General features: G+C 44.2%; 1 protein-coding gene across 1 annotated transcript; it reads left to right on the forward strand.

The window, feature by feature from the left end:
- Nucleotides 1-9,649: 9,649 nt before the first annotated feature.
- On the forward strand, nucleotides 9,650-96,744 carry RIPK3 (receptor interacting serine/threonine kinase 3). The gene is made up of 17 exons (XM_068271527.1): nucleotides 9,650-9,718; nucleotides 28,432-28,593; nucleotides 36,570-36,882; nucleotides 52,442-52,584; nucleotides 54,943-54,992; nucleotides 66,722-66,880; nucleotides 66,976-67,064; nucleotides 70,716-70,854; nucleotides 71,077-71,162; nucleotides 74,251-74,290; nucleotides 76,483-76,601; nucleotides 80,209-80,254; nucleotides 86,096-86,139; nucleotides 94,309-94,345; nucleotides 94,918-95,070; nucleotides 95,884-96,042; nucleotides 96,126-96,744. Exons 2-17 carry the CDS (start codon nucleotides 28,460-28,462, stop codon nucleotides 96,455-96,457), a joined length of 2,043 nt encoding a protein of 680 aa, XP_068127628.1. The 5' UTR covers nucleotides 9,650-9,718; nucleotides 28,432-28,459; the 3' UTR covers nucleotides 96,458-96,744.
- Nucleotides 96,745-144,179: the final 47,435 nt, after the last annotated feature.

Below are 144,179 nucleotides of genomic sequence, written 5' to 3' on the forward strand. Positions count from 1 at the left end.
CCCGAGATGGCCAAAATGGACAAACCAGGTAGAGGAAGAGGTAGAGACAGACCCAGAGGAAGGCCACCTGGCACTGGCAGGTCTGTGCGAGGTGGTGTTGCTGTGATTTCGTGCGGACCTGGACCAAAGTACAGTGCTCAGAAGAAGGCACGTGCCATCACTTCCCAAAATTGTGAGGAAGTGCTTGAGTATTTAACACAGAAAACCTCATCTCCCGCAGCCACCAGCGCTACAACAAGCGCCACATCCACTGCATTTGACACTTCGCAGGAGTTATTTGGTGGTGGTGGTGGTGAAATCACTGATTCCCAGCCACTACTGCAACAAGAAGAAGGTGCAGGTACACCACCTCATACGTCTGAGTTAGGTGGCGATAGTGTGGACATAATGTGTGAGAAGGGGCATGATGATCCACCTGAAGTTGGGGCAGTTGAGGAGGTGTCTGAGGAAAGCGATTATTATTATGAGGATTATGATAACGATTATACGGATGTCACGTATGTACCCAATAGAGGAGATGACCAGGGGGACAGTTCAGAGGGGGAGCCAGAGAGGAGTAGGAGGAGACGACTCCATGATAGAAGCAGAGGGAGCTCGTCCTCAGAAACAGCTGGGGGCAGTGTCCAGCGCCATGTATCGCCAGCTATGGCCAGCCAGCCAACATGCCCTTCAACGTCAGCTGCTGATGCCACCGTAGCACCATCACCCCAGGGGGGCTCAGCGGTTTGGAAATGTTTTAACGTGTGTGTCTCAGATCGGAGCAAAGCCATCTGTTGTCTCTGCCAGCAAAAATTGAGCCGTGGAAAGGCCAACCCTCACGTAGGGACAAGTGCCTTACGAAGGCACCTGGAGAGAAGGCACAAACAGCTATGGGAAGAACACCTGAGGAAAAGCAGCACCCCTCAAAAGACAAGCCACCCTCCTTCTCCTGTTCCTCCTTCAGGTGCATCGTCTTCATCCACTTTCTCCCTTGCACCTTCACAGCCACCCTCCTCCACACCGCCTCTTCCCTTCAGCGGTTCCTTCTCCTCTGCCCACAGCAGTACCCAGCTGTCCGTGAAGGAAGTATTTGAGCGGAAGAAGCAAATGTCTGCCAGTCCCCCTTTTGCCCGGCGTCTGACAGCTGGCGTGGCGGAACTATTAGTTCGCCAGCTATTACCATACAAGCTGGTGGAGTCGGAGGCTTTCCGTAAGTTTGTGGCCATTGGTACACCACAGTGGAAGATACCAGGCCGCAATTATTTTTCACAAAAGGCCATACCCAAACTCTACCGTGCAGTTGGGAGGCAAGTGGTGTCATCTCTGGCACACAGCGTTGGGTCAAGGGTCCACCTGACCACGGATGCCTGGTCTGCCAAGCACGGGCAGGGCCGCTACATTACGTACACAGCCCATTGGGTCAACCTGGTGACCGATGGCAGCAAGCAGGGAGTATGTGGCTGCGCAGCGGACCGACTTGTCACACCTCCACGGCTTGCAGGCAGGCCTCCTGCCACCTCCTCTCCTTCTCCTCCAGCTACATCCTCTTCGATGTCAACCTCCTCCTCCTCCTTGGCTGAGTGTCAGTTGAACTCTAGCGGTGCTGCCATCTCCTCTTCCTCTCCAGCTACACAGCCCCATCTTCCCAGAGCCTACGCTGCATGCCAGGTACGACGGTGTCACGCAATTTTAGACATGTCTTGCCTCAAAGCGGAGAGTCACACTGGAGCAGCTCTCCTGGCTGCTCTTAACAAACAGGTGGAGCAATGGCTGACCCCGCACCAGCTGGAGATCGGCAACGTGGTGTGTGACAACGGCAGCAATCTCCTTTCCGCTTTGAATTTGGGAAAGCTGACACATGTACCCTGCATGGCACATGTGCTGAATCTGGTCATGCAAAGATTTGTCTCAAAGTACCCAGGCTTAGAGGACGTCCTGAAGCAGACCAGGAAGTTGTGTGGGCATCTCAGGCGGTCTTATACGGCCATGGCACGGCTTGCGGACATTCAGCGGAAAAACAACTTGCTGGTGAGACGCTTGATATGTGATAGCCCGACTCGCTGGAATTCCACCCTGCTCATGTTCTCTCGCCTGCTAGACCAGGAGAAAGCCGTCACCCAGTACCTGTACAGCTACAGTAGAAGGACACAATCTGGGAAGATGGGGATGTTGTGGCCCAACAGCTGGACACTGATGCGAAATGCATGCAGGACCATGCGGCCGTTTGAGGAGGTGACCAACCTGGTGAGTCGCACTGAAGGCACCATCAGCGACTTGATCCCCTACGCTTACTTCCTGGAGCGTGCCGTGCGTAGAGTGGTGGATGAAGCTGTGGAGGAGCAGGAACAGGAACAGCTACGGCAGGAGGAGTCGTGGGACCAATTTTCAGCTGAACCACAGGTTTCTTCAACACCTGCGGCACCACAGAGGGGGGAGGAGGAGAAAGAAGAGGAGTCGTGTGGGGAAGGAGAGGAGTCAGACTCGGATGATTATGAGGAAGGTGTTTCTGTGGAGGAGGAAGAGGCGGCAGAAGAACAACCGCAGCAGCCGTCACAGGGGGCTTCTGCTGCTCCACGTTCCCGTGGTATTGTCCGTGGCTGGGGGGAGGAAGAGGAGTTGCGTGACGTCACTGTGGAAGAGCAAAAGGAGATGGAGAGTACGTCTGGATCCGACTTTGTGCAGATGGCCTCTTTCGTGTTGTCCAGCCTGTTGAGGGACCCCCGTATCAAAAAACTCAAGGGGAATGACCTGTACTGGGTGGCCACGCTACTAGACCATCGGTACAGGCACAAAGTGGCAGACCTGTTACCAACTCCACACAAGGCGGAAAGGATGCAGCACTTGCAGAACAAGCTGTCAATGATGCTTTACAATGCATTTAAGGGTGATGTGACAGTACAACGCAATAAAGGTACCACTGGCAGTATTCCTCCTCACCAGTCCACGCAGGCAAGGACAGGCCGCTCCAGCGATCTCGGGGTGATGTCGGACATGCGGACATTCTTTAGTCCGACGCCTCGCAGTAGCCCTTCGGGATCCACCCTCCACCAACGCCTGGACCGGCAGGTAGCCGACTACCTGGCCTTAAGTGTGGATGTACACATTGCGACTGCGAGCAGCGAGGATGAACCCTTGCTCTACTGGTTGCGCATGCTTGACCTGTGGCCAGAGCTGTCCCAATTTGCCATACAAATTCTCTCTTGCCCTGCCGCAAGCGTCCTGTCAGAAAGGACCTTCAGTGCAGCTGGAGGCATTGTCACTGAGAAGAGAAGTCGCCTAAGTCATGACAGTGTTCAGTACCTGACCTTTATCAAAATGAACGAGGCATGGATCCCTGAGGGCTATTGCACGACCAAAGACCAAGTCAGTCCCCACAGACAGCATCTCTGCCTGCAGGCCATTTGACTGCCTTCTCCGCCGCCACCACCACCAGGGTCCAGGACTCTAGGCGGATTCTAGAATTTTTAAGGCCGCTGCTGGCAGCGGCCGCTATACTCATTTTTCTTGGGCATGCACATGCCTGCCTAATTTTTATGGCTGAACTGCAGGCGGCTGCAACAAAAAACAAAAGGCATGTACATGTGCCCATCCCCCTTCGTGATCATTACCTTGCCGCGGTGAAGGGGCTTACGTATCACAATGAAGCAATGACCGCCGGCTATATAAGTGTCTCGGGTGGGGGTGGCACACCAAAGATAATAAGGTTGTTGTTTCATTGTGGTCAGACCAAATTTGATCAGTTGGACAGTCACTGTTCTGTCATTCAGCTACATCAGCCGGGCGAGCATATGGGCTGAAAAGCCACCATCACCTGCACTCTCGTCATGGTGCGCACCAGTCCAGCACGGCCGTCACTACACAAACGGCTGTTTGCAGTCACTGCATACCTTTCACTGCATCTGTGACTGCACATTATACCTGGCAGTCAGTGCATAACTTGCACTTGAATGGATACAGTTTAAACAATTTAAAAATACAACCATCTAAAGTTTCAAACAATTTAAAAATACAACCATCTACATTTTCAAACAATTTACAAAAATGCCAACAAAAATTGCCCTCCGTAAAACATTCTTGGCAAATGCTTTCGACTTGGTTTGTCTTCCGCTGGCTCAAGGGTCCATCTGACCACAGATGCCTGGTCTGCAAAGCACGGTCAGGGCAGCTACAGCATGGGTCTCAGCAGGCTCCCACTTCGGGCCGGAATCCAACCTTCATTCCCCGCGGTGACAATGGCAGACTTGCCCTCCATAACGGATTCCCGTTAAAGGATTTAAAGTTAATTCATTTCAAATACACAGCAGGGCCTCGAAAGTCCGCCTCCTGTATTGTTATTTTTGGTCACTACCTCGGGGCGGGCGTGCATGCCTGCCTGCTGCCCTCCTTGGATGTGTAGTGGTAGCCGTTTCTCAGGCTCCACACCGGATTCCATCCCTCATTCGCCGGCCATTACCCGGGGTCACAAATGGCAGACTTGCCCGCCTCCATATGATTCTCGTGAAAGGAATGTGGTGTCATCTTTGCCCACCATAACTGGTTGTCGTTAAAGGATTTAAAGTACATTCATTTCAAATACACAGCAGGGCCACGAAAGTCCTCCTCCTGTATTGTTATTTTTGGTCACTACCTCAGGGCGGGCGGGCGTGCATGCCTGCCCGCTGCCCTCCTTGGATGTGTAGTGGTAGCCGTTGCTCAGGCTCCACACCGGATTCAAACCCCTCATTCCCTGGCCATTACCCGGGGTCACAATGGCAGACTTGCCCGCCTCCACAGGATTCTCATTGTAGCGGTACTGAACAAGTACACAGCAAGTAGAAAATGTAATTTAAAAACAAAACGTAAGCTTTTTAACAATGCCATGGAAAGTTGAGAAGGAAGTCACACATTACCTGACATCACTGAGTGAGGAAGAGCAATCTCGCCATGTTGCGCAGTAGTCCAGCATGGCCGTCACTACACAAACAGCTGTTTGCGGGGCGTTACACAGTGAGTTTGGTGTGTCAGTGTGAAGCAGTACTCTAATTACACTCCCTGATTGATGTATACACATGCAAGATGTTTGAAAGCACGTTAGGCCTGCAATTTAGCATTCAATGTGATTTCTGCCCTTAAAATGCTGCTTTGCGTCACATCCAGATTTTTCCCCGGGACTTTTGGCATGTATCCCACTCCGCCATGCCCCCCTCCAGGTGTTAGACCCCTTGAAACATCTTTTCCATCACTTTTGTGGCCAGCATAATTTTTTCTATTTTTCAAAGTTCGCCTCCCCATTGAAGTCTATTGCGGTTCGCAAACTTTTCCGCGAACCGGACTTTCCGCAGAAGTTCGCGAACCCGGTTCGCGAACCGAAAATCGGAGGTTCGCGACATCTCTATTCCTGACCCGGCAGGAAGTTTAAACAGTAGAGCGCCCTCTACTGTTTAAACTTCCCCGGACAGAAAGAAGTGAAGCCAGCCGGTCTGGAACGCGGAACCCAGCAGGGAAGAAAACAGAGGGGGACTCGCGCCGGCCGGAGCAGGTAATGTGTGTGTGTGTGTGTGTGTGTGGGGGGGGGGGGGGGGGTTCAGCGGCAGCACCATCACCACCACAGATTGTGATCGGTTTCATGCTGAAATCGATTCACAATCTGTTTGCAGTAAAGGCAGCCATACAATCCGATCAGATCCGATCAGAGAGGGATCTATCTGTTGGTCGAATCTGATGGCAAATCGACCAGTGTATGGCCACCTTTAGACTATCCTGTTGCAGGTGGTTAATTCCAGTAAGTTGTAAAGAACTGGACAAGATTTGCGTTATCTAATCATTTCTTTACATTGAGTGGTTATTGGACTATCCCCAGTCCATTGAAAGCTTGGAACTCTGGGAGGCTGTTGGAGAAGAATGATCTCAAGTAATACTTTTGCCACCACTAGGCCTTAGTGGAGAGTTTAGATCTAGGTTCTAAGTGACTATAATCCTAAAGGGGAAACATCATTTATAGCTGATGCCAGACTCGCCTAGTGCCTGTGTAACTGGTTTAAGAATTATCCATTTCTTCAGAGTGACATTTTCAAAGTGACAGAGTGAATTCAGAATGAAAAGATGTAGTTTTATAATTCATGCCAGACTGGTCCTTTCTATCATCATTAAAGGGGAACTGAAGTAAGAGGTATACGGAGGCTGCCATATATATTTCCTTTTAATCAATACCAGTTGCCTGGCAGCCCTGCTGGTCTATTTCTCTGCAGTAGTATCTGAATAACACCAGAAACAAGCATGCAGCTAGTCTTGTCAGATCTGACTTTAAAGTCTGAAACACCTGATCTGCTGCATGCTTGTTCAGGGGCTTTGGCTAAAGGTGCGTACACATGCACTACGGCCGCCACGATGGGTCCGTCAGACCCTCCCGCTGGGCGGACTTTCAGGCGACAGTAGCACGTGTGTACACACTGTCGGCAGTTTCTGAACGATCCGCTGAGCGGATCGCTCAGAAACAGCCTTATCAGTCCGCCGACAGCGCGTACACACACGCTTTTGTCGCCTGAAAGTCCACCCAGCGGGAGGGTCTGACAGTCCCGTTGTTGGCGGCCGTAGTGCGTGTGTACGCACCTTAATAGTATTAGAGGCAGAGGATCAGCAGGGCTGCCAGGCAACTGGTATTGCTTAAAAGGAAATAAACATGGCAGTCTCCATATACTTCTCTCTTCAGTTCCCCTTTAAGGACAATTGAAGCAAGAGGGATATGGAGGCTGCCATATTTATTTCCTTTTAAAGAATACCAGTTGCCTGGCAGCCCTGCTGATCTATTTGGCTGCATTAGTGTCTGAATAGCACCAGAAACCAGCATGCAGCTACTCTTGTCAAATTTTACAATAATGTCAGAAACACCTGATCTGCATATGCTCTACGTATTAGAGGCAGAGGATCAGCAGAGCAGCCAGGCAGAATCTGGCAGATGGTATTGCATAGAAGGAAATAAATCTGGCAGCCTCCATATCTCTCACGTTAAGGTTGTGATTTATTTTTTCCTCATGTTAATATTTGGAAATAAGAAACAGATCAATTTGATTGACGAGAACAAAATTTAGAGTCAGGTAAACACATTTTTCAGTTGACAAATACATATATTAACATGGATCTGTACATCAGTCTTGAAAGAGGGACAAATGAAGAAGAAAGTGATACAAGGGGATTTGGTTCCCAAAGGACTGTCCCTCCGAAAGAGGGACAGTTGGTAGAGATATATATATATATATATATATATATATATATATATATATATATATAGATAGATAGATAGATATAATTTTTTATTGTTATTAAAAACCCATTATCCAGCACCAATGGGTATTGACTGATGTAGTAAGTATAAGTTCTGTATAAGTGTAGTTTTGGGCAGTGGCGTAGCAATAGGGGTTGCTGAGGTAGCTATCACATCGGGGCCCTTGGGTCAGAGGGGGGCCCAGAGGGGCCCTCCCTCAAGCACAATATTAGCTCTCTATTGGCCCTGTGTTGGTAATAATCACGTCTATAGATGCTTTAAATAGTAGTAATCATTAACAAACTGTTCCCCATCCCCTTCTTGCACCTCTGTCACTGTTGTTGTCCTTGGCAGGTTTTGGTGCGCCGTATCAATTGTTATGTATAGAGTGCTTTGGGGGCCCCATGTAAAACTTGCACTGGGGCCCACAGCTCCATAGCTACGCCTCTGGTTTTGGGTTGCTTGAGACTCAAAGTTAAAAACAGGCCTAGCTACAGAATGGTACTATACCCCACACTATATACTTACCATAGACTCTGTGTTATTGTTAAAATACAGTAATTAAAACAAATTAAGACAAAGGACAGACTATGTACCAGCAATTTATTACTGTATAAAGAGGTGTAAAAGTATATTAATGCATCCTGCAAGGCCAGGACTTTGTCTCATAATTACTATTATGTATTAATATAGCATTATGTATTAATATAGCATGGACAAGACGTCCATGCTATATTAATACATAAAGAGAACCCGAGGTGGGTTTGAAGAATATTATCTGCATACAGAGGTCCCAAACCCCCCTAAGGTCCCCCTGCACTCTGCAATCCCTCATAAATCACAGCCACGCTGCTGACAAACAGCTTGTCAGAGCTGGCTGTGTTTATCTCTATAGTGTCAGTCTGCTGCTCTCCCCGCCTCCTGCAGAACTCTGGTCCCCGCCTGCATCCCTTCCCTCCCTGCTGATTGGAGTGAAGGGACAGGGGCAGGGACCGGAGCTATGCAGGAGGCGGGGGAGCAGCTGAGACTGACACTACAGATGTAAACACAGCCTCACAGCACGACTGTGATTTATGAGGGATTGCAGAGTGCAGGGGGACCTTAGTGGGGTTTGGGATAGCAACAGAGGCTGGGCTGTATAGGCAGATCCAGCCTCTGTATGCAGATAACATTCTTTAAACACACCTCGGGTTCTCTTTAATACTTTGCAGCACTTTACAGAATATATAGTCATGTCCCTTACTGTCCTCAGAGGAGCTCACAACCTAATCCTACCATAGTCGAATGTCCTACCATATTATTTATTTATATTGCATTGACATATTCTGCAGCACTTTAGAAAGTACACAGTCATGTCACAAACTGTCCCTCAGCTCACAATCTAATTCCTACCATAGTCATAGTCTAATGTCCAATCATGTTATTATTATTATTATTATTATGTATTTATATAGCACTAAGATCTGTCTCTCTCATCCATCCACTATATAATAATGTGGTAGCACATTCGTGACATGACAATATACTCTGTAAAGTGCTGTGAAAGATCTCAGTGCTATATAAATACATAATAATAATATGGTTTTACATTAGACTATGGCCTCGATTCATAAAGCATTCCCGCATTCGGAAATGCTGAAAACTGCTCACTTTACCGACCACACAGCAAAATCTGTATTCATAAAGGCTTTTTCCGCATGAAAAGCCGACATTCGCGAGCAGAGTGATCAATCACCGCCTTGCGCGGTGATTATCATAGCAAAAGTAACAAATGTCAATTCATAAAGATTAGAGGTAGCGGTATGCGGATGGGTATTACCGCTACCTCTGATGTGGCGAGAAGCGTGCGGAATACATTGCAGTGAATGGGACAGACCTCCCAAGCAGCTGCAGAGAGAACACCGCACGGAGGGATTCCGCCTGCTTCTCCTGTTTCCGCATGTCTCCCGACAGCCTAACGCCTGCCTACAGCGGAATATCTCCGCACGCCTGTCACAACTAGCAAAATTTTTATGAATTACCACCCTGAAGGCGGAAATACCGACAGCGGTGTTTCCCCGCTCGACGTTACCTTCCCGACAGCACTTTTATGAATCGAGGCCTATGACTATGGAAGGGATTAGATTGTGAGTTCCTCTGAGGACAGTCAGTATCAGTGACATGGCTATGTACTCTGTAAAGTGCTGCAGAAGATGTCAGTGCATTATAAATACATAATATGGTAGGACATTAGTCTATGACTGTGGTAGGGTTAGAGTGTGAGCTCTGAGGACAGTCAGTGACATGAAAATATACTTTGTAAAGTGCTGTAAAAGTTCTTTCAGGAATTCCCTCCTTGGAAATCCTGGGTTTGCCCTGTTATGCACACAATGCTGAGCAGTGTCTGTCTCCAGAAGGAAGGCGTCCTTCTCAGTAGTAACTCCCCTTTCAGGAAGAGCAGATGTTTCCTCACAGTGACGTGCCCGCACAGGACAACCATGGTGCAGCACACATAATTAGGTGAGTTGTGTCCATGAATTAATCTGGCGCTTGGCTTACACCTATTGTTTACCATGCGTATGGAGCTGAGACAGTGTAACTTTCTCTCTCAGCAGCTAGTTTTTCAGAGCACAGATGAAAAGTGGCTGAATGAAAAGTTAGTGTGTGAGATTAGAACTTCCTGTTCAGTCTGCAGTCTGCTCCGGCAGTGTATGTGAAGTTTTGTCTCGGAGGAGCCACTGCCCCTGTTTATGTAGATTACACTGAAAATGCTCCTGTCCTTGTTTAACAGGTTGCGATTTGCACTGTGTACTAAAGAAGTTCTTTATCTGGAGAGCAAACATAGAAAACTTGCCACGATATGATACAAATAGGGTGATCTTCATATGGGCAATCTTTCATTGTATTGGGTAATCTTTTATTGTATTTTCTTTGACTGCAGCAGTTTATGCTTTTATTAATCTTTACACACAAAACCCTAGCAACCACCAGGAATTAAAAGTCGTTTTCCTGCTTACTGCATTTAGGCTCATTCAGCAGCAGTCATAGTCCTCCTTCTCATAATGTACTATTATTTTTTCTGGCTCACTTCCCCTTCTATTAGCATTGTAATAAAATAATACAAAATAGATATATATTCATGTGGGTATTAACAGCAGTGATCATGTGACCTCTGCTGCCTCACCTCAGTGCAGCTGTGCAGAGTTGTCATCTTGTCAGGGAAGGTATGGGTAAACTGCCACAACCTCTGTCCACCAATAAGCTTAAGGGGGGTATGCCAAGATGTTGTGGTTTGTTTGTATGGCAGGGGTTGTGGTTTGGTAAGTAGGCTGGGGACGCGGAAATCGATCCAGACGGCGGCTGGGACGCGGGAATCGATCCGGGCGGCGGCAGGAGTAGATCCGGCGGGTAATCGAGCCGCCGGGTCATACCGTGTATCCCCAGCATAAAGGCATTACTGCACCATTAGATCCAATGCAACTCTATGGGCCATCGATCTGCTGCCAGCAGCAGATCGACCTAGATTTTCCATCCTGTCAGATAGATGAAATCGATCTAAATCGGCCGCAAATTGATTGATCGGCCTTTCGAATCGATTGATCGAACGCTGAAATCGACCAGTGTATGGGCCCCTGAAGGGAGGAAATGATGTCAGGATTGGCTTCAAGATAGACACAGTCAAAATGGAAAATCCCTAAGAAGTAGAGATGAGAAGTTCGGATCTTTTCAATGATTCCGATGATTCGAATCGGATCATTGAAAAGATCCAGATCTTTGATCTAAATCTCGGATCATTTTACTAGGGAAGCAATGGGGGGGGGGGGGTGAAATGACTAGCAGGACAGGACTTTTCCTGCAGTGGACAGACAGAGAAGGGGAGGGGGGTGGACAGACAAGAGGAGGAGGGGGGGTGGACGGACAGAGAAGGGGAGGGGGGTGGACAGATAGAGAAGGGGAGATGGTGGATAGAGATGGGCAGGGAGTGAACAGAAGGGAGGAGGTGAACGAAGAGGGGTGAGCAGAGAGCAGAAATTTGTTTTTGCTCACAATACCCAATTGCAATCATATGCTTTACATATATTTCGCCTACCGTATATGTTCATCTGTATACTCTGAATGCAAACGTCTCACAGTGAAAGAAAGCATTCCCCTTTTCTCCCCTGGAACACATTATAAATTTAGGGAGAAGATAAGTGCAGCTGTTTAGGGCAGAGTGCTGGAGGATCATATTGCACAACAATCACAGTGCCTGTCCTGTCATTCATTCAACCCAGCACTCTGTCTGTAGAGTTACTGAGCTGTGCTTCTCAGCCAAAAGTTTCCCATTTGTTCACAACTACAACAGACAGCCTATAATCAGCAGCACATTGCAGCCAGTAGTGTGCTCCACACATATCTGGCAGTGGCACCCATGTCCCCTCTCCCAACTACTTGTCCCTGCAAGGCTGGCTCCCCTCCAACTGAGCGATCCATCTCCACTCTGCTTCTAGGACCCCGGTGCCTGCTTAGAGAGGGGGGCGTGCCGCTCCTGGCTCCACCCCTTTTGATCCGAATCTGTTCATTTTGATGATCCGGATGATTTGACTCACAAAAGAGATTCGGATCAAAGATCCGAATCGTTCATGATCCAGACAACACTACTGAGAAGGATTTTCTCTTCTTTTACTATAGAAAAATCGCTAAAATCAAAATGTGACAGTGCAATACAGATGTTATGTAAGTAGAGCAAGTATTTATCTACTTATATATGTGGAGTTTTTTCTGAGATACAGTGGGATGCGAAAGTTTGGGCAACGTTTTTAATCGTCATGATTTTCCTGCATAAATCTTTGGTAGTTATGATAAAAAATTTCAGTTAAATATATCATATAGGAGAAACAGTTATATTTAAAGGGATACCTAAGTCAAATAAAAAAAATTAGTTTTACTCACCTGGGCTTCCCTCAGCCCCCTGCAGCTGTCCGGTGCCCTCGCAGCATCGCTCCGATCCTCCTGTTTCGGCGACAGCCTGGGAACGTGAGTGATTCTTCGCGTTCCCAGCCACAATAGCGCCCTCTATGCTGTTATTGCGACCTTCTTGCCGCAATAACAGCATAGAGGGCGCTATTGTGGCTGGGAACGCAAAGAATCACTCGCGTTCCCAGCCTGTCGCCGAAACCGGAAGCAGCCGCCGGCGGGGACAGGAGGATCGGAGCGATGCTGTGAGGGCACCGGACAGCTGCAGGGGGCTGAGGGAAGCCCCAGGTGAGTAAAACACGTTTTTTATTTGACTTAAGTATCACTTTAACCACCCTGGCGTTCTGATTAAATCGCCAGGGTGGCTGCGGGAGGGTTTTTTTTAAATAAAAAAAAAACTATTTCATGCAGCCAACTGAAAGTTGGCTGCATGAAAGCCCACTAGAGGGCGCTCCGGAGGCGATCTTCCGATCGCCTCCGGCGCCCAGAATAAACAAGGAAGGCCGCAATGAGCGGCCTTCCTTGTTTTGCTTATATCGTCGCCATAGCGACGAGCGGAGTGACGTCATCGACGTCAGCCGACGTCCTGACGTCAGCCGCCTCCGATCCAGCCCTTAGCGCTGGCCGGAACTTTTTGTTCCGGCTACGCTGGGCTCAGGCGGCTGGGGGGACCCTCTTTCGCCGCTGCTCGCGGCGAATCGCCGCAGAGCGGCGGCGATCAGGCAGCACACGCGGCTGGCAAAGTGCCGGCTGCGTGTGCTGCTTTTTATTTCATTAAAATCGGCCCAGCAGGGCCTGAGCGGCAGCCGCTGGCGGTGTTGGACGAGCTGAGCTCGTCCAGACCGCTCAGCTGGTTAAGAAGTGAAATGAAGTTTATTGCATTTCAGAAAATGCTCAATAATTGTTTAAATAAAATTAGACAGGTGCATACATTTGGGCACTGTTGTCATTTTATTGATTCCAAAACCTTTAGAACTAATTATTGGAACTCAAATTGGCTTGGTAAGCTCAGTGACCCCTGACCTACATACACAGGTGAATCCAATTATAAGGAAGAGTATTTAAGTTGGTCAATTGAAAGTTTCCCTCCTCTTTTAATTTTCTCTGAAAAGGAGCAACATGGGGTTCTCAAAACAACTCTCAAATTACCTGAAGACAAAGATTGTTCACCATCATGGTTTAGGGGGAAGGATACAGAAATCTGTCTCAGAGATTTCCGCTGTCTGTTTCCACAGTTAGGAACATATTGAGAAAATGGAAGACCACAGACTCAGTTCAAGTTAAGGCTCGAAGTGGCAGACCAAGAAAAATCTCAGATAGACAGAAGCGACGAATGATGAGAACAGTCAGAGTTAACCCACAGACCAGCACCAAAGACCTACAACATCATCTTGCTGCAGATGGAGTCACTGTGCATCGTTCAACCATTCGGCGCACTTTACACAAGGAGATACTGTATGCACAGGAAGTCTTTTCTCCGCCCACAGCACAAACAGAGCCCTTTGAGGTATGCTAAAGCACATTTTGACAAGCCAGCTTCATTTTGGATTAAGGTGCCAGGGGTGCAGCTAAGGTTTTGGTGGCCCCAAGCAGTCCAAAACTTGAGGCCCCCATCCACGAAAGAAGCGCCGCTTCTAAAAAATGAATAGCCTTACCTCAAAAGAAAGCGGCGTGCGCGCCGCAGAGAAAAGTGGGTATGGCCAAAACATGATGTGGGTGAAGCCAAATACTAGCAGTTTCTAGGCTAAATTGCACCCAGGGCGAGGGCGTAAAATGTGCCCCCAACATGGAGACAGGTATAGGTGCCTGCAGTATAAGTAGCCAGCTATAGACCCCCCCCCCCCCCCAGTATAGGTAGCCTATATTGTTGCCCCCAGTATAGGTTAGATAGGTATATGCCCCCAGTATAGATTAGATAGGTATATGCCCCCAGTATAAGTTAGATAGGTATATGCCCCAGTATAGATTAGATAGGTATATGCCCCCAGTATAAGTTAGATAAGTATATGCCCCAGTATAGATTAGATAGGTATATGCCCTCAGTATAGGTTAGATAGGTATATGCCCCAGTATAGGTTAGATAGGTATATGGCCCAGTATAGATTATATAGGTATATGCCCTCAGTATAGATTAGATAGGTATTGCCCCAGTATAGGTTAGATAGGTATATGGCCCAGTATAGATTAGATAGGTATATGCCCTCAGTATAGATTAGATAGGTAACAATTCAAAGCGTGTTCCCACTGCGCTCAATCAGTAGGTATATCCACATAAAGTCGTTAAGCCACCAATGAGTGCTGCTCCTGATTTACTCTGGGATAAGAGTAAGTGTGCTGGTAAGACAGAAAAAGGAAGAGGAGAGGAGCGCTCTCTGGTGCATTAACTTTTTTAATTATGCTTTCTCGCACAAAGACAATTAAAAACTTACAATGTTAAAAATAATTCAGAGCATATCACAATATAGTGTATCACCGTGTCCAAGATGTAAATTCACCAATCTGGCCTCCTCCACACTATGGCCAGTAGAGTGGTAATCCGAGGATCAAGTAACGCCAGCGGGATGGGGTACACGGGAGTGTGGTCGGCAGCTGCCCTGCGCCTAGGACGTCATGACGCGTTTCGGCGTTCCACGCCTTCGTCAGATGACGTCATGGCGCAGGGAGGCGGAATTTAAGGCTATTGCGTTGCATAGCAACGCTCGGAGCGTCCCGCTTAATAGGGTGGGAACAACATCCGTACGCTCGTTTGTATGCGAGCACAAGGGCGCATATCTCGCGTTTAACTCGCGTCTGGGAGCGTGGCTACAACGCAAATGTACAACTAAAAGCGGTGCGCTCCTCAACGTAAAAGAGGTGGTGGGCGGGGAATACTCCAATGTGAGAAACGGGGACGGGGCTAGCAACAAGTGACTTAGCAACATGTAAACAACCCCACACTCAGGTTGGCGCATAGAGAGGAGTGCGTATAAATGAGCAATTGACTCAAATAAAAAACTTATTATGGATGGAAGTTATAGCGCTATTCGGACCATAAAATAATACATTGCAAACAGATATAGTCATACTTTTCAGACTAAAAAGAATGCCCGTATGTGGCCATAAAATAGTATCCCTGTGGAATGCTTGTGCTAATAGATGAATACATATAGATACTAAAGAGCACATATACATGTATAAGGGGTTGGCAATTGAATATGAAAATGTATATAAATATAAATATGTGAATGAATAAATAAAATAAAATGAATGTACATGTGTCCATCCTCGTACAAGTGCACACAATGAGGAATATGTAGCCTCATGGAAACCCTGTTCAGACTTCATCAAAATGTTATATGTGTGTATAGTAACACCCTTACACATGAAGTCAAGGTCAAAATTTGCATACACGGGAAACCTTATTGGTAACAATACACCTCCTATTTATCAAAGAGATGGATTGGACCAATGTATACTAAATTCTAAATCCAATGGAAATATAATGGAAAGCGGTCCCAGAGACCAAAAAAGTTATTGGTCTACAGCTGAACCAGTTTGACTCTAAAACTTGTAAGGAGAAAAACTGGGAAAGAGAGGCTTAAATGAAGTAGTAGCGTACCCTTGATGTTTAAATATAGGTCGCTACTTCTAAACCTTCATTTAGTCCTACTGGGGTTAGGGAGTTTAATTTAAAAATCCAATATGATTCTCTTTCACATAGTCTCTTGAATCGCAGGCCTTTATTAGGATTTTTTTCAATGACCTCTATTCCCATTTATCTTCAGACTATCTGTCTGTCCACCATGAATTTCCACGAAGTGTCTGGGGACCGCGTGTTTTGTACATCCATCTTGGATCTTCCTTTTATGTTCCCCTAGTCTTTGTCGAAGGGGTCTGGTCGTCCTGCCAACATAATATTTGTGGGGACAGCCACAGGTTAGGGCATACACCACAAATGAGGAGCCACAGTTGATGAAATCTCTTACTTGAATTATTTCTCCCTTGCTGTCAATAATGTGTGATGCACGGTGTTGGATGAATGTACAGCAACCACAAAGTTTCTTGCTGCATTTAAAGTTGCCTTTAAGTTGTGGAAAAAAAGATGCTGGGGCCTCAACATGCTTACGATTGCCTATATTGCTTGGAGCAAGTCTATTTTTGATGGATCGTGCCCTCTTGAAGATGACTTCTGGTTTATCAGCTAGTTCTTTTTTAAGCCAGGGGTCCTGTAATACAATATGCCAGTTTTTCTTCAGGATGTCCCTGATTGTTCTTGCACTTTTATTGTAGGTGGTAACAAATGAAGGACCTCTATCTGTTTTGTTGTATGATCTAGTATCGTTCCGTGTGGGATCTTGACTGTTTATTTTATTGGTGTTATCGGTTCTGATGTTCTCGATGTTCCCGAATTCTTCAGCCACTGTCAGGATATATTTCTCTTTGTACCCTTCTGTATAAATTCGGATTACCACATCTACTGGCCATAGTGTGGAGGAGGCCAGATTGGTGAATTTACATCTTGGACACGGTGATACACTATATTGTGATATGCTCTGAATTATTTTTAACATTGTAAGTTTTTAATTGTCTTTGTGCGAGAAAGCATAATTAAAAAAGTTAATGCACCAGAGAGCGCTCCTCTCCTCTTCCTTTTTCTAGATTAGATAGGTATATGCCCCAGTATAAATTAGATAGGTATATGTCCCCAGTATAGATTAGATAGGTATATGCCCCAGTATAGGTTAGATAGGTATATGTCCCCCAGTTCAGACTAGATAGGTATATGCCCCAGTATAGGTTAGATAAGTAGGCGGGGGAGTGGGGAGAGAGGAGTTTCCACTCACCTGCCTTCATCCTGCACGCGGCTTCTATCTTCAGCCTCTCCCGGCGCGAGTCGCATCGGTAAGAGCTCTTCCTGTGAAGACGTGGTCACGTCATCACAGGGGACACTGTTACCATAGCGACAAACACCGGCCGGGACAGGAAGTACATAGAAGCTACACAGGATCCAAGCAGGTAAGTGGAAAGTAACTTCTCTCTCTCCGCAACTCTGCCCGGTGCCCGTACGCCCGCCGCCAGCAGAAAGCGAGGCCCCCCAGAGCGTGAGGCCCCAAGCGGGCGCTTGGCTTGCTTGTATGCTGGCGGGCGCCCCTGTAAGGTGCTGTGGACTGCTGAAACTAAAATTGAGTTATTTGGGCATAACAAGGGGCGTTATGCATGGAGGAAAAAGAACACAGCATTCCAAGAAAAACACCTGCTACCTACAATAAAATATGGTGGTGGTTCCATCATGCTGTGGGGCTGTGTGGCCAGTGCAGGGACTAGGAATCTTGTTAAAGTTGAGGGATGCATGGATTCCACTCAGTATCAGCAGATTCTGGAGATCAATATCCAGGAATCAGTGACAAAGCTGAAGCTGCGGCAGGGCTGGATCTTTCAGCAAGACAACGACCATAAACACTGCTCAAAATCCACTAAGGCATTCATGCAGAGGAACAAGTACAACGTTCTGGAATGGCCATCTCAGTCCCTAGACCTGAATATAATTGAAAATCTGTGGTGCGAGTTAAAGAGCTGTCCATGCTCGGAAGCCATCAAACCTGAATTAACTAGAGATGTTTTGTAAAGAGGAATGGTCCAAAATACCTTCAATCAGAATCCAGACTCTCATTGGAACCTACAGCCAACATTTAGAGGCTGTAATTTCTGCAAAAGGAGGAACTACTAAATATGGATTTAATTTATTTTTTGTCGTGCCCAAATTTATGCACCTGCCTAATTTCGTTTAAACAATTATTGCGCACTTTCTGTAAATCCAATAAACTTCATTTCACTTCTCAAATATCACTGTGTGTGTCTCCTATATGATATATTTAACTGACATTTTTTTATCGTAACAACCAACGATTTATACAGGAAAATCATGATGATTAACAACGTTACCCAAACTTTCGCATCCCACTGTAGTATGGCTGACAGCTCCATTTTAACCTTCCCGCCAACAGGACCCCATGACCACCCCAAATTCCATTAGGGGGGGAGGGTGAAGGGCTGGTTGGCCATGCCCACTTTAGGAGTCGTGAAAGGGAGATATAGTAAGTGGCAGCTGGACCTCAACAGTCCCAGACAGCTGTGCTCCTCTGTCCAAGAAGAATAGATCTAACCAACAGCAGCACGAGAAGACAAGTGATCGCCTTGCAGATCATCACAGCTGAGATCTTTTAAAGCAAACCTGTGAGTTTAGAAATGGAAAAGTTACATACTTACCTCAGTAGATCTTCTTGTAGCCCACTGATCTTCACCCGGACCCTCTTCTTCTTCACGGCTGCGCTCCTGTCCATGAATGAGCGTGGGCGGACTATGCAAGCACTGGGAAGAGCCCGAGGAAAAAGATATGCATGAGTGGCTCTGTGCAGCTGCGCAGATACACGAACGGCCACGCAAACCTCTTCGACAAGCCATTTTAGAAGGGGTTTGGAGGTCTCTTCTGGAACAGTGAGCTTAAGAGAGATGGGTGACATCTCTGGATTATCTAAAGGCTACCCTCTACTAAGCTGAGTATCGAACTTTTCTATATTTAAAGTCACATGTACACTTTAAAGGGAACCCGAGGTGAAAATAAACTGATGAGATAAACAATCCTCCTACTCCTAAAAATGACTTTTTTTAAGTAACCCATGGTTTTCTTTTATATTTAAACATTTACAAAGTAGGTTGAATTTTCTTTACTGTCTCTAATCAGTGGCAGCCTATTAAGTGTCCCAGACTTAAAATACATGAACTATTGACCTTTTTCTATCTCTCCCTTAAGCTCAGAAGTTGTATTCTGCCAGGAAAACGTTTATGGCTGAAATTTGTTTATCAGTGATGTTTACTATATTGCGAACAAGGTACAGACAAGACAGAAGCTTTCACTTCCATGCCTAGAAATTAATTATTTCAGGCAGCAAAATAAAACAGGTAAAACAGCTTGGTTATTAACTGCTTCCCGACCGCCTAATATTGATAGGCGTCGGGAAGCTGGTAGCCCCAGGACCGGCTAACGCCAATTGGCGCCAAGTCCTGGGGCGGGGTTTTTCAGGGGATCTCGCACACCGATGCGCTATTGCCGATGTTAGATGGCGAAACCGCCGTCTATTTACACTGTACAGCACTGCAATCTACAGCAGCACTGTACTGGAAATAGCCTTTTCACTCGGCTGTCCTCTGGGGAGGCTCAGAGAGCGATCGGCTCTCATAGGCTGATGTCTATGAGAGCTGATCGCCGTCATTGGTTGCCGGGGGGAGGGAGGAAGAGGGGATACAAAAATAAATTTAAAAAAATGACAAAAAATAATTAAAAATAAAATGACACATACATTTATTAAAAGAAAAAACATGCTGCAGCAGCGATCAGAGCCCACCAACAGAAAGCTCTATTGGTGGGCAGAAAGGGGGGGGGGATTCATTGGTGTGCTCATTTGAATGGCTCTGCAGCGAGCCGTTAAAGCTGCAGAGCACCCATTTTAAAAAAATAGCCTGGTCGCTAGGGGGTGTAAGCCTACAGTCCTCAAGTGGGTAATGTGTTTTGTACCGTACACACATATGTTTATGTCATCATGTCACAAGTCGCCTCAGGTACACTTTAAAGCAAATGGGACTCTTTTTTTTTTTTACATTGGAGGGGTAGAGCGAGAAGGGGAGGAGGGGCAATAGGTGCAGAAAGTCTGTAAGTGAAAACGGAGTAATTTTCTTTCACCCTGTTCACTTATTATGAAAACTCTATATACAAACACCTTGTAGTTGCTTTATTATTATTGACGTAACTGATGAGGAAGTCTTGACCAGATCCTCAAAAAGCGTTTGATAAAGTTTGCATTTGCTCATTTGACTCAATACTCATTTGAATCCTATCAGGATAGATTATTATTATTTATTAAATGTATAAATCCCCAACATATTACGCAGTGATGCACAATAGATAAATGGGTTAACATACAAGGTAGGACATACAAGGAGCCCACAACAAAACAAGGTCATGCAAATGATTTGATAACAGTAGTTTAATGTCATTGGTTAAAATAGAGACTATTCTAGTCCACAAGAGGGGTGACAGTAGGATTGCATAATCAAGCTGGAAACACTAGGAAGGAGGGCCCTGCCAGAGGCTTACAATCTAAAGGGTGGGGTAGAGACAATAGGTGCATCTGTTGAGAGGGTGCCCAGCTGAATATATTATGATGCTGATGTAGGGGGGTACGCGAGCATGAAAAAGTGAGTCTTGAGGGCTTGTTTCAAGGTATTAAAGGTGGGGGCGAGTCTGATGGCTGGTGGGAGCGAGTTCTAGAGAGTGGGGGCAGCCCTAGTAAAGTCATGCAATTGTGCATGGGAGTGATTTATATATCAGATATATATCAGTACAGTTATGATTGCTGAAAGGTTAGTAAGGGTGCATTTACACTATGTGCATTATAACGCAAGTTATCGCATAGCAATATGATGCAATATCCATACAAAGGGTGCATTCACATGTGCGCATTGCCACAGCGGTGTGTAGGTTTCTGTTGTAAGAACGTGAACAAGTCAAAGTCCAGCATGCGGTTAGTGCAGGAACCGGATGACTCAAACCTCAAAATAGTTGCAAAAGAAAGTAGGGTCCGCACAGAGTGTGATAAAGTTCAGCAACGGGTATATGTCTGTAACATTGATGTGTTGCTGTAAAGCAAGTAGAAGCGGAGAGAAGCACGCTAGTAAGCTCAGGACCTACAAGGTATTTCATCACTGCCAAAGCTTAGCAATTTTAGATCTACACTCACCTAAAGGATTATTAGGAACACCATACTAATACAGTGTTTGACCCCACTTTCGCCTTCAGAACTGTCTTAATTCTACGTGGCATTGATTCAACAAGGTGCTGAAAGCATTCATTAGAACTGTTGGCCCATATTGATAGGATAGCATCCTGCCGTTGATGGAGATTTGTGGGATGCACATCCAGGGCAAGAAGCTCCCGTTCCATTACATCCCAAAGATGCTCTATTGAGTTAAGATCTGGTGTGACTGGTACCACTGCGATGGAAGGTGGTACCACCAGAAGTCCGGGACGGCCATGGGGACCTCTGTGGCATGTACCTATGCGGGCCTCTTTCTGGGGGCATGGGAGGAAGATTATGTACATAATCCCAGGAACCCCTTCAGACAGAGCATAAAAACTTGGGCCAGGTATGTGGACGACGTGCTGGTCGTGTGGCAGGGAAGCAGGGAGGAGTTTGGTGCCTTCATGAGTTACCTCAATGATAATCAGGTTAATATGCGCTTTACGGCAGAGGTAGGCGACCAATCCATCAGTTTCTTGGACCTGAGGATTAGGCCCAATGGGGCCAACCTAACCTGTGAGGGGTACAGGAAGGATACTGCTGTAAACTCCCTTCTGCATAGACATAGCTTTCATCCTAAGCATGTCAAGACCTCCCTGCCATACGGCCAGTACTTACGTCTGAGACGGAACAACTCCAGCCTGGAAACCTTTGAGTTACAGGCACAGGAGCTCACTGCACGACTGGAAGCCAGGAGATATGACAGGCGCTGTATTGAGGAGGCCCAAGACAGAGCTAGAAAGATGGATAGGGATTCCCTCCTTCTGAGGGGTTCGGGAAACCGAAAAGAGAGCAACAAGAAAAACAAAAACAATTTAACCCTCACCTTTGACTTCACCCCGATGTCAGGAAAGCTGACCCAAATCATAAAGAAAAAATGGGGGGTGGTGACAAGGGACCCGGCTCTCCAGAAGTTCTTCCCAAATCCTCCCAGGGTTGTATTTAGGAGGGCCCCCACTTTGGGGGACACGCTAACCCGGAGCGAATATCGTTCACCTCCCATCCAGAATTGGTTGTCAAGCAACCGTCCAAAAGGTAACCACAAGTGTGGCCACTGTGATTTCTGTGCCAATATGTGGGAGGGTACCAATTATCGCCTGGGAGGGTTACAGTGGGAGGTGAGGGCCTTCATCACCTGTCAGACCAAATTTGTTTCTTATGTGGTTTTTTGTCCCTGCCTTTTTTATTATGTCGGGAAAACAACTCGCCCCCTCAAAGAAAGAGTGGGCGAGCACTTCAAATCGATTAAATCAGGTAAAGGAAGTCCTAGGCTGATTGAACATGTGAGAGAGGCGCATGGTGGGAGGGCTAGGTGTCTAAGATTTGCAGGTCTCCTACATGTGGCCCCGTCAAGAAGAGGGGGAGATCGAGACCGGGAACTAATCAGACGAGAATCACGGGTCATCCTAAGATCTGAAGCCATGGGCCCTTTGGGGCTGAATGATAGATTGGAGCTGGCCTGCTTTCTTGATCCCTAAGTCTCCTGCTACCCCATCTCACCTTCCCTCTTGGTGTACTGCAGACCTCCTTCCTGTGATGGTACTTACTTGAGGTTTCTTGGTTTCTCTTCTCCTCTCTCCAACCCTTTCCCCCTTCGGGGTGCTTTTGGGACATGGTGGCCCTAATACATCTTACTGAATTTATATGGGCGTGCAGCTCATGCGGTTCGATCTACCATCCACATGAATGACATACGATCAAAATGGCCCCCAATAGGTGGACCAACAGGGATCTCGTATGGCAAGGAGATCCCCCATAAGAGGACCGTGAGGCCCTGGGGGCTCTCCCCCAGGACCGCATTAGAGCCAGATTTTGAACCCCTATGCTACAGCCTTTATAAGGCTAGCACGGCTCCCCTATTTGTGCAGACCAGGGAGTAAAACAACTATCTCCATGATCTGCACATCAGTAGTGTGTTATTGTGCATGGTGGTCGGCCGCAAGGCTACACCTATCCACCTTAGGTGAATTCCCACGCTTGGTGAACGATACAGTGCCAGGTTATGGTTCTCCCAGGTATGAACGGGAAAAACATCCCCCCCTAGACCAGGAGAGACCTTTCCATGTCCCTATTCTACCCCTTCCACTCTTCACTCCTTTGATGTCCCGTTAGCATCCTTTAAACAACTATGCACTGAAGATGGGGGATGTCCCCATAGCAACAAAGTGTAGGGTCCCCCTCTTCTCCCCACTCTGGGTAAAAAACATCCCTCAGATGTGGGGACAGCGTAGCTCTTCTTTTCTTTTCTTTTTTGTTCTGAAAGATATGCCGGGAATAGGGTTAATATAACCCACAAGGTCTCTGGGTTTGCACAGCCCATCCCAGTCTTTTTAATGGGGTTTATCCTATACAGGGGGGTCATTTAATGGGGTATTTTTTAATAAATGTACTAATAAAATAGTTATTTTTTATACTTCAGACATGATACAGTAAACAAAATGTAATGCCCCTAGGTAAACGTTATGGACGCATATGCCTATTTGCACAGGACACGGCATTCATGCCCTTTATTAAGGTACACTTCATGTTTTTGTATAAGCACTAGTTCGTTTTGCACACAATAACAATGTTTATTAGCACTAATGAGTTTTGCCATGCAGTCACAAACTATGTACACGATATGTGACGGGCGTCTACGTCTCTCCTAGGCTCACCACATAGCGTTACTTGATTTTTCACAATGAAGTAAGTCCTTCGCCGCTGCGCGGCGAAGCTCCGCCCCTTCACCCCCGACCTTTCCCCATTGCCACTCTGCACCAATGAGACGGCGCCGGAGGCGTGGCCTGAAGGTCCTATACAGGAAGCCACCCGGCGCCGGCTCTCCACGGACACGCATGTGAGCAAGCGCCCGAGCGGCGTGAAACGGCTGTAGTGCCGTCCGAATCTTCCCCTGGTCACCCCCTCCTCCATCACCGCAGCAACTTCCAGCACACAGGTTTGACGATACTTTTGCATATGTCAATACTGTTCACTGTTTACTTTTGGCTGAAGAAAGGAATAAATTGATGGAACTGTTTAAGAGATAGGTGCACGGTATCCTTCTTTCAAATGTGCTAATACAGTGTTTGACCCCACTTTCGCCTCCAGAACTGTCTTAATTCTACGTGGCATTGATTCAACAAGGTGCTGAAAGCATTCATTAGAACTGTTGGCCCATATTGATAGGATAGCATCCTGCCGTTGATGGAGATTTGTGGGATGCACATCCAGGGCAAGAAGCTCCCGTTCCATTACATCCCAAAGATGCTCTATTGAGTTAAGATCTGGTGTGACGGGGGGGGGGGGGGGGGGGGCATTTTAGTAAAGTGAACTCATTGTCATGTTGAAGATACCAATTTGAAATGATTCAAGCTTTGTGACATGGTGTATTATCCTGTTGGAAGTAGCCATCAGAGGATGAGTACATGGTAGTCATGAAGGGATGACATGGTCAGAAACAATGCTCAGGTAGTCCGTGGCATTTAAACAATGCCCAATTGGCTCTAAGGGGCCTAAAGTGTGCCAAGAAAACATCCCTCACACCATTACACCACTAGCCTGCACAATGGTAACAAGGCATGATGGATCCATGTTCTCATTCTGTTTACGCCAAATTCTGACTATCGAGACTCATCAGACCAGGCAACATATTTCCAGTCTTCAACTGTCCAATTTTGGTGAGCTCGTGCAAATTGTAACCTCTTTTTCCTATTTGTAGTGGAGATGAGTGGTACCCGGTGGGGTCTTTAGCTGTTGTAGCCCATCCGCCTCAAGGTTGTGCGTGTTGTGGTTTCACAAATGCTTTGCTGCATACCTCGGTTGTAATGAGTGGTTATTTCAGTCAACGCTGCTCTTTTATCAGCTTGAATCAGTTGGCCCATTCTCCTCTGACCTCTAGCATCAACAAGGCATTTTCGCCCACAGGACTGCCGCATACCGGATGTTTTTCCCTTTTCACACCATCCTTTGTAAACCCTAGAAATGGTTGTGCATGAAAATCCCAGTAACTGAATAGATTGTGAAATACTCAGACCGGCCCGTCTGGCACCAACTACCATGCCACGCTCAAAATAAATCACATTTCTCTCCCATTCTGACATTCAGTTTGGAGTTCAGGAGATTGTCTTGACTAGGACCACACCCCTAAATGCATTGAAGCAACTGCTTTGTGATTGATTGATTGATTGATTGATTAGATAATTGCATTCATGAGAAATTGAACGTGTTCCTAATAATCCTTTAGGTGAGCATATATGATGATGTGTGGCATGCAAGCTCTGTAAGCATCAATGACCACAGAAAGCATTGCTCTCCTTACCCCGCCTTCCATTGTGTGCCATCACCCCTCCTCCTCTCCCCAAAGAAACAGAACATATTAAGGTAGCCAGTCGACCATCCGATTCGGTTATTATAATCGGATGAAAACCGGTGCCGCCAAGTGCATGCCCAACCGACAATATGACCAATTTCAGGCCGAAATTGGTTGCATTCGTCGATCTCACATGCTGCAAGATGTAGCGTCGACTTGCACAATCGAGTGCGCGGCGGTAACAGTGTGCAATATCGGGACGAGCGATGAACGCAACGAAACCCCCGGCGCTGTCCCCCCTGATGGTGAATGTTCCACCCAGTGCAAGTGACACATTACATGTCTGCGGCCTCTGCTTGTCCTCCGCTGGCTCCTGGATTCCTCCATTCTCCATATACGCGTGTGAGACGTCAGACGTCACACACGCGGCCACGTTACTAGGCAACCACGTGGCACGCGTGTATGGAGAACGGAGAAAGCCCGGAGCCAGCGGAGGACAAGCAGTGGACACGGACAGGTAATGTATTGTTCTCCTGCAATGTCACGCGCAGGATCAAGCTCCATCCTAAAACGCAGCACATATGGAAGGTGTGTACTCAGAAATTAACATCTTCCTTGAGTATCTCTCTCAGGGACAATATGTAATCTGTTCTGTTTAATCCTGGGAAAGCTTCATTGGAGACTGAAGGATTGTAGGATCTTTGTACTTTGACACAGCTTTGCTTTCACTCCACAGGAGAACATTTCACTAGACACTCTAAATCTTTGTAAACACGCTAGATGGTTCTTAGCCTAGGTGACTGTTGAGTCCACTTCTGCTGAGAATCTAGCATGTGTACAATGAACCCAATTCATTGGAAAGAGATCGGCATGCACCATGCCATTGTACATGCCATACTCCCTCCATGCTATCGTTCTTGACCCCCAAAGTCTATTAGGCCCCTTGGTTTCCTCCTGGTTCTTTCCTGGCCTCGGGTGCCTGATCGGGGACAGCGACATGGCAGAAGGGACTGGGTGGTAAGTAAAACTCAACTTTTTTTCCCTCCAGGTTTTTTTTTAATCCATCCTGCAGTTTCAAACAACATTTTTTGTTTTAAAGCTGCTGGTGCATTCTAAACCTCTGTCAGCACATCTCGTTTGGCTGCCTAGTGCAGGGAGCAGTTATATTTACCTGTTCCCGGATATCTTCTTCTCTTCCTCCATCAGCAGTTTTGAGCATCCGATCACAGATATGACGTGAAGGGGATCCAGGAGACCGTGGCAGCATTACATCGCCACCCAGTGGTGGAAGAGGGGTGAGGGAGGAGATGGAAGAGACTCTTCCATCATCCCTCTTCCACCACCGGGTGGCGCTGTAGCCAAATAAAGTAAAGTTTTATTGCTAAAGGGTTAAGACCTGTTACACATCTACAACGCGTGCAGGAGCCGTTCTTCTGCTTGCATTTTACTAGCCTGCGGCTGTCGTCGGGAACCTGCGGTGCGAAGCTGAGTGGCGGCGGTAGTATAAATTAACCCGACGGGGAAACGCCGATTCCCGCAATGAATCGAAACGCAGCGTCGGGTGTGAAAAGTAAAATGAAAGTCTATGGACTTTCCTTTTACCTTGGTTAACGCAAAGTATAGACTTTGCGTTAAAACGCTGAAAAAGGGCTCTGGTGTGAAAGAGCCCTAAAGCAAAATAGAATGTACTGCATGTAAACACTAATGAATAAATGAATTGATAGGTAATAAGTAGATAAACTGATGTATACACAATCAAATAACAAACTCATAACAACACACAACAATTCATAGGAGTTCCTCAATGCATAGATATAAATGGACTATCGCTCTTAAGCTTTTTCAACAAAGGCCTCTGAGGGATTTTAGAAGGAGAATGAAAGCGGGAGGAATGTGTGCCTTGATGAAAAATGATTAGATAAGAGCTTCTGCTGTGTATATTGGAATGTTGACATTTGGATAGTTGACTATAGACATCCTGCTGAGATCAAAGCTTTGAATCTTTGCTGCATTGTATGATGCCCCATACATATACCAATATTGCGGCCACTCCTCCATCACCACCGTGTTTGCCGTTATGAGTGCCTGTACCACGTGGCATCGTATGTGTTTATGTGATGTCACACACGCCACGTGCTACAGCACGCACGGTAATGGCGAACACAGGGGTCCTGGCAGAGAAGTGACCGGGAGTCACACAGGCGGTGGTGGCAGAGAAGTGACCGGGAATCACAAGGGCGGACAGGTGAGAATTTTTCATAGCCCAGGTACTGGGGTGTGGGGTTGGTCCGGGGGAAGGCTAAACAGACCTTTATCACTTGGGGCAGCCTGACAGGTGGCGTCGCTAGGCTGAAATCTATTGCGAATCAAGCTGCGGTGTATGGGCTGGCGATAAGGGTCACTCCGATTAGATTCGATGAGCTAGACATGTCTCATGGTCGATCTGCCCATACATTGCCTGATGTATGGCCACCTTTACTCTACATGTAGAGGAATCCCAATATTGGCAATACTGGCACGGCACCCCAAACTCGTATTCATTTAATTTATCAGTCGAGTATTAAAATGGCAGACACACCAACTATACACGATTCCAGCTGGTATGATCACTGGGACTTGACCCTTCTCTGTAATTGTCGGGGATTTGTGATGCCTGATGTACTAACCAAACTATTTGTAGGTTTGTTTAGAAAAGGTGAAACATGAAAATTTAGAATATCACGCAAAAGTCCATTGATTTCAGTAATTCAACTTAAAAGGTGAAACTAACATCTGAAAATGGAACCCTTTGCAGGTGTTTTGGATTAATTAGCTGATTATATTCCGACACTTCGAGCCTAGAATATTGAACATTTTCACAGCATTGTAATGGTCTCAGCATTGGGTTTTGGGGTTCTCATAAGCTGTAAACCGTAATCATCAAAATTATAACAAATGAAGGCTTGAAATATCTTGCTTTGAATGTAATGAGTCAATTTCATGAATTTGTTTCAATTTTTAAGTTAAATTACTGAAATAAATGGACTTTTGCAGGATATTCTAATTTTTCGAGTTTTGCCTACAAGTAACAATAGGTTGTGAGGATTATTTGAAAAAGAACTATGCATGAAGTTTATGAATAGCATCCAGGTAGTAATTAGGTTTTGATCTTTTAGGTGTAATGGCCCGAATCTCACGTGAGAGATGAACGACATGAAAGTTGTGCCCTATGAATCACTTGAAGAATGGAAAGCCATTGGCCAGGGAAGCTTTGGAGAAGTTTACAAAGTGAGGCACAAGGACTTGAAAACACATTTTGCAGTGAAAAAACTTAAGCAGTAAGTATGAACTATCAGATCGGTGTTGCTTTTTTAGAAAAAAAAATATATATTATTTAGTTATTTGCCACTTCACAATTTGTATACAACTTAACATCACTAAAAATGATCTCAGTTTTCCGTTCCTTGAGTTGTATTAGCACATATTTCTTGATATTCCTCAGTATCTTGCTTAAAGGGGCAGTATTGCGAAAATAGTCCTTTTTACTTCATTACATATAAGTTATGTACAAGTGGAGTAATACTTTAAACACGTTTAGTGGCTGAACAAATGTAATTAGTACACTGGCATTACCTATTTGAAGCAAGGGAGCCACGTCAGAAGAAACATTTACTGACGCCGATTTAGACAATACCATTATGCTGTAGGAGGCAGCTAAATCAGCTGTTTGGGGTGGCATTATATTTCCCCCTTGAGACGTTAGAAATAGGATCCTCTACCTTGTAACTGCACTCTCGTGCAGTTCTTCAGCTCATGTGAGCCGCATGACGTCACCGCACTTCACAGATCCTAATGCTGCCTGCCGAGGCCCCTTCCCCCGCTGCTGGCAAAGACACGGACACCTATTGCTGTCCGTTGCTGTTGTTACCAGCTTTTAGCTCTGCGCAGCATTGTGGCAGCAGCACGGAGCAGCCAGGAGTTGTAGCTGTGTCCTGCTAGCATCTAACATTACGATTAAAGTTGTTGTTTTATTCAGGAGGCAAGCATTCTTAGAAGGAAAGAGTTACATTTTTACTGCTTTCCTTCTAAGAATGCTTGCCTCGTGAATAAAACAACAACTTTAATCGTAATGTTAGATGCTAGCGGGACACAGCTACAACTCCTGGCTGCTCCGTGCTGCTGCCAAAATGCTGCGCAGAGCTGAAAGCTGTGTTTAAAGTATTACTCCACTTGTACATAACTTATATGTAATGAAGTAAAAAAGACTATTTTCGCAATACTGCCCCTTTAATCCAGGATGTCCACTTTAAAATAAACAGTATTTATACATAATATGGATTCTTTTCTCGGCATCATGTATTCTAGCTATCCTCTTAAACCAGGGGTGCCCAAACTTTTTAGGCCAAGGGCCATATCACGGTTCTTGAGAGTGCTAGGGGCCCAAGTTAGCAACATTAAACACAATTTTTGCTGATTGCTGCTAGGTACACTATGCCTGTGACATTTTGTCAAATAAAACATTTCCATAGGAAATAACCCATATACCATGTACAGTTAGCATGTCCATTTCAGTATGCAGACATAGTGCTACTGGCACAGTGGCAGTGATATTCAGTGGCTGCTACTGCTATAGTGGTGGCTGATAACCTACAGGGGAGCAAACAGGGAGGCAGAGCGGCGATACAAGGGTGGCCCCTGCATGTGTCATCATAGCTACGGCCTACAGGACACTTGGAATTACTGTAACAACTGTAGAGAGCTTTGAGGGCCACCAGAAAATGCTTGGAAGGCCGCAGCTTTTTGCACCATGCATCCATTTCTCATGTAATAATTGTCAATTACGTTAGACTCGTGTGAAAATTTAAATAAAATAATGCAAAAATATGCATACAGAAAATGCATGCAAAATGTAATATCCTTGTGGATCTAAAGTTTTCTTGTAATTGTCAATAGATTGTTTTGTATTATCGAATACGATCACTCACAAATCCATCTCCAAAACTATGGAGGAGATTTTTTTTAGATTGTTTCAACTACAGTACTTTATGCCAAACAGGCTCTGTCATAGAACAAGGCAAAATCAGTGTCAGCCAAACACTGGCCTAAATGAATTCTTCATATTAACCATCTAGAAAGTAGAACCCATAGAAATACTGCTTTGTTCCCTCTCTCTTTAGCTACCCATGCACCCAAATAGGCATTTGCCCAGTTTTCCCTTGTGGAAACACCAGCCCTGCTTTTTTTTGTGGCTTTCCTTCCTTGATGGGCAGCCTATCTCCCATTCCATTTGCAGCTTCCTCTTCCACCTGTAACAGCTTTCATATATAGCTATGCTGGGCAGCAGCTCTCACTTTTTACGTGTGTTGCTCCCTAGTTGCAGCCTTCCTTTTAAATTTTTTGTTACCTCTCTCATATGCAGCAATCCCTGTTCCATGCCCCTAATAAAGAAGGCACCCTAGCCCTGGGCTTGTGTGGCCTTGTCAGTCCTGTCTGTCTCAAAGGCTAAAAAAAAACCAGAGAAGTATATTTTTTTTTCAACTACCATTGAATTTTTTTAGGGCTTTCTCACTTATGCTTACAAGTATTATCAGGTTCTTCCTAAATTACATCACGTGTGATGTATTACATTTGGTACCGTTTTAGAGCAATGAAAAATTTAGAAATTTTGATGCTAAGTCAGAATTTGACTTTGCGTAAAAAATTACAAGTTGGTGCAAATTATGAGTATCACTTACAATTCTCAGCCTTTTTGAGTTTGTCTACTGCAAAGATCTTCTCATACTTGTTTTCATTTATCCATTTCATCACTGTCGCAGTAGTGATTACACTTGTAAAGGCCACACTCTTGGTGCTTAATTGACCTGATTTAAGTATGAATAAATCCTCCAAAACATGTTTAACGGGTATTGGAAAAATAGTGGCTCAGTAGTTTGTTGTGTTGTCAACTTGGAAGTAGAACCAACATGTGCAAATACCATCACTTTGATTGAATCTGGTGATAATCTAGTGCCCCCAACATGCCTGACTGATCAACTTCTGATTCAGTTTGCTTAATTTATCCAATTAAAAGATCAGACATGTTGGTCCACTTGAGTGGAGAAGTGGAGGACAGGAATTATATCATTGAACTGCAAGAAGAAGCAAAATCCTAGTGGTTCAATCAACTATAATAAGCATGTTGTAGAAAACGGAACCTTCTCCTATTAATTTACAAACTGGGAATAATTAATTGTTTGCCATATTGGGGCCTAAATTGGTGGTTGCTGTCTTAGTTGTCAATTCCAATATCTTTCCCTTCCTGTGGCATCGAAAATGTGTGTGTTGGGAAGCATTTTTGCACATCACTTTCATCATTAAAGTAAAAACTGGATTGGGGAGGGTGGGGGGGAGGGGTGTTAAAAGTGCAAACCTGATATCCTGAATATCAGTGCTCCCACTCTGGTCTGCCGGCCCCAATCTTATCTCTGACCTCACCTCTTGAACTTTTCCTCACGTTTATTTTAATGCCCTTAAATGTCTAACCCTATCTAGCTTTTCACCTAAGCTCAACCTGTACTCTTTTTAAAACAATGCTTATTTCTAACCTACTAACCATTCTATTGGTAATGCTAATTTCACCATACCCCCCCAACTTTCTGAGATACGAAAGAGGGATGCCTTTAAACACACCCCTTACACACCGTCAGCCACGCCCCCAAAACCCATAAAGACATAAAATAAGCTATATATCAATTTAGAGGATTGGACACAGGTAGCAGTGAAAGTAGCTGCAGCTGGCTCTGCCTCACTCTTGCAGCCAGCAGAATGACAGAGAGTAGCTCTGCGTAAGCAGCTTCAGCAGAAGCTTTAGAAGCAGGGGGCAGGATGTGAGACAAGGGGGCAGGAACTAGGACTATCCTGCCCCAAATTGGGGCTGTTGGCCCTTTGATTTTACCAGATACTTATCCCTAACCTTATACTGTCCTACAGTTTAACACTAATCCCTCATCCACTGATTTTAGTAATATCTACCTATTTGGACTCCTAAAAATGACTATATGGGCAGCTCTGTACCCTGGCCAACTCTGAAGAAAACTGCTGCATTGTCTAGGCACAACTCCTTATTTGAAATGCTCTCCCTTTGTTATGGTTGTTAGAAGTATCTATATTACTAATTGGTTTCTGTTTTAACAAAACTCAGTATGCAGAATAGATCAGGGAATGCTGCTAATCCTGTTTGCCGATGTAATGCAATGCATTTGTGCTTAAAAATGACTTTTGTAGGCTTTCAAATCTTCATTTGCAGTTTGCCTAATTAGGTCAAGTTGTCATTTTAGGACTCTATAAATAGGAGATGAGGAAGAATACACATTTTCTGAAAACCCATGCTGTGGAAGTAGAGAAGTGCCACTTCATCTACCTTAATGTATTCTCTCCAATGTCTTGTTTCACCTCATTTATCCATAGCTGTTCTGTCAGACACATCTATATTCTCAAATACATATTCATGTGACCCCCGAATGCTGGATATGCCATGGATGCATACAGACCTATTTTTAGTACATCCTACTTCAGGGACTGCATGAATTTGTATATATTAAGTGGTCCCCTGACAGAGAATAGAGGTTTGTCTGTCAGTGTAGTTGTGGAACATGCACCATATGGTGCGGTGAGCACAGTATGGTGAGTCAGGGAATGCAGCTTCCCCTGGGAGTAACAGCACTTATCCTTGTCGCTAGACTTGGGTTTTTAAAACTCATGAAATTTCATGTGAGAAGATGGAAGCAGAAAATGGGGACAGTTACAATTACAGGACAGTCTTAAGGTGTTCATGTGTGGTTGATTTGTCATTTAACTTCTATTTTAATACAATAACATAATGAAATCCTTGTCTTTAGTGGCTCTCACTTTGCTCCATTCTTCAGCAACTTTTAAAGCCTTTCTAGACAGCCATTTTGCCTTCTTACTCTTCTTTCTTTATAGAATCTTATTTGTTGCTGCTTCTTGGACAATGAGCTCGATTCACTAAGACCTTTTAAGTAAAAATTTCATGTGAGGTAAATTACTTCATGCAGTAAAACAACAACAAAAAATGTAGCATACACTATTGCTGGGAATACACAATGAGTTTTTTTCTGGTACACAAATGTAAGCTGGACAAGCACCATCTATAAACCATAATTACGTCAATCTATAAAGTAACCATTAAACTAGAATGTGCAGAATGGCACACATAATAAACCATAGAACCAGAAAGCAGAATGTGCCTCAAAAACACCGCAACACTCCAATAGAGTATCAAATATGCAAAGCATTGTATTGTGTATACCCATCTTAAACAAAACCACACCAGCTGGTCTCTTCTGCGCATGCGCGGCCCCTCCGACTCATGCGCAGAAGAGCCCGACTGGCATGGCTGAGCCAGTTACCCGGACTGCTAGCAGAAGAACAGAGGCACTCGGGAGGACGGCGAGGAACTCAGCAGTGCTTATGGGACTGAAGTATGACCCTTAATAAGTATCAAATCTTTTTCTTTCGCTGTCTCAGGTTTTCTTTAGGCCTTTTGCACACTGCAAGCAATTCAGATTCGGCTTTTTAATCAGTTTTTACCTCCGATTCAGATTCAGATTTGCAGTGTGCAAGGAGCAAACTGCAAATCTGAATCTGAATCGGAAGTAAAAACAGATTAAAAAGCGGAATCTGAATCTGAATTGCTTGCAGTGTGCAAGAGGCCTAAAAGTGGCTATACACAATACAATCACATCGATCAGTTTTCCATTTTTTGCTGATAAAATACTTTTAGCCATAGACCCTGAAAAAGAATATGCAGTTTAGGTACCCTGACTCGGCTGACTCAGGTTTTATTGGATTAGCCATATGCTTGTTCCAAGGTTTTGAGTCAGACACTACATATGGCAAAATATAAACAGGACTACTAGTCAATTGGTATTGTTTATAAGGAAATAAATATGGCAGCCTCCATATCCCTCTCACCTTGGGTTCCCTTTAATGTCATGAGCACAGCTCTCCCTTTTGTTTGTAGTAACTATGCTACTTGATGTACTGTATGAACTAAGCTTCTAGTTTTGTGTGAATTGCAATATTAATTAGGTACAGCTATGCTTCTTGTATTTTTTTTTTATTTTTTTTGCAATGTATATATTTAGCATTTGCTATGTAGGCACAAATGTGATTTTTTTTTTTTACCTTTGTTAATAAAAACAAAAAAATACCCACAGTTCGGGTTTATACATTACAGGGAATTTTGCAAACATGATAGCAGATGTCTTACCGCATTGCTGTTTGCAGACAGCTTCAGCCTTGCCAAAGGATTGTTAACATGACAATGCTTACTGTATGGCAGCTTGCTGATAGGTGCATTTATCCTTCTAGAGTTCCTGGGCAGCTACTTACCAATTAGCTTTACCAGAGCTATTGGGGCTTTACTAGGTAGGTCGCCCTTCAAAGAGTGCATCATATTATACTAATTTTGTGGCAGGGTCTTTTAAACATTCATAACTAACTGAAAGCTGAAATGGAAAAATATTTTGTTTTCAAATAATTCAATTAAAAAATACTATGAGACACTTCATTTTTTTTTCTTTTTCAACATTTTTTTATTCAAAGCACAAATAGAAAATACCTTATACCCTATACATTATATCTTCCAACAGTCCCACAAGGGATTCAAGAAAAGGCAAAAGAAAAGGTAGAACAAACATAACTGTAAATTAAAAACTGGAGAAAAAGAAGTGTGCGCTCTGACCAGGTTCAAGCTGCCCGATTGTCTATTTACTAATTAAAATGGCATAGCATTCAGTGAAAGCATCTGCCTGCCAGAATATGCAGGGAGTAAAACTAACTCACTGCTGCTCCCTGCAGGAGTTGGCCTATGCAAAATCCATTGCATCTCAACAGGGGCGCCACGTGTAAGCCTCCTTTTACCCCCAAGAAATGGGGACATCCTCCCCCTCCCCCCCCCCCCCCCCCTCAAGATGCTTTCAGCAAAAGCTATGCCATTTTAATTAGTCAATAGACAATTAGGCAGCCAGTATATAGTCAGGTGAACCTGGTCAGATCACACATTCCTTTTTCTCCAGTTTGTAGTATAAACTAAGTAACTGATATAAACTAAGCCAGATGGGGCAATCTAGCCATCTCAAAAAATAAAAGGTAGATTGCAAAATGACATTCAAAAGGTCAAACTACCTACGGTAAGTTATCCCACACAGACACCACCCTCCCAACCACCACATGAAGCTATCATACTGGAAGTCACTTATATTATTTAACCCGGAGATTAATATAGCACTTATCAAAACAAGAGGAAAAGTAAGAAAAAATTCTGACACCTCAAATCACATTCCTACACTCCATATAATGGTGGTACGTATCACTATGAATGAAGTCTACTCACAGGGCCCAAGTTAGAGTGTATTTTCCCATAGTATTTGCCTTCAAGTGAAACATTTTTTCCTTAACCACTTAAAGAGAACCAGAGACAAAGCACCCTCATGTATTTTACCTTATAAATCGGTGGGAACATGACAGTAAACACCTAGTCTGATCTTTGTTTCATTGTTCTTTGTTTAATCTGACTGTTATCACCTCTGATAAGAATCCCCGACTGAGCATTCAGTCTGGCTTTGCTATGGAATGATTATAGCGGAGTCTGTTTTCTCTGGTGTCTTTTCAAGCCCAAGCCTGCCCCCTTGTGGCTCTGCTATAATGACTCAGCTATAATCATTCCCGGCAAAGCTAGACTGAATGCTCAGTTGGGGATTCTTATCACAGCTGATAACAGAAACTTTTAGCAGTGAGGATGAAACGGAGAGCAGGGTAGATGTTTTCTCTAATTTTCCCACAGATATATATGGTAACATACACGAGGGTGCTTCATCTCTGGTTCACTTTAAGTACCAGCGGTAGTTAATTGCGATCTTAAACCTTGTCTCTACTTGTATTTAACATTGCTGCTTGAGCCTTATACTTTTTGTTTTGGATTCAGATGTTTACTGCTTCCCTTTGTCATGCATCACCAACTTCTCTATTGGTTGGCAGTTGCTTTTTTTCTCTGTATACTTTTATTTCAATAAAAAGAAAGTTGGAAAAAAAAGATAGTTGTATTTCATAACTTATGACACGTCTCAAAAGTGGATCAGAAAGAATGCATTATTTTACGACAGTTTGCTGGGCACCTTGAGTCACAGCTACCCTGGTGTTTAGCCGTTTGTAAGGCATGAAAGTGGACAAGCTATAAAACGGTAAATAAATTCTGTATGGTTGTACAAATAGTGAAGGTTATATTTGATTGTGTTTTGCTGTCACTTCTCAGGGATGGTTCATTTTCCACTAAGGATCTCCGTGCAGAGGCAGAGAAGATCAGGTATGCTTCAGAGAATGACTTTGTGGTCAGTCTGCTTGGGATAGTGGAAAACCCTCCTTGTTTAGTAATGAAGCTGATGAAGTATGGGAGCTTGGGCACACTAATAGAAAACGTGAAAAATGAAATACCCTATCCCTTAAGATACCGCATCCTTCATGAAGTGGCAATAGGGATGAACTGGCTTCATTCTCTTACTCCTCCATTATTACATCTGGACCTCAAGCCAACAAATGTACTTCTAGATGATGCACTTCACCCAAAGGTGAGACTACTTGGTTATATATTAAGTATTGCAATGCTGTTCTGATGGTTACTGCACTATATGTATGATCCAAACTCATGCAATGATCCTGTGCTAGGGATCACATTACAGTTATGCAGACTATTTAGTGGATTAGTTTAATGTTTAGGAATGATCCCATTCCAGACCGCCAGAAAGTAAACGTATGGATATAATTCCAAGATCCTCACCAGGGGCATAACTACAGGGGAGCAGTCTCTGCAACCGCAGGGGGGCCCAGAGCTGTAAGTGGGCCCCAACTACTACTTCGCTCCCTACGACAGAGGCATCCAATCTTCAGATCAGGTTTAGCTACACTTGTTATGGGTGTAAAGATTATGAAATCCACACTTGTTTTATGACCATTGCAAGATGAGCTCCAAGGCTGTGAGAGTCACTAGGGGTAGGCAGGGGAAATGGTGCGAACATTGGGGGGCCCCATGATTTGTAGTCACGCCCCTGATCCTCACCTCACATGTACAATGAGACCCTACATAAGAATCCTAATTAAAATATCAAGTGCATTGTCTAAATGGTTCTGCAGTCTTTCTATATAAAAGAAAATCTCACACATCCACCTTTACACCTGATTGTAGTTTAAACTAGTCGTTTGAACGGCTTAAAGTGCAAACAACAAGTCGTTCAGACATCGTGTACACACTGACCAACAAAGCGGCTGATATGCTAATATACCCAATTTACATGTCGTTTAACCAACTTGATAAAGGACAATGGACTGGATAGAACAATGGACTAAATTAAATGACTGATCAAAAGACTTGTTGTTTGAATGTCTATTAGTTGGACAATTGACTTGAAGTCGTTTGTACACACCTACGGACCTGACAATCGTTTGAACAATAGTTGGTCCAACGGATTCGCTGAGTGGATTGGGCAAACCGGCTGTTATCAGCTCAACTGCGCATACACATGTCCAACTTGTCATTCAAACGACAAGTCGGACAACAAGTTGGTCGAAAAAGTTGCGTGTACGTACCTTAAGGGTCAGAGCAAACTGCCGTGCTGCTGATCGCACATCAATTCTAATGTAGTTTAGCGGATATGTTCTATATGATGTGTTCTCTGCATGGACTTATGATAGTCCATAGACTTAATTACAGAATTTCATACCATTATTCACATTGGTATTATTCAAGATGCTGAACATTTCTCTTCTGTAGTAATCTAAAAATTTGCGTGAAAAAATGCGTTAACCTCCTTGGCGTTCTGATTCTTTCTAGATTTTAGGGTCTAAAAGTGGTGCAATTTTTTCCATGAACATTTGCTGTAATCTTTTAGGCTGTAATTCTTAGGGATACCTTACTAATAACAAGGCAAATAATTTTGGTATTAATACACCATTATAGCTACTTTTTCCAGTGCAATACAGCGCAATACTGTAACAAAAACTCACTTACATTTTATTACTGTATAACATAATACATTTATTCAATTCATTTTTTTGCAGTTCTGCTGCATAATTCAATCATATACCGTACGGTAAAAAAATTTTTGCAGGAAATAATAATGCAAACAACCAAAACACAAAAATTCATACTTTTTGCATGAACAAATAATGCAAATAAAAAAACATGCAGAATTACTCCTATATACAATACAGATTTTTTTGGATGCTAAAAAAAAAAATGAAAAAAATTAGTACACATCCCTGGTATGATAAATTTTGAAGCAGGGGACTGCACATAGTCCAACATCGCAGTCAGGACAGTGGTACCTGGTCTCCCTGCGGATTTTTTTGCCACTGTCATCTGTTTTTGAGCAGCACACCACACACATCCTTGTGGGTGCAGCCTTTTTTGCAGTTGGTGGGACATGCTCCACAAAGTGGCGGCCAGTGAGGCGCTCCGGGTTGACCACCCCAACAGCACGGCGTCCAGGTCTCCTTACAGCCACTGATGGCATGTGATGTTTCATAAGGATAGACTCCACCACTCTCCAGATAAAGTCTGCGTGATGCCCAGGGTGGTCGCTGTATTTCTGGAACAAAACGTAACTGTTCCATAGGCACTGCTCCAAGAGATGGCGGAAGATTTTTTTATAATATTTCTTCTGCTGCTTTCTCATAGCCGGGTAAAATGTTGTCTCTTGGTCTGCCTTGTCAACGCCTCCCATCGTGTGATTATAATCCATAACAACCTGTGGCTTTGGGATATCTTTGCCACCTCTTGTGTGTACTACAGTAGTTGAGGCGTTATGGACGGTACTCATGAGACAGACATCTTTTTTGTCTCTCCAACGCAAGGCCATCATCTTGCCTTTTTGCCAGGCAACAATCTCCCCAGGCCTGAGTTTTTTAGAGGCAAAAGATGACGGCAAGTTGCGACGATTAGGCCTTACAGTTCCGTAACAGTCGGTCTTGTTCTGTACAAGAAGTTCACACAATTCTGGTGATGTATAAAAATTATCAGTAGTTACGCAGTAACCCTGGTCCAGCAACGGCTCCATAAGTGTTAGAACGGATGATGTTGCCATGCCGTAGTTGCTGAAGGTCTGGCTGAAACGGGTACCCTTGCCTGTATACAATACAGAGTTCCATATATAGCCGGAAGATGATTCGCAAAGTCTATAAGACTTTAGGCCAAATCGTGCCCTTTTTGAGGCTATATATTGGATCCAGCTTAGTCTCCCTTTATAGGCCATCAAGCTCTCATCCACGCTGATATCCCTTTCTGGCACATAGGTCTCTCGGAAGTTCCTTTGGATGAGCTGGTAAACATCCCATATTTTTCGGAGTTTTGGGGCAGGATGAGAACTTTCATCATACTCCTCATTATTCGCGAAGTGTAAAAACTTCATTATTAGCGAAAACCTGCATTCAGACATCACTGTGCCAAAAAACGGAGTGGCAAGTAAGCGGTTGGTGCTCCAGTACCATTTCTGGACTGGTTTACCCACCACTCCTTGAAGGATGATCAGTCCCAGAAACAACCACAATTCATCTGAGGTTACTGGTTCCCACTTACGGTTTCGCGACAGCCTCAGATGTGGAGTCGCCAACTGCTGCTCCGCGTATGTGTTGGTCTCCATGACAATTTTATCAATGACATCATCGGTCAGGAATAACGCCAAGAACGCCAAGGGGTCGTCGCGGTCCACGTCCACTTTCAATCCTGCCGCGCCAATGAAGGGAAATCTTGGCGGTGCTGCCTGAGGTGTGCTGCAGTCAAGAGGGCACCAAGTGCGCACATTGCTGATATCAAGCAGCGAGTCGTCACTGTCAGTGTCACTGTCAGATGAGGAACTTTTCCAGCTTTCGCTGTCACTCTCATCAAGCTGTTCCGAATCACTGTCGCTGTTTTCAAGCTGCTGTAAAACAGCTTTTTGGGTACACAGACGCTTGGACGTCATGGTGGATGCTGTGAAAATCGCACTGGCAGAAGGACTATCTCACTGGACAAACTTCCACAGATAACTCTGAGGTAAGTATGTATCTATTTGTGTGCTAATTTATTCAAAGCTTTATTGACACATTGTACTTGTTTGTGACATGTGCTGTGTGTGTAACTTTATTTATTTTTTTTCACTGTAACTTTATTTTTTTCAGGTGGGGTAAACACTCCCCCCCCCCCCCCCCCCCCGACGATCATCACGCTGCACACACCACTGATGATACGCCGGAGGGGACAGAGTAGGTGAAGCGCTGCTCATTACAGCAGCAGGGGGCAGGACAGGGGGTAGAACTTGGGCAGAGGAGAGGAGGGGGAAGCGCTGCTCATCACAGCAGCAGGAGGGGCAGAACCTGGGAGGGGACATGCTGGGATGTGCCCGCACATCGGGCTGGACATGGGAGGGAGGCAGAACTTGGGCAGAGGAGAGGAGGGGGAAGCGCTGCTCATCACTGCAGCAGAAGCGGCAGAACGTGGAGGGGACATGCTGGGATGTGCCCGCACATCGGGCTGGACATGGGAGGGAGGCAGAACTTGGGCAGAGGAGAGGAGGGGGAAGCGCTGCTCATCACTGCAGCAGAAGCGGCAGAACGTGGAGGGGACATGCTGGGATGTGCCCGCACATCGGGCTGGACATGGGAGGGAGGCAGAACTTGGGGAGAGGAGAGGAGGGGGAAGCGCTGCTCATCACAGCAGCAGGCGGGACAGAACGTGGGAGGGGACACGCCAGGAAGCTCCGCACATCGGGCCGGACATGAGAGGCTGATCTAGTCCTGGAGCGCACCGCAGAAGCCCAGGATCTCTGCGCAGAGTGCGCAGACTGCAAAATGTGAGTCACCACGACCCAGGCTCGGGATCAACGATAATAGCAGCTTTTCTTTACCCCGAGCCTGGGTCGGGAAAACCGGCAGGGGGATTAAAGGAAGTCGTAAGTGATTCCATTTTTGGAGTCAACGTAGTTTCAGCTAGACACCTTTTTGTGTCCATCACTTCTGCAGTGTGAAGGCTAGTGCACACCAAAAAACGGTAAGCATAATCGCAAACACTTAGCAATTTGCAGTAGCGATTCTGGGCATGTGCCTAGGGATTTCCTGTGTATGCCTAGCGATTTTGGAGCATTTTGTTGTAGTGATTTTGTAATTCTTGTAAACTTTGATCTGGAACAGCTTTGGGCAAAAACGCTTTGAAAAATTACTCTGTTCACCGCTTTTTAGAGCGATTTTTCGTGTTTGGGCAAAAAAAACACATTGCTCTGGTGTGATCAATCCCATACAAACGGGTGCATATTATTACAGCGCAGAGCGAGACGAATGGCGGCTCTCCCTGCTGCCGCTAAACTCCCTGGCGGCGTTAAATACTATTCCCTCTCCAAGTTGTCACAATTCAGAGGGAGATGTAATTCAGGGTCTGGCAACCGCTGGAGCCCCGAATTCCCGTTACGCGCTCAGCATAGCATGCTGCTATAATGATGCCCAGCTTCGACGCCATGTACTGAAATGAACTGCTTCGCATACAAACACAGTAGCCAATCGCTTTTTGAAGCGCTAGTGATTTTAAAAGTGCTCAGAAGCACTCTTGCTGTGCACCAGCCCTAACATTTTCAGTTCTAATATGGCTGAGAAGATTCCTAGGCATTTAATGAGTACAGGTAATAAACTTCACCTCAATCAACAGTGTAACTAATTCATACTATTATTTCCAATGGCGTTATACCAGGGGAGCAGAACCTGAAGTTTCAAGAGGTCCTGAGTCTGAGAGGGTCCAATTTTCAGCCCTTTGGCCTCTACCTGCACTTCTCCAGTTGCTACTGTTCCAACTATTCCTTACCCTCCCCTTAATATTACCTTGTACAGTGTCGGTCCATATATGGTGGCTGTATAGAGTACTAGTTAATGTCTGCTATTATTGTGGTTGCACTATTATTGAGGGTGGGGAAAAGTTATATGATGGCTGCACTAATTATGGGAGGGGGAAGCAGACTGTGATATGGTGGCTGCACTGTTGAGGAGTGAGGGTGACATGGTAATTGCACTTGGACAAGTAATAGGGGGGTACATGGGGGTCCCACAGGTTTACAGCAGAGCCCTATGATTTGTGGATACATCCCTGGATATTATGTGCTTGATTGAAGGTTTGTATTATTTCCAAAACCTATAGATCACAAAACTACATTCTATGTTGTTGCCAAATGCCACGCATGACCCCTTATCAACATACCAGACTGTTTTACCATGTTTGGCTACAGATTTTGGAGACAGTACACACCGCCAGCCTGGCACTTAAAATGGACCTGAACTCTTGCATGGGACAGAAGGAATACATAAGAGAAATGCACCCTGTATGTGTTTAGAGAGTTTAGCCTGTCTAATTCCCCATTCATCTGTGACTAATCACAAGTGCTATTTGATTTCTCAGCTGCGTCAGCTCAGGAATCTTGTCAGTCCTGGTCAGAGCAGCTAATTTGTAAACACAGGATGTTAACCCTATGTCTGCTTCCATGAAAGCAGGAAGTAGACACACTGCAGGTTTATTGCAGGATTTGTATCAGCTGTAACAAATAAATGTTTTTGCTTTAAAGGTTATTGTGCTGTTGCTTATCTTTTGGAGCAGAGAGAAAGTTCTGAGTTCAGGTCCACTGAGGGCGAAATGCATTAGCGAAGCCGCTGCTGGCATGTGACCTGGAGTGAGGAGACTGTTGGGTGAACCCTGCGTGGCGGGATCAGGACACTGAGGCCTAGTTTATGGGTCTGGTGACTGTTGGGCAGTCGGACTGCGTGCTGGATAGGGATGCTCGTCGGATTCCGCGGAATTGAGATTTCAGCGATTCCGGTCGGAAAATGGCAATCCCGTTCTGGTGAGCCGGAACAGAAAAGCTATAGCGCTAATCGGAAATAAAGGAATCTCTATGCGGAATTCCATCGGAATTTAAACAGAAGCGTGTAAAAGCTGCATTAGCCAATCAGAAGGATCGGAAGGGGATAGACCCATCAAAGAAGCTTCAAACATGATGATTTCAGCATTAAAAAATTGAATTTCTGCACCAATTAGAGTCTTAACAAAAACCAACCAATCCTACGTTAGCAACCAGCTCCTAGATACCTATCATTAGCTATCCCACCCATTTTGTATATAAGAGAGGTGTGACAGTCACGAAAGCTTGTCTGTTTCAGTCTGGTGTTGGAGAGAGGAGAGACAGACCCATATTAGTTGTTTCAACATAAAACAAAAGTCTTTTTAAAGACTGTGAGAGAGAATTAGATTGAGTGTGAGCTATTAGTAGTAGTAGCTAGGTGTATTTGTGAGAGAGTGACAGTAGATTGTTAGTTTGAGTGATAGATTGTAGTGTAGTGTACTAGTAGATGCTGTGTGGAGAGGGTTAGACAGAGCCAGCCAGGCCGCAGGCTTAGTGCTTGACAGAGTGAGAGAGTTAGGTGGTGATTGATTAGTTTAGTGTAGTGCAAGTTTTGTTGTTTTCTAAGTTCATTTTTTTTTTGTTTTCTTTCTTTTGTTTTTGATTTATTTTCTTTATTTATTTTACTTTGGTTCTGTCGCTCATACCCCTTCCCCAATAAAGTTTTTGGCCCCAAAGCAATGGAGCGAGAGCAGCAGCAATTTCCTGCTGCTCCTAAAAGAAAATGGGGGGATGGTGGTGTTGGTGGATCACGTCAAGTACGTGTTCAGGTTGAGGGTGGCAGCAGCAGCAGGAAGCGTCCCTGCCTGTTCAGAGATGTCTTCCCTCTGTTCGCACGCATGAAAATTTTGACAGAGCAGCAGGCGAACAGAGTTGTTGATTATTTAGATCAGGAACCCTCTACCCAGTCTGAGGAACTTGAAGCTAGTGGCAGCAGCACCAGTAGTGGCCAGGTTCCTCATGACCAGAACCCGACCGCAGCTGCTTCTCTTGACGAGGTTTCTTACTCCTAGTACTCTCCTCCAGAATTAAAGCACACCTATGTTGATCAGAGAGATGTGCAGAAGGATTGGGAGGAGGCATTGGAGGAGACCATGGGACCAAGGTCCCATGAAGTGGTGGGTTCTGTGGTGACAAAAATGGCCCTTGTGTTTTCTTCATCCAGTAGTAATCCATCACAACTGGGAGCTTGTGTCACCACCAATCTACATCACCACCAGTCAACTACAGAGGTGTTTCGTGGCCAAGTGGAGGGTCCAGAAGAGTCACTTATGAGTTCCAGTGATTTAGTTGAACTGGATGATGTTTTGGATGATGAGGCGGCTGATCCACCGTGGTTGCCATCTGGTGGGTTAGGCACTAGTAGGCGTGAGCAGCATGGAGAAACAGAGCAGATGGCTGGCCAGCAGCCTGCAAGTGCTTTCCCGTCTGTCAGTACCCACCAGTCCAATGCTGAGCATCGACTTGCTTGAACAGGTCGCACCACTGCTCCACGTGCACGCACGTCCCCTGCATGGAATTATTTTACTGTTCTGGAAGAGGATGAATCCAGTGCAGTCGGTTCTGTGTGCCGTAAATCGGTGAGCAGAGGCAAATCGGGCACCGGGTTCGGCACTTCAGGGCTGATAAGGCATCTGCGCAACCACCAGAGATGGGAGTTTGAATATGTAAAGAATTACAATAAGATGGGTGGAGGAAAAGCGGCAGCAACAGGCCCCTCCTCTTCTTTTTCTAGTCGTCCTGTCCCTATCCAACCTGCTCAGTCCCATTCTAGTTCAAATCCCTCTGCATGCCAGGCTGGAAGAGGACTCCAGACCCCGGCAAGCACCTCATCATCACCCTTGGTTTCCTCTGAGTCACCAGTGTTCCATCGTCAGGCCTCTGTGCCAGAAATATTGCAGAGGAAGCGGATGCTCCCTGCAACTGATCCGTTTGTTGTGAAAAATAATGCGCTCCCGGCGAGGCTGTTGGGCCAACAGCTGCTGCCCTACCAGTTTGTGGACTGTGCCCCCTTCCGCAGACTGATGAACAGTGTTGCTCCACAATGGCGGATCCCCAGCCAACATGATTTTGCTAGGAATGCTATCCCTGCCCTTTACCAGCACTGTGGAGTGTGTCGGCCGATCTATGGATCACGCTGTCGGTGCAAGGTGCACTTCACTATGGATGGCTGGAGCAGCAGGCATGGGCAGGCAAAGTATCTAACTTTTACCGCCCATTGGGTCACCCTCCATGGTGCTGCTGAGGAGGGTGCAAGATCTGGGGCATCTCAGCTGGTGGTGCCGCCACGTGGGTTGAAGGGGAGGCCTGTTCTACTTCCCTCTGCTACCTGTTCTGTCCAAGGCCAGTCCGCCGTTGCCGAGGCTCCCAGCAAGTGGTCCCGCTCCTACACTGGTCTGCAGCACCATTGATGCCAAGCAGTGCTGCAGCTCGAATCCATGGACGAGAACAAGCAAACCGGATCTGTAATCCTTGCAGCCTTACAGGATCAGATTCGGCAGTGGCTTTTCCCCTGAAAACTGGACACAGGTGTAGTGGTGTCTGAAAATGGTGCCAACATGCTGGCCACCATTTCTGAAGGTGGCTACACTCACTTACCTTGCTTGGCCCACGTCTTCAACCTTGTAGTCCAGAAATTTCTATGAACTTTTGATGGGTTGCCTCAGCACGAAAAGTGTCAGCCCACATCCGTCGCCCCGCAACCGCCACCGCAGCCTTGAAACTGCTGCAGCGCCGCCATAGCCTGCCGCAGCACAGGCTTATTTCTGATTGTCCGATGCGGTGAAACTCCACCCTCCACATGCTGGAGAGGTTGTGGGAGCAGCGAATGGCGGTCAGGTTATACCTGTCTCAGACATCTTCCTCCAGAACAGGGCCACTGGACTACATTACTGGGGACCAGTGGCAGCTGATTGGACAGGTCTGTAAAGTGTTGGAGCCGTTTGAGCAGGCAACAAAATTGGTCAGTGAGGAGCACTGCAGCATATCAGAAGTGCTCCTTGTTATGTTCATGCTGGACAAGGCTCTTGACAAAGTGCTCGGACAAGGGGAGGAAGCCCTACTGAAGTGAAGTGAAGTCAAGTGGGGGAGTGAGTGAGCATGCTCAAGTCCTGGATGAGGAGGCAGAGCTTGTAGAAGCTGAAGAGCCCATTGTCCGGGGGTGGGAAGAAGATTCTGATGATGTGGAGCTGGAACATGACGACAGTTCTGACAACCAGGAAGAGGTGATTAATGGCAGACATCTCTTCCCTAAGGCTGCGCATATGATCCAGTGCCTCTGTATGGACTCCCGGATCAAAACTCTAAAATCAAGACTCGAAATGTGGGTGGCCACCATCTTAGATCCCCGGTGCAAGGGGAAAATGCGGCAATTCATACCTCCCTCTCAAGCAGACGCCAGGATGAGCCAAATCCGGGATGCCCTTCTTCGTTGGGTAGAAGAAGAGTTTCCTGCACCTGTATCCTGGGCCCAAGCTACCAAGCCTCATCATACTCAGCAAGGGTCTGGTGGTCCCACTCCCAGCAGCAGCACCAATAGCCAATCTGTGAACCTGCTGAGTATGTTGAAGGAATTTTATCAGCCAATGCCAGATACTACTTCTAGCAGCAGCACCACCAGCGGGCAAAGTAGTCAACGCCAGCGGCTGGCCCGTATGGTGAATGATTACTTGGGGGTCAGCCAGTGCTCCAGACAATATGGTGAGTAATGATGACCCTATGGAGTATTGGACAAAACAACTGGATACCTGGCCTGAACTCGCTCAGTATGCACTGGAGGTTCTTGCATGCCCCGCCGCCAGTGTTCTTTCTGAGCGAGTATTTAGTGCTGCAGGTGGGGTGGTCACCGACCAACAGACCCGTCTGTCCACAGACAATGTGGACATACTAACGTTCATGAAAATGAACGAGTCATGGAACAGTGATAATTACAAGGCCCCTCTCACTGATTCACGCTGAAAATTGGACAGACTAAATTAAAATTTTGCTGTTATGACTGCTGTGGAACCACCTCTAGGTCCCATGGCCTACGACAACTCCTGCTGCTCCAAAAAAAAAAAAAAAATGTAATCAGGATTGTGATTCAGCCACCACTAAAGCCAAAGTTTTCAGCAGGACTGCCAGGGAACTGGTATTTGTTTAAAAGGAAACATCCATTAGGTTCACTTTAACATTGTGGAAATGGTTCCGCCGGAATGCGGCATTCCGCAGAATACCGCGGGGATCCGCCGAAATGTAGCGGTTATGGAATTTCGTTACCGTGGAATCCGGAATTTCCACGATATCAAAAATCGCCTGTTCCGATCATCCCTAGTGCTGGACACAGTGAGGATTTTGGCTGTGGAGTTCAGGTCACACAAGCAACGATTCCACGCCAACCATTGCTGCTTAAGCATCCGACGTACATACCGCCGCAACCAGCTGAATAAAATGGCAAAGTTGTCCAGTGAGGAGTGAAAATTGAAAGTCTTTCCTCGCATCAACGCTGGTTTGCACGCAGAGGGATCACCCATGAAGATGCTATATGAACAGGTCGTATGCTTTTTATTCTTCATGTCTATACATACCTCTGCCAACCTTTTGTGGATTACAAACTATATGGATCATTAGGAGTTGCCATAAATGACTAACATTATCCCTGGCTTGAAGGCCAGTTGGACTTGGCTTTCTGGATTTTTATGGAACAGATATATTTTTAGGAATTGATTGTGCACAATCCCTTTTTTTCTGGCCAAGAACTTTATTTATACAAGTTTTCTAGAGATTGGAATACGGTGGATCCACGCACTTATATTTATTGTTAGCTAGTTGGTTGGCTCTCTAGAATAGTCCATGGTATCCATGGTGGGGATTAAGGTTAGGCAATATCCTTTGTTAGGTAGTGCTATATGTTTGTATTGTCATGTATCGAGATATATGCAACCATACCCATAATTATGTTGGGAGTTAAGACCACTGGCCAGAAGCAAAATACCTGTAATCCGTCATTAATTAGAAATTATGAAGCCCACTCAGTAGGAGTGGTGAAACGTCTACTAGAAAAGAAATCGTTGTCCAGCTGACGCTACATTCTCTTATTATTTGGATATATCTGAGTAAAGGTTATGTTCAACAATGCCTTTTTGTGATAGGACTGTGTGTTTGTCACTGGCTTCCACTTGACTGGTAAATCACTGGCATGACTGGCGCTGATATGAAATCGCCTTTGAGGTCTGCTGATGACTGGAACATTTTTGCTTCAGTAATTTCAGTGAATGGTCAGTGAGGGCTTGTACACAGCAATGAAAGCTCTTCAGCAGTTGCTGAAAGGCCCTCAGCATGCCTCTTGCCAACAGCTGTTAATGTAGGAAACCATGTACTCTTTCCTTCACAATCATACATGGAAAGGGAAAATGGCCATGAAAAGCATACAGCACTTGATAGTTTGCTGATAACAGGTTCAGTGGTTTATCAAATTGTTATGAGCAGAAAGAGCCCTGGCTGAAAAGCAACCTTTGTGTTATTACTGCAAGATGAACAGAGGTGCCAGAAAAGTAAAAACAATCTTAAAATAGTTAAAAAATGCTTGGAAGGCAGTGGTGGACTTACCTCCTATAAGCAGACACTAGATACTGTCAATTATTTAAACATACGATTTATTGGCATACTCCACGATAAGTTGCAACGCATTTCGCAGGCGTAACCCTGCTTCCTCAGGCAATAAAAATGGAGGAGCAGACAACAGTACAAGGTTCAGTAAACGCCAGGCGCCTCTGTGATTTACTGAACCGTGTACCAACAGTATGCTCCCCCATTGCCTGTGGGAGCAAGGTTACGCCTATGTTTGTGAGTATAACACGTTTATACTTTCCCATTATTCCACATTCCAGTACATACTACACTATATTGGGCTCTCAGTGTCTCTTTTTCTCTACTTTGTGCTATTAAGCTGTACTCTTACATCTGACTTCCAGGCACAACTTTTATTTTATAATTCAGTATGGAAACGCCACATCAGGGATTCCCTGTATAGTCCCCCCTCTGTCTGCACTGTCCCTGCTTCTTTCCCTGTGTCTCTGCACCCCGTGTAATTGTAGCTCAGTGTATCTTACCAAATCCACTTTGTCCGCTGGGATTGCCAACCTCTTCCCTTCCATGCGGCTGCCCCTAGTGACCGGCTTGTATTGATCGCGTCATGATGACGCAATAAACACAAACCGTTCTCTAACGCGAGCTGCTTGGAAGAGAAGAGGTTGGCAATCCTCGTGGGCAACACAGATTAGGTAAGACATGCCGATACACTGCGCTACAATTAAACGGGGAGCAAGAAAGATTGATATTTTATAAACTTTTTCCTGACAATGCTAGGGAAAAAAGTTTATAAAACATTGCTATACTGTATGTGTTTACATGCAGAAACAGTAGCATCTGCAGCTTTCAGCTGGCAGGACTGCAGCTATCATTTACAGTACTAGAATAATTGTGTAAATTCCCTCTCTGCCTATACGAGCATCTAGGCCTTAACGTATTCAATGTGGAATTTTTTCCCCAAACGTGGAACAACATGGCATAGCTTTCCTTTTTTTATGAAACATAGTTTGTATTTTTAGAGTAGACTTGTCAGATTTTATACTGTACACTGTAAACTAAGGGTAAGGCTGTGTTATCTGTCTACAGTGTTGTTTTAAATGAATATTTAAGTCATAAAAAATTATTTTAACTTACCTGGGGCTTCTTGCAGCCCCCTGGAGTCCTCCTGTGCCCACGACATCCTCCTGATCCCCTCCAACCAAGCTGTCCCATTGCCGCGAGTCTCCGGTTACTGCACATACACGGCCCGAGTCACGCGCACCCTGATCACGCTCCTGCTGGGAGTGCTCAAATTGCTAAGGTGCGTACTGCTCAGGGCCCTGCATGGGCAGTAACTGGCAACTCATGGTGACAAGCTAGCTTTGTGGGGTTGACGTTGCTGGCCACAGGGGATCAGGAGGATTCCAGGGGGCTGCAAAAAGCCCAAAGTAAGTTAAAATCTTTTTTTTTTATGACAAATATTCTTTTAATTACAAGTCTGTAGTGTTTTTGCTGCATGTACTTCCTGCGACTCAGGGTCATTTGAAGAAACGCGTAGGGCGGAGCCTGGGAGTCACGTGGGACGCATCAAGGAAGTGAAGCTAGCGGGGACTGTGCGCGTGCAGCGGGATCCGTCCGCGGCGGTGGCTGGCACCAACAGATAAGCGCTTATTGTTTTTACATTTGGTACGCATATTTTATGCTTTTTTTGGCAATAAACTTCTGAAGGTTTTTATGCTATGCGAGTCCTGCTCTTGTATTTTTAAAGGTTGGTTTTAAGGTGCTGTGCCCAGATTGGAGGGCTGATACGCTGAGACACAAGAGGGGATTCGGTGAGTGTGACCCACTAAGGGGGAGCATCCTTCCCCCCCAAGTATAGTGTTTCCGGTGGAGGCCTCTCATTGCACCCTTCTTTTGAGTGAATCACTGGGTGGTTCAGGTCATGCAGTACTGTGCTATATAAAGTTTATTTTACAGGGTGATCTTATATCTTTTACTTGGGAGCAAGCAGGATATGAGGATTGTGATCGCGGCTTTTTTTCTGAACTTGGTTAGTTACATCTAAAGTTTTACCTTTTTTCAGTGTCTCAATGGCCAATCAATGTCACTCCTGTTATGTTGGAAGCGTACTTTAAAGGCATTCGTGGTCTTCCCCACATATGCTAGTCCACAAGGGCACTGCAACATGTATGTACAATATTCTGTGTTGCAATTTTAGTAATCCCTGAGGTAATATCTCCTTCCACTCCTAGGGTCAGAAAAATACTTTTTATATCTGGCACTGACCAGACTCATATGATAATATGGCTGCCATGGGTCCTATGCCTGTTCTCAGATCAGGGTTGTAATGTACCATGAGTATAAATTGGTGTGCTACGGAGCAGTGCCCACACCTATGTGTCATATCCGTGCCAACATACTCGGTTTTTTTAGCGCGTATTGTCCTGCAGTGGCATGACCCCCTTTGGTGCGAGCCGTATGCAGTTGTGTGTAGTGGGAAACATTGTTTATGGTTGCTATGGCAGCCAGGCAACGCACCCACTACACTGACAGCGATCAGAGAGCCATGATTGGCCGTTGGTCCCCTGGCCCATACCCACCACGTGACGTTGCTCGCTTGGTGGGATGGGCTGGGCGGTTTCCACCATGATCTCCAATGCGACGTTTTGGGCGCATGCTGTAGGGGTTGGCCGGATGGTTACCACGGTGACGTGGTGTGCGACGATCTCGGCGCATAGCGGATGTGACGTAACGGAGGGCAAGCCCGCGATGGAAGTGACGCGGTTACTATGACAACAGTCACTCAGAGCGCACGATAAAAGGCTGCATTAGCCGTGGCGCGAAGCACCGATCTATTAGGTTTGAATGGGGATGGATTTCCGCCCCTATTGGCATTGACTGACACATTGGGGGTGAGTGAACACTGCCTCCGTGGGCACCTTGAACTGGCAGAGCACGATTAATCAGCTTGGATGCTTAATTGAGATGGCATGAGTTTTTGCATATACTTTGTAAATATGAAGTTTCACATATATGATGACTGTATTGTACAGATCTGCAATGTTGCTTACATGTGATGGGAGGAGTTGCTCTTTGATTGTCATGGGTGGTTATCCACCTCATAAAGTATATAGTTGATGTGCACTGATTTGGTGAATGGTTTGTTTGCACTATCTGAAGAAGGGGACCCGCTGCGGCCCCGAAACAATTGTCATTTACAAGTGCTTATGAAGCAATAAATTGAGACAACTTGCATCTCAAAATGGTGTGCTGACCTGACCTAGGCTCTTTGCCTTACTGTTGAATTCCTGGATGCTTGGGCTCAGCATTTACAGGTCACAGGACCCGCACCTTGGGTATGGTGTGCCACCTCTGCAACATAACTGTACTATATGACCCCATCTAGTGGCGTCTTTAGACACAGCTGTATCATCCTTGTGGTAGATCTGGCTATGGAGGGGTGGGGTGCTGACTTGTACTGGGGGCACATCTGGCTACTGTGAAGGGGGCTATACTGGGGAGGGGGCTTATAAGCAAGTCAATCACTTTTTCCTGGTTTCTGAGGGAAAAGTGGGTACCTCGGCTCATTGCCGGGTCGGCATATATGCGAGTATATATGGTAGTCATGTAAGGCACAAAAAATGAGAAATCTAAACGTTTATTGGTCTGCTTCCAGATTACAGATTTTGGTTTATCCAGATACACGAGTACATCTAGTTCATGTGGAGAAGGTGGAGAAATTGGTGGCACTTTAGATTACATGCCTCCTGAAGCATTTCTAGAAGGATACAGCCCAAGCGAGTCCACTGATATATACAGGTACTTACATGGCATTGTTAATTAATGTAATAATTGTTATTATAATTATGTATAAATTATATAATTATAATGTTTAGGGCATCTGGTAGAATGATTGTCCATATAGGAAAAGGTGACCACTACCATCAGTCCTGTCTCATGGCAACAGTATAGCATCCTGAGACCATTCATGTGTGAGACTGCTTCTTATCTAAGGGAGGGGGCTCACTCACAGTTTTGCCTCAAAATAAGACCAAAACATCCTCCACCAGCAACTTCTTCCAACCATCCAAGAACAGTTTGGTGAAGAACAATGACTTTTCCAAAATCATGTAGCATCGTGCCATAAGGCCATAGTGATAACTAAGTGGCTCAAAGAACAAATAAATCGGGGCCAGGAAATTCCCCAGACCAACTGAGAATATGGGATCAGTCCTCAAGAGGTGGATGGACAAACAAAAACCCGCAAATTCTGACAAACCCCAAGCATTCACTATGAAAGAATAGGTTGCCATCAGTCAGGATTTGGCCCAGAAGTTGTCTGGCAGCATGCCAGGGCGAATTGCAGAGGTCTTTAACCACTTGAGGGCCGCAGTCTCTTCACCCCTTAAGGACCAGAGCCTTTTTTTCCATTCAGACCACTGCAGCTTTAACGGTTTATTGCTCAGTCATACAACCTACTATCTAAATGAATTTTACCTCCTTTTCTTGTCACTAATACAGCTTTCTTTTTGGTGCCATTTGATTGCTGCTGCAATTTTTAGTTTTTATTATATTCATCAAAAAAAAGACATGAATTTTGTTTTTTTTTAACTTTCTGTGCTGACATTTTTCAAATAAAGTAAAATTTCTACATACATTTTTGTCCAAATTTATTGTGCTACATATCTGATAAAAAAAAAAAAAAATCAGTGTATATATATTGGTTTGGGTAAAAGTTATAGCGTTTACAAACTATGGTGCCAAAAGTGAATTTTCACATTTTGAAGCATCTCTGACTTTTCTGAGCACCTGTCATGTTTCATGAGGTGCTAAAATTCCAGGATAGTATGAATACCCCCCAAATGACCCCATTTTGGAAAGAAGACATCCCAAAGTATTCACTAAGAGGCATGGTGAGTTCATAGAAGATTTTATTTTTTGTCACAAGTTAGCGGAAAATGACACTTTGTGACAAAAAAAAAAAAAGTTTCCATTTTTGCTAACTTGTGACAAAAAAAATTAAATCTGCCACGGACTCTCCATGCCCCTCTCTGAATACTTTGGGGTGTCTACTTTCCAAAATGGGGTCATTTGTGGGGTGTGTTTACTGTCCTGGCATTTTGGGGGTGCTAAATTGGAAGCACCCCTGTAAAGCCTAAAAGTGCTCATTGGACTGTAGGCCCCTTAGTGCACCTAGGCTGCAAAAAGGGGTCACATGTGGTATCGCCGTACTCCAGAGAAATAGTATAATGTGTTTTGGGGTGTTTTTTTACACATACCCATGCTGGGTGGGAGAAATATATCTGTAAATGAGATTTTTTTCACACACAATTGTCCATTTACAGAGATATTTCTCCCACCCAGCATGGGTATGTGTAAAAATACACCCCGAAACACATTATACTACTTCTCCTGAGTATGGCGATACCACATGTGTGACACTATTTTGCAGCCTAGGTGCGCTAAGGGGCCCAACTTCCTATGAGTACCTTTAGGATTTCACAGGTCATTTTGAGGCATTTGGATTCTAGACTACTCCTCGCGGTTTAGGGCCCCTAAAATGCCAGGGCAGTATAGGAACCCCACAAGTGACCCCATTTTAGAAAGAAGACACCCCAAGGTATTCCGTTAGGAGTATGGTGAGTTCATAGAAGATTTAATTTTTTGTCACAAGTTAGCGGAAATTGATTTTTGTTTTTTTTCACAAAGTGTAATTTTCCACTAACTTGTGACAAAAAATAAAATCTTCTATGGGGTTCAACCCTCCACCCAGGGTGGACTCAATATTATGCAGGAGAACAGAGGCGCCAAGAGGATAAAAGGAAGCTAAATGAGCTTAAAAACCAAATTCTTGGTAGTGGGAGGTAGTGGTGGACTTACCTCATCCAAGTAGACACACAACGACTGTAGTAAAGACAGTCAATATATTTTATTTATGAACTCCAAATATGCAACGCGTTTCGCAGGTTTGATCCCGCTTCACCAGGCAATAACAACGGAGCAATAGCATATGTGGTCAGTAGAAGAGCCAGGCACCTCTGTGACAGAGACACAGTCCCTATCTTGTTCATTAACCGAGGACTCCCTCTGCATGACAATGCATTCCTTCAACTACAAAAAAACTTGTCAAAAAGAAATACATTTATCTCATGCTTATCACATTTTTCTTCCTTTTAGTTTTGCCATACTGTCGGCAGTAGTGCTTAGAGGAGAAGAGCCTTATCTAGGTAAGTTCAAGCCTAGTTTAACATTTTATGTTCTATTTGTTCTATATGTTGAATGACCAGCATTCTAGATCAAGCCTGTCATTTCCTATACAGCCAAACAAATATAGTGCTTTCCCCTATTGTACAAATGAAGAGCAATACATCCTTCACATATTCCATTGTTTCTTGGATTTTAGTTTAATAGTGGAAGAAATATAACAGTGAAAACTGTGGCGCAAGGACTGTATCAGACTCACATGTAGAAATTCTTATAGTGAGTGGTAGGAATAGCAGTGTTCTATATATATATTCATATTTGGAGTAGGTTTCCACCTGCTGTGTACATGCATGGACATATTTTTTTCATACCGTCTACTGGATATCCATGTGTGTGACTGAATGTAGTATATATTAGTGTCTGACAACAAGGCAGTTACCAGTAGAGCTGGTTAATGAGGTGCTAATCATTTGGAGAATATGGAAATTTTATGTTACTTTTCTGCAGCTTGGAACTAAACTGACTATTTTGATTTTATACCTGTGGCAGCATTCTCCTATCTTTCAACACAGATTTTGTTTGTTTCAGTTGAATAACCTGTTAACCAAGCAGATTTCAGTAACAGTTTTGAGACATCTTGGATCTCTGTGTTACACATTTTAGCAATATCCTTCCTATCTTCTGTGAAGACAAACTTACCAAAACTTCAGGAATTTGGCATAATTTGCTTACTGGGAAACTTGACGCTTAGCTGCCCTCTGCAGACATCAACACATGAGTCAAAGTTGTGCTTCTTGTTTAGGGTCAGTGTATGAAGCCAGCAAGTCCTGCTGCTTATACATTTGGAATATAAGGGATATCACACGGATGTATAATTTCAAGTTGCCGGCAGGATTACCTGCCAGTGAATCTGCTAGCTAAGCGCAATGTACCTGGTACTGCTTAGGATAGAATGAATTCTCATTACAAGAGAAGGTGATAGATCGGTCTTTGGAAAGGTCAGCTGTCTTGCATAGTTTCTGTACAATGCTATCTGTGGGAATAGACTTCTGGCCAACCCAAAGCTTCCTGCAGCCTTTATGCTTCATTAAGTATTTTTAAAAACCACACTCAGCATGTAAACAAAACAAATAGCCTACCTGCTTAGTAATGGCCAGGGTAACCCAGTAACAAATGTACTTTCTAACAATACATATTTTTCCCCTCAGCTTAATTTTCTAAAATAAGACGTAGCAGGAATGTACTATGCATGAGGTACCTGGGGTAAGAAAGGCCAGTAAGAGCAAGCACAGTTTCGCTCATCTCCGAGACAGTGATCGCAGCATGGAGGGTTCATTTACCTGGATGATGTCTTCTTGCCGTGACACCAGTGATGATCGTAACCAGTAATCAGTAGATCGTAATGATTATGCAAAATTTCACCTATACCTATGCGATGACACCTATACGTAATTATAAATTGTTAATGCAGTTGATTTTAAATAATCATTAGTAGTTTTGCATGAATATTTGTGTAATTTAGTGGTTAATAGCAACCCCACATACATGCTATTGTATAGTGAGTACAAGTCAAAAAAATAATTTTTTTAAAAAGACCTTTTAGTTTTTGAGAAAATCTATTTTAACCTCGAGGACCAGAGGTTTATACCCCCCTAGCGACCAGGCCATTTTTTTACAATTCGGCACTTCACAACTTTAACGGTTTATGGCTCTGTCATACAACTTAACATCCAAATATATGTAAGAGAGGAGAACCGAGAGCCCGATATAGTGTAGTAAGTAATGGCAATTGGGTGTATGGAACAAGTATAGATTTATACTCACAAACCAGGGTTACCTCCAGGCAACCACTGTATAAGCAGGTGAGGAGATTAACCTGTCCCCACTCAGGATTAAGAAGTCACTCTCTGTAGATAGGAGAAAAGGGGTATCCCCCTCCACCAGGGGTGGATATTAATAATAACGTAATGTAGAACAGAGGCGCCAAAAGGAACATTTTGGCGCCTCTGTTCTACAATACGTTACCATCCAAATGAATTTTACCTCCTTTTCTTCTCACAAATAGAGCTTTCCTTTGGTGCTATTCGATTGCTGCTGCTATTTTTAGTTGACTTCCCCTAAATTGGCCCTAGACTAAGATACATACACTACACTATACTATACATACATAGACATATGGCTTTGGCAAGGATTAGATTGTGAGCCCCTCCAAGGGACAGTTTGTGACAAGACAATATACTCTGTACAGCACTGCATATGATGTCCGTGCTATATAAATCCATTTTTAATAAATAAAACAAACAGCCCGCCAGCACCGATTGTTGGTTGGCAGGCTGATCTCTGGGGTCTGCTGTGCAGGCTGACGGGAGCGAGCAATCGTGCGAGCTCCCATCAAATCTCGTTCCCCACGAGATGACACATGCATGTGTCGCGGAGAAATGAGAGCCGTTGCCCCACCGCCATTCCACGTTAGGCGGTCGGGAAGTGGTAAAATATGCAAAGAAAAATGGTTTTTAAACTCAGAAAAAAATGACAGTTTAAAAACCATTTTTCTTAGCATTTTGTAAAAATGATTTTCTCAAAAACTACAAGAAAAAAATGTTTGACTTGTACCCACTATTCTTCTTAACATACGTAGCAATTTTGGTAGCAATAGCATGTATGGGGGGCTTTGCAATTAACTGCTAAAGCCGGCAAAAAATTACGCAACAAATTACGCAAAATTACGAATGATTACAATTACATACAAAATTCATTATGATTACAATGTGTAAATGCGAATTATGAGGCGTAACTTGTGCTCATCACTACATGGCTCTGCACTCTGTCGTGGCCCTAATCTCGGACATGAGCAGGTACAGTTTTGCTTCTCATGGAACTGCGCTCACTCATCCCTAATGGTCAGAACCCAGTAGTAGAGTTCCTGAAGGAGTTCTGCTCCTGAAGCTTAATTTGACAATTTCTGATGGTGTTTCCAATTTCATTGCCCTCTGTTTTCTGTGGCATTGAAGAATTAGGTAAATAGATTGTGAAATAAACTAGTCATCCCGCTGTAACGTCTAATCCACATGTCACTATTGGAGTGCATTGAATTATCTTTCTTTCTAATAATAATAATAATGTTGTATATCTTCTTTCTCCTGTTGGATTCAAAGAGCTTGAGAGCTGGTGCCACTAAGGGCAAACTCAGTAGGCCGTCCTGTAGTGTTGGGGAATCTAGCCCACAGGCTCCATTTTTAATTGGTAACCAGCTGTAGCAAGGATTAGAATCCTGTGTCAAAAGATGGTGTCTCTAGCTAGTACACTATCCAGCCACCCCATATATTAGCAAACCCTGACACTGTCCCCGCCCTACCTGTCAAGCCTTTGAGTGTATGCCACAAGGTTAACTAACCAGTGAGATTTGTATGAAGGTGAGATGGTAGGAAATGTTAAACTCTCTAAATGTCCAGCTGACTGTACTGTTAACAGCAGCGGTGCAGCCCTGTGCCACTCAGGTGATCTGCAGCCCTGCGCCGCCCAGGTGAACTGCAGCCCTGCGCCGCCCAGGTGAACTGCAGCCCTGCGCCGCCCAGGTGATCTGCAGCCCTGCGTCGCCCAGGTGATCTGCAGCCCTGTGTCGCCCAGGTGATCTGCAGCCCTGTGCCGCCCAGGTGATCTGCAGCCCTGTGTCGCCCAGGTGATCTGCAGCCCTGTGTCGCCCAGGTGATCTGCAGCCCTGTGCCGCCCAGGTGAACTGCAGCCCTGCTGTGCCGCCCAGGTGAACAGCCCTGTGTCGCCCAGGTGAACTGCAGCCCTGTGTCGCCCAGGTGAACTGCAGCCCTGTGTCGCCCAGGTGAACTGCAGCCCTGTGCCGCCCAGGTGAACTGCAGCCCTGTGCCGCCCAGGTGAACTGCAGCCCTGTGCCGCCCAGGTGAACTTCAGCCCTGTGCCGCCCAGGTAAACTGCAGCCATGCCGCCCAGGTGAACTGCAGCCATGCCGCCCAGGTGATCTGCAGCCCTGTGCCGCCCAGGTGATCTGCAGAGCCCTGTGCCGCCCAGGTGAACTACAGCCCTGTGCCGCCCAGGTGAACTGCAGCCCTGTGTCGCCCAGGTGAACTGCAGCCCTGTGTCGCCCAGGTGACCTGCAGCCCTGTGCCGCCCAGGTGAACTGCAGCCCTGTGCCGCCCAGGTGAACTGCAGCCCTGTGTCGCCCAGGTGAACTGCAGCCCTGTGCCGCCTAGGTGAACTGCAGCCCTAGGCCGCCCAGGTGAACTGCAGCCCTGTGCCGCCCAGGTGAACTGCAGCCCTGTGCCGCCCAGGTGAACTGCAGCCCTGTGCCGCCCAGGTGAACTGCAGCCCTGTGCCGCCCAGGTGAACTGCAGCCCTGTGCCGCCCAGGTGAACTGCAGCCCTGTGCCGCCCAGGTGAACTGCAGCCCTGTGCCGCCCAGGTGATCTGCAGCCCTGTGCCGCCCAAGTGAACTGCAGCTCTGTGCCGCCCAGGTGATCTGCAGCCCTGTGTCGCCCAGGTGAACTGCAGCCCTGTTCCGCCCAGGTGATCTGCAGCCCTGTGTCGTCCAGGTGATCTGCAGCCCTGTGTCGTCCAGGTGATCTGCAGCCCTGTGTCGTCCAGGTGATCTGCAGCTCTGTGCCGCCCAGGTGATCTGCAGCCCTTTGTCGCCCAGGTGAACTGCAGCCCTGTGCCGCCCAGGTGATCTGCAGCCCTGTGCCGCCCAGGTGATCTGCAGCCCTGTGTCGCCCAGGTGATCTGCAGCCCTGTGTCGCCCAGGTGATCTGCAGCTCTGTGCCGCCCAGATGATCTGCTGCCCTGTGTCGCCCAGGTGATCTGCAGCTCTGTGCCGCCCAGGTGATCTGCAACCCTGTGTCGCCCAGGTGATCTGCAGCCCTGTGCCGCCCAAGTGAACTGCAGCTCTATGCCTCCCAGGTGAGGTGCAGCTCTGTGCAGCCCAGGTGAACTGCAGCCCTAGGCCGCCCAGGTGAACTGCAGCCCTGTGTCGCCCAGGTGAACTGCAGCCCTGTGTCGCCCAGGTGAACTGCAGCCCTGTGCCGCCCAGGTGAACTGCAGCCCTGTGCCGCCCAGGTGAACTGCAGCCCTGTGCCGCCCAGGTGAACTGCAGCCCTGTGCCGCCCAGGTGAACTGCAGCCCTGCGCCGCCCAGGTGAACTGCAGCCCTGCGCCGCCCAGGTGAACTGCAGCCCTGCGCCGCCCAGGTGAACTGCAGCCCTGCGCCGCCCAGGTGATCTGCAGCCCTGTGTCGCCCAGGTGATCTGCAGCCCTGTGTCGCCCAGGTGATCTGCAGCCCTGTGCCGCCCAGGTGATCTGCAGCCCTGTGTCGCCCAGGTGATCTGCAGCCCTGTGCCGCCCAGGTGAACTGCAGCCCTGCTGTGCCGCCCAGGTGAACAGCCCTGTGTCGCCCAGGTGAACTGCAGCCCTGTGTCGCCCAGGTGATCTGCAGCCCTGTGCCGCCCAGGTGATCTGCAGCCCTGTGTCGCCCAGGTGATCTGCAGCCCTGTGCCGCCCAGGTGAACTGCAGCCCTGCTGTGCCGCCCAGGTGAACAGCCCTGTGTCGCCCAGGTGAACTGCAGCCCTGTGTCGCCCAGGTGAACTGCAGCCCTGTGTCGCCCAGGTGAACTGCAGCCCTGTGCCGCCCAGGTGAACTGCAGCCCTGTGCCGCCCAGGTGAACTGCAGCCCTGTGCCGCCCAGGTGAACTTCAGCCCTGTGCCGCCCAGGTAAACTGCAGCCATGCCGCCCAGGTGAACTGCAGCCATGCCGCCCAGGTGATCTGCAGCCCTGTGCCGCCCAGGTGATCTGCAGAGCCCTGTGCCGCCCAGGTGAACTACAGCCCTGTGCCGCCCAGGTGAACTGCAGCCCTGTGTCGCCCAGGTGAACTGCAGCCCTGTGTCGCCCAGGTGACCTGCAGCCCTGTGCCGCCCAGGTGAACTGCAGCCCTGTGCCGCCTAGGTGAACTGCAGCCCTGTGTCGCCCAGGTGAACTGCAGCCCTGTGCCGCCTAGGTGAACTGCAGCCCTAGGCCGCCCAGGTGAACTGCAGCCCTGTGCCGCCCAGGTGAACTGCAGCCCTGTGCCGCCCAGGTGAACTGCAGCCCTGTGCCGCCCAGGTGAACTGCAGCCCTGTGCCGCCCAGGTAAACTGCAGCCCTGTGCCGCCCAGGTAAACTGCAGCCCTGTGCCGCCCAGGTGAACTGCAGCCCTGTGCCGCCCAGGTGAACTGCAGCCCTGTGCCGCCCAGGTGAACTGCAGCCCTGTGCCGCCCAGGTGATCTGCAGCCCTGTGCCGCCCAAGTGAACTGCAGCTCTGTGCCGCCCAGGTGATCTGCAGCCCTGTGTCGCCCAGGTGAACTGCAGCCCTGTTCCGCCCAGGTGATCTGCAGCCCTGTGTCGTCCAGGTGATCTGCAGCTCTGTGCCGCCCAGGTGATCTGCAGCCCTTTGTCGCCCAGGTGAACTGCAGCCCTGTGCCGCCCAGGTGATCTGCAGCCCTGTGCCGCCCAGGTGATCTGCAGCCCTGTGTCGCCCAGGTGATCTGCAGCCCTGTGTCGCCCAGGTGATCTGCAGCTCTGTGCCGCCCAGATGATCTGCTGCCCTGTGTCGCCCAGGTGATCTGCAGCTCTGTGCCGCCCAGGTGATCTGCAACCCTGTGTCGCCCAGGTGATCTGCAGCCCTGTGCCGCCCAAGTGAACTGCAGCTCTATGCCTCCCAGGTGAGGTGCAGCTCTGTGCAGCCCAGGTGAACTGCAGCCCTAGGCCGCCCAGGTGAACTGCAGCCCTGTGTCGCCCAGGTGAACTGCAGCCCTGTGTCGCCCAGGTGAACTGCAGCCCTGTGCCGCCCAGGTGAACTGCAGCCCTGTGCCGCCCAGGTGAACTGCAGCCCTGTGCCGCCCAGGTGAACTGCAGCCCTGTGCCGCCCAGGTGAACTGCAGCCCTGTGCCGCCCAGGTGAACTGCAGCCCTGTGCCGCCCAGGTGAACTGCAGCCCTGTGCCGCCCAGGTGAACTGCAGCCCTGTGCCGCCCAGGTGAACTGCAGCCCTGTGCCGCCCAGGTGATCTGCAGTCCTGTGCCGCCCAGGTGATCTGCAGCCCTGTGTCGCCCAGGTGATCCGCAGCTCTGTGCCGCCCAGGTGATCTGCAGCCCTGTGTCGCCCAGGTGATCTGCAGCTCTGTGCCGCCCAGGTGATCTGCTGCCCTGTGTCGCCCAGGTGATCTGCAGCCCTGTCCCGCCCAGGTGATCTGCAGCCCTGTGCCGCCCAGGTGATCTGCTGCCCTGTGTCGCCCAGGTGATCTGCTGCCCTGTGCCGCCCAGGTGAACTGCAGCTCTCTGCCTCCCAGGTGAGGTGCAGCTCTGTGCAGCCCAGGTGAACGGCAGCCCTGTGCCGCCCAGGTGAACGGCAGCCCTGTGCCGCCCAGGTGAACTGTAGCCCTGTGCTGAAATCAAAATGTGGACAGTACAATACATGTGTTATGTAAGTAGATCAAGTATTTATCTACCTATGTATGTGGTTTTTTTTTCCCTGGCATAGTATGGCTAATCCTACTGCTTTAACAAAAGAGCTGCAGAGGGCTGTGTTTGAACACATGTGATTTTAATCTCTGGTGTGGAAGCTCAGTTGCAGTGACCATACCTATGCTCCATGTATCATACAATGCAACAGTCAAAGTATTGTCTGGCACAACAAGGTTAAAGAGGTTTCCAAGTGAACTGCAGCTCTGTGCTGCCCAGGTGAACCTGAAAGAGGTGGGGAGGTCTGCAGTCTCTGTGATTGAGATATCATACTCAGAAGTCCAAATCCATTATAATGCAACAGTGTGTCCTGTAGACTCATTTCTTAAAGGAAACATCTGAGGTGAAACAAAAACAACTTACCTGGGGCTTCCTCCAGCCCCTGGCAGCCTATTTGTCCCTCGCTGCAGCTCCGGTGTCCCGGCATCCTCTCTGTTGCAGATGCCGTCCTCGCTTGCACAGGTGCACAAAATGCCGACCTCGCGAGGTCGGCATCTACAATAGAGAGGATGCCGGGACACCGGAGCTGCAGCGAGGGACAGATAGGCTGCCAGGGGCTGGAGGAAGCCCCAGGTAAGTAGATCTGTTTTTTGTTTTGGGTTTTTTTTTACCTTAGACCTACCCTTTAAGTGATGTACAGAGGTTGGTGAGGCAGGGTAATAAGTAGTCTTACACACTGTTTAGCATTACAAGGTTTAAAGCAAGAGTTGCTTTAACCACATCATCCCTAAAGAAAAATTACTGCAAAGAGCAGGAGAAACAGTAGAGTATTAGAATGCATGCAAAGGACCCCAGACCACCAACACAATACAGAGAGAGGGGAGTCTCTACCTTTACCCACCTACAGTGAATAGGCCAATCTGGTGCAAACTGAATGACTGAATGCTGCTTATCTTGCTTCTTTGACTTAGACGATGTAATCAGGAAATGACCACACTTTGCTGAGATACTGACAATGAAACAATAGTATTTGTGTAATAGTATTTATTGCAAGCGATATGATGTAAAAAATGCATACAAATTAAATGCAAATTGAGTGCAAACAACACGCAATCACTCACAATAAAAGATATATACAGGGAATTGCCCACAAACCAGGACATGCAGTGTACACACATTCAACCAATACTCTGGCTATCTACAGTCATGGCCAAAATGGTTGGCACCCCAGAATTTTTTTTCCAGAAAATCAAGTATTTCTCACAGAAAAGTATTGCAGTAATAAAACATGTTTTGCTATACAAATGTTTATTCCGTTTGTGTGTTTTGGAACCAAACAAAAAAGGGAGGAAAAAAGTAAATTGGATATAATGTCACACAAAACTCCAAAAATGGGCTGGACAAAATTATTGGCATTACTTAATATTTAGTTAGTTGCTTCCTATAACCATCAATAGGCTTCTTACAGCGCTTACCCGGAATTTTAGACAACTCTTTCTTTGCAAACTGCTCCAAGTCTTCTGGGTGCTTTTTGACGTATGTATAGAGTTATTGTCCTGCTGGAAGACCCAAGACACTGGGCTCTACAGTTCGACCCAAAATCCTTTCGTAATCCTCAGATTTCATGATGCCTTGCACACATTCAAGGCACCCAGCGCCAGAGGCAGCAAAACAACCCCAAAATATCATTGAACCTCCACCATATTTCACTGCAGGTACTGGGTTCTTTTCTTTCTATGTCTTATTCCATTTTCGGTAAGCATTAGAAGGATGTGCTTTACCAAAAAGCTCTATCTTGGTCTCATTGGTCCACTAACCAAGAAAGGTTAGATAAACTGGGTTTATTTAGTCTAGAGAAAAGACGCCTTAGAGGAGATCTAATTAACATGTATAAATACATTAGAGGGCAATATAATACCTTGGCGGATGAGCTTTTTGTCCCTAGGCCTTCTCAAAGGACTAGAGCAGTGTTTCTCAACATTTTATTAGTGTGTACCCCTTTTAAAACCCTGTACTCATCGAGTACCCCCTAGAATAGTAAACATGATCACAAGTACCCCTTGACAAATATATATTTAATCGTAGTACATGATAATTGGATCTAAACAATGTGCAAGCATTTATTATTGATTTTAATTAGCTAAAATACTAATTTGGTGTTGTTTAAATAAGAATTATAATTTTCTAAATCTCTAAATTTGTTATTCTTGGTTAAGTATATCAAGCCCGAGTACCCCCTGGACCCATCAGAAGTACCCCCTGGGGTACGCGTACCGCATGTTGAGAACCTATGGACTAGAGGACATGAGCTGCGCATGGAGGAAAAACGTTTTAGCCATTTATTTAGGAAAGGGTTCTTTACAGTTAGAGTGGTTAAGATGTGGAATGCATTGCCACAGGAAGTCGTTATGGCAAACTCTATACCTGCATTTAAAGGGGGCTTAGATGCTTTCCTTGCGTTGAAAGACATCCATGGCTACAATTACTAGGTTATGCCTAATGATGTTGATCCAGGGATTTTATCTGATTGCCATCTGGAGTCAGGAAGGAATTTTTCCCATTTGGGGCTAATTGGACCATGCCTGGTGGGGTTTTTTTCGCCTTCCTCTGGATCAACGGGTATGTGGGGGACGGGCTGGAGTTGTACTTTGTACTGGTTGAACTCGATGGACGTCTTTTTTCAGCCAAAATAACTATGTAACTATGTAACAAGACATTTTCACAGAAGGACTTTGGCTTACTCAAGTACATTTTTTTTGGCAAACTGTAGTCTTGCATTTTTATGTCTGTGTTCTTGATAATGTTGCGCACTGTGGACAAAGGCAAATCTTGATCTCTGGAGATGAACTTGTAACCTTGAGATTGTTGATATTTTGCTACAATTTTTGTTCTCAAGCCCTCAGACAGTTCTCTTCTCTTCTTTATGTAGTTCATGCTTAGTGTGGCACACACAGACACACAATGCAAAGACTAACTGTTTTCAGGTGGGATTTTTAAAGTGGACCTGAACTCTTGCTCAGGACAGAAGGAAAACATAGAGAAATGCACCCTGAATGTATTTAGAGAGTTTAGCCTTGTAATTCCCCCTCATTTGTGTCTAATCATTAGTTGTGATTTGATCCTCCCCTGTGTCACGACGGCCTATGGCAGATAAGCAGATAAGACCATTTGAAAGCACAGGCTGTAAACAATATGCCTGCTTCCATGAATCAGGAGTATGCAGATATATTTTAGAATTTGTATCAGCTGTAACAAATACATGTTTGCATCTTTTAGAGCAGAGAGGACATTCTGAGTTCAGGTCCACTTTAAATTGTCCACACCTGTTACTTGCCCCAGGTGAGTTTAAAGGAGCATCACATGCTTTAAACAATCTTATTTATCCACAATTTTAAAAGGGTGCCGATAATTTTGCCCTGCCCATTTCTGGAGTTTTGTGTGACCATGAGCCTGATTCATCAAGCTAAAGCAGCGCAGCATCAGGAGGACCTCATAAGTGAAAATGAAAATCCGGCAGCCTGCAAGGAAAGTTATATTTACCCGAGAAGTCTTGTCCCGCGATGCCATCCCGAACTCCCTGCATCACCTGGCCCCGCCTTCTCTCTGCAGAGAAAAACGACAAGCTGCAGTAAATAGCTTGGTGTTTTTCTACGGGGAGAGAGAGGAAGCGGGGCCAGGCGCAGGAAGTCGAGTGATGCAGGGACTACAGGACGGCATCGCGGGACAAGACTAATCGGGTAAATATAACTTTCCTTTACTTGCAGGCTGACGGATCTTCATTTTTACTCTGGAGGTCCTATTTAATGTGCAGTAGTGTGTGCTATGCACGCCTTACATAGCAGCGCTCACTCCTGTGTAGGAGAGGGCCTTCCCTTAGTTACACGCATTGCTTCCTTAGCAACGCGCATAACTTTCAATGCGGGCGGTCCTGTGACGTATCACTACCGCAATACTTCACTAACAGCCGCTACTATGACAATTAACATGTTAAGCGATACTTCACAGGACCGCCCACAGTAACAGGATACCTGCTGGTGGATGGTAGAGGTTCAGGACAGTGTATAGTCTTCAGATCCTTCTGCTGGTGGCGCAATGAAATTCCAGGGTAGTCCAACAGGCAGGAAATGGTAGAGCATCGTTCATGACAGAAGTCAAGTTAACAGCAAATATGTGCTGAGTTATGACAATTAGGACTGAGGAATAGATGAAGATGTTATCAGTCTGCAATCAGAATATATATGAGAATATGGAATTCTACTAGTCGCAAACTAACTTTGTTCATTTATTACCCTTTGTTAGTTTTTCAGTCTGAACTGATAAAGTCATGTGTCTGTCGAGGTCAGCGCCCATGCTTTCAGTCTTTGGGAAATGTGAGCTCGGTAAAAAATCTAGACAAAGCTATTGAATTAACTAAGCGTTGTTGGGACAGCAATTGCACACAAAGGCCTCCCTTTGCTGGTAAGCACATACCCTTTCTACTGAACTATATGGGCAAACTTTGGTATAAAAAAAAATACAAAGACATGATGATTAACATGGGTTTTTTCTTACAGAATGCTGTAGCCAGTGGGAAAATATTTTATCAGCATTTGAGGAAAAGGATATTACACTTGCAGAACTTGATACAGTAAAGTTAATGGTGGTGAGTGGATAGTACAAGATGGTCCTTCATGTATAAAGCTGGAAGTAAGAGAACACCCTTTTACAGAGGCTTTTTAATTTGAGGTTATCTTTGGATTGGTAATGCTAGAGTCATACAAATGTACATGTGGCCAGTGTGTTGGGTGCAGGGCGAGCCAAATGACGGCTCTCCCTGCTGCCACAAAACTCCCCCTCCCGAGTTGTCACAACTCAGAGGGAGATGTAATTCAGGGTCCAGAAACCACTGGAGCCCCGATTATCCTTATGCGCCCTCATGCAGCATAATATTGCTGCAATGGGGCACCTGGTTTCAGTGCCCGGAGCTGACCGCCTTGTCCTAAAACCACCTGCTTCATGCTGGAGGGGCCCTCCTTGTTACGTTTGTAGGGTTACAGGATTTGCCAGTGAGGTGGGGGACGACCATTTAATGGTCCCAAGGTGCGACTAGAGCTGAGCAAAGGTCTTAGTAGATGGTGAGTGTCATACTGCGGGTGTGGTGGTGGCTTTTCTGTTTAAAGGAACACTATGGCGAAACATTGTAAAATGTAAAAGATGTGTGAGTAAAATGAGCCATAAATTACTTTTCTCCTATAATGCTGTCACTTACATTAGGTGGTAGAAATCTGATAGAACCAACAGGTTTTGGACTAGTCCATCTCTTCATAGGGGATTCTCAGTAAAGGCTTTTATTCTTTATAAATATATTACCTAAAAAGGATTTAAACAATGATGCTGGCCAGCCTCCCTGCTCGCTATACAGTTTTTTGGCAGTTGGACAGAGCAACTGCCATTCACTAAGTGCTTTTGAAAATAAATAAATCCCTGACAATCCTCCATGAAGAGATGGACTAGTCCAAAAGCTGTCGCTTCTGTCAGATTTCTGCTACCTACTGGAAGTGACAGCAACATAGGAGAAAAGTAATCTATGGCTCATTTTACTCTGGAAAAAAGCATACTTCTTATTTGTATATGTTTGCACATATTTTAAATGTAAACATTTTTGCCATACTGCCCCTTTAAGAAAATAATGCTAATGTGGAAAGGAAGCATTTGTGCATAAACTGGGAGGTTGTTTGGAGAACATAGACAATTTGCATCTATATAGTGGAACTTTGCGCAACCTCTTTTGGACTTTCTTATGGTTTGTGATAGAGGAAGTGAACCAACATACCCTGGTGAACTAAGGAATGCTGTGCAGGCATGTGTTTTACTGTTTACAGTTCCATACCTGTGTGAGTACATATTAATGAATGGTACCAGAACGTATGGTTTTGTCTCACTCCCTGCTTTCGCTCTGTTCCCTAGGTGCCTTAGGGCTCGTTTACATGCAGCGCAAAGTCACTCCCGGTGGGGGGCGGGGCTTGCGATCCTATCCATTATATTGAATGGGATTGCGGGCTGAAGTGCCACGAAATACAGCAAACCATGTGCTGTTATTCAGTGGTGAATCGCCTCGCATGAATGGAAACTGCAGACATGGCAGTCTATAAGCACGCATGAAAGCGCAGTATATGGAAACGAACCATTATGCTGGGAATACACGGTTCGTTTTTGCCTTCGTTTAAACCTTCGTTTCGATTGTGCCTTTTGTCCTTTTCGATCCCGAAATAATCGGTCATACGGTTAATATCACCACCCACGGTTTCGTTTTTTTTTTCGATTCTGATGGTTTCGTTTTTCCAATGATCGAAGGCTGCAAAGAAACGAAACGAAAATCCCTTTTTACAGGGACGGACTAGCATAAACGAATATATAATCGATCTGAACAGCCATCAAGCCTACCAATGGCTCGATTAGATGGATAAAGAGAGATAATATCAAACATGTTCGATCACTAGTGGTTCGTTTTTGGGGTCTATTAATCGAAACTATAATGAGATTATGACTATTTTCACATACGTTTTCAACACTCGATTCGTTTACCGAACAAATCGAAGGTTTAAACGAAGGCAAAAACGAACCGTGTATTCCCAGCATTAGGCTCCACTCCCCTGTATGAGCTGGAGGGGGGACAAAAGATTGGATGGGAGAGCCATCATACGTGTGTGTAGGTTTGTTTTGCATTCCAATCGATCACTCAGGAGATTTATTTCTGTACACTATGTCTTACAGTAGATTCTTTGGTTTTGGTTTTCAGGAAACTTGTCCATCTTCTTTTTTTTGGGGGGGGGGGGCGGGGTGTTAATAAATAAATACATTATTGAATAATTATTAATAAATTAATAAGTTCACCTGCATGGCCAGCTTTACTCAAGCCCACCATAAGATTGATGTGAGGTGGCTGGAGCTCACATCTGTAACAGAATAGAGCTTTTTATAATGATGTGTCTTCATTAAATGGCTTAATTTGGTCTACTTTCCTCCTTATAAATCTCCTTTATGTTTGATATGCCAGTCTATGACTCATACACGCCTATACTCTGAGCATTTTCCAGTGTTAGATGTACTAGCTTTGTAATGGGGCCAAATGGCTTAATGCAGGGAGAGAGGTGCTCAGGAAAGTGTTTGCTTTGAGCTGCATCTTGTCAGAATGAACACAGGCAGCAGCCTTGGTCTGGACAATGACTGCAGCACAGTGGGGTTTACTTTATGTAATGTTTACTCTCTTATTTCTAATTCAGATTTGCACCTTCTAGGCATGTAGAGGTTTGAATTGAACAAAGCTTTATTTTACACACTGTACCATTGCAATCATGTACCGTTAGCTATGCTTCAACTATTATATAATGAAATAGAGGTTATGCAATAGAAAACTTTTTAGCAACACTAATATACTCAGGTATACAATCATGTACTCTAATAAAATGTAGGATTAATCCAATATGGTATTAGAGCTGGTATCTGTGGCTGCGTTTTTCAAACCTGATGAAAAACGGAGTCCCGGATACTAATGTTCAAAGTAGCAGCCAGCCTCACCCAAGTAAAAAACGGATCCGTCTGCGTTTGCGGGGACCCGTTTTCAAAACCTGAACGGAAGGTCCAGATCTGCTGCATTTTCACGCTACGGATCAGGACCACGGATACACGCAGGGGTAGTGAAAAGCAATGAGAAAACGCATCTCCAGCTCCACAGGCAAAAAACTGATGTGAAAACGGATAGCCTGAGCTTTATGATTGGCCCAAAAAATCCTCCCACTCCTTCCTAATGATAGAGACGTTTTCTGTCAGGGAAAAACCTGAACGGAAACTGATGCAAAACTGATGCACTTTCATCAGTTTGCAGTACGGTGGGTACTTCCCCTAATCTTCCCTGGATCCGGACTGCAGTGTCCGTCCTGCAACTGTGTCTAGGGTGGACCTAGCCTAATTAAATAAGGTAAAATAATTACAATAATAAGAATGCACTTAGCAGTATTGCACATTGTTCAAAAGTATATTTTGAAAATAAACAGTCCACAAAATGTATATATAACACATAACAAAGAAAAAAAAATAAGTATTAAGTATTTAAATATCGATATGCCTACAGCTTGCCATTTTTTTCAGTATGATTACTGAAGGTTAAGCTTGCGAATAAAAATGGGGTGGGTTACTGTTTATATAACAAAAACTTTAAGGTCAATGCAATATTGTATGTTCACTTTTATAACTTTACTGTATGTTTGACAAATCAGAGTGCATTTATTCAGGGGACTTTTCACTGTTTTTCTAGAATTGCACAGATCCTTCCACCATCAAAACAAATATCCCATCATGTTCAAGTGCTGCATCTGCAAACACTTCAGATGTGGCAGAAATCATCGACAATTTCCAAACTCTCCACTTTTCACAGCCTCCATCCGCCTTGCAGAGTAAGTAATGGGTATGCATTTCACAAACTCTTTCAGGTGATTTTCTGCTGTCAGCTGCATTATAAATTTAGCTGATGCTCATGCTGAGCTGCAGATGGCGAGTGAGAAGAGTGTTACTCATGATGTATTATACAGGAACAGTACATTGCACTACTTCACCTAAACTTTGGGGTTATTTTTTGAATGTATTTTAACAATGGCTTAATTTTCTTTTACTTGCAGAATCTGCACCAATAAGGCCTGCTAACAGTAATTTGCTTACATCACCTCGCCAGTATTCACCACAGCCTTACGTGCCAAGACCACAAGTAAGTAAATAATCAATAAGAGATGGTATGTCTTCTACAACCGGGAGAGAGAGCAAAAATGATTAGAGTTGAAAAAACAGAGTAAAATGTAGCCGGCCTAGGGAAACTCTGTACAGGTATCCATAATTGAGGCAATTGTTGTCTACAGGGAAAGCAGTTTGCCGATTTCTTGGGATACAATCAGTGGCGTATGAACGGGCTGGCGGCAGGAGTGATCCGCTCCGGGTGTCAACATCGCAGGGGGGGTGACACCAGAGACCTCCTGCCATGCCGCGGTGTGTCGTTAACTCACTTATTCCACCGCTGGAGTCCAGCAATGTCCGACCTCCTCTCAGGGCTCAGCTCTCCCCCTAGTGATGGCATGTCTTCCTGTATGTGTGTAATCACGTAATGCAGGAAGACACGCCGGGCGATAGGGGGAGAGCTGAACGGTGACAGGAGGACGCATCGTGGAACAAGTGAGATACTGGCCCGCCGCGGCTTCCTTCCGCTCGCAATACTCTGCAGTAGTTAGTGTTGGAGGAGGTGGGCTGCGGACAGAGAAGGCATAGGTGGGGCGGGGGTACTTCAATCATCAATGCAAAGTATTCATTGATGATTGAGCTAGCCCCACCCCACCTATGCCTTAGAATCTGCTCACCTTTTCCTAACACTGACACCCCCACTTACAATGGCCTAACTTAACTCTATATTTACACTTTGCACTGACCCCCACCACCTATGCCCAACATTAACCCCTACCACATACACCTAACACTAACCTTACTTTTACCTACACCTAACACTACCCTCCCTCACCTATGCCTAACAATGGCACCCTCCCCCTCCACACACACTCCACACACATTTCTAACCAGAGCAGTGTCATGGAGCGTTTAGCACGCCGCACTCACTGGGGGGGGGTGTCATTTAATTATCCAGCACTGGGTGTCAAAATGGTTTAGGTACGCCACTGGATATAATGGCTTATTACAGTATTTGACTTGAAGTTTGACTAATCACTACCATTTAACATAAGACTTGTTGGCAATCTGACTACAAATATTAGAAGGCAGTCAGCTATGCAAGCTGACCTGATTATTGGTATCCCAGAAGAACACTCTACAGGCTCCAGTCAGATATACATGTAGACAAAGTATTCGTTCAATCTTGTGGTGATGTATTATTCACACTGGGGCAGGTTCATCAAAACCAGTGCAAGGAAAACGAGCAAACATGGAATATGGAGTAGAGTATTTGCCCAGATCAAGCATTCCGATTGGTCGATCTGAGCAGCTGCTCCACTTATGCACTTGTTCTGCACTGATTTTGCTCCAGTTCTGCTTGAACCTTCCTTCCTTTAATACATTTGCATCTAAAATCCATTTTGGCAGATTCAATGACATTGATTGACTCTACCAGGGATCTGCTGTGCTCAGCATGGCTATTCGAGAAACGTCTTTTTTTTAGTTCCATTCTATTTCAGATTGACTATCGATCAATAGAGCATATATCAATCCATGCCATGCACTAATGAGGACCAAAAAGTCTTAATCAGGCTGTATGCATGTTGGTTTGATGTGGCTTTGTGAAATGTATAATCTATAGCCTTACTATACACCAAGTGTGATGCATCATGGGAACCCACAGTTGCTCACTTAAAGCTGAATAATCATGAATACCTTCTGTTTAAAGAAGTCAAAATTATATTCTATCCAGCAAAAAAAACAAAACCCATGAGCAGCAGTAATTTTTTGTTAATTAGGGAGCTGTTTGGGATCCATGACCACACGGATTTGTCCTGCTTCAAGCAGTACAATGCTAGACGTTCAAGTGGTTTGCAAACAGATATTTTCTGAATTGTTTTAAGTTGGTGCACCAATTGCTACTCCCCAACAGATTTCCAGATGGTAAGGAATTGATCAACAATAAAATAAAGTTATTTTGACCTAGGTTTGTCCAAAAGTGGCTACATATTAGTGGATTTTTATTAACCCTTTGGCAGTCAATTTATTTAGAGGCTTGCAAGTTCTCCAAGCCAATTTATTTTAGCACATTTTTTTATTTCTTATTTTTTTACATTTCCTTGCTACTAAATAGTACTGCTGTAATGTGTATTTATGCCCACTTGTCACTTGAGAATAACAGAGGACTTCTGCTTTCAGTTTCTATACCCTATGCTAGCAAAGAGATTCAAAGCATTCCAAAAATCCACAGCACAGTGAGTTCTGCCGACTGAGGTCCAAAGCAATGCACTTTCAAATGAGATCATTCCTTTGAAGCTGCTAATGGGTTACTACATTTCAAGACATTAGACTTGATATAAACATGTCATTTAATGAAAACCTTTTAGTACGAGGGCATTTTTGTTCAAAATGAACTGAAGTATCAATCGTATATAGATCGGAAATGCTGTTTTTCTGCCGGATTAGAAGTAAGGGCTGAACACTATGACTTTTCACTAAATATTAAATTCAGTCAAGATAAAGAATATAGAATTGAGCTGAGATAAGCAAAATTTTCCCAGTAATTGTGTACAATGAGGTAGCACTCTGCACACTTCACATGTTTAACCAATAAACACACTCCAGACAGACATACAAGAAAGATCCAGCTAGCACAAATCTAATGCTGGGAATACACCATGAGTTTTTGGCATATAGATGGCTCGATCATTTCCGATAGGCCCGATCATTTTCTGATCGATTTTCTAATAGAAGTGAATGGAAATAGTTTATAAAAAGGATCAGAAAATCGATCGGCCAGTAAATCTGCTGAAAAAACTTGTCATGTATTTCCAGCATAAGTGTATAATGTTTATGTCTGTGGAGATAGGGAGCAGATGCCCAGATCTCAGGTTACCTCAGGGGAAAATAAGAGTGATCGGCTAGGAAAGTCCATCTAAGTGGATCATCTTCACCCTGCAGACGGTCAGCCGAGGGATAATGGGACAGCATTCTAGACATTTCATCAGTTCCCAATCATACAGTAAACAATTACACTTGGCTTATGTATCTATATAGGATTTCAAGTGAAATACAATGCAACATATCATTTATTATTATCCTAGATGCTTAATTAACCCATACTACTTGTTTTTTAAATCTAGGTACCGAGATCTGGGCAACCTTTGCCAAGCAGCACAAAAGGTAATCTTATATATGTTAATACATGTGTTGCAGTACTTTAATAATGGGACCTAAATATAATATATTGAATGCAAGTGATGCTCATGCTAACCACAGTGCTCATTCTCCTACCTACAAAGCAGGTAGCTGTAAGCTATGATCATAATCTTTGCTGAGGAAAATATTTATCTCCTCCAGATTTCATACTTGAGTCCAATAGTATTACATAAATACAGCCTGCCACTGCCACACAGGGAAACTAATGGCCTGTCAATAACCAAACTCCCACACAGGCTAAGTAATGGCCTGACCAGACCCAAACTGCCACATAGGGAAAATAAAGTAATAATGGCCTGATCAGACCAAAACTGGAATTAACAGCCTGACCAGACCCAAACTGCCACACAGGGGAAATAATGACCTTACCAGAACCAAGCTGGACACACAGTGGAAATAATGGCCTGACCAAACCCAAGCTGGAAACACAGTGGAAATAATGGCCTGACCAGACCCAAACTGCCACATGGTAAATAATGACCTGACCAGACCCAAGCTGGAAACAGTGGAAATAATGACCTAACCAGAACCAACCTGGACACACAGTGGAAATAATGGCGTGACCAGACCCAAACTGCCACATGGGAAATAACAACCTGACCAGACTCAAGAAGGACACACGGTGGAAAGAATGGCCTGACCAGACCCAAACTGCCACACAGGTGAAATAATGACCTGACCAGACCCAAGTTGAACACACAGTGGAAATAATGGCCTGACCAGACCCCATTGCCACACAGGAGAAATTGTAACCTGACCAGACACAAGCTGGACACAAAGGGGAAATAGTGACCTGACCAGACCCAAGCTGGACACAAAGGGAAAATAGTGACCTGACCAGACCCAAGCTGGGCATACAGGGGAAATAGTGACCTGACCAGACCCAAGCTGGACACAAAGGGGAAATAGTGACCTGACCAGACTCAAGCTGGACACAAAGGGAAAATAGTGACCTGACCAGACACAAGCTGGACACAAAGGGGAGATAGTGACCTGACCAGACCCAAGCTGAACACAAAGGGGAAATAGTGACCTGACCAGACCCAAGCTGGACACAAATGGGAAATAGTGACCTGACCAGACCTAAGCTGGACACAAAGGGGAAATAGTGACCTGACCAGACCCAAGCTGGGCCTACAATTTTTTTTCCCTGATCAAAAAATAGAACAAGGAGAGCCAAACTATGTGCACACCACTCCTCCAGCTCGACAAGATTTTAGATAAAGGTTCTTTTAAGCAAAAGATGGAAAATAATTTCCTAGGAGAAAACGTAGGAGAAAAAAAATGAATTGAATAAAGGCCTAAGATTTGATTGTGTTCTATCAAAATAGGCCTTGAAGATTACTTTTTCTTTATCCATCTTAGTTTAGTTGTTTTTATTTCTTTTCTGGACTGTTGCTATTATATCTTTCATGTGGCTGTTATAAGTTGCAATGAGTAAGAATTACATTTGTGTGTGTATTTCTTAATATCCAGCTGCAAAGCAACAACAATTGGAATATTTTTAAAGGTGTGATTCTATACCCGCTGTATACAGTGGAATAAAGGGAGAATAATAACCCTCTTCTAAAACAATGCAGCTTACTTCTCGGTCTGCTTATACAAATCTGTACCTTACACGGTTAAAGGGCACATACTCTGAATCAGCTGAATGCAAGTCGGATCAATTATAATGATAGGTGTGCCATAAACCAGTGGTTCTGCATTTATGCCTGGCTCACAGAGGCAAAGAGCAATCACTTGCATAGCTTTGCCCACTGTCTTGAAGTGATGTATTATGGGTCTCACTTTTAAGGCAAATGGAAGAACCTTCTGTACTAAGAAGGTAATCTTGTACTTTTCTAACATTAATGAATAATTAGCTTAGGAAATAGAGGTTTCATTAGCAGAAGGGGAGATACATCTTTAAAGTGGTTTGAGCTGTAAAATGCTCTACCCTTTGAAAAGTGATATTTGCAATACTTGTAAAGAGGTTTTGTAGAAAGACTAAAGAATATTTGAATATGTCTCAAATCATCTAGGACATTCAAGTGTTGTCCTTCCAGCACAGTTTTCACTAGCCATCAAATGTTTCAATTTATAGCAAATATGTTTTTTTATGTAATTTAGACCTTCAGATATGTGTCTCATACTTTAAGTTTTGGATTTTCTTGCAGGGCCTATGAATCCAAGGCATGTTCAAACAGCACAAAACTACAATGGAAGGGTACATAGCCCCTATTCTGGTAACATGCCAATGCCACTAGGAAGAGGACAGCCTCAAGCTTGGTATATGGTATGTCTCTTGAGTGATAGAAACTTTTTATATAGCAATAACTCAAGATTGTATGCTTTATTTTACTAAACTGTAGTGATTACAGCAATAGATGTATTTCATATTTCCAGTTGGGCCACCTTGTGTTCTACAGAGACAATACAGCTGTTCCATGAGGTTGCTAATAGCAAAATGACTGGTGGGTGGGTCATAATTTGCTATTTAGTTTAGAGGTGTAGGAAGTGTTGCAATGATGCCCAGTTCAGTGGAGTTTTTACACTACTAGAACTGCTGTATTTGTTTTGGATGTTCACTAAAGGTGGCCACTTAGCAATCCAATTTCTAGCGAACAATTGTTCGAGCAATCAGATAATTCTGATCGGAAGTGAAGTATTGTAATAGATTGCTTACTACACTGTCAACGGACCAATTTTTGCTTCCTGTCTATCACAACCAACAAGAAAATCCAAATTTTGGTTCAACGAAAATCCAATTGGGCGACTGCTTTTATAATCATTCGTAATAGATTGTGCCCATCAGCGGAGATTATTTACAACCAATCCAATCACATTCAATCATTATTATCTGATCACTCTAAAGATTTTTCACTAGAAATTGGACCATTAGTGGCCACTTTAAGGCTTTCCCTTGTCAATCGTAGGTAGAGACTCTTGTTGCATGGTGTAAGTCCCTGGTCTACCACAATGTTTTTAAGGATGAAGCTTATGACAGCCAGGGGGCGATACAGATGATAATTTACTGCAGAACCTGACTAAGTCCTTTTTAATATTTAAGTCCTATTTAATATTAGGTATAGTATTAGCATTTGGACAGCTTCTGGTATGCGGGGTGCAGGTGGAGGGATGTCATCAATTGTCGAAAATTGATATTGTGGTCCAAAGCAATTCTATTTTTAGAGAGCAGTAATTGAGATTAGTTAGTGTGCTGATTAGGAAGCTGGTGGGCCATAGGATTAGTATTACAGATGCACCTACTGACTTTGAAGTAGCACTGATATATGTCATACGTGTCATCTGCTTACCGATCCCTGTGATGGAGCAGATATAGCTGTGATCTTCATTGCTGCTTCATCTCTCTGGTGACTAATAGCCAATGGATAGGTTCTCAGTCACTAGGAGGCAGGACTGACATAGAGATCATGGTTGTTGACTGCCTCCCTGTAACTGCTGTGGGCTGGGTTTTCTCTGGGAGAGAATGGGGGAGGAGGAGGGAGAGGAAGCTGCATTTGTGTATATAGCAATCCAGGTCATTGCTTGCAGCTGTGACTTTTGTATGCAAAAATGAAACATTTTGCAGAATACGTTTAAAATGCACATTTTATTGTATAATTGAATATAAAAATAGCATGAACCTTATAAGGTTTTAGTAAATATTGGATTTTCACTATTTAAGTAGCACATAGAGCAAAGCTCAGCATGGCTGCAGTTACATAAGATATATTGATACACCCCTCACCCCAAAGTGAGAGAGAACACAATCACCAACAAAGTTTGGGGGGAAAAAAGACAGATTTCATTCTAAACAAAAAGTAGTAATACAAAAAAATAGGTATAAATGTGTGATATGTAAAGCGGGTGTGGCCACAATAGATTGTGGGTGGAGTAATACCCAAAGTTACTTACTGTAGCAGCTAAAATATGCTCTTCCCAGGATACAGGTATGTTGGCTCTCCCATATTAAGTACATCCTCATAATAAGTACAGCCATGTCCCCCTCTTAAAGTAAACCTGAGACAAGAATAAAGAAAGATTTGATACTTACCCAGGGCTTCCTCCAGCCCCATGAGCACTGCTGAGTCCCTTGCTATTCTCTGTTCTCCGGCTATCGGTCCTGGTAATCTGGCTCAGCCACACCAGTCGGGCTCTTCTGTGCATGCAGTGATTATGGTGCTGGAGGATGCCTCGGTAAGTATCAAATCTTATTTTTTTTCTTGTCTCAGGTACACATTGCAATGCCCTCCTCTCCCTTTCAAAGGCAGAAATCAATTTCCAGCTTCCACCATGTTATCTTTTGCAGACCCATACATCCTCTCGTCTCATTTATCTGTCTCCATCTGCAGCTTTCCTTGTGTCCATCTCCCATCAACTCTAAAGGTGACCACTGATCCAATCTTTTTCATCCAATCTTACCAAATCTATGTAGTATAAAGGAAAATTGAGTGAATATATTGAATGGATAATTCAATACAGAGGCGCTGCACCTATCTGCACAACCTCGGAGTTGCACCTGCTCTTGTATTTGCCTGAGGAAGCGGGCTTGGGACCCGCGAAACGCGTTGCATAATTTTATGTGGAGTACTGATTAAATATATATTTTTCTGGATACCATATATGGTGTTTGTGTCATATATATTGGGGAGATGGATCCACCCCGGTCTCCCAATTTTTTATTTGGTTTTAATAGACTACTAATTTTAATTCTGCTGGCGCCTCTAACTACTACTAATATCATTATCCACCTGGTGGATTGGTCTGTACACCCTTATTTTTCTTCTACGGAGAGCGACTTCTGAGTGGGGACAGGCTTAATATCCCCATATGCGAATGGAGTGGTTGTCTGAGGTCGGCAACCCAGACTTGTGAGTATATCAAGATCTGCTGTATAAATTGAAGATTACCTTATATCAACAATAATACACTATTGGGGGCTCTCGGTTGTTCTTTCTTTTTGTCTTTCTACTTACCAAATCTATGTAATATAAGGGAAAATTGAGTGAATATATTGAATGGATAATTTAGGCAGTTCCCTTATATTTAATAGAAATGGTAAGATTGGATGAAAAAGATTGTATCATTATTGGCCACCATAAGACACTACAGGAGAGTGGAAAGAAGATGGACACTAGGAGAGTTGCAGATGGAAACTAGCAGAGAAGAGAGTGTAGGCCCCTGATCCCCTTCCCAAAATATGTTCCTGACCTTTACGTGAGTCAAGTGGGTGGTGTTTATGCATTACTTTGCCCAGTTGGATCACAATGAGCTGTATAGTGATCTGATGGCCACATACTCAGGGAAGCTCTTTCTCTCTGTATCCTCACAGTCAGTATAGGCTCTGGGGAGAATAGTGGCAACCAATGATTCTTCCAGGCAATAGCCTGGATCATCCAGCCCATACAAGTGCCCTGGCTGTTACCCCTTTCTGCCACTCTTAATTTGTAAAGGAACTAATATTTTACCTTTGTCATTAAAGGGACCCCGAAGTGAGGATATGGAGGCTGCAATATTTATTTCCTCTGAAACAGCACCAGTTGCCTGGCAGCCCAGCTGATCATTCTGGCAACAGTAAAGTCAGAATCACACACCTGAAACAAGCATAGAGCTAATCCAGTCAGACTTCAGTCAGAAACATCTGATCTGCATGCTTGTTCAGGATCTATGTCTAAACATGTTAGAGGCAGAGGATCAGCAGGGCAGCCAGGCAACTGGTATAGTTTAAAATTAAATCAATATCCCAGTCGCCATATCACTCTGACTTCAGATTTCCTTTTAAGTGAGAACAGTGGAAATAGAATGCATCAGTTAAATGTATTCGCATTGTTTGAAATATTGTAGTCTCGCTTTATTTGCTTTATGTTATGTCATTTTATGAATATGTATTCTCTTTGCAGCCCCAGGTATCTGGATTTAGAACAAATGGCCCAGCTTTTCTGCAAGGTAATCTGAATGTATGCAGTTATAAAAAGATTTATATAACTCACTAACGTTTGTGTGCAACTGTTGTTTTATAAATACAGTGGGATGCAAGAGTTTGGGCAACCATGTTAATCGTCATGATTTTCCTGTATAAATCGTTGGTTGTTATGATAAAGTCAGTTAAATATATCATGTAGGAGACACACACACAGTGATATTTGAGAAGTGACATGAAGTTTATTGGATTTACAGAAAGTGTGCAATAATTGTTTAAATAGTTGCATAAATTTGGGCACTGTTGTAATTGTATTGATTCCAAAACCTTTAGTACTAATTATTGGAACTTAAATTGGCTTGGTAAGCTCAGTGACCCCTGAACTACATACACAGGTGAATCCAGTTATAAGAGAGTATTTAAGGGGGTCAATTGTAAGTTCCCTCCTCCTTTAATTTTCTCTGAAGAGTAGCAACATGGGGATCTCAAAACAACTCTCAAATGACCTGAAGACAAAGATTGTTCACCATCATGGTTTAGGGGAAGGATACAGAAAGCTGTCTCAGAGATTTCAGCTGTCTGTTTCCACATATTGGAACATATTGAGGAAATGGAAGACGACAGGGTCAGTTCAAGTTAAGGCTCGAACTGACAGACCAAGAGAAATCTCGGATAAACAGAAGCGACAAATGGTGAAAACAGTCAGTCAACCCACAGACCAGCACCAAAGACCTACAACATCATCTTGTTGCAGATGGAGTCTCTGTGCGTCGTTTAACCATTCTGCGTACTTTACACAAGGAGATGCTGTATGCAAGAGTGATGCAGAGGAAGCCTTTTCTCCACCCACAGCACAAACAGCCGCTTGAGGTATGCTAAAACACATTTGGACAAGCCAGCTTCATTTTGAAATAAGGTGCTGTAGACTCATGAAAATAAAATTGAGTTATTTGAGCATAACAAGGGCATTATGCATGGAGGAAAAACAACACAGCATTCCAAGAAAAACACCTGCTACCTACAGTAAAATATGGTGGTGGTTCCATCATGCTGTGGGGCTGTGTGGCAAGTGCAGGGACTGTGAATCTTGTCAAAGTTGAGGGACGCATAAATTCCACACAGTATCAGCAGATTCTGTAGACCAATGTCCAAGAATCAGTGACAAAGCTGAAGCTGCGCCGGGACTGGATCTTTCAACAAGACAACGACCCTAAACATTGCTCAAAATCCACTAAGGCATTCATGCAGAGGAACAAAAACAGGGAACACCAAGAGCCCCAATAGTGTAATTCGTACTGGACAAGGTGGCAATAAGTTTGTATTGCTAAATACTCACAAGTCAGGGTCACCAGCAGGCAACCACTGTAAAGGCAGGTGGGGAGATTGTCCTGACCCCACTCAGGATTAAGAAGTCGCTCTCTGTAGACAGGAAGAAAGGGTAGCAACCCTCCACCAAGGGTGGACTCAAAATTGTATACAATGAACAGAGGCGCCAAAAGTATAAGATTAGATTAAATGAGCTTAAAAATCAACTTAAATGGCAAAATTGAAGGAGGAAGTGGTGGTCTCACCTCCCTCAAGCAGACACGACAACGACTGCGATTCAGACAGTCAAACACATTTATTAGGAACTCCAAAAAGAAATGCAACGCGTTTCGCAGGTTCAACCCCGCTTCATCAGGCAATATAGAGAGGAGTATCAAACAATCTGCACAAGGATTCAAATTAAGCGCCGACAGAGGCGCTTAATTTGAATCCTTGTGCAGATTGTTTGATACTCCTCTCTATATTGCCTGATGAAGCGGGGTTGAACCTGCGAAACGCGTTGCATTTCTTTTTGGAGTTCCTAATAAATGTGTTTGACTGTCTGAATCGCAGTCGTTGTCGTGTCTGCTTGAGGGAGGTGAGACCACCACTTCCTCCTTCAATTTTGCCATTTAAGTTGGTTTTTAAGCTCATTTAATCTAATCTTATACTTTTGGCGCCTCTGTTCATTGTATACAATGCAGAGGAACAAGTATAACTTTCTGGAATGGCCATCTCAGTCCCCAGACCTGAATATCATTAAAAATCTGTGGTGTGAGTTAAAGAGCTGTCCATGCTCAGAAGCCATTAAACCTGAATGAGCTAGAGATGTTTTGTAAAGAGGGATGGTCCAAAATACCTTCAACCAGAATCCAGACTCTCATTGGAACCTCCAGTAAGTGTTTAGAGGCTGTAATTTCTGCAAAAGGAGGATCTACTAAATATTGATTTCATTTCTTTTTTGTGGTGCCCAAATGTATGCATCTGCCTAATTTTGTTTGAACACTTTCTGTAAATCCAATAAACTTCATTTCACTTCTCAAATATCACTGTGCATGTCTCCTATATGATATATTTAACTGTCATTTTTTATCGTAACAACCAACGATTTATACAGGAAAATCATGACGATTAGCAAGGTTTCCCAAACTTACGCATCCCACTGTATATACATGTCTGTGTATCTGCTTTGGAATTGTTTTGGCTTTCCCACAAAGCTGGCAGTCTGAAGGTTCTCTGCTGAAACATGGCTGTTACAGACAGCACTGAAACCTATTGGTCTTGATTTCTAAACCAAATAAACTTCCAGCTTAATACAGGCCATCAAACCTGATCATCAGTTGGTATGCGATCACATGCTGCCCGATTCCTTATTCAGGCTACCTATACTGAGGCTAATATGGCTACCAATAGTGGGGGGGCTAGTCTGGCTAGCTATACGAGCAGCTACCGATACTGGGGGGCTAACCTGGCTACCTGTACTTGGGGGCTACCTATACTGGGGATTAATCTAGATATCTATACTAGGTGGCTAATCTTGCTACCTATATTAGGGGGCTAATCTGGCTACCTGTATTGGGGTGCCCTCTGGCTACCTATACTGGGGACACCTCTAGCTACTTATATTATGGCTACCTATACTAGGGCAATTTAATACTAAGTTGTTGTTTTTTGCTCCCTGTATTGGGGGGCTATCTGGGGAACAAAGGTACCTTAATTTTTTGATGTGAGCAATCAAAATTCTGCTATGGAGCCCCATGTTTTCTAGCTATTCCCCTGTTTGCTGGACATTGAAAGGCATAATTGGCAGGCTGTCTGCACTAGTTATTAAGGAAATATGCTACCGTACAACACCTGAAACACCTTTTCTTTTCATATGCTCATGTGCAAAAGTGAGAGAACAACTATGATACAAGTGTAGCCTTCCTTACAGATGTTAACCTCTTAATGGGCAATATAGGTTAGATGGCTAGGATAGGAAAGTCAGTGAGTGTGTGATTCCTCCACTCTAAGACATAACCACACTGCATGGTTTACAGCACTGGGTGGGGATACCTGGTCACACACACACACACACACACGCACGCACACACACACACACACACACACACACACACACCCCGAATATTGGAGGACAAGGTTTTCTCTCCATGTTCTCTCCATGTTAGCATTTCTAACCAATCTAGGTCCATTGTCACTCACCACAGCTTTTGTAAAATGCCCACATTTCCCAGGCTGCATATGGGCTAGAAACACCAAAAGTGTCCCTACTTTTTACTTGAGACTCAATAGTCACCAGTGACCATTGGCATATCCAACATCATACCTAACTTTGTTTGCAATTTAGCAGACTTCAAATGCCACCTAGAACCCCCTTCAGATGCAGTACAGAGAATGACGCCATTGTCCTTTCGTTCCAGCGCTGTGAGCCCTCGGAAAGGCTACGGGAGCACACGTGTCTTCGAATGCTCCAGAAGATGGACTGCTCCATACTGGAACATGCGCAGTACAGAGCCTGTCTGTCTTCAGGAGCACTCGGGGACACGAATGCTTCCAAAGCCTTCAGGGGGCTCACGGAGGTGTATTCGGCCAACTGACTGAACATTTTTCCAAATTAATGAACATTTTCCCAGCCAAGTGAAGAACGGATCTATAAAAACATAAAGACTGGCCTCCCTACTCACTGAACACTATTTTGGCAAATGGACTGAGCAACTTCTGCTCAGTAAGGCTGGGTTTGTGAATCAGTTGCTGTCAGCTATAATGCAACAGATAACTGATAAGAAGACATTTTTCATGTTTCCCTAAGGGCCACTAGCCACGAATTCGCATTGCAACTTGAAGAGCCAATGCATGTCACTGGAGTAGTTTCCATTGCGATGCAACCCCGGAAAAGAATCAGATGCCTGCTGCGGATATCTGGTAGTAACGGACAGCCGCATCCGGACTTCCGTAATAAAAATGGAAGTCACCCGACAGCTATGTGCGGCGTAATGCGATGCAGTCATATCCTGACACTGGAATCGTGCCCTAAATGGCCACATCCAGAAAAATTGATGCAGAACTAGTGGAAATGGGCCCTATGGGTCAGTTTATATCCAGTACTGGCTGGATAGTGTACTGGCACAGGAGACTAGGGTTCAAATCTCAGCTCTTCCTGTTCTGTAAGTCAGCACCTATTCAGTGAGGAGACCTTCGGCAAGACTCCCTAACACTGCTACTGCCTATACAGCGCGTGCTAGTGGCTGCAGCTGAGGCACTTTGAGTCCGCCAGGAGAAAAATTCCAAAATAAATGTTCTCTGTCTTGTGTCTACGCGTTATAACATAAAGGGTAAAACTGACATAAAGGGTAACATGGAAGTCTCCCTCTTATCAATTGTGCTCACAGCTGACAACTGATTCAGTATAAACCAAGCTTTTGAAATGAAAGCAAACCCTGAGGATCCCCAATGAGATGGGTTAGCAAATAATTTTGTCAGTTTTGTCAGGTTTTGCCTTCTGTAAGTGTAGAACATTTGTAGTGGATTTTATTCTGGAACAAATGTTTAATTTACAGTATATGTATACATACCCATGCATTTCAAATGTTACAATTTTTCAGGCTAGTGGTCCTTTCAGCATAGAGTATAGTTTAAATATACTACCAGTTTATGTAAGAGCCAGTTTACATACATTATGTTAGTGTTAGGTGCTTGGGAATACATGTCTCCACTGCAGGATTCCTTGCGGGTGTAGGCAATGCATCCACTGTCTGAAAACACTAGTGCCACACTAATTAAATGCAGCAGACAGAATGACAATGAACATGTGAGAATGGGTCCATGTGTAAGCATATGCATAGCAGTTGTGGGCCCAGTGTCTGCCGCATTAAAATATAGTGCTCCAAGCAGTGTTTAAGTTCTATTACCCTAAATATTTTACAGTTTTAATGAATATTCATGTACTTAGCATGAAGGATCCAGAGCCTTCCCTCTCCAGCTGACTTTTTTCCTTCACTACAGATTTGCTTTAAAGCTCCCACCAAGAAGGACATTGCTAAAAATATAAAGCATTTTGCATGTTTCTCTCTTTATTTTTCATTACACATTGAGGACAGACATATTATGTTAACTTTCTCTCAGCCTGCCTGAAAGTCTGAATTGTAATTGGATGCTGTGGGGAATAATCAGTGGCGTAGCTAAGAAGTTATGGGCCCCAGTGCAAGTTTTGCTATACTGTACTCTATACATAAGTTGATACGGCGCACCAAAACCAATCGAGGACACCACAGTGTCAGAGGTGCAAGAAGGGGATGGGGACCAGTGTGTTAATGGTCACTACTATTGATAGTATCTATAGAATTACATTTCAGCACAGTAGCAATAAAGAGCTAATAGTATGGTTGAGGGTTGACCCCTCGGGGCCTCTCTAGCCCAAGGGCCCTGATGCAGTCGCTACCTCTGCACCCCCTATTGCTACGCCACTGGGAATAATACTCCTGCAAAAAAACTGACACTTTGTAGAACCAGAAAGCTAGGGATGCTACCATACCATTGTTTTACATTCTCTTTTTCGTCTGCAGGTTGGCTTCCACAACAGCCTGTGACTCGAAACTTATTTTCAAATGTAAGTTGATGGTAATCATTTTCTCCTAAATGAACTACAGGAAAACTCACAGGCATAAACATTATCATGATTTTACCAATTTTAATTGCTGCATATCTCCATGGTAGAGGCATTTTTATCACTTGCTGTCCTCAGCGATGCCGCAGAAAGCAAGAGAAAAGTTACAGCATGAATACTGTATAAATAGCCTACCTTCTTGCCAGCTGTATTTCAGAGTTTCCCTGACTTCCTGTTACCAGTGACATCACTGGAAGTTTGAAAAATCCCCCCCCCCCCCCCCCCCCAGCTGATACACAGCCAGCAATAAAAACTTGAGAGTTACTGGAACTCTATAGCTTTCGCTGGAGTTGGCTTTTAGGAATCTCCTTATGTCTAATACTAGGGATGGTTGGAAATGCTGATTTCCAATCCCGTGGAAATTCTACTTTCCGCCAATGCCGATTGCTGCTTCCACTGATTTCCGCATTTCGCCAAAAATTTCTGCCAAAATGTCTGCGTTCTCTGATTGGCTTATTCATTCTAAGTCTTCTGATTAACTTAAAATCACCAAATATCAGTAAGTTCCGCAGAAAAAAAAAATGCATTCTCTGGCTTATTAATTTCGACTATTTGATTGGCTTAAAATTACTGAATATCTGTTATGTATATTTTCTGCCAAAATTTCCGCCTAAATCTGCATTCTCTGATTGGTTTCTTCATTCTGAGTCTTGTGGATTTTCTGTGGAAATTACCACAGTTTCCACTAAAATCCACTTACTGCACTAGTATTTCCGCATTTCAATGCGGATATCGGCTCGGAAATGCAGGAATGAGCATCTCTATCTAACACATTTATAGTTACATTTGGTGAAACTGACTAATCAAAGTCTTACAATATATGCAAGTGATCAAATAAAATAGAGCATTGCTATGCTAATTCATAGACTCAATCAACCGCCTCTGCATTAACCACTTGAGGACCACAGTCTTTCTACCCCTTAAGGACCAGGCACTTTTTTTCCATTCAGACCACTGCAGCTTTCAGGGTTTATTGCTCGCTCATACAACCTACCACCTAAATGAATTTTACCTCCTTTTCTTGTCACTAATAAAGCTTTCTTTTGGTGCTATTTGATTCCTGCTGCGATTTTTACTTTTTATTATATTCAGCAAAAAAGACATGAATTTTGTCAAAAAAATGACTTTTTTAACTTTCTGTGCTGACATTTTTCAAATAAAGTAAAATTTCTGTATACATGCAGCGCGAAAAATGTGGACAAACATGTTTTTGATAAAAAAAAAACCCATTCAGTGTATATTTATTGGTTTGGGTAAAAGTTATAGCGTTTACAAACTATGGTGCAAAAAGCGAATTTTCCCATTTTCAAGCATCTATGACTTTTCTGACCCCCTGTCATGTTTCATGAGGGGCTAGAATTCCAGGATAGTATAAATACCCCCCAAATGACCCCATTTTGGAAAGAAGACATCCCAAAGTATTCACTGAGAGGCATAGTGAGTTCATAGAAGATATTATTTTTTTTGTCACAAGTAAGCGGAAAATGACACTTTGTGACAAAAAAAAAAAAAAAAAAGGTTTCCATTTCTGCTAACTTGCGACAAAAAAAAAATGAAATCTGCCACGGACTCACCATGCCCCTCTCTGAATACCTTGAAGTGTCTACTTTCCAAAATGGGGTCATTTGTGGGGTGTGTTCACTGTCCTGGCATTTTGGGGGGTGCTAAATTGTAAGCACCCCTGTAAAGCCTAAAGGTGCTCATTGGACTTTGGACCCCTTAGCGCAGTTAGGCTGCAAAAAAGTGCCACACATGTGGTATTGCCATACTCAGTAGAAGTACTATAATGTGTTTTGGGGTGTATTTTTACACATACCCATGCTGGGTGGGAGAAATATCTCTGTGAATGACAATGTTTTCATTTTTTTTTACACACAATTGTCCATTTACAGAGTTATTTCTCCCACCCAGCATGGGTATGTGTAAAAATACACCACAAAACACATTATACTACTTCTCCTGAGTACGGCGATACCACATGTGTGGCACTTTTTTGCACCCTAACTGCGCTAAAGGGCCCAAAGTCCAATGAGTACCTTTAGGATTTCACAGGTCATTTTGCGACATTTGGTTTCAAGACTACTCCTCATGGTTTAGGGCCCCTAAAATGCCAGGGCAGTATAGGAACCCCACAAATGACCCCATTTTAGAAAGAAGACACCCCAAGGTATTCCATTAGGAGTATGGTGAGTTCATAGAAGATTTTATTTTTTGTCACAAGTTAGCGGAACATGACACTTTGTGAAAAAAACAATTAAAATCAATTTCCGCTAACTTGTGACAAAAAAATAAAAACTTCTATGAACTCACCATACTCCTAACGGAATACCTTTGGGTGTCTTCTTTCTAAAATGGGGTCATTTGTGGGGTTCCTATACTGCCCTGGCATTTTAGGGGCCCTAAACCATGAGGAGTAGTCTGGAAATCAAATTCCGCAAAATGACCTGTGAAATCCTAAAGGTACTCATTGGACTTTGGGCCCTTTAGCGCAGTTAGGGTGCAAAAAAGTGCCACACATGTGGTATCGCCGTACTCTGGAGAAGTAGTACAATGTGTTTTGGGGTGTATTTTTACACATACCCATGCTGGGTGGGAGAAATAACTCTGTAAATGGACAATTGTGTGTAAAAAAATCAAAAGATTGTCATTTACAGAGATATTTCTCCCACCCAGCATGGGTATGTGTAAAAATACACCCCAAAACACATTATACTACTTCTCCCGAGTACGGCAATACCACATGTGTGGCACTTTTTTGCACCCTAACTGCGCTAAAGGGCCCAAAGTCCAATGAGTACCTTTAGGATTTCACAGGTCATTTTTGTTTCAAGACTACTCCTCACGGTTTAGGGCCCCTAAAATGCCAGGGCAGTATAGGAACCCCACTAATGACCCCATTTTACAAAGAAGACACCCAAAGGTATTCCGTTAGGAGTATGGTGAGTTCATAGAAGATTTTATTTTTTGCCACAAGTTAGCGGAAATTGATTTGAATTGTTTTTCTTCACAAAGTGTCATATTCCGCTAACTTGTGACAAAAAATAAAATCTTCTATGACCTCGCCATACACCTAATGGAATACCTTTGGTTGTCTCCTTTCTAGAATGGGGTCATTTGTGGGGTTCCTATACTGCCCTGGCATTTTAGGGGCCCTGAACCGTGAGGAGTAGTCTTGAAACCAAATGTCGCAAAATGACCTGTGAAATCCTAAAGGTACTTATTGGACTTTGGGCCCCTTAGCGCACTTAGGGTGTAAAAAAGTGCCACACATGTGGTACCGCCGTACTCAGGAGAAGTAGTATAATGTCTTTTGGGGTGTATTTTTACACATACCCATGCTGGGTGGTAGAAATATCTCTGTACATGACAATTGTTTGATTTTTTTTACACACAATTGTCCATTTACAGAGAGATTTCTCCCACCCAGCATGGGTATGTGTAAAAATACACCCCAAAACACATTATACTACTTCTCCTGAGTACGGCGATACCACGTGTGACACTTTTTTTGCAGCCTAGGTGCGCTAAGGGGCCCAACGTCCTATTCACAGGTCATTTTGAGGCATTTGTTTTCTAGACTACTCCTCACGGTTTAGGGCCCCTAAAATGCCAGGGCAGTGTAGGAACCCCACAAGTGACCCCATTTTAGAAAGAAGACACCCCAAGGTATTCCATTAGGTGTATGGCGAGGTCATAGAAGATTTTACTTTTAGTCACAAGTTAGTGAAAAATGACACTTTGTGAAAAAAAAAACCAATAAAAATCAATTTCCGCTAACTTTTGACAAAAAATAAAATATTCTATGAACTCGTCATACACCTAACAGAATACCTTGGGGTGTCTTTTTTCTAAAATGGGGTCACTTGTGGGGTTCCTATACCGCCCTGGCATTTTACAGGCCCAAAACCGTGAGTAGTCTGGAAACCAAATGTCTCAAAATGACTGTTCAGGGGTATAAGCATCTGCAAATTTTGATGACAGGTGGTCTATGAGGGGGCGAATTTTGTGGAACCGGTCATAAGCAGGGTGGCCTTTTAGATGACAGGTTTTATTGGGCCTGATCTGATGGATAGGAGTGCTAGGGGGGTGACAGGAGGTGATTGATAGGTGTCTCAGGGGGTGGTTAGAGGGGAAAATAGATGCAATCAATGCACTGGGGAGGTGATCGGAAGGGGGTCTGAGGGGGATCTGAGGGTTTGGCCGAGTGATCAGGAGCCCACACGGGGCAAATTAGGGCCTGATCTGATGGGTAGGTGTGCTAGGGGGTGACAGGTAGTGACAGGAGGTGATTGATGGGTGTCTCAAGGTGTGATTAGTGGGGGGAATAGATGCAAGTAATGCAATGGCGAGGTGATCAGGGCTGGGGTCTGAGGGTGTGGGCGGGTGATTGGGTGCCCTAGGGGCAGATGGGGGTCTAATCTGATGGGTAGCAGTGACAGGGGGTGATCTGACTGCGGGTCTGCAGGCGATCGAATGGTGTGTGTGGGTGATCAGATTGCCCGCAAGGGGCAGGTTAGGGACTGATTGATGGGTGGCAGTGACAGGGGGTGATTGATGGGTGGCAATGACAGGGGCTGATTGATGGGTGGCAGTGACAGGGGGTGATTGATGGGTGATAGGTGATTGGCAGGTGATTGACAGGTGATCAGTGGGTTATTACAGGGGAGAACAGATGTAATTAATGCACTGGTGAATTGATAAGGGGGGGTCAGAGGGCAATCTGAGCGTGTTGGCGGGTGATTGGGTGCCCGCAAGGGGCAGGTTAGGGGCTGATTGATGGGTGGCAGTGACAGGGGGTGATTGATGGGTGATAGGTGATTGGCAGGTGATTGACAGGTGATCAGTGGGTTGTTACAGGGAAGAACAGATGTAATTAATGCACTGGCGAATTGATAAGGGGGGGGGGGGGGTCTGAGGGCAATCTGAGCGTGTGGGCGGGTGATTGGGTGCCCGCAAGGGGCAGATTAGGGTCTGATCTGATAGGTAACAGTGACAGGTGGTGATAGGGGGTGATTGATGGGTGATTAGTGGGTGTTTAGAGGAGAGAATAGATGTAAACAATGGATTTGGGAGGTGATCTGATGTCGGATCTGCGGGCGATCTATTGGTGTGGGTGAGTGATCAGATTGCCCGCAAGGGGCAGGTTAGGGGCTGATTGATGGGTGGCAGTGACAGGGGGTGACAGGGGGTGATTGATGGGTGATAGGTGATTGACAGGTGATCAGTGGGTTATTACAGGGAAGAACAGATGTAATTAATGCACTGGCGAATTGATAAGGGGGGGTCAGAGGGCAATCTGAGCGTGTTGGCGGGTGATTGGGTGCCCGCAAGGGGCAGATTAGGGTCTGATCTGATAGGAAAAAGTGACAGGTGGTGATAGGGGGTGATTGATGGGTAATTAGTGGGTGTTTAGAGGAGAGAATAGATTTAAACAATGGATTTGGGAGGTGATCTGATATCGGATCTGCGGGCGATCTATTGGTGTGGGTGGGTGATCAGATTGCCCGCAAGGGGCAGGTTAGGGGCCGATTGTTGGGTGGCAGTGACAGGGGGTGATTGATGGGTGATTGATGGGTGATTGACAGGTGATTGACAGGTTATCAGGGGGGATAGATGCATACAGTACACAGGGGGGGGGGGGGTCTGGGGGGGTCCTGGGGAGAATCTGAGGGGTGGGGGGGGTGATCAGGAGGGGGCAGGGGGCAGAGGGGGGGATAAAAAAAAAATAGCGTTGACAGATAGTGACAGGGAGTGATTGATGGGTTATTAGGGGGGTGATTGGGTGCAAACAGGGGTCTGGGGGGTGGGCAGGGGGGGGTCTGAGGGGTGCTGTGGGCGATCAGTGGGCGGGGGGGGGCAGATCAGTGTGTTTGGGTGCAGACTAGGGTGGCTGCAGCGTGCCCTGGTGGTCCCTCAGACACTGGGACCACCAGGGCAGGAGGCAGCCTGTATAATACACTTTGTATACATTACAAAGTGTATTATACACTTTGTAGCGGCGATCGCGGGGTTAACATCCCGCCGGCGGGATGTTACGGCGGGTGGGCAGAGCCAGTTGCCGGGGGAAGCGCGCGTCATCAATGACGCGATCGCTCCCCCGGCATAGGAAAAGGACGCAACGCCCTAAGGCGTATTGCGGTCCTTAAGGCATCCACTTTGCCGTCGCCCATGGGCTGTGGGCGGTCGGCAAGTGGTTAAAGAGGAACTGTCGTGAAAATCTTAAAATTTAAAACACATACAAATAAGAAGTACATTTCTCCCGGAGTAAAATGAGTCATAGATTACTTTTCTCCTACTTGCTGTCAATTACAGTAGGTAGTAGAAATCTGACATTACCGACAAATTCTGGGTTAGTCCATCTCTTCACGGGGGATTCTCAGCATGGCCTTTATTCTTTATAAAGACATTCCCTGAAAAAGATTGATACAAAGATGCTGGCCAGCCTCCTTGCTCGCTGCACACTTTTTTGGCAGTTGGACGGAGCAACTGCCATTCACCAAGTGCTTTTAAAACTAAAGAAATCCCTGAGAACCCCCCATGAGAACATGGGCTAGTCTAAAAACTGTCGGTAATGTCAGATTTCTACTACTTAGTGTAATTGACAACAACATAGAAGAAAAGTAATTCAACATAGGAGAAAAAGTACTTCTTATTTGTATATGTTTACATGTTTCCATATATTTTATAATTTTCGAGACTGAGGTCCTTTAACCCCCCTGGCGGTATGATTGCTGCGGCTGCGCGGCCGCCAGGGTTTTTTTTAACCTTTTTTTTTTTTATAGCATGTAGCTAGCCTAGCGCTAGCTACATGCTTCCCCCCTCCCTGCGGCGTCCCCCCGTCACCTCCGATCGCCGCCGGCGCCGCTTGCCCATAAGGAAATCCCGTTCTGAACGGGATTTCCTTGAGGGCTTCCCCCGTCGCCATGGCGATGACCGGCGTGACGTCACCGACGTCGTGACGTCACACGGAGTCCCGATCCACCCCATAGTGCAGCCTGGCGGCGATTGGCCAGGTTGCGCAAGAGGTATGCGGGGGGTGTCCCTGTTTAGCGGCGGGTAGCGGCGCATCTGCGGCGGGCGGCGGCGATCGGACCAAACACGCAGCTAGCAAAGTGCTAGCTGCGTGTTTGAAAAAAAAAATTATGCAAATCGGCCCACCAGGGCCTGAGCGGCACCCTCCGGCGGCTTACCCCGTGTCCAGCACGGGGTTACCGCTAAGGAGGTTAAGTGGTTTTACTATCTGTGGAAAGAAGTGGCCCAGATCACCTACAAAACAGCAGTTGATCGCTCTGCCTTGCTCACAGACTGGACCCTGGCGATTTTTTTTCAAAATAGTCACAGAGGCTCTGGTATCACCCATCTGCATTGCCATGTTCTGCCCCAGTGGCGTAGCTAAGGAGCCGTGGGTCCCGGTGCAGGTTTTACATGGGGCCCCCCCAAGAACTTTATACATAGCAATTGATACAGCGCACCAAAACCTGCCAATGGCAACTACAGTGTCAGAGGTACAAGAAGGGGATTGGGAACAGTGTGTTAAGGATTACTACTATTCAAAACATCTATAGAAGTGATTATTACCAGCACAGGACCAATAGAGACCTAATACTGTAATAGAGGGTGGACCCTTCGGGGCCCCTCTGGCCCAAGGGCCCCCGGTGCGGTCGCTACCTCTGCACCCCCTATTGCTACGCCCCTGTTCTGTCCGCAGCTCACCATTCGCTGTCTAATTGGTGGCTGCGGCCGGGCTGAGGTTTCCAAAGAGCTTTGGCAGAAAACATGGCCACAACAACACAGCTGCGGGAAGACAGGTGAATATTTAACCCACGCAACCCAACACCCCCCCCCCCCCCCCCCCCCATCTATCCTTATTAAGACAGAGCCTGTCATTAACGGGCTCTGTCATTTTAAGCCTAGGTACTCTTTAAGCTCACATACGGGTAAGTACACTAGTCCGGTACTTTAAAATATGTTTTACAGAACCCATGATATAACATATTGTTTTTTCGTAAAATAAGTTTACATTAATTTCAAATTATACTTCAATTGATATTATAGTTATCCTTTACTTCTGGGTTTTCCATTTATCTGTTTTGTTTTCTTTTCTCTTTTCAGTTTCGCTTTCCTTCCTTTCCCTCTGCACCTTCAACAGGTAAGTACATTGATCTCATAAACCCTACAGTCGCACAAACAGAATTATCAGCAAGTATTTCACTCTTTATATTATCCCAGCATTACAAAAAGTTGGCCCTTATCCAAATAACTTTTTCTCCTGAGTTTTCGCCTAGGAGATAATTTTTTATCTTATCAAACAAATCTTGTATGGAACGATAGTCATGTTTTGTTGACTGCTGCATAAGAAGCTCCTCAGTATAATCCACAGAATTAACAAGTGTTGAATTTTTTAAAACTGCAGTTCTGTCCAAAGAATGAACAGCATTGCCAATGCTACTCATTGAAGCCTGTAACCCCCTCTGTTCATTCTTGCTTCCTTCCCTCATACACAAATCTGCTACCCACAAATTAGGGTTGTGTCTGGATTATCAGCAATCATCCAACTTTAGATCAATTCTTTACTAAGTTTCAAAGTATATACATTTTGGTATTATATTAGCACCCTAATTGAAAATCTGAACAAACAAAAAATGGTTAGGGGATGTCCTCTGATGTCATACACAGCTGTATGGGAAAAAAGAAATAATGCATTATATATATTTTTTCCAGTAAATAGTATAACTATCACAGACAGTAATGGTCCTGTACAAATTGGAGACGGTAATGTTATGGATATCGGTCAACATGGTACATTGAGAAGACCAGTAATGCAGCAACCTGCTCAGACTGCAACCGGAAACTATCCTCCACCAAGTTATCATGGTTAGTATGATTTTCTCAGTATTGAATATTGCAATGCTGGTGCGCATATGTACGGTTGTGTAGGGCTGTTTTGCATTGCGGGTCACTGCCCAGGAGGAGGTTGCAGACGGGTGAAATGGCAAATGCAACATGCACAATGGAGTAGTGAAGTAACTGATCACCAAGGGTACATGTGTACACTGGTAAAATAAAGACAAACGCCTGGGAGAAAGACGGATCGCATGCATCCTTGGTGCATCCTGGATAGGTGAGTTACTACAACCATTAGCTGTACACCTTGCTTGGGGAAAGGAAGAGTCTGGCTACCTATACTGGGGGGGGAGGGTGGTGGGTATTTGGCTATCATTACGGGGGAGGGGGGTCATCTGGCAACCTGTACTGGGGGGGGGGGGGGGGGGCATCTGGCAACCTGTACTCGGGGGGGGGGGGGGGCATCTGGCTACATATACTGGGGGAATCTGGCTACCTTCATTGGAGGTTAACATCTGGCTACCTATACTGGGTATAGTATTCAGGTTAAAATGCCATGTTGGCACTTTGCAATAAATAAATGGGGTTTTGTTGCAGTTTGGTCACATGGGCCCTTATTTGCCTAATTAGTGTGACTCAGTGTTCAGGTAGCATGGGTCACACTAATTAGGCTACACTGTTATCGGTAGTAACTGTAAAATTGCCTTGTGCTGCCTGCACACAGCAATCTTACGGTAGCTTTGTGAATCAGGGCCTTGGTCTCTAAAAGGTTTGTCAACTCTGATATATTTTATTCATAAGGTAAAACAACTAAGCATATTACTACTTGCTTTTTTATTTCAGCATCTAATATTACAGTGACTGACAGCACGGGTCCTGTACAAATTGGAGACGGTAATGTTATGGATATCCGTCACAGTGGTACATTGAGGAGACCAGTAATGCAGCAATCTGCTCAGACTGCAGGTAGACCATATGCTGCACCGCCAACAAGTTATTGTGGTTAGTATGATTTCCTCAGTATTGTATATTGCATTCAAAAGGAAAAAGTAACTAAGCCTGTTGCTATATGCTTTTCATTTTAGCTTCTAGTATTACAGTCACTGGGAACAGTGGTCCTTTACAAATTGGAGACCGCAATGAAATGCTTCTTATGGAAACCAGTCATCATCAGGGCTCAAACACTAATACAGCCACTCCACGTCCTGATCAAATGCTACAAAGAAGTTCCCCTTCACCAATAAAAGGTACAGAAACACCCCATGCTTTACAAGTATGCCCAGTCTCTCAGGCCAAAGAGACTACAGCTGGAGAAACTCAGGGTCAAACTGAGCCTGCAAAACCCAATGACCCTCTCATACAGGCAACCCACGGACAGGAAAACATTTCAACACTCCAAAAGAACAGTCCATTATAGACTACTCCCATCATGAGCTTCCACATCAATGTTGGTAATTGTTACATCTGGTTAAAAAGTGCACTCCTGGCTAAAAACAGTGGATAATGCAGAATGAGGAAATGATCAAAAAAAAAAAAAATGAAAACATGGTTGATTGGGAATTTTTGGACAGTCCCTCAGTTTTATTTATTCTGAGTGCTAAAAAGAACCACATTTACTGCCCATATTCCTAGTGTGCAATATGAACTGAAGTTAGCATGAGAAAAAAACTTTCCTGGGAAAACTACTTCCTTCCTTTTTTTTTTTTAAATAAACATTCAGATGCCCGCCTGTGCCTTGGGTAACCGGAATACAAGTAGGCCTTTTCTGGGACTCGGATCCAACCCTCAGGATCAATCTTGCATGTCTCAATATGGACTACTAGTTATCAGCAGCAAATCATGTTCTTTGCCCATATAGAGCTGGAATCAGGAATGTATACACTTTTCTCTTACAGAGAAGGACTCAGGAATTTCATAACACAATACTATTATTACCGGTACATTTTGCTATTTGATTCACTGAAATAAACCATTTTTAATAAATGTATGATTTTCTTATCTTCTGAGATGAGCTGCAGAAGCTTAACATGACCTTACATAATGGAAAACTGAGTACAGTACATTGGATTTATGGTGCCATTAACTGAATGCAGTATATCGAAGTTAAAGTGGTCTGAAAGCCAGCATTTCTACTTTGCTCTAATGCTGGGCATAGACAAGTCGACCTGGCGGCTCGATTAGCCGCCGGATCGACTCCTGGCGCGTCCCCGCGGGCAGCCAGATCGATTCCCGCTCGTCCTCGCGGGCACTCCTTATCTTCCGCTCGATTCCCCGCTATTGTCTGCCCGGATCGGATCGAGCGGGGAATCTATCCGGCGGGTCATCGGACCTGTCGGATATTATCAATCGAGCCATTAGCGGCTCAATTGATAAGGAAGACTCCTACCATGCCCAGCATAAAAGATTGCTCACAGCTTGAAAGCTACTATACCAGAAAAAAATTCTAGCAGAACATCACTGAAATGGTTAAACAAAGCACTTTCTCCTGCTATTCAGCTTCAAATCCGCATCCAAACTGGAGATAATAGTATATTTTCTATCTAGTAGTATCTACGGGCCATAGATCTGCTGCCAGCAGCGGATTGACCTAGATTTTCCATCCTGTCAGATAGATCAAATTGACCGAAATCACCCGCAAATTGATCAAATAGATTTGAAAGAATCGATTTTCAATCGATAGATTCTATAGAATCAATCGATCGATCGCTGAAATTAAACAGTGTATGGGCTTCTTTACTAACCTTAAACTGCCCTAAAGCCTAACAAGTTACTCAAACCCTAATCTTTATTGTCCTCCTTATCCTATTAGCTATACTTAAGTACTTCAGTAAATACATCAGCACAACTTTGTGGCAAAACAGGAGTTTAAAGCACTGCTTAAATGTTAAATATGTTTCATTTAATTTCATGAAATCTAAAAGCACCAGCATTCCAGGAAAATTAGACATGTTGTCCCCAAGGGGGCAGCCTAGTTCCAGTACACATCTCAGCATTATTAAATAGAAAATTAATGTTTTCTTGGGCATGATTTCGAAGGAATAACTGTGAAAAACAAATCTGAACGCTGAATCTAAAACACTCCAGCAACAAAATAATTTTCACAAGATTGTGACTCAGTGTGCGTCTCAAATTATGTTTCTTTTATTCTGCCTAATAAGCTTTATGTAAATGGCTCAGAAATACTTGTTTGAAATGTAATATTTATTTTCATCTATAAATTGAAACCAAGTAAACTTGATACAAAAGATAAAACCAACCAACACATTGCCCAAATGAGTTTCTAAGATCCCTGATTTGTGCGGAGTCACAGTGCACATGATCTTAGGCCATCACATGATCTTAGGCCACATGTCACATGATCTAAAGGTGGCCATACACTGGTCGATTTTGCCATCAGATCGACCAACAGATAGTTCCCTCTCTGATCGAATCTGATCAGAGAGGGATCATATGACTGCCTTTACTGCAAACAGATTGTGAATCGATTTCAGCATGAAATCGATTCACCATCTGTGAAGCTGCCGCCGCCCCCGCTGCATACATTACCTGATCCGGCCGGCGCGAGTCCGCCGGTCTCCGCTGTCTTCTTCTCCGCGCTCAGCTCCAGCTTCACTTCCTGTCCTCCGGGGAAGTTTAAACAGTGGAGGGCGCTCTACTGTTTAAACTTCCTGTCGAACAGGAAGAAGTGAAGCCTGCCGGAGCTCAGCGGAGAAGGAGCAGCGGTGACGCGCCGGCGAAGCAGGTAATGTATTGCTGCTAGCGTCGGTCGTCGGACATTCGAACGCCGCTATCGACGCACTCCTGACCTGCCGGCGATTAAGCAAAATCTTCCGCACGGACGGATCGACAGGAATGATCGATTTCGGACGGAAATCGATCGTTCGGTCAGCATTTGCGCAACGATTTCACAGCAGATTTGATCACAGTGATCGTATCTGCTGTATATCGGCGGGAAATAGTTAGGTGTATGGGTCCCTTTAGGCCATCCAGCCCTCGCTACAGGCAGCTATTCCTCATCAACTTAGTTGTTTTGTTTACTATATGAACATACGTTAATGGAACCACTGCAGACAACACAGATATGTAATTTTCTTTATAGAAAGTTAACTGTTCAGACTTTTTGTAAATATATTTTGCGATTAGTATTAGTTATGCATTAATGGGAAATAGTTTAGAGTTACCGTAGGCTATTTTCAGTAACAGCAACCAAGGTTAAAGTTGTCAATGGACTATAGGAGTATGGGGACCACTGATCTACTGGATACAGTCAGAGTAAATATATTACACTTTTTACAACACCAAATCAGCATTGTGAATAATGGAGTATTCATTAACTAAGATGAATCATACTAGATTGTCCTATTAAGTTATCCAGCTGGAGTTGCCACCTGTTAGGCACTTCCTAGGACATAGCTGCACTTAGGACCAATTAGATATTGTAACGCCTATGTACCATGGCTGATCGTGGTCATTTTCTGTGTACCGTAGATAGTAAACATTTGATGTATTTTTGATTCATCAGACTAAAAGTATATTGTAGCATATTTGTAGAAAACCACTGCAAAGAAAATTACAGAAAAATGGAGCATGCTCAGATCATGTATTATGATTGGTCACACTGAGCAATTGCTCCTCATTTGTACCAACTTCGTTTCAGTTTTTCTTGCAGTGGTGTTGATAAGTATTCCCCAGTGTGCTTTACATGAGCTCTATTCAAAGTTTCTGAACCTGATCATTCTGTTCCTCGATGTATTAAACTGCAGTAATGTAGCTGAATCATCACTAACACACACAACTTTCCAAGTAAAAGGAACATTGTTGAACATGGGACTCACTAAATGACAACCATAGACCTGTACAGTGGTTTTCAAAGTCATGCAGGGTTCACAAAGAGTCCTAACATAAAGAAGAAGGCTGTACAAATAGATAACTGATACCATAACAGTGCTCAAATAATTAAAAGTCAAATATCAGCAACTGTTTTTATTGAAGTATTTAAATAATGTTTAAATGTGTCAGATTTGGAGAGATTTCCCTACTTCTGGTTGGGATAGGAAGTGATGAAAATTCTCACATATCAGGATATGGGGCAGCAATACAAATCCAAGAGTTTAACTGAAATAAAAAGAAAAATCCTGGAATTAAATGTCACTTACCATCTTTGCAGTTCCTGACTCTCATGTGCTGGTTCTGAAAGCTTCAGAATACATTTTTGAATCCACCCAACCATACCATAGAAGTAAGCCTGGTTGGCTGCTTGAAGACCCCAGAGCCAGAGGGGGTACATCTAACTTGGACTTCTTTCTGATGCTCCTCCAGTATATACCATTTAAGTGTGTGTAGAAAAGCAGTGGCACTGATTTTATACTTACTAGTCATGACACACAGTCGCCCTCTCCTCACATCTGCCTCGCTCTCCCTCTCCTTGTGTCCACACAGTCTACCCAGTACTGATGTGACATCACAGCAGAGCTGGACTGGCATTGGGAAAATACTATGTGGGTGAGAGGAGAAGGAGAGCATGGCAGGTGTAAGGGACCTCTGTGATCCATGACTGGCAAAAATAAATACTGTAAATAGATGTTTCCCTGCACTAACTCTGCACAGGGTATGGGATGGTACTGCAGTAAGGTTGTGGTTTTCATGCATAGAGTAGAGCAATGGCACTAAAGGGGGGGAATGGCAATACTTGGGGTGGGGGTAGAGGCATTACTGGAGTGAGAAGGCTATACTGGGAGGAGGAGAACTAGACCATGTTCCCACATCCACATATGGCTATTGAGGGAGCGTCACATTGGGGTCAAAGCCTGGTGCATATATCAAGGAAGCACTACAGGAAGTTCAAACTAGTTACTCTCTTGGCTGGCACACTCTTGCTAGCTATGAATGTATGTGTCAATCTATGTTTAATATGCAGCCTGCAACCTTACCCTGCATTGCACCTCAATCTATTCAGAAATGTTTCTGCTGTAATAAATTCTTATCTCGGTCAGCCTATTTGGATCATTGCCAACAAGAAGGAAGGTTTTCATCACCCCTCCCACATCTCCTGCTCCTCACTGATTGGCTGAGGGACAGTTCAGTGAACTACTGAAGTCTGATCTATGCTGTGCATACATGTGTTTACAAAGCAAGCTAGCTATGACAGTGCAGTTTCTAGGAGAAAGAAAAAGTAAGTGAGTAAATTACATCAGGATTGGCTTCAGTCAGAGGGAATCAAAATGGAAAATGCTGGGAACCGAATTCTCTACATTTCCTATATACAATTCACTGAAATCAAATTGTGGACAGTACAATACATCTGTTATGTGAGTATAACAAGTAACTGTCTACTGATATATGTGCTTTTTTTCCTGGGATAGTATGGCTGTCTCTGCTGCTTTAAAACATCATTTGAATTACTGTCTCACTACCATTTTTCTCCCTTTTTAATATCGTCAGTATCAATGCCATGGTACACAAGATACATGTTTATGCCACAACCAGTTTCCTTAATGTGCCATAATTATTAGCATCTTGATTGGATAACATTAGTAACAATTGCTTAGCAACATGTCTCTGAAACATGTCACAACTGCATCTTTTATGTGCCATAGCCTTTAGGCTAAATTTCCTGACATGCTTATGATCTATAGCGATGAGGTCATAGCAGGAGTTTGTGCATTTTTGTTGTGTCTACAGGGAATGAGTTACCCACTTAAAACTTAGCTAACATCACGACGGCATTCACACCGTGGGCATTCATTCCCTAGTTATGCAATACTCATGGGGATGGACACAGTAGCCCTGCAGGGGGACATGATACAACTGCTCTAGCAATAACAAGGGCATTGGGTTCACGCTTCTGCCATGACTGTTATTTGGGGCATGAATTAAAATACTGAAGTATTTCCGATGCCTGATTTGCCCTTTTTTTGTTTTATTCAGAGAGGAACTCCAGTGAAAGTAACGTAATGAAAAAGAGTGCTTCATTTTTACAATAATTATGTATAAATGATTTAGTCAGTGTTTGCCAATTGTAAAATCTTTCCTCTCCCTGATTTACATTCTGGCATTTATGACATGGTGACATTTTTACTGCTGGCAGGTGATGTCTGTGATGATGCATTTTTGGCAGTTGGAAACAGCTGTTATTTCCCACAATGCAACAAGGATCCCACAGTGTGATGTCAGGACCCTGGTGCTGACATCATACTGTGGAAGGGGTTTCACCACAATATCAGCCATACAGAGCCCCCTGATGATCCGTTTGAGAAAAGCAGTGGCGTAACTAAGGAAATATGAGCCCTGGTGCAAGTTTTACATGCCCCCCCCCCCCCCCCCCCAAGCACTCTATACATAGAAGAAGGGGGTGGGGAACAGTTTGTTAATGATTACTACTATTTAAAGCAGGGGTCCCCCAAACGTTTTGGGTCGAGGGCCGAGTCCACATACTTCAGACTGCTGGGGGGCCGGAGTATACATAAAATGTAGAAGTCTTTGCGGGCCAGACAGTGAAGCATACCCATGTGACAACCTGCAGTCCAATTGGACAGCAGTGTCACCTGATGTGGAATTTGATTGGAAACCAGCGAAAAACTGCTTTCTGGCTTCCATGTGGATGGGTGGTGCCAGCACTGCTATTCTATATGTGGGCCACCAATATTTAAGGATGTAGCTGACCGCATCTATAAGTAATACATTTTGTGCGTGGAGGGGTGCGGTAAAAAAAAAGCCTTGGGGCCACATTCGGCCTACGGGCCTTAGTTTGATGACCACTGATTTAAAGCATCTATGGAAGTGATTATTAACAGCACATGGCCAATAGAGAGCTAATATTGTGCTTGAGGGAGGGCCCCTCTAACCAAAGGGCCCCGATGCAGTCGCTACCTCTGCAACCCCTATTGCTATGCCACTGGGAATTTTTTTTAATGCACTGGTGATGTCTGCAGTTTTGGTGAGAGGTCTTCTTGCCATTTCTCCCCTCCCACCAGGCTGTCTTGTGCCTCCACCTCTTTACCCCCCCCCCCATCATCCTATGCATCCCCCTTTTTCGTATGTCCCCCTTTTCTGATTGTCCTTTAGAGGAGCTCACAATCTAATTGTACCATAGTCCTAGTCCTCCCATATTGTGTATTTATATAGCACTGATATCTTCTGCAGCACTGTATAGAGTACAGAGTTTCATAATGGTTAGCTTCGTCAACATCCCGATGACTCTTTTTACCCAAACATCCCCCCAAATTTGCAGTAACACGCTCCCATCAAAAAAAATTGGGGGGGGGGGGGGTTAGGGGTTGGCGGGTGTCTGTAAGTAATCAACACCAGGTGTCAAATTCCCTAGGTACGCCACTGGAGATGAGCAAAAGCTCCCAGCAGCTGTAAACCTATATATAAAGCCCTGCTGAACGACCCCCAGAGGTATAATGCCCCATAGTTAGTGTGATTGCTGCTCTTACCCCATTGTTAATCATCCAACCATACTGCCAACAAATTCAATCTAAACGCTAAAAAGAAATATCATCTATGTGCACTAACAGGCCTCAATGAATCACACTAGAAAATAATGCCACAATTGAATGTTGCTGCTGCCCTCTAGTACAGAGCAACATGCCTGTCCTTGCAGTTTGCAGGACTGTACTGTATATGCAAATCGTATTATCACTCTCAGCTAAATCACACAGCCAATCATTTTTTTTTGATAGCTTACATTCCAAGAGTCAAGTATTCCATCTAGAAATAAGGGAAGAAACTTGAGAAATCATCTATACTGAAACACTTACTTGATAACATTGCCTTTATTTTATCATTTATTGTTTTATTTATTCAGAACTACTGTGTTGTTTTTACTATACATGTCTTTTCTTTAATTTTACATAACTATGCAGCTCTGGGCCGCCTATCAGGCTAGATGCTATGTGATGCAATACACAACAGACGTAGTTGGTAACAGATTTGGGTCATACACGTTAATTCAGATGTGTCGTATTGGAAGGATTAGGCAGATTTGTAGTCGAGAGGCAGGCAAAGGTCGGTACACAATACAATATTACTATAGATGTTACTTCAATAATTATACTAAAATATTACGAATAAATTACAAGATATAAACTACAACGTACAAGACTGACTGACTAGAGTACATATATATTGTGCTGATGCGCAATATATAAAATGTAGCTCTCAAATAACTCACTAGCTAAAGCACATGTAATGGTAATTAACAAGACAGACAGACAGACAGACAGACGGAATGCTCAGCCAATCTAGTTGCGGTTTCAGCGACGGCGACATTCACACCAAGATAGACAACACTAACAGGTAGGAGCGAACTAATGGCAACCGCTGCTATAGTTTGTCCGCAAGAACAAGGCTAGAAGGAATACTACCAGTCACCAACGTGGTGCTGGCAAAATCTAACTATCAGGATCAGAAGGATCACTGAGCCTCCGCAGGTCAGCAAACATCCAGCAGACATGACAATACAGAGCAAGGCATTATACATTTACAATAACAACTTTCACAGCATAGACCCAACAACAACTGCATATACTGCATAATTGTCAGCAAGTGAACAGTAGTTTTCAGGGCCGGATTTACCATAATGCACTGTAGACATGTGCCTACAGGAGCCAGATGATGGAAAGGCGGCTCTCACTCCCCTCCCCAAGTGCCTCCCTCCCTCCTTTCCTAAGCAGAGCCTGATAATGATAATTCCACTGACATGATCTCCCTTCACCCAGGAGCACCTCTAGCTATATAATACTTGAGGGCACCTCTAGCTACTTATTATTGAGGGTACTTCTGGCTACCTAATACCAAGGCACCTGTAGCTACCTATGACGGGCAAGAGAAGTAACGGAGGAGTGGCAGCTGGGCCAGTCAGCACACTTTGTGGTTTGGAAGGAATTTTGTAGGTTCATGGAGGGCCAAGTCTAAGGTGCCAGGAAATCTGTGCCTATAGGCACCTGTGAGATAAATCCAGGCCTGGTAGTTCTTGAAGGTGATATGTTGAAAAGGGGATTTGGTTGACTTTGGCCAAACATGATGGGTAAAATCAGAGCATCTCAACAATTGCAGTTCTTGTAGAGGTGTACCTGTGGAAAAGGTGTATATTGCCCTACTGAAACCCTATTCCCAAATTTTCCTGCCGCCTTTCTTGCTATTGCCGGCACCTAAATTACACAGTGAACACAGCTATTGACATTATTCACATTACAGCCTATGGTGGCAACCAAATCCTTCATGCCACACGGCACCCAAACTGACTTTTGGTTGTGGGGTGTCTCTGGTACACATTGGTTAGTACCTACCAAAAGTATTCCAAGGAAGGCAACCTGGTCTGATGGAACACTTTTTTTTGTTAGCTTATTTCTAAGTTCCCCAGATCTGATTGCAATCAAGCATCTTTGGAATGTGCTGAAAAGAGAAGTGTGATTCATGGCAGCCCCACCTTGCAACTCACAGGACCAGCCAACTTGAAGGATTTGCTTAGGAAGTCTTCTGGTGTCCATGCTTCAGATGTTCTGGGGGCACAATGGGGATCTTCTCAGTATCAGGCAGGTGGTTTTAATGTTTTGGTTGATCAGTGCATATATTCTGCATTTGTCGATATTTTATTTTCCTAATCCTTTAAAACATCTCAGCTGCATTTATTTAGCTCACTATTGCGCTTGGAAACACCATGCCAGATCATTATCAGTGACTTGCTAAATTATAATATGGGTCACTGATGACACCAGCTGCTACTGTACATGTAATAGAACAATGTTTCTCAACATTTTATTGGTATGTACCCCTTTTAAAACCCTGCACTCACCAAGTACCCCCTAGCATAGGAAACATTATCACAAGTACCCCTTGACAAATATACAGTATATTTAATCATAGTACATGACAATTGATTCTAAACAATTTCCAAGTATTTACTATTGCTTATAATTAGCTAAAATACTAAATTTGTGTTGTTTAGATAATATTTATCATTTTCTAAAACTCTAAATATGTTATTCTTGGTTAAGCATATCAGTACCCCCTGCAACCATCAGAAGTACCCCCTGGGGTACGCGTACCACATGTTGAGAACTTAGGTAATAGAACACCACTGCTGGCATCATCTACTGATCATTTTTTCCTGAGCAATATATCAACCTGTACATGATTCACAGGGAAAGATTTGTATTTCTTGTTGCTACTTCTATGATCATTTGGACCCAATATTAAAGTTACATGTATCTTAATTGTCAGCAGAAATGATTGTTTCTGATATTTTGAGCTGAGCATCTATCTGGCCACCTGTGACAGTCATGCACTTAGCAGGGCTGTATGCCTTGTCGTATGGAGAAGAGACGGGAACAAAGCTACCAAAACAAACTTCCACTGATTGCTAATTACCTGAGATTGGCAGGCGCAGGACATGGATCTTCTTCCATCAGCGGTGTGTGGACCCCAGATGCCAGAATTTAGTAGCCACTATGCCCCCGGCTATATGAAGTAGCGCAGCTTAATGAGAGGAGTGCAAGCTCAGTGCACGCTATGCTGCGGTAGTGCAGCGTTGCACGGGCTGGTAACTTACGGGTGGCCCTTGTAACTAATGGCCGCTCCACTCATCCCGCCCCAAGCCCTGTCAGGTCCAATGGCTTTCTAGGATGTGATCTTGGTGCTTTGATTGGCCCAATGATCACTTGACGGTCAGCTGATTTAGCCAATCAAAGCACCAGGTTCAGTGGAGCAGCCTTTAGTTACAATGCTTTAGCACTGTATCAAGCTTATTATCTTTGGAATAGCTGTTATATCTGCTTTAAAAAGAATGAAATGCTGAAAACATATTACATGAACCTGGAGGAAGCCAACTGTGCAGAATATTTTCTTTGCCGTCTGAACATGTAAGCTGCTTATTTGATATAAATGCAAACTATTAGATTTTCCATTGTGATGGTAAACATTAACTTACGGAAATATGACGGTGGGCCTAATCTTGTGGATGTGAATTCCTATTCTTAAATTTGACTGAGACTAAAAAAATGACAAAAAAAATGATATGCAGACCAGACAATTTAAAGTAAGACTCGGGTTATTTGTTTAACCTCATATTGCAGAGGAAGCATCTCAGACTATACACAAATTGCTCATAAAAGTACTTCACAACATATCAGTGTCTAGTCTCAATTTATGCAGCATAGAAGTGCTGTAGTGATGAAGAATTTCACACTGTGCAGGTTGCATTGCGATACCACCATATAACAACTCTGTTGAAAAGTTGAACATTAACATTGAGGTGCAACTATACAGTGAGGCATACAATACAATGAAAGTATGCCTCACTGCCACTCTAAACATGCCACCAGAACCCACCACAACGCACTCTATGAGAAAGCCCCGCTGGGATGCGATGATTGTCTGTTGCGACACAACGCAATGGACACGGTGTCAAAGGGCCCGCAAACTGGAACTACAGACTGCCAGTCAGCGGCAGAAAAAGAGTTGCAGATGTTGCAACTGCTCCTGGGCCCCTGGAGCCCACTAAGGCAGGAAACACACTAGGCAGTGCGGAAAAGGTAGCATTTTGCTGCATCTGCTTTTGTGCATTTTTAGTGCGTTTTCTGTGCATTTGCCCTTTGCATTTTTTTTCTACACATGCGTTTTGCATGTATTTTAATGCGTTTTCGGTTCCCATATATAAATAGCATATGTGTTTTGTATGTGTTTTGCGTGCGTTTTTATGAGTTTTATTATTATTATTGATTAGTTTTAAGCCAACTGCTAGAAAGTCAACAGGAAGTGGAAATATATCCTTAGGCTTCTTTCACACTAAGACGTTGTGTTCGGTGCTACGTTAAGGTCGCATAACGTGCACCTAACGCAACGCATGGTGGTGGTGGCAGAGGACGTTAGCAAAGAGCCGCTTAACAAAGAGCCGCGTTAAGCGGCTCTTTGATGTGTCCGTGATGTGTACTATAGTACGCATGCGCTGGTGGAGACCACGTGAGCGGAACACTCCGCATCACGTGGTCCCGCCAGTGACGTCAGCACAGTGCAGTGACTATTAATTAGCCATGTGGCTAATCACTGCGCCGGTGCAAGCAGGCTAACGCGGCAAAGCCGCTCTCACGCCGTAGCATGCTTCACTTTAGATTGACGTGCAGCGTTACAATGTAACGAAATGTGGGCACTGTGAACAGCCCATTGCAGTTACATTGCTGTGCGTTGGGGAGCGTTACAGGCTGCTCTAACGTGCGCCTGTAACGTCTCACTGTGAAAGCAGCCTTAAACTTAATTTAAAAAAAAAAAAAGAACGCATAAAAAACCCCCATCAAAACACACTAAAACGCAATACCTCTGCGTCACCATTGACTTTTATTATGTGGGCTTTAGATGGGTTTTGGAAAATTGTGCAGCAAGACCAGCGTTTTTAAAAATGTGCTTTGCAGAACGCAAACATATACGTTTCTGCCTAGTGTGTTGAACGCTAGCGTTTCTGCTTAGTGTGTTCCTACTCTTAAGCCTCTCCACCTGCCACTGCGCTGGTAGTTAATGAGTTTTAAAGTGGGAATGACAGATAATAGACAAAAAGGGTCTTTTTGAGACATATGTATACACAAAGGGGTAAAAGTAAAGAAAATACACACAAATCGTTTAACTGAACAAAAGCAAACATTCAGGACGGATTCACACTAGAAACCAGCGGTTTTGTTGCGGTGTGATCGCATTGCACCGCCAAAAACAGCCTTCGGAGATTACCGTGGCAATGCGGGGTAATTTCCCTTCTGGCTGCAATCCAAGCAGGAAGTGAGGCTCTCTAGCGCTCGCTTCCTGTGGCTGACATTAGAATTGGACAGAAGTGTATTGTCAAAAAATATGCTTCCACGCAAATGCGAGCGGTGAACAATTCAAGTTATGTGTGGCGCCATAGACTTACATGCCTCTCGGTCGCCGCACGTGCTAGCCAAGGATACTTCATTGTTACCCGACTTCAAGCACATCGCGTTGCAACGCACAAGTATGACATGTCCCATAGACTTTCATTGGTGTAGTACTACCCTGTAACGCAACGTGTGCAAGTGTGAAAGGGGCCTAAATGTTTGACTCATGAATAGTAAAACCAATTAGCTAATTTCTAATCCCTCCAGCTGCAATGTAAACATAAATTTAAATTCAAACAGGAAGCTTTGTAGCTAAGAGGGGAAGAACTATACATATGCACATAACAACATGCACAAGAATTTGAAGTATTGAGGATTCTGAGAAGGCCTTCAGGCTGGGGCACATATAACATAGCGTGAAAGGCTGCGTTTTATATCATGTTTCATGTTAATGTGCGTTTGCGTTTCTTTTTACCACAGATGCGTTTAAGTGTTTTGCGCGAGTTTTAATGCGTTTGCGGTTCGCATATACACAACGCATATGCGTTTTTCATGCATTTTTCTTTTGTGTTTTATGCAAATCACTAGGAAGACAACAGGAAGCGGAAATACACCATAAAACAATTTTTTAAAAAAAAAAAACGCATGAAAAACGTACACCATTGTGTTTCCATTGACTTTCATTAGGTGCATTTTTGATGCGTTTATGAATATTATGCAACAAAAGCAGTGTTTTTAAAACGCAGGTTTGAAAACACATAGAAAACGCATTTGCGCTTTTATATGTGGTTTTTCCTGCGGCCCATAGACTTCCTTTAGGGGCAAAAACACAGCGTTTCTGCTATGTGTGCACCTAGCCTCAGTGAAGTATCAGTCTCATACCAGTATGCATCTCTTCGTATTTACCTTATGCCGGGGTAGAGGCAGAGCTGGAACAAGGTTTGGAAGAAGAGGTGAAAATAAACTGATGGGATAAACAATAGTATCTATCCTCCTCCTAGAAAGAATTTTTTGTAGATATTCCACAGATGTATTTTATATTTTAATCTAGTTTTTACTGTTTCATTGTCTCAGCTCAATGACACCTTCATTGAAGTATGCCAGAGTTCAAATGTATGAATTATTGACCCTTTTTATCTTTTTCCCTGCATTTACTGACAAGAAAGTGGTTTATGGCTGTAATTCCTTATTCGTGAGGGTCATGCTATAGTCTGACCCAGTCCCAACCAGGACAGAAACTGTTAATTGCATACCTGATTTTTAACTTTTTCAAGCATGGAAAGAAAAAAAAAGGAGCACAGCATTGTCATCTGTGTGCTTTTCACTGTACATACATCTCTCATCATGTCACCTCGGTTGTCCTTCAAGTATGCAAGGAGTGGGATGTATATTCTGGCCAAAGCAAGTGCGGCTAGAGTTCCTCTTCAGTGTTCAGCTCTCATTAACAGTGTCCATAGCAGTTTTCAGCATACCACAAGCACTTTGTTGCATGAATGTAAAACTGGCTTAATGGTTATAACTAATGAAGAAATTCATGGATGTCAAGGGATTTTAACAACGTGTAAAATGGCAGAGGCCACAGGCAAGTGAATCATCTGTGTACATCATCAAGCACACTAAAAAGGCTCTTCCACACTATAGTATTGTGCATATGTTTGCATTTTTTTCTTGAGGCTGAGTACACACATAGCAGAAATGCTAGCATTGCGGAAAACGCTGTGTTTTTTCCCCTAATGGAAGTCTATGGGCCACAGGAAAAATGCGTTTTATATGCGTTTTCAAACCTGAGTTTTTAAAAATGCTGGTTTTGTTGCATAATATTCATAAACGTAGCAAAAAACGCACATAATGAAAGTCAATGGGAACTCAATGGTACAGCTTTTTTCCCAAAAATATTTTTTTGCTGTATTTCCGCTTCCTGTTGTCTTCCAAGTGATGTGCATAAATGGAAATAGGTGTTTTTCCTCCTCTGTATGCATATGTACATGAGTTTTTAGCAACAACAAAAAAAAAAAAAACCTGCAACAGTGTGTTTAAAAAAAAAAATGCAACACAGTGTGTAAAACGTATTCTTATTTTCTATGGAACAATGCATGCCTTGTATTTTTAAAGTTGCATAGAAAACATACAAAACATACAAAGCGTATAAACACACAATGGGCTTGATTCACAAAGCAGTGATAACTGTTATCACGCTGTAAAAAGTGCTCCACGCGAAATGTATCGTGAAAACGGTTATCGTGCGCAGAAAAAAAATTTAAATTTAAAATTTATCGCACAAATGTGGTACGTTAACGCGGAAAAAATTTGCGTTATCGCACCAATGTGAATTTTTGTGCGCGATAACAGTTTTCACAATAAATTCCACGCGAAGCACTTTTCACAGCGTGAGAACAGTTAGCACTGCTTTGTGAATGAAGCCCATTGGGCTTGATTCAATACACCGTGATAACTGATATCACGGTCAAGCTAGCGTTTTGCACGCGTTATAACACGAATTTTCACAAAAACGCGGCAGAAGAATCGAAAATTCGTGATTTTGTGCAAAAACGTTACGTGTGTTATAATGCGTGAAAAACGCTAGCACGACCGTGACATCAGTTATCACGGTTTAGTGAGTCAAGCCCATTGTGTGAATGAGCCTTAAGTACTTTTTACATTGGAAATCAATATGCTGTGAAACTGAAGGTGCTAAGTGGCTGAAGAAGATTGAAGAATCTGGAAGATTGCTGCCATATTCCATCAATTCCGTTTATGAAATATTATACAGATAGTAAGTCTGTTACCACAAAATACCTTTTGAATCATTAGTTGTGAGAATATTACAGGCCAACATTATATGTATTAGGAGCATTTTCAATGGCAACACATTATTGCACAGACCACACAATGACTTTTCCAACATGCTAGAAAGCCAGCAAGCCTATTCAGTCTTTCTACTTGTAAGGGCCCGTTTCCACTATCACGAATTCGCATGCGTTGCCCGCATGCGAATTCGCATAGCCAGTGCAAGTGGATGGGACTGTTTCCACTTGTGCGTTTCCCCGCACGTTTTTCTGTGCAGAAAAAATCTGCAGGGTAGGGCCCTCAGAATTCGCCTGCGTGTGGAATGCAGGCGAATCGCACGCAATGTATTTAATAGGGAAATCGCATGTGTTTTCCCCATGCGTTTTTGCCGCGATTTCGCATGCGATTTCGCATAGGTACCCATGTTAATTCACACAGGCAGTGACATGGTTAAAATCGCATCACCCTTACCTATGCGAAATCGTGGCAAAAAACGCATGCGGAATCGCACCCGCATGCGATTTGCCTGCGGTGATTTGCCGGCGATTCCGCAACGCTATAGTGGAAATGGGCCCTCAAAGGAAGAACCATCTGAGTGCATAACTAAGCTTCCCAAGCAAGGGTGAAGACTGCAAGGTTTGGAGATGCAGAAATACTGGACAGGACAATAGTAAGGATGGTCAGTGAGATGCTAATAATGCTAAGTGCTAACTTGCGTTTTTGCAAAAAACGGAACTGATGTCCGGATCCGTTCCGTGCGCATCCCAAGGCCATGGGGGGGGGGGAGGGAGGCCTTGATTTCTTACCTCTGCAGCAGCAGGGGGTCCCAAGGCCATGGGGGGGGGGGGGGGGGGGGGAGGCCTTGATTTCTTACCTTTGCTCCGGACCGGATGCATACGGATGCACTTCGGATCCGTTCCGTTTGCATCCGTATTTTTATCAGTAGGTGATCAGGTTGATATCCAGATCCGTTTTTAAAGAGATACAGACTATATAAATTCTTGGGGTCTGGGAGGTCTGCAGAAGCCCTGGGGTCATTGTTGGAGACAGCCTGACGTGTGGAGACCATCCTTGAATGTAGAGACTGCAGTTTGGACCATGGATCCAGTGTTTTTGTACTCATTTTACCTGGGAATTGTCTCCTTTTTGATTTTTACCTATACTATGTGGGAAGAAGGCGTGCTCCTCGCAGGAGATGGTGGGTGCACCAGGCAGGTAGCTGCTGCACCTGTAGATCAGGTCCTCAGGTGTGTAGGGCCTCACCTCTTACGTCCGACATGCTGCCAAATATCTCCAGCCACAAGTCACTGCTGCTCCACTCCTCAAACGCTGGGCCCATGAAAACGCATAGGAAGTGGGTAGAACGTCCAGATTTTTTATAGCCAGTGTGTTGCCTCCTTTCCGTTTCTGATTGGTTTCAGCTGTGCGGATGGTGCAGTCAGGATCTGGTCCGGGTGCGGCGGCCGGATCCGACGTACGTGAAAAACAGAGCAAGTTGGAAAAGTGTCCGGAGTCCGTATCCAGTCCGCGCGGAACAGACGAGTATGTACGCATCCATAGACTATCATTGGATTGCCAAACGTCCGTTCCGTTTGTACAGTATACATTCCGGATCCGGTCTGGAAAAGCCTGACTGCCAACGCAAATGTGAACCCTGCCTAATACTTCAGGTGTATTTCCATGCTACATACAGTACATCATCAGAAAATTAGCATAAAAATGCATCAGTTAAAAATTATAAGCATCTCATTGATTATCCTTATTAGGTGGCATTGGAGCCATTCTAGTTGAGGGACCCATCGGGAAACTTCATAGACCAGCGGCCGTTCTCTGATAATGCCAATTTTGTCACGACCACTAATTTGTAATAAATAGGGGACCCAGCGGGAAACAAATTCTTAAAATTGTACATCAGGACCTTTGTCCCCTTGGCTTCGGTCAACTTTACTAAACCTGTTCGATTGGTGGCATGGATAGTGTTTCCTGCTGGGTCTCATATTTCTTACAAATTGGTGGTCATAAGCAAATTGATCGATGAGGATTCCTGCTGGGTCCCCTCAACTAGATGAGCTCTGCCAAATTTACCTGCAGAGAAGCCATATGGCTACAGGCAGCTGGTGCTAAATAGGAAGCTGCATATGGCTTGTAGAGGCGGGGAGCAGCAGCAGGGGGTCCCAAGGCCATGGGGGGGGGGGGGGAAGGCCTTGAATTCTTACCTTTGCTCCCTCCAATTCCACCACCTGCCATACCCCCACCCAGAGCAAGTGTTGTTGTGCCTACCTTTATGATAGAGGAGGGTCATGGTGGCCACACTTATTATATAACCCCTGGCATATGTGTCATGCCCCCTAGCCATGGGGGGAGGGAGGTAGGGGGTGTAAATGTAGGTGGAGGAGGCATCAAAGCTTTGCTGAGAACACCCCATGATTTCTAGGTTCACCCCTGATGGCCTGCTCTACCCCCTTCCACTTTAGTAGCATGAATGCCTGCTCTCTCGTCTCTTAAGGCTCATACACACATCAGACCATAGTCTTTGGAAAATGAAAGATCACAGACCAATTTTACCCCCTTCCATGTAGTATGAGAGCCATACCTACACAGTCTATTCTATGGAGCTGAACACCCCATCAGACAGAAATCTGACAGAAATGCTGCACACAAAGATGCTGCAGACATTCAAAAGATCAGTATCTGCAAAAGATCTGTTCCTGCAAAAGATCCGTTCGTGCAAAATGCATTCATAGTCTATGATATCTGCAGATCCTCATGCACGCCTTTTTTAACAGACATTCATCTGCAGATCAGACAATCACCTGCAGATCTGAAGATCCATCCTGGTGGATCTGATCTGCAGATGAATGTCTGTTAAACAAGGTGTGTATGAGGATCTGCAGATATCATAGACTATGAATGCATTTTGCACGAACGGATCTTTTGCAGGAACAGATCTTTTGAATGTGTAAAATTGGCCCTAGACTACAGTACTTACACTACATAATATAGACATATGGCAATGGTAGGGATTAGATTGTGAGCTCCTTTGAGGGACAGTTAGTGACAAGATATATATATACACTGTACAGCGCTGCGTAATATGTCGGCGCTATATAAATACTAAATAATAATAATAATAATAATGTGTTCAGCATCTTGCAAAGATTTCTGTCTGATGGGGAGTTCAGCTCAATAGAATAGACTGTGTAGGTGTGGCTCTCATACTACATGGAAGGGGGTAAAATTGGTCTGTGATCTGTCATTTTCCAAAGACTATGGTCTGATGTGTGTATGCACCCTAAATTATGCTATATTTCTCCTGTGGCTGCACATGCCATGGCTTTGTATTGGTACTGCTACCTCTTCTTCCTTGAAGTTTATTTAAGGACCAAGCCAATTTTCACTATTCTGTTATGCCTTTGCTTGAGTTGAAAGATTGTGGGCAATTTTTAGTCTACCCAAACAACTAAAGCTGTGTACACACTTGAAAGATTAATAAAAGATCACAGACCAATCTTACCCCCTTCCATGTAGTATGAGAGCCATACCTACACAGTCTATTCTATTGAGCTGAACTCCCCATCAGATAGAAATCTTTGCAAGATGCTGCACACAAAGATGCTGTACACATTCAAAAGATCAGTATCTGCAAAAGATCAGTTCCTGCAAAATGCATTCATAGTCTATGACAGGCTTTCTCAACCAGGGTTCCCTGGAACCCTAGGGTTTCTTGAGGACTCTGCAGGGGTTCCTTGGCATTTTACCCCATCGTGGGGGAAGTATAATAGAGCACACTATAATAGGTGGTACTGTAACAAGAAGCACTAAATTGGGGGGTCAGGAGACAGTATAATGAGTGGCAGTGTAATAGGAGATTGTGAAATTAGCAGCCTAACCTACTTAAAGACCATGCCTCCTGAAAAAAAAATGTAGGGGTTCCTCGAGACCAAAAAATTGTTTGCAGGGGTTACTTGAGATCGAAAAGTTATTTACAGGGTTCCTCCAAGGTAAAAAGGTTGAGAAAGGCTGGTGTATGATATCTGCAGATCTTATACACACTTTGTTTAACAGGCATTCATCTGCAGATCAGATCCACCAGGATGGATCTTTAGATGATTGTCAGATCTGCAGATGAATGTCTGTACAGCATCTTGCAAAGATTTTTTATCTGATGGGGAGTTCAGTTTAATAGAATAGACTGTGTAAAATATGGCTCTCATACTACATGGAAGGTGGTAAAATTGGTCTGTGGTCATTCATTAATCTTTCAAGTGTGTACACAGCTTTAGGGCCCATTCACACTTAACCACTTCCGGATTCTGCAAACGCTTATCTACGCCCCTGCAGTAGATAAGCGTTTGCAGTACGTTTGTTTACCGTCGCCGCCACGATCGCCGCACTTCCCCATCCGCAATCGCCGCTATCCCGTCCCCTCTGTGATTGGGATACCCGATCACTGATCACTGAGGCTGCTATGACTCACAGCCTCCTGCAGTGTTGATTGAAGAAAATCCCGGCAGAAACAAAATGTTAACACTCCGTTCTGTGTGAAACTCCATAGCGCCATCTTGTGGCCAAAAAGTAGAAATACATCCAAAAACAGTCTACTATACTAAACCATAGGATAATTAAAAAGGTTTTTTATATATTTTTAACCCCTTCCTCCCCACCCCATAGTTACCAAAATAAAACACTTGTAAAAAAAAAAAAATACACCATTAAAAAAATATATATATAAATTGCTACCTTAGGGAATTTGTTAATATGTATGTCATTACTGTGGATTTTGTAATTAAAGTCTTGGAATAATTATTATAATATAAAAAACACTAAACGGAAAAATAGACACCTTTATTTCCAAATAAAATATTATTGCCATACATTGTGCTAGGGACACAATTTAAACGTTGTAATAACCGGGACAAATTAGCAAAAAAAATGTGTCTGTTTCATCGTCAATAGCACATTTTATTTTTAAACTACAATGGCTGAAAGCTGAGTGATTTTTTTTTTCATTTTTTCTACTTCTTCCTTGCAAAATACATATAAATAAAATAATGGTTAGCAAAAAGTACTGCCCAGAGAGAGCCTAGTTTGTCCTGCAAAAAATAATATATAGATCATGTCAGTGTGATAAGTAGCAATAAAGTTATTGGCAAATGAAATTGCTTTGGTCCTGAAGGCGAAAAAAACGGTGATCCTGAAGTGGTGAAAAGCGCTAAACTCTGGCGATTTTTGTCTGCGTTTTGCTGGAGTGATTTTCCCGCTGGACACTGCGGCGATTTTTCCGCAATCGCGTTTAGAACTTCTATAGCACTGAAATGCGATCGCCGGGAAATCACCTGAAAATGGTGGAGGCGGCGCGTTTGCATTTTGCGATTTTGGGCGATTTGCGGGCCCATAGGGTTTTATTACACTAGCGCTTTTTAAAAGCTAACGTTTGAGCGTTTTGCCAAAATCGCGGCAAAATGCTCTAGTGTGAATGGGCGCATAGTCTTGTTTTTTGAGGACAAATAGAGCTGGAATGTGCTTGTTTTTAAGTGCAAATAATGCATAAAAAATGAAAAAAAAAATCTGAATTTTTCAACCAAAAATATGTAAATAACTGATTGAACTCAGAACTTCCTCTCTGCTCCAAAAGATAAGCAACATCATAATAACTTTTAAAGAAAAACATTCACAGAGAATATAAATCCTGCAATAAATCTGCAGTGTGTCTACTTACTGCTTTCATGGAAGCAGACATAGGGTTAAGATCCTGTGTTTACAAATTAGCTGCTCTGCTGAGGCAGCCAGCTGACACAGCTGAGAGATCAAAGATACAGTTGTGATTAGTCACAGACAAGGAGGAAAATTGGACAGGCTAAACTCTTATTATGATTATTATTATCATGTGATCCTTGTGATGGGGTAATCAGGAGCCAATCAACATCGCTCCTCATTCATTTCAGAAGGTGTCAGTTGTCAAAGTGCGCAAGACTGCTGGACTGCTGGAGTAAAAATCTACTATGTGCCAGAAACCAGCATTCATAGAAAGGCAGTAGATATCAATATGGGCGGCCCTTACGTTTAATTTGGTTATATATATTTGTTCTTTATCAGCATAAAGGGGCGTGGCCTAGCATGTGGCATCTGCTGAGTGGCAGAGTTCAACTGCTTCCGAAACCGAAGCAGTACAAATCTACGTCCAGCAGGTGGTGCTGCGGCTCTGACTAGACGTAGATTCTACTGCTTTGGCACTCCGCGTTACCGCTGAACTCGCCGCTCTGCACCAGCCGCAATTCGCTCACTCTGCCGTCTCAATGACGACAGAGGTCTGCGAGCAGGTCAGGAACCAATTTCATTGGCTCCTGACCGTGTGATCACTGTGAGCCAATCACATTGGCTCACATTGATAGACAGCATCAGGAGCCAATGAAAGCAGCTCCTGACCGGTTGACAGCGCTCTGCCGTCATAGACACGGCAGAGAGAAGAGCCTACGGCGATAGGGAAGCGTCGTAACCAACGAGAGCGGCAGGTATGTGCGGCGATTGGTCGGGAGGCGGCGTTTTACGGTACCAGCAGTCTCTGATCCTTAAAGGACAACTGAAGCGAGAAGAACATGGAGGCTGCCATATTTATTTCCTTTTAAACACTACCGGTTGCCTGGCAGCCCTGCTGGTCTACAGTATTTGGCTGCAGTATGTCTGAGTAACACCAGTAACAAGCATGCAGCTAATCTTGTCAGATCTGACATTAATGTCAGAAACACCTCTTGCTGCATGCTTGTTCAGGGGTTATGACCAAATGTATTAGAGGCAGAGGATTAACAGGACAGCCAGGCAACTGGTATTTCTTAAAAGGAAACAAATATGGCAGCCTCCATATCCCTCTTGCTTCAGTTGTCCTGTAAGGGGGCAGAGACGCGTACATTTGAATACGGCGCTGGTAGACTTGGGCGCAGGATCCAGCTGTTAAATGGCTGGTCCTGCTTCTGCACAAGTCCGGGGCGTTTTAATTACTATTCCCCCTCCAGGCCGACATGGATAGTGGGGGAATGAAATAATTTGGCTTCCAGCGATTGCTGGAGGCCGAATTGTGTTTTTTAAACAAACCTTCCTCACTGAGCGCCGCTATAGACTGATTCCCATTACAGTCTATGGCGGCGCTGGCTGCGCCCAAAGCTAGCAGCGCTGAAAAGCACTGCTCCGGCAGAGACTGCTGGTACGGAAATGGTTAAGAAATGAACACTTCTGTAGTAAGGCTGTTGAGATATAAATCCAGGCTTGGGTAGAAGTTTCCCTATCTGTCACTCTCCCATCTATGGCCAGACGCATCAATGATCTGTCAGTAGCGTGTCAGAGTACGTCATCACACAGGAATCTTCCACTGCAGGCTTTCATCTGCTTTTCAAAATTTCAGTTTCAACAGAAAGAAGGGAAACCAGGATTATAAATTATAAATGTATTCTCTTGTCTGAATATATGCATTAAGATTTGTGCAGTCTGCAGAGAACTGTGATTTTCATACACTTTTTAAAGCAAAGTTCCGTGTATTCCTGAACTAGGGGATTCTCTGCAGATCACACAGATGTACATACAATATTCAAGCAATCAAGTATATGCCAGAGGCTGATTCTCCTGATGTCATCATCACTATTCAGCTCTAAAAACAGGATTTGTTTATTAATTCTGTATATTGATCATTTCATATTTACTGCTTGCAACCAGTTTAGAAGAGAAGCATAAGATGCGATTTGTAGAACAGCTGCTGGTTCGCAATAAGATTCCACAGCATAGACCAGTGGTTACCAAACTTTTTTGGGTGAGGGCACCCTTGATGGCTTTGAAATTTTTTTCAAGGCACCCCTCGGCAAAAACAACTACTGAAATGCCTTTATGACCATTATCAGGCGATGACCCACTCCAAGTAGCTAGTGATGCCTATTAGGCACCATGATTCCTCTCATGTTCAACTTCCGCCATTGTTGTGGGGACTAAAGGTGAACTAGCAGGCAATGCAGCCACACTGTATATCAATGTGTGGTTGCATTATCTGATGGTATTACATAAAGGATGGGGATGCATGCCAAGGCACCCCTGAAAGGTGCCCGAGCCGCACCAGGGTGCCGCGGCACCCAGTTTGAGAACCCCTGGCGTAGACTGTGCAGGAGGCAGGCCTGGATTTACCTCACAGGAGCCTATAGGCACAGATGTCCTGGCGCCCTAGACTCCGCCCTCCATGAACCTACAAACCCCACCAAACTGCACCGCAATGTGCTGCCTGTCCCAACTGTCACTCCTCCCTTACTTCCCTTGCCTGTTATATTATTAGGTAGCCAGAAGTACCCTCAATATTAAGTAGCTAGAGGTGCCCCAAGTATTAGGCAGCTAGAGGTACCCTCAGTATTAAGTAGGTAGACTGAAGGGAGATCTTGTCAGTGGAATACAGAGAGGCAGATGAGTAACACCTTATTTACACACTGCTCGGGATGCTGCATTGGAAAGGAGAGAGGGAGGCGCTCGGGCTGGAGAGGCACGTGCCTACAGTGCCTTATGGTAAATCTGGCCCTGGCAGGAGGGACATCCCTCTCTCTTTCACTCAGAAAACAAACTCATTTACAACAACAACCTAGAGGTAGCCTGAAAAGCTCACTAAGGGCTGGTTCACACTGCAAGTGCTTTTGTAAGAGTCAGTGATTTGAAAAGCTCTTCCTAATGTAATGCTATGTGTGTATTCTTTCTTGATCACCCATAGTGTAACATTAGCAAGAGCTTTTCAAACAACTGGTGCTTAACCTTCCTGGCGGTAAGCCCGAGCTGAGCTCTGGCTATGCCACCAGAAAGCACCGCTCAGCCCCCCCCCCCCCCCCCCCCCTCAGACCCCGTGCGCTGCCTGGCCAATCAGTGCCAGGCAGCGCTGTGGGGTGGATTGGAGTCCCCTTTGACGTCACGACGTCGGTGACGTCATCCCGCCCGTCGCCATGGCGACGGGGGAAGCCCTCCAGGAGATCCCGTTCTTTGAAGGGGAGGCGATCGGAGGGGCTGGGGTGATGCCGCTGAGCAAAAAAAATAAATACATTTAAAAATGGCTTTGCTGCCCCCTGGCGGATTTTGATAAACCGCCAGGAGGGTTAAAGGACAACTGTAGTGAGTGGTATATGGAGGCTGCCATGTTTATTTCCTGTTAAACAATACCAGTTGCCTGGCTATCCTGCTGATCTGTTTGACTGCAGTAGTGCCTGAATAACACCAAAAACAAGCATGCAGCTAATTCAGTCAGATTCTGACTTTATGTCAGAAACTTCTGATCTGTTGCATGCTTGTTCAGGGTCTATTTATACAAGTATTAGAGGCAGAGGATCAGCAGGACTGCCAGGTAACTGGTATTGCTTCAAAGGAAATCAATATGGCAGCCTCTATAATTCGCTCACTTCAGTTGTCCTTTAAAAGGTGCTGGTAGTTTAAACTAAGCAATCAGGTCAGTACATACAGCTCCCAGCAGAAAATGATAGTTTGTGTTCACTTACTGTTCTTCTAACCCTAATATTTCAAATCTAACATTAGTGCTATGATGTCTTGCGAGTCAAAATATAACCATGTCTAAATTATTGTGCTGGAAAATACTGATCACTTCATTTTTATGTATGTGTCCTAAGCACATTTTTGGATTGTTTTAGGTGGGAAACCTAATATGGATAGTGAGCAGACGGTGCAAACAGGTAATCCTGTGCTTACACTGAAGCCCTTCTCCAGGCCTGTTGTTTCCTCATAGAATTCAGTAACTGGTTCCTTCTGAGAAATGACTGCAATATTTTGTAGTGGTGACTATTCTCAACATGGAATACAAGCACCTTGGCTTTTTGTTCTTGTCTAGAATTGTTCCTAGCTTGTTGAAAATGCTTAGTGTTGTCTCTTCTACACGGCTTGTACAGTTTATTATGCCTCCTTTGCCTATATCTTGCTCTGCAGTTCCTTTGAGAGAGGCAGTTCCACTCCCTACTGTCCTCCCCTCCACAAACTCACACACACTTCCATTGACCACAATGGGACACCAGCATCGTAGTCCTCATCACATGACCACAAGCAGACAAGACTGAATACATAGAAAACAAAACTCAAAGGATCTGAACCAATTCCATTTTCTCCTATGTTTTCTCCTAGGTGATATTTTCACTACCTATCATACATTTCTTTAAACCATTTCATGCCACAAGCTGTTTTACCCTTCCTGCCAAGAGTCTTTTTCACTTTTCAGCGCTCCTCCTATTCATTTGACCATAACTGTATCACTGCTTATAACAACTTAAAGGACTGACGAGCCCAAATAGGTAAAAAAAAGAGAAGTACCTTAATCACTTTTAAATGCACGGAGGACACCGTCCGCGCCCTCCGTGCAGTTCCGCCGGGTCCCCGCAGTGTGATAGCCCCCGTGCCGCTCCCGACCCCACAGACGGGGTCGGGCTCCCCTTCGCCGGAGCTGGCCGCGGCTGCGCAGTCCGCATACACATTAGTGCGGCTGCGCAGCTCTAGGGCCCTCCCCTCCGATCCACGCACAGTAGCGTGCATCGAGGGGGGAGGCCCTAGAGCTGCGCAGCCGCACTAACGTGTATGCGGACTGCGCAGCTGCGGCCAGCTCCGGCGGCCATCTTAGGAGAGGAAGGGGAGCCCTACCCCGTCTGTGGGGTAGGGAGCGGCACGGGGGGCTATCACACTGCGGGGACCCGGCGGAACTGCAAGGAGGGCGCGGACGGCGTCCTCCGTGCATTTAAAAGTGATTAAGGTACTTCTCTTTTTTACCTATTTGGGCTCGTAAGTCCTTTAATGATCTATATCTTGTTTTTTTCACCACAAATTAGTCTTTTTGTGAATGATATTGTTTTCAGTAATTAATACTGAATTAATAATCAGTTTATTTTCTATACATTGTAAAGGGATAAACAAAGAAAAAAAATGCTATTTGTAGCATTAATTTATGTTTTTTTTTATGCTGTCACTTTGGCTCTCCCTGTTTTTTTTTGTTGTTGTTTTTTTTACACAAGTGTTTTATTTTGGTAACTATGGAGGCTAAGGAGGGGGCAGAAGGGATTGATGACTATAGATTTATTTTTGATGTATTTTAACCACTTGAGGACCCACCCTTTACCCCCCCTTAAGGACCAGCGCTGGTTTGATTGATCTGTGCTGGGTGGGCTCTGCAGCCCCCAGCACAGATCAGGGTGCAGGCAGGAAGATCAGATTGCCCCCCTTTTTTCCCCCCTATGGGGATGATGTGCTGGGGGGGTCTGATCTCTGCTGCCTGCGAGTGGCTGGCGGGGGGGGCACCTCAAAGCCCCCCTCCGCGGCGAAATGCTCCCCCTCCCTCTCCTACCTGGCCCCCTTTGGTAAGCCGGGCTGCACAGGACGCTATCCGTCCTGTGCAGCCAGTGACAGGCTGTCTCCTGTCACATGGCGGCGATCCCCGGCCGCTGATTGGCCGGTGATCGCCGATCTGCCTTACGGCGCTGCTGCGCAGCAGCGCCGTACAAATGTAAACAAAGCGGATTATTTCCGCTTGTGTTTACATCTAGCCTGCGAGCCGCCATCGGCGGCCCGCAGGCTATTCACGGAGCCCCCCGCCGTGATTTGACAGGAAGCAGCCGCTCGTACGAGCGGCTGCTTCCTGATTAATTAGGCTGCAGCTGGCGACGCAGTACTGCGTCGCTGGTCCTGCAGCTGCCACTTTGCCGACGCACGTTATGAGTGTGCGGTCGGCAAGTGGTTAATGGAATTTTACTATTTATCCAATGGATGTCTCAACAAGTGTATGTTTTTACTTAACTTTTTAATTTCATTTTAATGAATGAACATGGCTTTTGGCTGAAGCTGTGATCATGCATTCATTCACAGGCACTTTGATTGGCTTTGGGAACATATGTTCCCATTCACCAATCACGAGTCCTGCCATGAACGCACCACAGGTGCGTGCACATGTGAGCAGCCGCCGATTAACAGGATGCTCCTGTATGTCATATATGTATGCACATACGGTATATGTCCACATTGCAATGAGTGGTTAATCCACCAGCAAGCAACAAAAAGTTAATTGAATAAAGCCCATATTCTCATTAGCTACACAATGGGAGAGTGGAGTGAGCAGCATAAGCATTTGTTTTTAAAGAGGACACTTTACAGTCATACACCTGGCAATTTTTTATTTATATTATTAGAAATGTAAAAACCATTATATTGCAAAAATCATTTGCTTTTTCAAACTGAAAAAGTCCCATTTATGCTGACCACACACTATACATGTCATCAATCTTAAATCTAATAGTTTTCTCTGGCAGGGAGTAGGAAGCTAAAAATAATAATAAAAAAATGTGCATGAACGGCATACTTAACCTTTTGAGGACCGCAGTCTTAAACCCCCCTAGTGACCAGGCCATTTTTTTAAAAATAGGCCACTGCAGCTTCAAGGGATTGTTGCAGGGCCGTACAACTCAGCACACAAGTGATTCCTCTCTGTTGGTGGGCCCTGAATGCTCCCAAGATTGTTTATTTTTAATAAATATCTTTTTTTTCTCATAAATGTTCCTATTTTGTTCGTAATACCCCCTCCATGTAATCAGCGTGATCGGCTGTCATAGGCTTCAGCCTATGACACCCGATCACTTCCCTGCCTACAGAGGGGACATCCGAGTCACGCGGCTATCCCCAATACAGTGCTGCCTTAGATTGCAGTGCTGTACAGTGTTATTCTAATAGTCCTTAGCGGCAATTGCCACTGGGCGACTGATGACGGAGCAGAGAGCGGGGATGCGCGCCCCTGAAATCTCCATTCCCTGCCATTCACGCCAATCAGCATGGAGTGGTCCTAGGGCTGCCGCGCTGCTCACGACAATCGGCTTGGAGCAGTCGTTAGACAGGTAATCTATAACTGCACAAGGCCGCTGTGCAACTCACTGACTGCATGTGCCAATGTGCCCCATGGAAAGCAACTACTATTTAAACTAGTGACAGGTTCACTTTAGACCTTCCTTTAAAAAGCTGCAGAAGGTGTTGCTAGTTTATGATTAGGTTCCTTTTTTACAGATGTGTAATTCATATTTGGGATAGTACAATTAATTTAAACAATAATTTACCAATAATAAACTTGGAGAGTGCTATTATGTATAAGTACACGTGCTAGACGTAATGATGAAGATGGGCTTTGCTCTCTCAGGCTGGTGTAGCAGCACAGGTCAGGTTGCAGGCCATATTGGCTTGATAATCCCTGGAATATGCAGCCAGCCCAGCTCTGCATCACAGATCACATTTCACAGAATATCTGATTCAGCTCTGTACAGTTCCCATTCTCAGCTAATCTTCCTAAACATGGACAGACAATAGCATTTCACCCGTCAGTCTGACAAGTCGTATCATCTCCAACTCATGTCATTTAAACATTTGTAAAATGAGACCGCCCTGTCTTTTAAATGATATAAAAGTCAGTTTAGTAAATATGGCATTAAGGAAATGTGACGATTGCTTTCGTTAGCGCCTCTGCCTGATGCGTATAGTACATTGTTTCCTGTGTGGGCACGTATTTCCTATAGGAACCCTGGATACCTTCTCTCGCTCTAAAACTTCAACAGTAAAACAGCTTCGGAGAAAATTGGACCTGGATTTGTGTAACGTAATTACAGTATGCAAATAAAGGAAACTTTTTTGCACTAATTGGTGTTTTTGTGAAGGATATGCAGTTTCATAATTGGCTTCATTTGCCTATGTCAGGATTCTAACAAGTCTAATGGAGTTCTCTTCCAATTTGTTTATATATTAAACATAAAAATAACAGAGCAGAGCCTTTCCACTGTTAGGCAACAATTTGTGTGTTGAATATAGCGAATACAGTGCCACCCACACTGACACTCATTATCACTGGCAACTCCTAGCTAACAGAAGCTGAGACTGTAGAGCAAATTAAGTCAATGCAAAGCAGCATTTTTGATGATTTCATGTGCAGTCATAAAGACTTCTGGGAGAACTATATTTCCATGGCTTGGCCCCCATTACTGCTACTCTATGAGAATCTGCACATAGTCACACGTCTGGCCAACTGTTAGGCCTGGAACCCACTACAAATCGCAAAACACTATAGCAATCGCTAGCGTTTTTATTCTGAGTTTTGTAAGCAATTTCATGAGCGTTTTCCGGCGCTTTTGCGAGAGATTTTAAAAAGTGTAAGCTTTTTGCCAGCGATTGTGTAGCGATTGTGTAGCGATTAGCGATTTTAATTCTGATTGGTCCTTTCAATGTATCCAAATTTTATTACAGCTTGCAATCGCACTCAAATCGCTATGTGTAGCGATTCATGAGTGATTTGCCAGTGCTTCAATACATTACATTGAAGCCCAATCACTCCCAAAATGCTGCATGTCCTGCGATTGCGATTTTGCTAATCGCAATCGCTACTTTGGAATTTATTACATTTATTTACATTTGGCAGAGTGTTTAGGGAAAGCGCTAGCGATTTAAAGCGCTCCCTAAATGCTCAAAAAAAAAAAATCGCTCTAGTGGGTCTCAGCCCTCATGGTTGCTTCAAGCAGTTTTTAGGACCTTGCGGGTCTATTTAAAACAAGTACTTTTTGGAGACATTTGGAGATGGATTGGATTTTGAGCCAAACAGTTAGGCCTCTTTCACACTGGCGCGGTGTGTTGGCCTATTTGGCAGCAGGTCAATGCTAAGCCAATTAAAGTTTATGGGGCTTTTCATACCTTATGCGGTGCAACGCGATCCATCGGATGTCCCTGGGGTGCGGTGAACCGGATATCATGCAAGTCTATTGAGGCGACATGCGCTCAAGCACATTTTTTCTAAACACTTCTGCACAATTCGAATTCCTGCCGCAGGAAGTAAGCGCTGGAGAGCATCACTTTCTGCTTGGCCTACTGCGAGAATGGAAATTACTGTGCACTGCCACAGTAATGTCCATAGGCTTTTTTTGGCTCTGCCGTGGGGTGCGATCAGCCGATCGCACCGCATTGCTGCAGGTTAGCTGTGTGAAGCCAGACTAATTTCATGCTATAGCCCTGCTTCACGAAGCTACAGTAAGATTACTGTGCACAGGTAGCACATGGCGATTTTACCGTTACTACCGATAGCAGTGTAACTACATTGCCTACATGCGACCTACATTACTTAAGCTAAACAGCGCATTACCCTACTAACGCTCACATTACTTAAAGAGGAACTCCAGTGAAAATAATGTAATAAAAAAAGTGCTTCATTTTTACAATAATTATTAAATCCCTGATTTACATTCTGACATTTTTACTGTTGGCAGATGATGTAGCTGCTGCATGCTTTTTTGGCAGTTGCAAACAGCTGTAAACATCTATTTCCCACAATGGAGCAAGGTTCACAGACTGGAAACTGCCAAGAGTACGTACTCAGAGTTAGGGATGGCCCAGCCTTGGAGAACTCATGGAGAAGCACATGATCAGTTTGATCAGCTGATAGATTTGTAAGGCTCTGTTTTGCTGATCATGATCATTTGTTAAACCAGGAAGTCATCACAGCAAATCAGAGGCTTACAAATCTATCAGCTGATCAAACTGATCATGTGCTTCTCCATGAGTTCTCCAAGGCTGGGCCATCTCTACTCAGAGTTTCACCACAATATCAGTCATACAGAGCCCCCTGATGCTCTGTTTGTGAAAAGGAATAGATTTCTCATGTAAAAGGGGGTATCAGCTACTTATTGGAATATAAAGTTCAATTCTTGGTCGGAGTTTCTCTTTAAGTAATGTGTGCCATGCAATTAGGTACAGCATGCTACGCTGCTATCGATAGTAATGGTAACATTGTTGTGCGCATTCATCTTATCATAGCTTTGTGAATCAGGGCCTATGTGTATTGCATAATGTCCGTACTACAATGAGGACATAATGCAATGCAAACTCTGCATGTTAAAACAGGCTCAGTATTTTCATAGCATGAAAACATGCTATGTAATGTGTGCCTTTTCTGCACACATTATTCAGAAAAACACTGTAGAAAGCGACATAGTCCGTTACAATACAGAGATGTGAACATTATCCAGGTACCGGTACCACTACTAAAACACCTTGACACAAAATATCAGCACAACATCTGTGACTGGTCAAGGTGCATACACCATGCAACCCCCATATACACAAGGCTCACTGGATAAACAGCAATTCAGGCCTCAATAAATCAGTATCCACATGAGTCTGGATCAATTCTCTGTGTCCTGCAGCCACAACACTTCAAAAAGGGGGGACAAGAGATCGCAGGGCCCCTGGCGAGTCTGATGGTGATGATGAAATGCATAGGAGGAGCTAACCAGAGCATGACTTTTAATGTTTTAAGAAGTTGCAAGGCAGGTGGATTGGAGAGTGCAGGGAAGGATCAGAAGGCAGGTAGATATGGGACGCTGCAGGAGCCCAAGCTTGAGGATTGTGCAAAGGAATGTTCTTTGTCACCAAATTCTATGGACTGGAATTTTTTTGTAAATTTTTGTAATAAAGTTTTGAGATTCTTTCAAGATGCTAAAAAACAAAACTCTATAATCATTAAATTATATATTTTTGACAAGTTAGGATAAATGTTAGAGATGCTTTGACCAGTGGATCAGATGGATTCAGCACCGTGATCAGCAATCGGCGCCGGGCTAGTCATTTGGCTACTACATAGAAACTAATGGTTGTAGCCAATCAAACACAATCAGCTACAACGATCAAAATTTGGCTGCCTGAAAATTATTAGTGTTAGGCACTTTTGGGGAGTGGGGATTAACCACTTCACAACTGAGGGGTTTTACCCCTTCAGCATCCAAGCAATTTTCACCTTTCAGCTCCTTCCATTCATTTGCCAATAACTTTATCTCTACTTATCAGAATGAAATGTGTTAAAGGTGTGTTTTTTTATCACTAATTAGGCTTACTTTGGGTGGTACATTATGCCAAGAATTTTTTTATTCTAAATGTTTTTTAATGGAAAAATAAGAAAAAAAATGGAAAAAAATCCTTATTTTTCAGTTTTCGGCCATTATAATTTTTAAATAATGCATGCTACCGTAATTAAAATCCACGTAATTAATGTGCCCATTTGTACCAGTTATTACACCATTTAAATGATGTCCCTATCACAATGTCTGGTGCCAATATTTTATTAGGAAATAAAGATGCATTTTTTTTCAGTTTTGCATCCATCATTAATAAAAAGCCCATAATTTATAAAGTAACAGTATTATACCGTCTTGACATACATATTAAAAAAGTTCAGTCCCTAAGAAAACTATTAATGCATTTTTTATAATTGTAAATTTATTTCATTGTATTTTTTTACAAAAAAAATAAATGTTGGTAACTATTGGGGAGTGTGGGAGGTAAGGGGTTAATTTAAAATGTAAAAACAGGTCTTTGCATTTAAAAAAAGTACTTTTAGATGTAGTTTTACTATTTGGCCACAAGATGGCCTCAGTCTTTTTTTGTTATATGTCCTGTAAGCGAAATATGTATGCTTACAGGAAGTGTACTGAAGATGGGAAACTTTTATTTATTAGAATGATCGTGCAGCTTCTCATAAAAGGCGCCGATAATTGCTACGGGGACTTAGATCAATGATTAGGAATTGCTTTCTCATTCATTGATCTCCTGGCAGGCAGATGGCAACATGAACGAGCGCACAAATAAGCGGGAGCGCTTTCAGCAGTGGTAGCAGTGGGAGTACGTATATTTACTCCCCTGGGCAGTTAGATGAAGTCTGCAGGGGAGTAGATATACTGTACTGGAGCTGTGAAGTGGTTAAGGTTCGGCATTAGGAAGGGAGGGTTTAGGTTAGGTACCTCCAGGGGGGTTTGTTGCTTCCAGGGGGGATTGAGGTTAGGCACCTTAACGGAAGGCTTAATGTTAGGATAGGTGCCAGGAAAGCTGATATTCTGGCACCCAAGTGATGCAGTGTTGGGAAAATACTTACGCTCAACCAGTTTGGTACCTCCTTGCACCTGTGGTGGGATTTTTCTAAGGTGTCCTGGAATACAATAAAGCATATTATAGTGGATGGCCTGCCTTTTAAAATGGAATGTTTTTTTGTTGAAAACAAACCAGTGAACATCTACAAAAGATCATCATGCTGTTTGAGTAATGAAGCCAGAGCCACTATAGCTCCTCCCCTACAATATTTACACCCCTTCCCTTGCCTCTCCTTGGTGACCTTCATCGCCTGGGGGTCCATCTTACAAGGGTCATAAACAAGTGTTGCCATCATTCGTTATGCAACGGACCCCTGTGAATCCAGCCTTGAATTATGCAAGTACAGCTATTGAAACTGGTGTTGACAAGATTACAATGCCAATGTAATTAGATATTCCTTTATTGCTAATCTAGATAACCTCTGGCCTCCTGGCAATGTAAGATAAGTATAATGATTTATTAAGTGCAATTGGTTTGGAAAGTAAGGATATTTCTTTTTCAGGAATGTTTACTTAGGCCTTGTTCACATTGCGTACCCTTTGCGTGTCTGTCCGTGGTTTTATTTTGAGGCGACTTTTTTCCCCCCGATTCCCGGCACTTGGGTGGGCGATTCGTTTTTGTGTTTAGCGGTTTTCTAAGTGTTTTTTCAGAGCGGTTTTGTAATTCACTCCCTGACGCAAATCAGGAAGTGAACTCTTTGACCCGGAAAAGAATAAATACAATGTATTTATTCTTAAAAACGTGAACGCAATCGCCTCAATGCGTGTTTTTGTACGAGTTTGACGATTTTCCTATACCTTCCATTGAGGCGGAATCGCCCCAAAAATGGAACACGCACCGCTTTCGTAGCCGCAACGCGCACGACCCACACTGCTATGAACCTTCTCATAGACATGCATTGGTCACACGGTCGGGGGGCATTTTGAAAAACCGCAGGCGGGCGAAAAAAAGCCAAAAATGCCTGCTGTGTGAACAAGCCCTAAGTGTGTTACGTTTTACCTCAGTGGTCAATAAATACTTTGTAGGAGAGAAAAATACTGTATTCAGCCCCGCTGTCACATAACTGCAGCCTCGCCTGATGCTTACAGTGAGCCCCAATGCCCATCCCTTCTGTAAGAGGAGCACTGCATCATTGCACTGCCCATCAGTATAGTTATCATTATTACCAAGCATAGTTATAAGAGAAGCAATGCGCAGACTGGCTAGGGGGAGAAGGAGAGAGATTTCCCCTCGGGCCACCTCTTGTTTAATGATTTGGGGCCAGTGCAGTGCCGTGGTGCATTTAGTGAGTGTGTACATGAACTGCACAGCCGCCCACAGCCACTCAATTCCAAGCCTCTGAGTCCTGGCTGTCACAAAATATGCAGGAAAGCTGCAGATGCATCCACCTGGCTGGCCCCAGCTGCTGCCATGGAGCATGCTTACTACAAACTCCATAACCGCCCATCCACTAGGAGCCTCCCAATTGGTGCAGCCAGGCAACGTGCATGCTTGTTTCAGGTGAGTGATTAAGACACTGCTGCAGCCAGGGATCAGCAGGATTGCCAGGCAGCGGGCATTGTTTAAAAAGAAATAAATAGGTCAGCCTCCATATATCTTTCTCTTGGGCTCCTTCTTTAGGTGGCCATACATCTGAAAATTTGGTGGCTGATCGACCATCCGAATCAATAATTATTTGCAAATCGGTGCTGCCACAAGCATGCCATTTGTCGATTTGACCAATTTCGACAAAAAATGGATCTAATGTATCGATAGACTATGCTGGGAAATTTCTGGCCAACGTGGTCAATTGGATGCCCGGTGGTTACAGTGCACAATATTGAGATGAGCAAAGAACTTGATGGCCCCCCCTGGCACTGTCCCCCTTAATGTAAATGTGCATTTATAAGTTACCTGCCCACTGTTGCCTGCCACAGTGCCCATCCATCTTCTGCATTCGCGCCTCACTCACTGCTGGTATATAGCACATGGTGCATGTATGACGCATGCATGCACCTGTAGTGCTATATGTCAGTACTCACGTGGGGGCGGCAATGCTGAAACAGAAGACGGAAGGACACTGCGGCGGGCGACAGTGGGCAGGTAAAGTATCTTAATGCAGGAGGGGCTCATTTATTTTAGGGGGGCAATGACAGAGACGTCACAAAGACGTGATCGGGAACTGGCCTGCGGTGTATGGGCATTCAACAGATCTCACTTCAGATTCGATCAGAGAGAGATCTGTCTCTTGGTCGAATCTGCCCATACATGACTACATGCATGGGCACCTTAAGGCCCTATAGGCGGGAGAAAGGGTACTTAATGCAGTAATATTAGCCATACTATGCCAGGGGAAAAAACACATTTTAATATATTAATATTAATATAATTTTCATTTCAGTGAATTTTATATAGTAAATGAAGAGAATTATGTTCCTGGTGGGAACCGTGTCTTTTCCCCACAGTTTGAGGCTAAATCCTGATGTCATTTCTTACCTTAACATTTTTTTTCTTTTCTCCTCCAATCGCTGAGTCACCCCAGCCTTGCTTGTAAACACAAGTGAGCAGAGGATCATGTTTCAGATAGGCAGCTAGGCAGGGAAATAAAGCGAAGAGGAGGAATACATTATAGATAAAAAGAACCCCCAGCATGCAACTGTTTGGCAAGGACTATTAAAGGGCCAGTGCTCATAAAGTATGTGATAACTCCAAACCATAACAGCAGAAAAAGTTTGAATGCAGGATTAGCATCTTTATCACTTAATACACTCAGACCAGTTGCTGTTGAAATTTGATTTTTATGGTAACAATCCTGCTTTAAGGAAGACAGAAGATAAATGACCTGTACTGCCAGTCACCCTCCCTTCACAGGTCTTTTGAGAGGGGGTGTTATGCAGCCTCCAGGTCCTGGAACAGTGAAACAGAGAGCCAGGCAGTTCTTATAAAAGGAAGAAGCTGGCCCACTGGCATTATGAACCATTTACGGTGTTTTAGCAATTGGTACTAGGATTCATGTAATGACCATAGAGTAGGAAATATAAAGAAAAGTTTTGTGAAATGTAATCTCAAAGTAAGAAAATAATACATAACATGTCACCCCTTCTTTCTAGTGAAGCTCAGAGCTTTCTCCATGCATGGAGTCTCTTCCCAGCATCAGTCTCAAAAAAACTGTCTGTACTGCTTCTACCCTAGGTGCAGATTGCAGGTAGTGGCCTCCTTTCTAGATGCCTTTGGCCATGTTCACAGTGGCCATGACGTTGCGTTCCCTGTGACAGCAGCAACGCAACAGATTGGGACTGCGTCGCTGCATCTTACGTGTGTTTTGTGTCGGGTGCAGTGAAGCATACAATGAAGAGTATGTTTCACTTTACTGTTAATGTGTGTGTTTAGTGGCAGCGCACTGCATGCAGTGTGTTACAATTCCGCAACCTGTTATAAAGCACCGTACCCTCTGCACGGTGTACGTCGCATAGTTGGCGCAATGCAGTGCGGTAAGCTGTATTACAAAGCACCCGTTACTTCACACTACAACGCACCACTGTGAACTTGGCTTTAAGGTGGCCACACATACCATACAGTAAAATGATCCATTTTTATGACAAGTCCAGAAAAACGATTGGTTGCACAGAAAAAAAGTTAAAGCTTTTTTTTTTTTTTACCCACTTGCGTACCAGCAGTCTCTGGCCCCTTGAGGACCAGAGACTGCTGGTACCACAAAACGGCGCCGCACATACCAATCGTTCGACGGTCATGCCATTCTCCCAACAGTCGCTATGACAGCAGAGCTCTGTGCACTGGTCAGGAACACTTTCATTGGCTCCTGACCCTGTCCATCAATGGGATTGGCTCAGTGATCACACGGTCAGGAGCCAATGAAATCGGCTCCTGACTGCCTCACAGAGCTCTGCCGTCATATAGACGTCAGGGCGAGTGAACTGTGGCGGGGAGAGAGCAATGCAATCAGCAGTAGCGGCGGGAAAGTTGAAATCTACGTCCTGTCAGAGCCACGCAGCCACCTGCAGGACGTAGGTTTCAACCAACGCGGTCTGGAAGAAGTTACAATCAGTCAGAAAAATTTAATGCAATTCTTGAATTGAAAAGAAATTTAAATAATTGTATAGTGTGTGGCCACCTTTAGGGCTTGTTCACACTAGAGCGGGAATCGCGCGATTCCCGCACACAGCAGACCGCTAGTGGTTTTTTAAAAACCACTAGCCATTTAATCCTATGGCAGTGTTCTCACTGCCGCAATTGAGGCATTTTGCGTTTAGCGTTAAACGCAAACGCGTTACATGCAGCGTTTTGCCGGCGATTCCTTGAGCAATCACAATTAGCGTGTATAGAACCGTTACTCGCGATTGCTCCCAAAACGCTACAGTGTCCAGTGATTTTTCCGTGTTAATCCAGGACACTCGCGCAAAACACTAGCGGTAATCGCTAGCGTTTTGCAATTTTAGATGTGAATGGGGCCTTACTGTTTATTGCTGTCTCAGCTGAAACAAATTTGGATTATATTAGTTATAATTATGTAATGTTACATTTATGTAGCCTAAACTACTGTTACATCTTAAATTAAATTCAGAGGATTTAGCTATTATGCAGTCACTGGATTCCCTAGAAAATAAAAGAAACCATTAGACGGTGGTGCAGCCTGCCCAAATCCATCCAAGCAGAAATATGAGGTTTTGGGTGGAGAAAACCTTAAACTCCTAAAAGTCATTAGTCTATGAAATAATTTTGGCTCAGCCTCATAGATCTTTCTGCGAGGTACAAAGGGTGTGATCATGCCTGGCTTACGTCAGTGTTCAGTCTGTGCCATTGTATGACATGTTACAGAACACCCATGTGTCATGCTTTCTGAATTTTATGAGGCCTGCAGCTGTAACAATACCAGAACTGCTATCACCTTAAAGCTTTGCATCATTTACTGCTACTTCAGGAAGATTAAGCAACAAAGCACTAGTGTTTTTCCTTGCGTGAACAGGTGCATGCAGAGATTTGTGCTACGTACAGGAAGCTGAGAATGAGGTAGAAGTGTGAGAAACCTGCCCAGACTCTTGACGTATATAAATGGGCAGAGCGAGAGCTCTACAACTGATCCTGTATACATGATATTAGAGTATGAATTGGACTTTATCTTTACAAAGGTCAAGAAGCTGAACTGTGGCCACAATATAAAACTGACAGGAAATGCTAGTCTGTTATCTCTTATTTTCCTGGAGAAGATGCTGAAAAGATTTTATAGCCACACTTCCTGTATTTAGTTGACAGAGGTGAGTCACATGACGGATTCAAGAACTGACACCACACATTAGGCTAAAGCAATCTATGGATGTTGTTCTGCCTTCATTACAGCAAGTTTGCATAATCAGACACTTTGTACTAGAGAGTTCCCAGTATACTACTAGAGAGTACAGAACTCATGGCGACCAAGAACCTCTAGGAACGCAATACACCAACAGTTCTGAATGAGCATACCTCCCAACTTTTTGAGATTAGAAAGAGGGACATATAAGCCACACCTTTAACCATGCCCTCAACACACCCCTAGTCATGCATACTATGAAGATTTCATGAAAAAAAAAAGGTTTTTTTTATAATTTAAACCACACTAGTCCTTTCTATCTTGGTCCATTTTCCTTCATATTAACTATTCAAAATAAGAAATATCAATTTAACCAGTTCACCCCCTAGGGTTTTTACCCTAATGGACCAGAGCAATTTTCACCTGTCAGTGCTCCTCCCTTTTATTCCCTAATAACTTTATTACTACTTATCACAAGAAAATGATCTATACCTTCGTTTTTTCGCCACCAATTAGACTTTCTGTGGGTAGTACATTATGCTAAGAATTTTTTTTATTCTAAATGTGTTTTAATGGGAAAAATACAAAAATAATGGGAAAAAATCATTATTTCTCAGTTTTCGGCCGTTATAGTTTTAAAATTAAACGTTCTCCTGTGGATAAAACGACACATTTTATTTGCCCAGTTGTCCCCATTATTAAACCATTTAAATTATATCCCTATCACAATGTATGGTGACAATATATTATTTTGAAATATAGGTGTTCTTTTCCAGTTTTGTTCTTTTTTGTCCTGTCCATAATCACAAGTTCCTATGTAGTAAAGTAAAAGTAATTTTCCCTCATAAAATATAGATTAAAAAAGCTGAGTCCCTAAGGCAACTATTTATGTAATTTTTTTTTAAACTGATTTATTTTTGTTTCTTTTTTTTGTTGCGGGGGAACTTTGGAAAAAGTTTTTCCAAAGTTCCCCAATCAGTGAACACGGAGTCCCTACGGAAACAGCGGCGGGATCGGTGCGGAGCGGTGGCGGGAACGAGCGACTTATTAAAACGTCCTGTTGCCGTTAACAGGGTCAAACATGACGTTTTATAAGTTACATTGTCGGTAAATGGTTAAAGGATGAGAATAAAGTTTAGAGACAATTAAACACATTTTCCAGTAGAAAAACACATATTTACATAGATCTGTACATCTGTCCTGAAGGAGGGACAAATGAGGAAGAAAGATGGACAGATGGACAGGGTTTCCAAAGAGGGACTGTCCCTCCAAAAGAGGGACAGTTGGGAGCTATGAATGAATATCTGGCTTTCAGGGAATATACTGGGATGATTTGAATATTTAACAGTGATGCATCATGGGAGATCTTTCTATCACACTGAAAGCTGAATTATTGCAAATACCTACTATTTTAAGCATGTAAATTTACACTTTGTACTGCGATAGTTGTTACACCTTATCCCTGATTATTCCCAACAAATGGGCCTGCAGGGTTCAACCCAGCCCTGAAAACACTGAAGTACGTCTACTTATTCTATCACTTTCTGAGTTACGACATTGAAATCATTCTTGAATATTTACCACTTAATCTAATTGCTTGTGAAGCCACTGAGGAAACAGCTTATGCAATGAGATGTGTATCAGACACATCTGCGAGCCTTTTGTTTTAACTAACAGTTTCATATTCCACTGTATGACACAAAAACTGATGTGACAGCACAACAGCTATTCTTTGTCATAGTAGAAACAATGGTTCTATCTTGCGAGATACAAAGTTTGCTGACTGCTGTATTATATACTTTAGTATATCATTATGTTGGCTATGGAAATAGCCAACATATTGTTCTTCCAGTTCAGCTCGTTATTATTATTCTTATTATTAGCGCCCCCCCATTTTCTATACGCTACTCCTCCTACAGTTTTAGGGGTACAAGCGCCAAACTTTCCACACTTATTCATCTTATAGCGAAGTACATAGCTTGTGCTTTATTAAGCGATCCCACACCAGAAGACCCCTTTTTTCGTATTGACTTTGCCACTTGTACAATTTTGAAGCTTCACTACCCAAACTCGGAGCACATATTGTTGGTGTCAGGCCAAATAAAAATATGTATTGGGGGGGGGACCCCAAAGTGGGCGGAGCTACCAATGGCCAAAGAAAATTTAGCAATTTTCTATACGCTACTCCTCCCTGAGTTTAAGGAGTACAATTATGAAACTGTGCACACTTGTTCGGCTCATACCCGAATAGGGTGCTTGTGCTTTGTTAAGCAATCCCACCCTCCGTGCCCCTGTGGCGAACCCCCAAAGACCCCATTTTTCCCATAGACTTTCATTGGAAAATGTTAAACTTCTGCCCCTCATACAGCTTTGACGTTAGACTCACCAAACTTGGGTCACAGGGTGAAGCTGAAAAATTATGTCACATTTTGGGGACCCCAAAAAGTGGGAGGAGCCACAAACAACCAATCTGTTTTTTCCTATTGACTTCAATGAGAAAATGTAAACAGCTGTAATTCTCACTGTATTAAAGCCAGAGTCCCCAGACTTGGCAAACTGGGTTACTGGGGGAACATCATGTGGATTCTTCAGAAACGACACCATCTAGTTAAACTTGTAATTTTCAATGAAAGAATAATAAAACAGACATTTTTCTGAAATGACAAAAACATATGTTGGGCAGTCTTTGCAGCCAATATTCATCTCAAAAAGTATTAAGGCCCCAAATGTATCTAAACCCCTAGCCTCCAGGGTATCTCAATCCTTAGACTGAATGATTTAGCTACAGTATGTAGGGGGTTTAGGCCTTACCAACTGGTTTGCTTTATCCACTGACTGACCTTTTGTCTGATATCTGCAACTCATCTTTAATAACAATATGGAAGCTGTGACCTCGAATTTTATATGTAGTTTAAGCTAGAGTGGGGAGTGATAAGTTAGAACTTCTGACACTTTGTTACTGGGGAAAAAATCTGCTCACTTCCTGTCCCTGCAGCCCCAAGGGATCAAATTGTAGCCCAATTTGCCACAAAAGAAGGGCATGAGTAAACACCTGAAACAAGCGCTCTCTCTCTATCCCACTCTACCAAAATAAGTTCTTTTTGTAGGGATATTTACCATACCAACTTACTACATAAGAAAAAGTCAAAAAAGTGCTTCTCAACTGGCAAATTAACAGCCATAAAACACTCAAATAGGTTGCCAGATTTTTCTAATCGCCACAAACCTACAGTAAAACGATTCAGTTAAGTTGGACTTTAAGGCCTTGTGTATGAACTGTTTGACTTAAAAACAAGACAAGACACATACATAACACTTACAGTGGGTTGCAAAAGTTTTCGGCCTCCTTGAAGTTTTCCACATGTTGTCACATTACTGCCACAAACATGAATCAATTTTATTGGAATTCCACATGAAAGACCAACACAAAGTGGTGTACACATGAGAAGTGGAACGAAAATCATACACGATTCCAAACATTTTTTACAAATAAATAACTGCAAAGTGGGGTGTGCATAATTATTCGGCCCCCTTTGATCTGAGTGCAGTCAGTTGCCTATAGACATTGCCTGATGAGTGCTAATGACTAAATAGAGTGCACCTGTGTGTAATCTAATGTCAGTACAAATACAGCTGCTCTGTGAGGGCCTCAGAGGTTGTCTAAGAGAATATTGGGAGCAACAACACCGTGAACTCAAAAGAACACACAAGACAGGTCAGGGATCAAGTTATTGAGAAATTTAAAGCAGGCTTAGGCTACAAAAAGATTTCCAAAGCCTTGAACATCCCACGGAGCACTGTTCAAGCGATCATTGAGAAATGGAAGGAGTATGGCACAACTGTAAACCTACCAAGACAAGGCCATCCACCTAAACTCACAGGCCGAACAAGGAGAGCGCTGATCAGAAATGCAGTCAAGAGGCCCATGGTGATTCTGGACGAGCTGCAGAGATCTACAGCTCAGGTGGGAGACTCGGTCCATAGGACAACTATTAGTCATGCACTGTACAAAGTTGGCCTTTATGTAAGAGTGGCAAGAAGAAAGGCATTGTTAACAGAAAGCATAAGAAGTCCCGTTTGCAGTTTGCCACAAGCCATGTGGGGGACACAGCAACCATGTGGAAGAAGGTGCTCTGGTCAGATGAGACCAAAATGGAACTTTTTGTCCAAAATGCAAAACGCTATGTGTGGCGGAAAACTAACACTGCACATTACTCTGAACACACCATCCCCACTGTCAAATATGGTGGTGGCAGCATCATGCTCGGGGGGTGCATCTCTTCAGCAGGGACAGGGAAGCTGGTCAGAGTTGATGGGAAGATGGATGGAGCCAAATACAGGGCAAACTTGGAAGAAAACCTCTTGGAGACTGCAAAAGACTTGAGACTGGGGCGGAGGTTCACCTTCCAGCAGGACAATGACCCTAAACATAAAGCCAGGGCAACAATGGAATGGTTTAAAACAAAACATATCTATGTGTTAGAATGGCCCAGTCAAAGTCCAGATCTAAATCCAATCGAGAATCTGTGGCAAGATCTGAAAACTGCTGTTCACAAACGCTGTCCATCTAATCTGACTGAGCTGGAGCTGTTTTGCAAAGAAGAATGGGCAAGGATTTCAGTCTCTAGATGTGCAAAGCTGGTAGAGACATACCCTAAAAGACTGGCAGCTGTAATTGCAGCAAAAGGTGGTTCTACAAAGTATTGACTCAGGGGGCCGAATAATTACGCACACCCCACTTTGCAGTTATTTATTTGTAAAAAATGTTTGGAATGATGTATGATTTTCGATCCACTTCTCACATGTACACCACTTTGTATTGGTCTTTCACGTGGAATTCCAATAAAATTGATGCATGTTTGTGGCAGTAATGTGACAAAATGTGGAAAACTTCAAGGGGGCCGAATACTTTTGCAACCCACTGTATATCACACTTTTCTTCTGGCGGACTCAAAGCGCTTCAGAGTTGCAGCCACTTAGGGCATACTCTACGGGTGACCAGGAACATTAGGGAGCCTTGCCCAAAGACTCTGTACCGTTTTATGGACTGGCTTTAGCTGGGATTCGAACCTTGGTCAATGGCTAAAATCCTACATCAAAGGCAACGGCCTTACCAGTATGCTATCCAGCAAACACTTTTCATTCTTCTCAAAGACTTAATCATCTTCTTCCTTTTTCATTACAGCATTTAAGTGAGGGGCTCTAATTGGTTGCTAGGAGAGGAGTAAATACTCTACAAAGTATTTACATGTACTGGGCCTCATGAAGGCTTACAGCTTAGCACTTGTCTTTCCCATCCATGCTCCTGAGTATCCATTCTGGTCAGTGGCATAGCCAAGGAGCTCTGGGCCCCAGGGCAAGTTTTACATTGGACCCCCCAAGCACTCTATACATAGCAATTGATACGGCACACCAAAACCTGCCAAGAACAACCACAGAGGTGCAAGAAGTGGGTGGTGAACAGTTTGTTAATGATTACTACTATTCAATGCATCTATAGAAGCGATTATTTAAAAGCACACAACCAATAAAGAGCTAATATAATTCTAGTAAGGATTTATCAGCAAAGAATTTGCATGTTTGTGACCTTTTGTTTTTCAGGTTCTTTCCACACCACAAAAAATAGTATGATAATCAGCTTTTAGCCACAATGAACCTAGGCAAACAACATACACATATGTGAATGCACTCCAGCTTAGCATGTCCATGCCACTGACCTTCCATCCTTCTCAGAGACACTGTTAGGACAGGATTTGTAGGTTCTCCTCATGTTTGTGAGCATTTCTTTCAGGTACTCTGATTCGCTGCACAACCCCAAAACATACTGGCCACTGGGAAGCCAGTGAGGAGCATATGCCTAGATTGTGAATACTCTCACAGAGGGACAAATGTAAATGTTTCAGTACAGTTGCTGTTGCACCATAATGGCAAATATATAGGTACAATAGTTAGTAATAGTCACATCAGGGATTGGTGTGAATAGTTCAAAGCAATCTGCAATGCTTCTCTCCATCATCTAAGAATGGCAATGTGTGGATTCCCATATGGGTCCCGCTGGTTTCATCATGCATAGGAAACGCATCACTGCTTATGTATAAGCTCACACTGGTTCCTAAATGGGTTAACTTCACAACTGTATACATAAGGTCTAATATTGAAAGCTTAAGCAGTGCAAAGGTTAATGAGCGCTGGCAGGGGAAGCGGCAGTGATGCAGGACAGGCGTGTGCTGATCACACACAATGACAGGAAGGACATAGGAGTCCACAAGCCCCCACTCCCTGCTGAAACATCATCTAGGGTGGAGGATGGGGACAGGCAGAGATCTGTAGAGCCTTCCTTGCATTCTATCTTCACACACTAGTTATTATCACACTGAAAATATCACCTGTAAACATGAAAAGATTGAACAATGCCGCACAAACGGTGGTTAGTGTTTCTATATTTGTACATGATGCTTTCTACAAACATCTGAGCATCTCGGATTGACAGCACACTGGTGTGTCCCTGAAGACTCCTGCCAGATAATTGAGGCACGGCATTCTTCCTCTGCATTGCAAATACTGGTGTTGCTTGTGATACGGAAATGTTAAACCACATCGTTAAAAGAAACTCTGTTCACACATTAACATTCAGGGCTGAGAGACAGATCCGAAACATGAGATTTTTCTCTCTCCCTAGTGCTGGCATTTTACAAATGATGCCAATTATCCCGCTATTGTTCTGTTAATACCACACTTGGCACCCTAATAATAGGTTGCACAATCAGAGTCTGTGCCCTCCTTAGAGACGGCCCTTTGTCTGATGTTCTTTTAAACAGGAAATTGCCCCTCCACCCTGTTGCATGTTTTCATCCCCACCACCGAGGGGGCAGAGGTTAGCTGCCACCTTGAGGAGGAGAGTGCAGAATGGGATGGGGAAATACTGGAAGCGGCGCGAGATAACGATTTTTGTACTAGGCTGGCATTTCCTAAACAACATTTATAAGGCACCAGAAATACTGCCCATTACTCAGTAGTAAGACATTCAACCCACCGATCTTGTACACATGTCATAGCAAAGGAATCCACTCCAAAAGAAGTGTGCAGGAAATCATGGCATTGTTTGGGGAGAAAATCCAAGTGAACTGACTGCAAATGCTCCTGATTGCTGACTGGATATCACAGTCAGGGGATGTACAGTAGATACCAGAAGACTGAGTCTCTCTATGTAAGAAAGCATACAGCCACTTCTAATGTCCATGTCAGGATTTAGATTTTTCAGATATATGTCCTATACTATGTATAAATTGGTGAACTCAGATTTGTTTATGGGTCCTTCTAAGGAACACAAATTAAATAATGCACAAAGGAAAGTAATTGGGATAGAAAGTGCAGTAACTACAATAATCAATCAGAAATGTTCCTTTAGGTGAGATGCTTAATACTGAAATCTAATTGGCTGTTCACTTTGCATTAGCTTATTCAGTGGAAAGTGTAATAATTATTCCCATGATTAGAACAAAACAGATTATGCAAAGTTAACTTAAAGGACAACTGAACTGAGAGGGATTCCGCAGCTGCCATATTTATTTTCTTTTAAGCAATACCAGTTGCCTGGCAGCCCTGCTGATCCTCTGCCTCTAATACGTTTAACCATGGACCCTGAACAAGCATGCAGCAGATCAGGTGTTTCTAACATAATTGCCAGATCTGACAAGATTAGCTTCATGCTTATTTCTGGTGACACTACTGTAGCCAAAAAGATCAGCAGGGTTGCCAGGCAACTGGTATTGTTTAAAAGGAAATAAATATGGAAACCTCCACATTCTTCTCACTTCAGCTGTTCTTTAAATAGCTGGACCTTCCAAATCCAGTAGTCAGGGACTGCAGCCAATGAATACGTTATGACAAACACATTCTCTTTGCCCTGTATGTTCCACTATACTCAATTCCTTTATAACAAGCATATTTTAAAGGATAACTCTGCCCAGCAGCATGTGATGGTTTGGGTGGAAGTGAGAGGTGGTCTGGGTGTTCTATCAAGGTTTTTGATTTTGTTTTGCGGCCCACCTCATTCCCTTTACAGGTATGCAACAAAAATGGCAGCTCATAGCATTCTGGGATTTAGCTTATACTTGAAGCTTCCTACAGCCCTTCAGATGTAGCTCTATATTTATCAGGACCACAGTGGCCAAAACTGTAAAACATTCTGAGTGGAGTTCTTTTTTAACCCTTATTTAACCCTACAAGGATTAAAGGGTAAGCAGCACTTTAAAACACTATACACTGTTACCATTTAGCATGTCAAAGTACATCATTTGGATTCTACATTCTGCACCTCCTGCACTGGTTAGAACATGACCGAAATACTGCCATTCCCATGGCTCACACAAAAGCATGGCCCGTAACAAGGGTAGTCTGGTACCCTTGGACAAGCAGAGTACATCACAGTAGTTCCTGTGGCATACAGCTGACACATATTTTTGCAAACATAATAGGTACTCTTTGCTGGCAAATGCATATTTTGTACAATATACTGTATAGCTATGCGGTTCCATTGCCATCACTGTAAACAGTCTGTTTCTGACTGCTCCCTCTGTTTCCAGTCCACAGTCACCTAGGACAAGCTAGTTAGGTGAAATCAGAGAGTAGTTGCATTAATGAAAATGTGCCACAAAGCAAGCCAAGCAAGTAAGAATGCTGAGCATGTGCCACATACTGCTCCAGCAGCAGTACTGCACCTGTTAAGGACTAAGGTGTTTCCTTCATGTTACAGCTAAAGTTCAGAGGAAAATAAAATTGTTCTGGCCATTTTCATGTAATACATTGTATGTACTGTATGTTATATAACTTTTTGCACATTATACAAAATGTGTTTTACAAGCAAACAATTCAAACTGCATTGTGTAAAGCCATATGGCATTCAGCAGAGTCAGTAGAGAGTTTACTCTGCTAGGAGAGGGAGGAGGATGGCATCCCTTCACTTCAAGTCTAAATGGCACATTAAATATGCAATATTTACATGTAATATTTCTGTAGATTCTACAATTTTTATTCTGAATTAGTGAACAAAATAAATATGAAAATTGTATACAAGAATATATAAAGTATCATTTGCCTAAAACGTATTTCCACCAAGTGACTTAGCACACAGTTTTGTTTAAAAAAAATAAAAAAGTGTGATGCAGGGAGACATCCACCCACGCTATTACCCAGACGCGGCATTTCGGAGGACAACTCCTTCCTCAATGGGCACAAGGGATGAGGCAACACTGGCAAGGCGGCGATGTTTCAAGGTTGTACACCATCTTGTC

This window comes from Hyperolius riggenbachi, chromosome 1 (assembly GCF_040937935.1).
Source record: "Hyperolius riggenbachi isolate aHypRig1 chromosome 1, aHypRig1.pri, whole genome shotgun sequence".
Classification (NCBI taxonomy): Eukaryota; Metazoa; Chordata; class Amphibia; order Anura; family Hyperoliidae; genus Hyperolius; species Hyperolius riggenbachi.

Excerpts from the sequence above, each read along its gene's own strand:
- RIPK3 (XM_068271527.1), top strand. The coding sequence starts at position 28,460 with ATGAACGACATGAAAGTTGTGCCCTATGAATCACTTGAAGAATGGAAA. Across the intron at positions 80,255-86,095 it reads TGGCCCAGCTTTTCTGCAAG|GTTGGCTTCCACAACAGCCT; the intron begins GTAATCTGAATG and ends TTTCGTCTGCAG. Across the intron at positions 95,071-95,883 it reads TCCTCCACCAAGTTATCATG|CATCTAATATTACAGTGACT; the intron begins GTTAGTATGATT and ends TTTTTATTTCAG.